The 141,397-nt window shown below is 40.5% G+C and overlaps 15 protein-coding genes, 1 long non-coding RNA gene, 1 other non-coding gene and 3 pseudogenes across 26 annotated transcripts; 9 read left to right on the plus strand and 11 right to left on the minus strand.

Annotated features, from left to right (window-relative positions):
* Positions 1-8,217: 8,217 nt before the first annotated feature.
* LOC127786041 (cysteine-rich receptor-like protein kinase 10) lies at positions 8,218-12,804 on the minus strand. 2 transcript variants are annotated; one of them, XM_052313366.1, is made up of 8 exons: positions 11,972-12,804; positions 10,566-10,667; positions 10,150-10,331; positions 9,426-9,636; positions 9,082-9,322; positions 8,837-8,987; positions 8,712-8,732; positions 8,454-8,599 (listed from the first exon to the last, which is right to left on the minus strand). In XM_052313366.1, exons 1-8 carry the CDS (start codon positions 12,741-12,743, stop codon positions 8,561-8,563), a joined length of 1,719 nt encoding a protein of 572 aa, XP_052169326.1. In that variant the 5' UTR covers positions 12,744-12,804; the 3' UTR covers positions 8,454-8,560. The 2 variants fall into 2 exon arrangements, with proteins under 2 accessions (XP_052169325.1, XP_052169326.1); XM_052313365.1 differs by having other exon boundaries at positions 8,218-8,732.
* Positions 12,805-17,960: 5,156 nt separating this feature from the next.
* Positions 17,961-20,927, plus strand: LOC127752851 (cysteine-rich receptor-like protein kinase 10). The gene is made up of 7 exons (XM_052278284.1): positions 17,961-18,810; positions 19,105-19,215; positions 19,313-19,491; positions 19,652-19,862; positions 19,986-20,223; positions 20,308-20,458; positions 20,545-20,927. The coding sequence occupies exons 1-7, from the start codon at positions 18,015-18,017 to the stop codon at positions 20,836-20,838; spliced, it is 1,980 nt and encodes a 659-aa protein (XP_052134244.1). The 5' UTR covers positions 17,961-18,014; the 3' UTR covers positions 20,839-20,927.
* Positions 20,928-24,338: 3,411 nt separating this feature from the next.
* Positions 24,339-26,860, plus strand: LOC127786408 (uncharacterized). The gene is made up of 2 exons (XM_052313814.1): positions 24,339-25,552; positions 26,329-26,860. Exons 1-2 carry the CDS (start codon positions 24,373-24,375, stop codon positions 26,355-26,357), a joined length of 1,209 nt encoding a protein of 402 aa, XP_052169774.1. The 5' UTR covers positions 24,339-24,372; the 3' UTR covers positions 26,358-26,860.
* LOC127786407 (uncharacterized) lies at positions 26,380-32,121 on the plus strand (annotated as a pseudogene).
* A 545-nt stretch (positions 32,122-32,666) lies between these two features.
* LOC127753246 (uncharacterized) lies at positions 32,667-35,390 on the plus strand. The gene is made up of 3 exons (XR_008012521.1): positions 32,667-32,769; positions 32,896-32,962; positions 35,091-35,390. It is a non-coding gene; the product is annotated as an uncharacterized LOC127753246 (long non-coding RNA).
* Positions 35,391-38,448: 3,058 nt separating this feature from the next.
* Positions 38,449-39,672, plus strand: LOC127753391 (uncharacterized; annotated as a pseudogene).
* A 1,938-nt stretch (positions 39,673-41,610) lies between these two features.
* Positions 41,611-41,749, minus strand: LOC127753600 (small nucleolar RNA Z247). Its single transcript, XR_008012655.1, has one exon. It is a non-coding gene; the product is annotated as a small nucleolar RNA Z247 (small nucleolar RNA).
* A 9,178-nt stretch (positions 41,750-50,927) lies between these two features.
* On the minus strand, positions 50,928-56,226 carry LOC127752498 (caffeoylshikimate esterase-like). The gene is made up of 8 exons (XM_052277896.1): positions 55,744-56,226; positions 54,855-54,884; positions 53,998-54,124; positions 53,770-53,916; positions 52,747-52,877; positions 52,534-52,671; positions 52,017-52,115; positions 50,928-51,501 (listed from the first exon to the last, which is right to left on the minus strand). Exons 1-8 carry the CDS (start codon positions 55,948-55,950, stop codon positions 51,271-51,273), a joined length of 1,110 nt encoding a protein of 369 aa, XP_052133856.1. The 5' UTR covers positions 55,951-56,226; the 3' UTR covers positions 50,928-51,270.
* A 1,207-nt stretch (positions 56,227-57,433) lies between these two features.
* On the minus strand, positions 57,434-60,553 carry LOC127752497 (uncharacterized). Its single transcript, XM_052277895.1, has 2 exons — positions 59,247-60,553; positions 57,434-58,512 (listed from the first exon to the last, which is right to left on the minus strand). The coding sequence occupies exon 1, from the start codon at positions 60,485-60,487 to the stop codon at positions 59,252-59,254; it is 1,236 nt and encodes a 411-aa protein (XP_052133855.1). The 5' UTR covers positions 60,488-60,553; the 3' UTR covers positions 57,434-58,512; positions 59,247-59,251.
* Positions 60,554-61,676: 1,123 nt separating this feature from the next.
* On the minus strand, positions 61,677-65,135 carry LOC127753503 (uncharacterized). Of its 4 annotated transcripts, none has more exons than XR_008012581.1 (3): positions 63,720-65,135; positions 63,374-63,432; positions 61,677-63,000 (listed from the first exon to the last, which is right to left on the minus strand). XR_008012581.1 is itself a non-coding variant. In XM_052278990.1 (2 exons), the coding sequence occupies exon 1, from the start codon at positions 64,886-64,888 to the stop codon at positions 63,725-63,727; it is 1,164 nt and encodes a 387-aa protein (XP_052134950.1). In that variant the 5' UTR covers positions 64,889-65,060; the 3' UTR covers positions 61,682-63,000; positions 63,720-63,724. The 4 variants fall into 4 exon arrangements, 2 of the variants coding, with proteins under 2 accessions (XP_052134950.1, XP_052134949.1); XR_008012582.1 differs by lacking the exon at positions 63,374-63,432 and having other exon boundaries at positions 61,679-62,769; positions 62,898-63,000; positions 63,720-65,128; XM_052278990.1 differs by lacking the exon at positions 63,374-63,432 and having other exon boundaries at positions 61,682-63,000; positions 63,720-65,060.
* A 3,521-nt stretch (positions 65,136-68,656) lies between these two features.
* On the minus strand, positions 68,657-71,800 carry LOC127752484 (uncharacterized). 4 transcript variants are annotated; one of them, XR_008012376.1, is made up of 3 exons: positions 70,304-71,800; positions 69,746-69,842; positions 68,657-68,915 (listed from the first exon to the last, which is right to left on the minus strand). XR_008012376.1 is itself a non-coding variant. In XM_052277877.1 (2 exons), exon 1 carries the CDS (start codon positions 71,527-71,529, stop codon positions 70,309-70,311), a length of 1,221 nt encoding a protein of 406 aa, XP_052133837.1. In that variant the 5' UTR covers positions 71,530-71,799; the 3' UTR covers positions 68,657-69,842; positions 70,304-70,308. The 4 variants fall into 4 exon arrangements, 1 of the variants encoding a protein (XP_052133837.1); XR_008012375.1 differs by having other exon boundaries at positions 69,742-69,842; XR_008012374.1 differs by having other exon boundaries at positions 69,706-69,842; positions 70,304-71,799.
* A 2,084-nt stretch (positions 71,801-73,884) lies between these two features.
* Positions 73,885-78,226, plus strand: LOC127752485 (small GTPase LIP1). The gene is made up of 7 exons (XM_052277878.1): positions 73,885-74,323; positions 76,101-76,192; positions 76,273-76,423; positions 76,757-77,061; positions 77,310-77,363; positions 77,458-77,582; positions 77,765-78,226. Exons 1-7 carry the CDS (start codon positions 74,215-74,217, stop codon positions 77,958-77,960), a joined length of 1,032 nt encoding a protein of 343 aa, XP_052133838.1. The 5' UTR covers positions 73,885-74,214; the 3' UTR covers positions 77,961-78,226.
* Positions 78,227-81,312: 3,086 nt separating this feature from the next.
* Positions 81,313-82,755, minus strand: LOC127752642 (uncharacterized). The gene has a single exon (XM_052278047.1). It carries the CDS (start codon positions 82,753-82,755, stop codon positions 81,313-81,315), a length of 1,443 nt encoding a protein of 480 aa, XP_052134007.1.
* Positions 82,756-88,047: 5,292 nt separating this feature from the next.
* LOC127752889 (putative disease resistance protein At3g14460) lies at positions 88,048-89,883 on the minus strand. The gene has a single exon (XM_052278329.1). It carries the CDS (start codon positions 89,762-89,764, stop codon positions 88,316-88,318), a length of 1,449 nt encoding a protein of 482 aa, XP_052134289.1. The 5' UTR covers positions 89,765-89,883; the 3' UTR covers positions 88,048-88,315.
* Positions 89,884-91,360: 1,477 nt separating this feature from the next.
* Positions 91,361-93,155, minus strand: LOC127753220 (disease resistance protein RGA2-like). The gene has a single exon (XM_052278693.1). The coding sequence runs from the start codon at positions 93,091-93,093 to the stop codon at positions 91,648-91,650; it is 1,446 nt and encodes a 481-aa protein (XP_052134653.1). The 5' UTR covers positions 93,094-93,155; the 3' UTR covers positions 91,361-91,647.
* Positions 93,156-102,499: 9,344 nt separating this feature from the next.
* LOC127753459 (uncharacterized) lies at positions 102,500-107,395 on the minus strand (annotated as a pseudogene).
* Positions 107,396-113,131: 5,736 nt separating this feature from the next.
* LOC127752643 (putative disease resistance protein RGA4) lies at positions 113,132-114,562 on the minus strand. The gene has a single exon (XM_052278048.1). It carries the CDS (start codon positions 114,560-114,562, stop codon positions 113,132-113,134), a length of 1,431 nt encoding a protein of 476 aa, XP_052134008.1.
* Positions 114,563-124,080: 9,518 nt separating this feature from the next.
* LOC127753100 (uncharacterized) lies at positions 124,081-129,560 on the plus strand. The gene is made up of 3 exons (XM_052278565.1): positions 124,081-124,237; positions 128,284-128,402; positions 128,643-129,560. The coding sequence occupies exons 1-3, from the start codon at positions 124,081-124,083 to the stop codon at positions 129,558-129,560; spliced, it is 1,194 nt and encodes a 397-aa protein (XP_052134525.1).
* On the plus strand, positions 124,886-128,125 carry LOC127753101 (SH3 domain-containing protein C23A1.17-like). The gene is made up of 3 exons (XM_052278566.1): positions 124,886-126,086; positions 126,489-126,562; positions 126,656-128,125. Exons 1-2 carry the CDS (start codon positions 124,977-124,979, stop codon positions 126,510-126,512), a joined length of 1,134 nt encoding a protein of 377 aa, XP_052134526.1. The 5' UTR covers positions 124,886-124,976; the 3' UTR covers positions 126,513-126,562; positions 126,656-128,125.
* Positions 129,561-138,243: 8,683 nt separating the features above from the next.
* On the plus strand, positions 138,244-139,986 carry LOC127752958 (uncharacterized). Of its 3 annotated transcripts, none has more exons than XM_052278408.1 (2): positions 138,244-138,577; positions 138,815-139,986. In XM_052278408.1, the coding sequence occupies exons 1-2, from the start codon at positions 138,305-138,307 to the stop codon at positions 139,736-139,738; spliced, it is 1,197 nt and encodes a 398-aa protein (XP_052134368.1). In that variant the 5' UTR covers positions 138,244-138,304; the 3' UTR covers positions 139,739-139,986. The 3 variants fall into 3 exon arrangements, with proteins under 3 accessions (XP_052134368.1, XP_052134369.1, XP_052134370.1); XM_052278409.1 differs by having other exon boundaries at positions 138,821-139,986; XM_052278410.1 differs by having other exon boundaries at positions 138,857-139,986.
* Positions 139,987-141,397: the final 1,411 nt, after the last annotated feature.

Consider the following 141,397-nt stretch of genomic DNA (forward strand, 5'->3'; position numbering starts at 1 on the left):
TCCTAATGATGATGATTGCAAAAGTTGTGAGGTTTTAATGAATGAGATTTCAAAAATTAGAGAGATTAATGTTGCACATGATTTGAAAAATAGATCTTCTCTTGCTTGTAGTTTTGCTTTGTACACACGCACTTTGGATGAGTTGTTTTTAACTAAAAAGTTGTTGCAAAAATATCAAATTGCTTTTCATGCTAGTTTGATGTTTAACATGATTTGTGCTAAAAAGTTAAAACAACCTCATGATGTTTTGGATTGCTCAACATGCAATTTGAATAAGATGAAATTGAAAGATGCTTTAGGTCGTGTTGAATAAATGGAAGATGTTGTGAAAAACAATGAAGTGCTTTCTTACCCCAAGTGTCGTAAAAGCAAAGGTGTCATGGTAGATTGTGAAAATTGTGCTAATTTGGAAAATGAGGTTTCTTATTTGAAAACTTCTTTGCAAAGATTTTCTGATGGTAAAAAGAACCTCAACATGATTTTGGATCAATCTAAAGTTAGCACACATAACCGTGGTTTAGGTTTTAATCCTTATGCTCATAATTCTAGACATCCCCCTTTTGTGTTAGGTGTTGTGCTAGAAGTGGTAAGATTTTGGTTAAACCTGATACTAATAAAATTGTGTTTAAATCTGCTGGTATCATGTCTACTTTGAATGCATCTTCTTCAAAATCCAATGTTGTGCATGCAAAATCTCATGTTTCTGCTTGTGTTGCTAAGTCTTCTAATTCTACCAATGTGTCTAATCATCGTGAAAAATATACTTGTTCTTTTTTGGTAAAGATGGACATATTGTTGGTTTTTGTTTCAGATTAGCTCATAAACAGAAAAAGGAGAGAGAGATTGCTTTTGCAAAATCAAAGTGGCAAAAATCTGGTTTTCCCTCGAGGAAACCGGTCAGACCGCAGTTGGTCCCGTGGTCAGACTGGCGACCGGTCAGACCGGCTGCAGAGCCTCGGTCAGACCGGGCACCGGTCAGACCGGCGGTACAGAAGCGGTCAGACCGGCCCCCGGTCAGACCGGCTGTACCCCCTCGGTCAGACCGGCCTCGAAGAAATTTTTCTAAAAATTCTCAAATTGATTTTGCACGTGGATATATGCCTATTGGATCTTCTGGTCGTGTGTCTCAGTACTGGATTCCTAAATTTTTATTATCATCTAATCCAAGTACTGAGGCTTCGACTTCTGCTTGTGTGTAGGCTTTGGTGGCAAGGAAGAAGAACATGTGGATCGTGGATTCCGGTTGTTCGCGGCACATGACCGGTGATAAAAATTGGTTCTCCTCCCTCAAAAAGGCATCCAAGACTGAATCGATTATCTTTGGTGATGCTTCTACAAGTGTCGTTCTCGCTACAGGTTTGGTTAAGGTAAATAAAAAATTTGAATTGAAGAATGTGATTCCAGTTGTTTGCGGCACATGACCGGGGATAAAAATTGGTTCTCCTCCCTCAAAAAGGCATCCAAGACTGAATCGATTATCTTTGGTGATGCTTCTACAAGTGCCATTCTCACTACAGGTTCGGTTAAGGAAAATGAAAAATTTGAATTGAAGAATGTAGCTTTGGTTGAGGATTTAAAGTACAATTTGCTTTCAGTTTCACAAATTGTTGATGAAGATTTTGAGGTTCACTTTAAGAAAACTGGAAGTAAAGTTTTTGATTCTTGTGGTGATTCTGTGTTGAATATTTCTCGCTGTGGAAGAGTGTTTAAAGCTGATTTTGAAAATCATGTTTCACCAGTGATAACATGTTTGGTTGCTAAGTTTGATAAAGATGTGATGTTTTGGCATCATAGACTTGGACATGTTGGTTTTGATCATCTCACTAGGTTAAGTGGTTTGGATCTTGTTCGTGGTTTGCCTAAACTTAAGAAAGATCTTGATTTGGTTTGTACACCGTGTCGTCATGCTAAGATGGTTTCTACTTCACATGCTCCTATTGTTTCTATGATGATGAATGCACCGGGACAGCTATTACACATGGACACTGTTGGTCCAGCTAGAGTGCAATCCGTTGAAGGAAAGTGGTATGTGTTTGTTATTGTTGACGATTTTTCTATATATTCTTGGGTTTTCTTTATGGCAACTAAGGACGAAGCTTTTCAACACTTTCGTGGTTTGTTTCTTCGATTAGATATTGAATTTTCTGGTTCTTTGAAAAGAATTCGAAGTGATAATGGTGGTGAGTTTAAAAATGCTTCTTTTGAACAATTTTGCAACGAAAGAGGTCTTGAACATGAATTTTCTTCTCCTCGTGTTCCTCAACAAAACGGTGTTGTTGAAAGGAAAAACCGTGTTTTGGTTGAGATGGCTAGAACGATGTTGGATGAGTATAAAACTCCTAGAAAATTTTGGGCTGAGGCTATTAACACTGCATGCTATATTTCAAATCGAGTTTTCTTGAGATCAAAACTTGGAAAAACTTCTTATGAACTTCGATTTGATCATCAACCCAAAGTTTCACATTTGTGTGTTTTTGGTTGCAAATGCTTTGTCTTGAAATCTGGAAATTTGGACAAGGTTGAGGCACGTTCTACTGTTGGATTGTTTCTTGGTTACCCCGCACATACTCGTGGCTATCGTGTACTTATTTTGGAGACTAACAAAATCGTTGAGAATTGCGAAGTTTCTTTTGATGAGGCTAGTCCAGGAACTAGACCCGATATTGCAGGTACACTGTTACAGGTTCAGGGGGAGGATGGTCGTATTTTTGGAGACAAGAACGACAACGACAACGACGACGATGAGGTTGGCTTGGCCGGTCAGACCAGGCGCCAGGCCGGTCAGACCGCCGGCACACCTCCGGTCAGACCGCCTCAGGAGGAGCGGTCAGACCGGCCAGGTTCGTCGGGTTCCGGTACTGTTGATGCTGATCGAGATGGTCCTCCGGAGATTACTACTTCGACAAGTACTGATACAGGACGTGGATCAACTTCAGAAGTTGCTGCTGCCTTGCACATTCAACGACGACATCCGCTGGAACAAATCATTGGTAATATAGGTGAGCGGACTACAAGATCTAAGGTAACGACTCATGATGTTTGTGCAAATTATGCATTTGTTGCTTCTTTTGAACCCAAAGATGTATCACATGCATTAACTGATGAATCATGGATTAATGCCATGCATTAACTGATGAATCATGGATTAATGCCATGCATGAAGAACTTGAAAATTTTGAGAGAAACAAAGTTTGGACTTTAGTTGAACCACCTTCTGGACATAATATTATGGCAAAATTGGTTATGTGGCATTGAAAGTTCACGTTTTTGGTTTTATAGCACCGAAAGATACCGGTTCACTTTAATAGCACCCAAAGTTCACCCCGTTCCCATTTTTAACACTTCCGTCAATTTTTCCATCCGTCTTGATCGCTATTGACCCAGCCACGCACACGATATGACATTTCTACCCCTCATTGACATGCATTCTACTTGTACTTGTGAGGGGTAGAAACATCATATCGTGTGTATGGTAGGATCAAGACGGACGGAAAACGATCGAGAATTGACGGAAGTGTTAAAAATGGGAACATGGTGAACTTTGGGTGCTATTAAAATGAATCGGTATCTTTCGGTGCTATAAAACCAAAAACGTGAACTTTCGATGCTATATAACCAATTTTGCCTAATATTTTTGGAACCAAGTGGGTTTTCAAAAATAAAAAAAATGAGGATGGTTTGATTGTGAGAAATAAAGTTAGACTTGTTGCTCAAGGTTTTACTCAGGTGGAGGGTTTGGATTTTGATGAAACTTTTGCTCCTGTTGCTAGAATTGAGGCAATTAGACTTTTGTTGGCTTTTGCTGCTTCAAAAGGTTTTAAATTGTATCAAATGGATGTGAAAAGTGCTTTTCTAAATGGTTCTATACAGGAGGAAGTTTATGTCAAATAACCACCAGGTTTTGAAAATCCTGATTTTCCCAACCATGTTTTTAAATTGTCTAAAGCTTTGTATGGTTTGAAACAAGCACCGAGAACATGGTATGATAGGCTTAAAGCTTTTTGCTTGCGAAAGGTTTTACAATGGGAAAAGTTGACAAAACGCTTTTTGTTCTTAAGCATGGTGATAATCAACTATTTGTTCAGATTTATGTGGATGATATCATCTTTGGTTGTTCAACTCACGCTTTGGTTGTGGAGTTTGCTGAGACTATGTGCAGGGAATTTGAGATGAGCATGATGGGTGAGTTATCGTACTTTTTGGGATTGCAAATTAAGCAAACACCTCAAGGTACTTTTGTGCATCAAACGAAGTATACGAAGGATCTATTGAGACGGTTCAAGATGGAGAATTGCAAGCCAATTTCAACACCAATTGGTTCTACAGCTGTGTTGGATCCTGATGAAGATGGTGAAGCTGTTGATCAAAAGGAGTATAGAAGTATGATTGGATCTTTGTTGTATCTAACTGCTTCTAGGCCAGACATACAATTTGCTGGATGTTTGTGTGCGCGCTTTCAAGCTTCTCCTCGTGCTTCACATTGTCAACCGGTCAAGCGAATAATGAGGTATTTGAATCATACACTTGAGTTTGGAATTTGGTATTCTACTTCATCTTCTATATGCTTAAGTGGATATTCCGATGCTGATTTTGGTGGTTGTAGAATTGATAGGAAAAATACTAGTGGAACATGTCATTTTCTTGGTACATCATTGATTGTATGGTCTTCTAGGAAACAATCTAGTGTTGCTCAATCAACTGCTGAATCTGAATATGTTGCTGCTGCTAGTTGTTGTTCACAGATTCTTTGGCTTTTATCTACTTTGAAAGATTATGGTCTTACTTTTGAGAAAGTATCTCTCTTTTGTGATAATATTAGTGCTATTAACATTGCTAAGAATCTTTTGTGATAATTTGTTTTTACTTTTTGCGGGATCATGTTGAGAAGGGAGATGTCGAATTGCAGTTTTTGGACACAAAGTTGCAACTTGCTGATATTTTCACTAAACCTTTGGATTCTAATCGTTTTGCTTTTCTTCGTGGTGAATTGGGCATAATTCATCCTTTTGGCATGGTTTGAGGGGGAGTTTGTACCTTATGGTTTTATCAAGCAAAAATATGACAATGAGAAAAATTGAGAAAAGAGAGCTTTGTTTATACATATGGTATTTTCTTGTGCATGCTAGCAATACTTTGAAGGTTTATTTGTCTCTAGCATAGCTTGTATGTATTCTAGTCTTTTCATGAGATTTAGATTTTGCTTTTAAGGGCGATGATGCATGACACTTAAATTCTACTTAAATTAAGCAAATATGCAATGTTGATGCTAGCATATGGTTTGATTTATAAATGCTCTATATATATGCTCTATTGAATTGTTATTCCTCAAATAGCTTTAATTGCTCATTGTGAAAAGAGAATAAAAAATATGAAAAAAATGAATACCGAATCCTTGGAAACAGTCTTGACGACAAGGACGTATTCGATGTGAGCAAAATAATGGGTGCCGAATCCCTGGAAACAGTCTTGACGACAGGGACGTACCCGGAATAAAAGAGAAAAATATGAGCAAAAAGGTTCAAGAAAAGAAAAGGTCAAAAAATTCTCTTTGTTATTTTGTGCTAAAGGTTATTTGAGAAAGAGTGATAAATGCAATAGGTATATGTGTTTAGTGTTTATTCTTCAACCTATGTGCTTGTTAAGTTGTTGCATTATAAATCGTATAAAATTATGAATTTTGATTGTTCATTCAAGCTTAATTGTAAAATCTTTGGTTCATGGTTATACTTAATGCATGCTTGTTATGTTATAGATGGGTTCATCTTCTTTTTATTGCAACACATGACTTGATATGCAATATGTATGCTAAGCTCTTATACATTAATAAACGTAATTCCTATGCTTGATGAAATCATTGTCAAAAGGGGGAGAAGCAAGTAAAATTTTTGGATTTTTTTGGGAGAAGCAAGATGAAAATTTTTGGAGAAACAAATGAGTTGAAGAGAAGAGCATGTTGTTTTTGGTTCATGAGGGAATATCTTTCTTTTCAAAAGTGAGAGAAGTTTTCTTTTAGATTTTCGAGCACGATGTGTACGTTTGTACAAAGTATACTTTTTTTACCACTTTTGTTTTTATTTTTCCAAACACCAAAACATTTTTGATGGGTTTGCCAATGTGTTCATCAAGGGGGAGATTGTAAAATCAAAGGTTTTTTATTATTATTTTGTGATGAACAATTGGCATCGGAGATTATTGGTTTTGATATTTGGAATTTATTCACAAAGTGGTTTTGGAGATGATTGGATTTCATAGGTGAATCTATAGGATACTGCTGTTATTTCATGTGACCGGTCAGACCGGGCCGTGGTTGCCGGTCAGACCGGCGTGTATTGCGCGGTCAGACCGGCGCAGCTCACGGTCTGACCGGCCGACGCTGTGTCGGTTTCGGTTTCGGGTTGTTTGTTTGGATATCCGTGATTATTTCATGATTATGGCTTCTAGATGGATACTATATGTATGTAATACTGTTGTTTGCTACTAATGAGTTAAGTTGGAGATAGCTTGGTCTCGGAAGATGGTTTCTTTGTTTATTTCATGTGTAGGTGACTCGATGCCTCGGGAGAGTATTTGCGGTGATGGACCGGGAGTCGGCTTGGGGATAAGACGACGTCCGTGGTGGTCAGAGATCATGCGGGATACTTAGGCTAGAGTTGATGCACGTGGTTGATGGAGATTCCATATGGCATACGATGGAGTTATTGTGTGCATATGGGATGCGGAGTTGAATTTGGAAGGAGTCCAAATTTGGTATGATTGGTTATGTAAAGTTTGTTTCTTGTACTAGAGGGTTTCCTAAGGTGTTTAGGACTCCTAGTATGAGTTTGGTTCGTGGCTTTAGGCTGCCTACCTCGCGTATAAATAGAGGGAGAGCGTGAGGCTTCCCGGTATCGTTTTTGAGAGCAATTGAGTTGAGTTTTGAGTTAAGGTTTTGAGTTTAGTCGAAATTTTTGTAAGGAGTGCTGTTGGTGCACTTTGTAAACACAGAGAGAATCAATAAAGTCGTCATCTACTTTAAGAGTTCTTCGATTTGTGTTTCACCGGATTTCGGCGGTCTAACCGGCGACACACCGGTGGTCAGACCGGCGGCATCGCAGCGGTCAGACCGGTGGGTGACCTGCGGTCAAACCGGCTTCGGCGATAGGAGGTGGCAACAAGTTTTGGCGGTCGGACCGATCGATCTACACCGGTCAGACCAACGGCTACGCTTCGGTCAGACCGGCTAATCTACTCCGGTCAGACCGATCTCATCGAATTCGAGGGTAACTTTTATTTCCGCTAAAAGTTTTCGATTTTTGGGTAAACCAACCATTCACCCCCCCTCTGGCTGGTTTAGTTACTGTGATTCGATCCTACACCTCTCATGTACCCAATGACATGTGGGGTCATCTAAAGTCACTAATATGTGAGTCGGGAGGTTGAAATTCTGAAGTGCATTATTTTATACTCCCTCCGTCTATTCATAGTACTAAGATGTGTCACATCTAGTATTATGTTGATTTTTATGGGCTGGAGGGAGTACATCGATTGCTGCCGGTCTGTACAATGACTAGTACCCACGACGGCGAACAGTGGCTTGCCACTCTAGTCCCGTGAGGTGGCAGCCATAGTGGCTGGATAGGGATACACATATGCGCCTGCGTTTACTCATCAGAGACAGGCAGCAACTGGGGCAAATGCCAATCTCAGCTGCGTTTCATTTCTTTGGTTAAACCCATTTTTCAAGTTTATAATATAGCTTAAAAAAATATCCGTGCATTACAACGAGTGAAAACTATTTTAATCTTATTATTGTTATACGGTTTAGCTAAGGTAAAATTGATTGTGGGAATTTGTTTGGATATTTTTTTTAGAAAATCAGGAGCTACAATTAGAAGTCCGCATGCGAGTTTTTTAAAGAAATTTCTTACACGACTATTTTTTATTTCTAAAAGCAAACAAATTTAAAATCTGACTTAAACACGGATCTGTATTTTCAAAAGCGAATGAAATTTAAAAACTGACTCAAACACGGATAACATACCAAAATACCGGCACAAACATTTTCAATATTTATAATAGTAGAGATTAATACTTAATTAATCATATTCCTAATCAATTGTCTCGTTTTGTCGTGCAAACCATAAGCTCAGCCTAAAACCCATCACGAACAGAGTCTTGTAACCAATGTTCTTCATTTTTTACTAGGCCATACCCAATATTTTCACTTTGTTTTCAAAATTGGCACCAACGATAGTTATGGTATTGATTTGCTACCCACCAAATAAATACAAAAGCCATTTGTTTGTATACAAAAATCTAGGATCACTCTTTGGGGAGTACATACTCCGACACCTGAAATACCACAGCATTATAATTCTGTTATGATATCTTCAAATACTACGTACATTGGATCAACGAAAGCCACATGACACATGAAGAATAAACTATCTAGCACTTATGGCAGATATGGTCATATCATTAACACTACATGGCTCAGTAAGAACAGATTGCTCTTCATTTGCCACTCTCACATTGAAATATCCCGGGTGCTTAGGTTCAGCCAGGACCATCGTCTTGCTGCTTAGCATTGCAACAACATCTGACATGGTTGGTCGATCAGCTGCATTCTCTTGTACACACAGCAATGCTATGTTAATGCACCTCATGATTTCATTTTCTGCAGGAGGATATTTGGAAACTAATGATTCATCGATGAGTTCAAGCCATCTTACCTCTCCCCATAGTGACCATGCCTGTATGAAATTTCAAGAACAATATAGGTAGGTTAATGTAGGAAAAACACCACTTAGACAGAAAAGACAATTTTAAAATATTGTATATGTGTTTGTAAACTCACAAATCCAAGGAGATTGATAAAGTCTCCACTATGATGGGAACCAGAATTCTTTTTTCCACTGATAATCTCAAGAAATAGAACACCAAAGCTGAATACGTCGGATTTGATAGAGAAGAGGCCCACAGAAGCATACTCAGGAGCCATGTAGCCGCTAAAATGATACATGCAAGTAAAAATTATATATTGTATGTGCAGTCGAATTATAACATAAATTTCATAAGTGGACTAATTTACATGAAACTTACTATGTACCAACCACTCTTCTTGTTGTGTTTCCTTCTGTGTTATTTGAGCTAAATATTCTTGCTAACCCAAAGTCTGAAATTTTAGGGTTCATTTCGCTATCCAAGAGAATGTTACTCGGTTTAAGATCTCGATGTATGACACTCAATCGGGAGTGCTTATGTAGGTAAAGAAGCCCATGTGCTATTCCTTCAATTATTTCTAGACGTTTGTACCAATCCAGCAAAGCTCTTTTATTTTCATCTGCACATCAGTAAAGTATCAGTATGACAGGAAAAAGAACATAACAATTATTTTTTATGAAAATATGTAACCTATACTGAGAAATATAATACAAATTATATACCAAAGATAAATAAGTCTAAGCTTTTGTTTGGCAAGAATTCATAGACCAAAATTTTCTCCTCTCCATGAGAGCAACACCCCAAGAGCCTAACCAAATTCCTGTGCTGTAGTTTGGCTATGAGCTGGACTTCATTTTTGAACTCTATGAAACCTTGTCCTGAATGTGAAGCAAGTCTTTTGACTGCTATCTCCGTTCCATCAGAAAACTGGCCCTGCAAAAAAATAGAAGTCCTTCAGTGATTTTGTGGTGCAAGCAGATTGTTTTATGATGCACAAGGTAGTTGATCCATGATAAGTCCTCAGGAAACCAGTAGCTAATTTGGATGCATATTTGGAGATGAGCGTGGTGTGTTTTAGGTGTCATAAAACTTTAGACCGAAAGTTCAATTCCTGATAATTATCATGAAGCCAAAATTGAACCCGTTTTAAATAATAGTTGCATGTGTATTTTATAGTCGTCTACTGAGGTTAAACTAGATAAGTTTCCCATTACACATAATCACATACTCCTTTGACGCCGTTGATTTTTATGGGCATGTTCGTCCATTAATCTTATACAAAATATATTATGTAATTATCATTTATTTATTGTAATTTGTTTTATCATTACTATTACTTTAAACATGACCTATATTTATACATATTTGTACTAGTTCTTTTAATTAGACAAAAGATCAAATATATGTTCAAAATTAACGGAGGGACTATGTGTTTTGTATTTTTACCTTGTACACGGCGCCAAAGCCACCTTCTCCAAGCTTGTTTTCTTCAGAAAAATTACTTGTAGCCTCCAGTACATGATCAAACTCAAATACTGAAAACTCTGGACTTTTTCCTTCTAGGTCCCAAACTAATTCTTCCTCTCCCTGCAAGTTATCAGTTCTCCTTGCTTGTAATCCCATTATACCTGAATAATCAAGAATATCACTCTTCGATTTTCAGTTATATCTAATGAACACAACACTAGGTACCTTTTATGGTCTGAGACCACCTAATGTTAACTAGCTAGTGTCATTTTCCCTGATTTTAATTAATTAGTAATGTAGAATCTCCTAGTATCTATACCTCACTGTAAAAAACTGACCATGACATTGGTAAGTAATTTAAACAATATGAAATATTTTATAAATTAGTAACCTACCTTTTCTGTGCCTCCTCCACCAGCCGCAGTAAACAATGAAGCAGAAAAATGCCACCACAGGAATTACGACAATGGGAATTACCCAGAGCTTGCTCTTATGCCCTAAAACATGACATAACAATCTTTTTTCTAAACAAAAGTAGATAGAAGCTAATTTGTATACATGGAAAAATATATTAATAGTACACATTGGATATTATTTTGTAAATCATTCATTACTATAGTGCATTGGGACAGGTTCACAACATGCAATATTAAATAATTTGGTGAATTACAAATTTCAGGAAATTCAAAAAAAAATAATTTGAACAGATTTTGCTGAATTTGAAATAACTTTACCTAAAGTCAAACAAATTCGAAATTGTTCAAGGCAATGAACATTTTTCACGTCAAAACTAATAAGAAAGTAATTTAAATCATAGCAGGCGATTTGATCATATACTGTTCCTTTAGATCAAAATTTAAGAATTTACTCGCATGTACCCATTGATATGTGGGGTCATCTAAAGTTACTGGCATGTGGGTTAGGAAATTGAAAATCTGAATTGACATGTGGGTTAGGAGGTTGAAAATCTGAATACATAATAATTTTGGTGAATTCCAAATGTCAGAAAAAAAAGGTTGAATCTGATTTTGCTGAAATTAAATTAATTTTAACTAAACTCAAACAAGTTCAAAACATTTGGTGTGAGGTTTGTCCATATGTCCTTCCTTTAGATCGAACATTAAAGATTTACCCTGTTATACTAGTGACATGTGACGCCATCTAAGGTCACTAACATGTCAGATCAGAAGAGTATACTATATATGATTTAATTTTACGGAATTTGTAATCTCTAAAGCTTGTTTGGTTAATCCCATCCATTGCGTCCGTCGTGGATATAGTTGGCCAAAAGGCCTGAGGCCCGATGGCTAGGCCTATAGCATAGGGTTTTAGCCCGACCCAAGCACAACATGATCCGACCTTTGGGCCGTGTCTGGGCCTCTGCCTTGGCACGATGGGCCCACCCGACATGGCCCGGTCTAACGATCAGGGAGGTAAATAGAGTTATTCTAGTAATATAGGACACGGCCCAAAGAAATGAGGGATGAAAACTAGACTTATTCCAGCCATGAGGAGACTGCCTTAAGAGATTATGGAGGCAAAATAGACTTTTAACACGGTGAGCTTTCATGCCTTTAGGCCGGTCCGGTATAGCCTGAGTCTTATTGAGCCGTGCCAAGACCGATGGTGCAGTAAGTAGGCATGGGCAACTGATCTCAGCCCGAGCCCGGCCGTGCTGCCCATTTTGGACGTCTATAGTCATGGAGAATAGCCGAACAAAGCCCACCCAGAGGATTAATTCCACAGTTGGAGGGAATAACCGAACGAGGTCTAATAATTGAGAATCCAAGAATAGTCTTACTTTTGGGGATGGCCGGAGCCGGCGCGCCGGTGAGATGCAGCATGGGCTTGCTGTCGTAGAACACGTACGCCTCATACCTGAAGTAGCACCGTGTGACATGTATCTGCGCACCCATGCGCACGGCCGTGGTGGAGTTGATCATGCTGGTGAGGCGGCGGAGGCACGCCAGGCAGTCGCCGGCGGACATGTCCGGCGTGCACTGCGCCAGCGAGTACACCAGCGGGAACGTCCTGCCGGTGTCCACGACGCCCGTCGCGAACCGCCCCGCCGCGCCGGCCGCCGTCTCCACCGTCTCCGACAGCAGCTGTTGGATGAGGCCGGCGACGAACAGCACGTTCTCGGCGTCGCCGGTGATGTTGTTGATGTTCCACCTCTCGAAGAGCTCCTCGTCTTCTGTGGCGTCGGAAGGATCGAGAAAGTTCTGGAAGGAGTAGACGCCGGTGCAGTCGCCGTAGTAAGCCCCGGCCGTGTAGTTGGCGACGCACGACTCGTTGATCAGTCTCGCGAACGTGTAGGCGACGGATTCGCCGCAAGCTGTGTCGTTGAGGTCGCCGCGGCAGAGCGCGAGGACGTAGACCACGTCGGGGGCTTGGCCGGCGGCGGCGGTGGCGTAGTGGTGCGGGGAGGAGGAGGTTTTGTTGGGGAGGGTTGCGGACACGAGCTTGAGGTTGTCGCAGAACACGCCGCCACCATCGTCGGCGGCGGCCATGATGACCTCGAACGGCATCGGCATGAGGCCCAGTATGAGCAGGACGCCGACGACGATGTCCATGGCGTCTAAGCTAGCTAACTGCCTGGCAGCCGGCCGGCCAGTCAGCTGCTTCCCCTTTTTATTCCCGATCAGTACCCTCTATTACGGAGTTGCTAGAAATATGGCGCCATATGCTATAGTCTTTTTTTTTTCAGCCACTTACACAGTAGTTACACCTCATTTACACCCCACTTACATATGTAATTAGTATGTAATTTTCGAATTTACATATGTAATTTTAGTACTTACATATGTAATTTTGAGACTTACATTGTAAATACACTAAAATTACATATGTAATTTAGGGACTTACAATGTAAATACATGCCGACTATTTTTTGATGAAAAATATGGCGCCATAAATATAGCTACACCCCTTTGTTATACTACCCCTCCGTTAACGTTTCATATGGGGCCACCTACAAATCGGACGTCCGAATTTTGTAAAAAAAATCAGACGTTGTTTCACCAAGTAGATCGAAATCGTTTCACCAAGCAGATCGAAATTGTTTCAATATTTTAAAAAGCTAAAACACAACCAAATTAAATCACCCCGTGAAACATTTTGCAACAACGTACGAAACAACATTTTCCAAAAAAATCGAGCGTTGTTTCACCCTACATAAAAACAATGTTTCAGCAAATAGCAAAAAGATGTTTCAATTCACTGCAACATTTGATTCATATATAGTGAAACATTACAAGTACAATTGGTGAAACATTGTTGGTGGAACAAAAAATGAAACAGATTCCCTTAACAGAGCGTTTCCATAATATGTGGGTGATTTGTTGCAACGGTGCGTATGGTGGGGCGCGTGGTGGGGACGGCGCGGAGGCACAGGAGCGCGCGTGCATAGGCGTGAGAAGCGGTGGGCACATGATTTTTCTGCAGTTGATCGAGCGCCCGATCGCTGGCATTTCCGGTTTCATATTATAAGTAGATTTGATTTTTTATAAAAAATATAGCAATATTTCTAACACATAATAAATATATTATCAAAATATATTAAATGGTAGTCTTAATGGAACTAAGTTAATATTGCAGATGTTGCTAATTTATCTATAAATTTGTTCAGAACTTAAAAATAATAATTAAAAAAGTTAAAATGAATTTATAATATAAAACGAAGAGAGTATCAATCTATGATTGCGGATCGAGCGATTTTTTTTTTCATATATGTGGCTACAAATATCTCAAGAGAGAAGGTAAAAAAAAATCTTTATGCACACAAAATATAAATATAAGTTTAATTAAATTTGATTGATGTGCCGGGCTGGCCGGTCATCTTCTGCTTATTTTTGTTTCTACTCAGGTTGGCAGACCCAGGAAATTGATCTCATACTTGACTACACACATCTCAAACCAAGGTCTAAAAATCTTGAGCGATTTTACGTCCTTTGATAGGTACGACGAGAGCTATCACAACTTTTGATACCTCAAGTATATATGAAAATTATTTTTTAGTCCCTTGTGCTAGAATTTTTTATACACTTCACTCTTTTATACTCCCTCCGTTTATAAACATTTGACATCGTTGATTTTTGTAAATATGTTTGACCGTTCGTATTATTAAAAAAATTTAAGTAATTCTTAATTCTTTTTCTATCATTTGATTCATTGTTAAATATATTTTTATGTATACATATAGTTTTACATATTTCACAAAAATTTTTAAATAAGATGAACGGTCAAATATGTTTAAAAAAAGTCAACGGCATTAAATATTTAAGAACGGAGGGAGTATTTGTGGACAATAAGACACTTCCTTTCTTCCTGTTATCCTGTCTCTATATATATATCTAAATTAAAGAGGGACCGTTTACTGATTGATAGCAACAAGCTAAATGAAGAATTTGTCAAACTTCAGGACCTATCGAGCTATCCCATATAGTACACATTGTCTTTAAATTCAAGAAGGCGCGTCCATTGAATAATTCAAAGACCATCGAGAGTGATGGTTTACAAGTATTTCATTTTATTAACGGTGAGTTTTTTGCTGGTCTCGTGCCCTTCACGTCAGTCCATAGGATTTCAGGGAAAAGAAAGGAAGTGCATTATTGTCTAATACTCATTTCATCACAAATATAAGAAATTATAGCATTTGAATTTTTTCCATATATAAATACACGCGATTACTTGGTACTACTTCCCTCACTTAACCATATCTCATTTAATTTTCAACTAATCCTAAACTCTATTTTATAGCCTTTTTTGTTTTATCCTTAATGTCTTTAAGAAAATCTTTATATTTGTGGACACAGAGAGAGTATTTAGTCAAGTTAATTGTTAACATTTCATACTAGAAAGCGTGTGTGAAGGCCTAAAATTAATTTAGGAAGTAATGTTGAAAGCAACTAACGTACGATAAATATAAATGAATCGAGAAATTTTTTTATCTCTCAAAATGACAGGTGAAATGAACAAATGGTGATGGATAAGGAAAGGCAGACATGGACAGGGTGCCGGCTGGAGACCGGCACACCCAAAAGTCTTAATTAGTCTTTCTGTTTTTATATTATTAGTGCTTTAACTTTTTTCAAAAATTGACTAAGTTTATAAAAAAATATTGCAATATTCTCAACACAAAATAAATATATTTTTTAAATTTATTAAAATTTAGTTTTAATGAAAGTAAATATTACTAAATTATTTTATAAACTTAGTTAAATTAAGAAAAAAATAAAACGATTTATAATATAGAATGGAGGAAGTAGCATCTAGCTAATTATGTATTAATGGGCTATTATATTAACTAGTCGTTAACTCGAATGTTGCATAAACTATTATTACTATATTATAAATATTAAAATTTTAATATTTTGTTAGACGTGTTGGTTATATAGGTGAGACTAACATAGATCCATACCTTTGTCCTGTACGAGTGTACTCCCTCCGTACTCGTAAAGGAAATCGTTTTGGACAACGATACGGTCTTCAAAACACAACTTTGTCTTCTTGTTTTTATAAAAATATTTATTGAAAAGTGATATATATATACTTTTATGACTTTTCAAGACTATTCATATAATTTTTATATTTTCAAACTTAATAACTTGAGAGTTATATTCTCAAGTTTGACTTAAACATTATCCTAAATGACTTTTTTTACGAGTACGGAGGGAGTACGTCCACGACGATAAGGAAAAACTGCAGGATCAAGATATTTCTCCCCCTTGGCTGATCAGGTAGTAGAAGTACTTGAACAATGGAAAAGAACGGTGGCACTGCTATATAATTCTCGCACACATGGGCAAAAATGTCTCAACGTCACGGGCGGCTAAAACAAATAGCACCTGCAAAAATAGTTAAGGTTGTCTCAGGTCATAGACTAACTGCGAAAACCTTTTTTTTTTTATCTCTAACAAATCCACTGCGAAAATAATTATTCCCTACGACATTAGCATGTAAAAACTGAATTTCACATGTGGTTATACGTAAAAAAATCACCGTTAAAAATAAGAGCACCACTAAATAGGAGTGGGTAGAATAAGACCGAACAGAAAAGATATTCGATAAGTAGTTCAGTCTCGACCAGCGAAAGACCGAAATTAATTCAGTCATGGGTCTTAGTTAACCGAATTGTAGTTGAATGTTTGTTCATTTGATATCATTTAGGGGTTCAAATATTTTTTCCAATCTCAGATATATTTTTGAATTTGTTTTTCTTATATTTGCAAAAGACTTCAGATGGAGATATGTTCTATAATCTTCGATGGAGCTAGTGGAGAGTCTTTGTTGACCGGTTGAGATGGTGGGCGAACAGCCACACGCGCGCGCGCGCCAGGCCAGGCCGTGGCGTGGCGAGGTAGATGGCGGCTGCTTCTCTCTCTTTTTGTAACGGACGGTATTAAACATGGTGATTGATTAACGTTACTCTCGCGCTCGCATATACTCCGCCATAGGAACGAAGAGAAGTACGGAAGGTTCTTCAGTTCTACCCGACTCTTGCACTTCGTTTCTTCCTCCTGTTCCTCCCTCTGTTCTTGCGCTGCAAGATCCTTCTCCGGTTTCGTTCACCTACGCGCACAGGTGTACGGGACGAGCGGAGCCTCCGGAATCCTATCCGCTTGAGTGCCTGCACGGGTAGGTGGGCAATAAGGTTTTTGGGGAGCGTCTCAACGTGACTGCTCTAGCTTCCTCTGCATTGTCTTGATGGGAAAAAAAGTTTATTTATCATCTTTGATGAAAAAATTAGACACATACTCCTAATAGCATTACACATATTTGTAAAGTCTCATATTCAAATTCAATATATTTTAGCCGTAACAAAAACAAAAGAAAAATCTAATAGTTTTTGGGTAAAAATCTGTTAGAATTTTGTCTTTTTTGTTGTGGCTAAAATATAATGAATTTGAAGAAAAGATTTCACACGTTGGTGTAATACTATTGGAAGTATGTATCTAATTTTTTTCTAGAATTTTCTGTGGCATTTGCTAGTTGGTGTGCACGGAAAGCTTATGTGTATAGAATATGTTGCCCTCAATGAGATATACAACTTTGTAGTTGAATGTTTATTCATTATTTGATATCTTTTAGGGGTTCAAATATTTTTTTTCCAATCTAAGATCTATTTTTGAATTTGTTCTTTTTATATGTATTTGCAAAAGTCTTCAGACGGAGGTATGTTCTAAAAAAAATTTGTAACCTTCGATAAGATCTACAACCTAATAGTTGAAAGGTCGTTCATTTGAGATCATTTAGGGGGGGGGGGGGGGGGGTGTTTCTAAATATGCGTTAAATTTGTTGGTCTATATTTTTGCCTCTAGAAAGTCCAAACTTAAGAAAAATGGAAAAAAAACATATTAAACATGATTGAGGTAAACCAAAGTTCTATGAGATTTCTTATAGTATTTCCTATAATATGGCAATTTTAATACTTTCATAGAATAGTAATTTTTGTATGGTCACTTACTAATATCAACTTATATGGAGACTAGTAAGATATATATAAGTAAACAATCATACTGAAAATGGTTGTTTTAAGTAAATATGAACCAGTCATATTAAAGAGAATATTGTAAGGATCGTGGAGAAACTTTGGTTCACCTTAATCGGACTTGAAATGAATTTTCTATAAATTTTTAAAGTATTGTTTGGTTCACCTTAATCATTTTTACCAGTGGATCTTAGACTTTTGAATTGAGGGACTTAATCATTTTCACCCGCGGATCTTAGACTGGGAGTATTGTTTCATTACCATTTTATTTATTTCTTTTTTGAAAAAAAAATCTCTACAAGTTGATTCCGGATAAAACACCAAGCATGCAACTACAGGTAAACCGTCGTTCGCCATGGTCGGCGTCCTGCTCCTCCTTAGCATCATGCCGCTCGCCGCCGGCGAACTACTGGCGCAGCTCTGCGGCAACGGCGGCAACTACACGGCCAACGGCACCTACCAGTCCAACCTCGCGCGCCTCGCCACCGCCCTCCCGAGCAACGCCTCCTCCTCCCCGGACCACTTCGCCACGGCCACCGCCGGCCAGGCCCCCGACGCGGCGTACGCGCTCGCGCTCTGCCGCGGCGACGTCGCCAACGCCACCGCCTGCGGCGACTGCGTCGCGGCCTCGTTCCAGGACGCGCGGCGGACGTGCCCGAGCGACAAGTCGGCGACCATCTACTACGACGACTGCCTCCTCCGCTTCGCCGGCGACGACTTCCTCGCCGCGCCCAACATCACGGAGAACGCCACGCTCTTCCAGGCATGGAACCAGCAGAACATCACCGGCGACGCCGCCGTCGCCGCCGCCAACGTCCGCGAGCTGCTGACGGTGACGGCCCGGACGGCGGCGGCGGCGGCGAGGCGGTTCGCCACCGGCTTCATGGACGGCAGCAGCGAGTCGAAGCAGACGCTCTACTCGCTGGCGCAGTGCACGCCGGACTTGGCCGCCGGCGACTGCCTGGCTTGCCTCCAGCGCCTCATCGCCATGGTGAACTCCACCACCTCCGTGCGCTTGGGAGGACGCGTCCTCTTGCTCCGGTGCAATCTCAGGTTCGAGGCCTTTGTCTTCTACGCCGGCGAGCCCACGCGGCGTGTCAGCCCGCCGGGCTCAACTCCGGCGCCGGATTCCATCGCTCCGACCAAAAACAGTGCGTAAAAACTCCCCCTCTTTTTCAGTATCTGAAAATTCTGCTTTTTTTTCCTCTGTAAATATATGATTTTCACTCTGAACACTTATGCTATGTTTACCAGCCAAAATTTGAATTTTCAACCGTAAATTTAGAGTTGATTTTAGAGTTTTTTTTTATCGAAGTTTATTTTTCAGCCTTTGTTTTTAGATTGCTAAGAACACGTATATACATTTTTTATTCACAAATTATTTTTTATTTGCAAATATGCCGTTAATTGACATGTTAAATTTGATCGTGGGTTCTTTAATTTAGGAAAGAAGAGCAAATCATGGGTAATTGCTGCTATTGCAGCTCCTGTAGCGGCAGTAGTTCTCTGCTTGATCGTCTGTTACTACTGTCGTTGGTCAAGAAGGTTCAGAAAAGGTGTGTTTATTGCCGCTGAAATGTTCATCTCAAATTGTTATGTTCGTTATATTGTTAACTAAGAGTAATGAATCTGCACTAATTCTCAATTATCCAGATAGAGTGAGATTGCGAGAAAAGCGTAGTCGCAGGTTCCGAGGAGATGAACTAATTTGCGAAATGGAGGGAGAGATTTCAGAGTTTTCGGTTTTCGAGTTTCGTGAGGTTATCAAGGCTACAGATAACTTTTCTGAAGAAAACAAACTTGGAGAAGGTGGATTTGGCCCTGTATATAAGGTAAATAAGACACATGTGGAGTATAATCTTTCATTGTCTGATTAATAATACAAAAGAATGATATGCAAATTCTCATTATATAGATTCGTATAAAAAAAACTGCATACTACCATAGATCCCATGATAATCACAATGAAAAATTTCTGAATATTTGTTTCAGGGCCTGTTTTCTGAGGGATTGGAGATAGCAGTTAAGAGACTTGCTTCACATTCAGGACAAGGTTTCCTAGCGTTCAAAAATGAAGTCCAACTAATTGCCAAACTCCAGCACAGGAATTTAGTTAGGCTCTTGGGATGCTGCTCTCAAGGAGAGGAGAAAATATTGGTCTATGAATACTTGCCAAACAAAAGTTTGGACTTCTATATTTTCGGTATATATCTAGATTCCTGAACTTAGGTTTATTTATTGAGGAAAATTTGGAAAATTTTCCCATCAGTATTTTGTTGAGGTGTCTATCTCCTTTTCCTGTTGTTTTCTTATAATTTTTGTGCAGATGAAAGGAAAAAAGATTTACTAGATTGGAACAAACGTCTAGTGATAATCGAAGGAATAGCACAAGGACTGCTTTATCTACATAAGCACTCCCGATTGCGTGTGATTCATCGAGACCTTAAGCCAAGTAACATTCTCTTGGACAGCGAAATGAACCCCAAAATTTCAGATTTCGGGCTAGCAAAAATATTTGGCTCAAATAGCAATGAAGGAACTACAAGAAGAGTGGTTGGGACCTAGTAAGTATCATAGAAATTTGAACATATTTTTCATTATAATTCAAGCATGAACAAAATTTGACAAATATTGTATATCATTTTTAGTGGTTACATGGCTCCAGAGTATTCTTCCGAGGGCCTCTTCTCTCCAAAATCTGATGTATTCAGCTTTGGCGTTATAATTCTCGAGATCATTAGCGGAAAAAGAAATGCCAGTTTAGATCAATGTGAAGACTTCATCAATCTCCTTGGATATGTGAGTTCTTGGACACATGTAAAGTGTGTAGATTGTTTTGTTTATTTGGTATCTTACCTATACTGTCTGTTGAAATATTGAAATAGGCATGGAAGTTGTGGTCAGAGGAAAGATGGCTTGAACTTCTTGATGCATCATTGGTTACAAATTGGCAGTCATCGTGTATGTTGAGGTGCATTAACATTGCGTTGTTGTGTGTACAAGAGAATGCAGTTGATCGACCGACCATGTCAAATGTTGTTGCAATGCTAAGTAGTGAGAGTATGGTCATTGATGAGCCTAAGCATCCAGCTTATTTCCATGTAAGGGTGACAAAAAATGATGAATCATCCACTGTAGGAACATGTAGTACTATCAATGATGTGACCATTAATTACTGATCCAAGTGCAAGATAACTTTTGATTTCATTATGTTAAGATGAGCTGCATGTTCTACTGTGTAATGAACCATTCCTCTCAATCAAATGGAGTTAAATTTCATAAAAAAATACATATAATTAATGTTTTATTATACTAGCTGAATACATGTGCATTGATGCAGATAAACGAAAATATATTATAATAATATCTATATATTTCATGCAATGTGTTACCTATTATTTTTGTATAGGGAATATTCCCCTTAATTTGATTTTATATGTGACTATGCGTGATCATTTTTTAAAGCTAGATCACTCCGGTCACCAATATATTAAAGGAGTATAATATGGTCCGATCAAGCATGTGGTCTGTATAAAAGAAGGAAAATATTTAGCAAGGACGTTTTCTCTACTGCACTACTCCCTTTAATTTTTAACATCTCACGTTGTTGATTTTTTTCTTATACGCGCTTCACTATTTATTTTATTAAAAAATCATATAATCATTATTTGTTTTTTATTTGATTTATCACTAAAGTTTCGTTAAGCGTGACTTATATTTTTCTATGTTTGCATAAAAATTTTGAATAAAATGAATGGTCAAAATATATATTCAAAAGTTAACGGCACCATATATTAAAAAACCAGAGACAGAAATCCACACACTCGCAACATTTACATTTACATCTGTATTGATGGAAAAAAGGTTTATTTCTCATCTTTAACTCTTCGACATATGTTACAAGTGAGGAGCACAGGCTATATAGAGATGGAAATAGAATAAAAGGTGGACCTATATCCACATAATAAACCTGACTAAAGAATGGCTATTTTTAGATAACCAACTATGATCCCCTATGTTAATACACATCATAGATAATTTGGTTCTATGGTGTCAGATAACCCAGCTACCTATTTTGGCCAAGAAGGATGAAAAAAAAGGAAATTAATAAATTTTAGTGTTAATTTAATCCATACCATTACAAAATTGCTCTGGCCAAAATATTTCAGTCACATTTCCTTCGGGGACAGTGACTGGAGAAGATTCAGCGGCAGCCTGAGGAAATGTGGTTGGAGAGGATACAATGGTGGCCGAAGGAGGCAAAGCGTGACGGGATCCACTAGCAGGCCCCTTTTCTGCCCATCTCCAACGCCCTAGCAACCACCATCGCTTTTCCTCGCCACCACAAAGCTACGTCGTCTCCCTAAGCCGCACTACCATCACCCTTGGCTGCTTGAGCTCAGGAATCGTTGCCTTGCAAGATGCCCCCTCAATTACTGGTGATTGACACACCGCTACTCTTCTCCTCCACATCCATTGTCTTCCCCAACCCTGGTGTCGTATTCCATCAACGTCGAAGCTAGATTGAATGAGTGATGGCATCCACGTCGAAGCTAAAGAAGAAATAACAGAGGAGAGATGGAAGTTGACATAAATATTAATGTTATTGGTATGGCTTAAATTTAGAGAAGTTTAATAGTACATATTCTATGTCAACTTTAGTAATACCATTTCTCGAATACGGTAATTTTTTAGATAAAAGGTCACGAGCCACGAGGACCGATTTATAGAAAGCCATGTTTGCTAGGGTTACAACTTTACAAATGAAGCTCACACAGTACAGTGAAAATGACCACACCCTAATAATTTAGGTGACAAGCAGGGGAAAGCAAAACTCCAAGAGACGGCATGTTTGGTTGGCAACTAAATTTGTCACATCTAACCTTAGGTAAACCATACTTTAACATGTAGTGATTGGTTCATGACACAAGTTTACTTTGCCTAACTCTTAGCCACCTAGGCCACATGTCATACACTCTATTTTCTTGTCTAACTTTGTCTAAACTTAGTTTGTCATTTTGTTGCCACAAAAGTATGGTAAAACTAAGCTTAGCTACCTTAATAAAAAATGTGTGGTAATATTAGTTCACAACCAACTGAAACCAACAGTTCTATGAAGGTTACAAATTCCAAGAGACTGTCGCAAATCCTAAATTTCACCCATTTTTAAGGCAAAATCTAATTCGCGCGCGCTCTCTGTTTTGCCCTATCACGCGACATGTTCATCGGCCGTCCGATCCCACAAGCGCTGGTGCGTCCGTACATGGCCTGGTGATTCACGGACGTGGCATCATCAAGAGGAATCCAAATTGGAAGCCATGTGATGCTCTACTCTACGCCGGCGTCAAAAATAATTTTGTCTTAAACTAATCATCCGATCTACGATCCGATTACACTATTGTGTTCGTAAGAATTGAATCTTTATAACAAAATCTCACATGATTATATTTTGATGAAAAATTATAAATTACTTTTATCATATATCTAAATTACTTTTAGATTTCACTAAATTACTTCTTAGACTCATAAAAGTAAATTCAATAAAGCCTAAAAGTAATATATAAGTAACTTAGAAAAAAAAGAAAGTAACTTTATCACGACATTAAAAGTAAATCCGTTATAAAGGTAAAAACATGAGTCTATATAGAAATTAAATTTAATCAGCACAAATTACGTCATTGACTAAAAATGATTATAAAATAAACAACTCACAACATGAATATATAGATTTCTTTTAATGCCGTAACAAGTTACTTCACCTTTTGTTTTAAGTTACTTCTATAATATAGGTAAATTACTTTCAAGCTTTATTAAATTACTTTTATGACTAAGAAGTAATTTAATAAAATCTAAAAGTAATTTAGATATAGAGTAAATTTAAGAAAACTGCAGTTTTAGTGATAAAAGTATTAGTTTCCTACAACATTAGCAACATGTTTTAGTTTGCTGCAACGATAGCGTATTAAATTATCACAAAACTGTAACTTTTACGTTATGTTGCTACAGTAGTTGCAGTTTTGTGATAATTTTTCACGCTATTGTTGTAGCAAACTGAAACATATCGCTAATATTGCAGCAAACTGATAATTTTGTTACTAAAGTTGCAGTTTTCTGAAATTTACTCTTAGATATATTATAAAAGTAATTTATATTTTTTTCATAAAAATATAGTCATGTGAGATCTTGTTATAAATATTTAATTGTTATGAACACAATGGTGTAATCGGATCGTAAATCAGATGAGTAATCTAAGATAAAATTCCATAAGAAGAAAAAAAATACATGCACTTTTGAGTACTCCCTCCGTCAAAAAAAAACAATCCCTGGGTTTCCATGTCCAACGTTTGACTGTCCGTCTTATATGAAATTTTTTTATAATTAGTATTTTCGTTGTTGTTAGATGATAAAACATGATTAATACTTTATGCGTGACTTGTCTTTTTAATTTTTCATAATTTTTTCAAATAAGACGGACGGTCAAATGTTGGACACGGAAACCCAGGGTTTGTCCTTTTTTTTTGGACGGAGAAAGTATACTAGTAGCAACTAGATATGAGATTGAGGTAGCTGGTTATGACTATACAGAGAACGGTCTCGTTGTTGACACGTCCATTTTTTAAGTTGAGAGACATATTTCATCCGAGTTTTTAAATTTTACCCGAATTTGTGGGAGAAAAACTAAACCAGAGTGAACAAACGAGACAAAGATTCCCATGAGTGACCATGGCGACGAAATGACCTGCCGCCGGCAGCGGCGGCGGCGGCGGACATCCCCGGCGGCGCCGGCGCCGCCGCCGGTGCCTCCGCCGGACAACGACGACCTCATCCAGGAGATCCTCCTCCGCCTCTCCTCGCATCCCTCCTCCCTCCCCCGCGCCTCCCTCGTCTGCAAGCAGTGGCGCCGCCTCGTCTCCGACCCCGCCTTCCTCCGCCGCTTCCGCGCCCGCCACCGGGATCCCCCCCTCCTCGGCGTCTTCAAGGACGAGCTCCACCACCCCGTCTTCAGATCCGTCCTCGACCCGCCGGATCTCATCCCGCCCGACCGCTTCGCGCTGCGGCTCGACGACTACCGCGCCGCGAGCCTCCTAGGCTGCCGCCACGGCCTCGTCCTCATCTTCAACTACAACACCTGCGAGTTCCTCGTGTGGGATCCCGTTTCCGGCGATCGCCGCCGCGTGGCCGTTCCGCAGGAGCTCGACGGTGGGGAGAGATCCGTCATGAACGGCGCGGTGCTTTGTGCCGCCGGCGACGACGGCCACGTGCACGGCGGCGGCTTCCGGTCCTGCCACTTCAAGGTGGTCTTGATCGGCGCCAGCAAGATGGATGGGCGAATCTTCGCCTCAATTTACTCATCGGTGACCGGCGAATGGGGTGATGCCATCTTCACAGGGCCTGTATCCACCATCTACTATTTTGGTTCACCTGCCATACTTGTTGGCAATTCACTCTATTGGTTGCTATCTGTGTGGGGGCCTCACATTCTTGAGTTCAATCTCGAGACGTCGACCCTAGCTGTGATCGATGGCAATTGGCCACAGATGCATTTTTCTAGCGATTGCCACTATTGTATCATGCGTGGGGAGGATGGTAATGTCGGCCTTGCCATTCTGTCGTACCGCGGATTCCAAATGTGGGAGAGGAAGGTCACTCTTGGAGGTGCCGCGAAATGGGTGCTGTGGAAGACTGTCAAGCTGCATGACATTCTTGGGCTGAGTTCTGCTGTGCAGAGAGAGAAAACAGATATCGTGGGATATTCCGAGGATCCTAATGCGTTTATTTTAGTGGTGGATACGGATTTCTACATGTTCCAAGTTGACTCAATGCAGTCCAAGAAACTTTTTGATTGCAATGTCGTCACCCGCTGTCATCCCTTCACAAGTTTCTACACTGCAGGTAGTTCCTTGTTTTTATGTAACATTAGCATAAAAAGATCTAATTATTTCCATGTACTTAGTTGTTGGAATGTCCTTACTGTGATTTTAATCTGTTGGCTGACCAATTTAACTTGCTTTCTGTTCACTTTTTTTGTTAGACTGATGCATTCATAATTATAGCGTGTTATTCTTTTATGTTATAACTAAATGTAGTTTTATGGATGTCCACATTTAAAGAAGATACATGAAAGTTTGTTGCTTTATGTCAATTTCTGTTTTCTTACAGTATAATTTGTTAAAGTTTCTACAAGCATGTAGCTATGTTAGAAGTCTTTTCAGCATTTCGTTGCGTAGAAAGTGGAGATTGTCTACAGAAAAACTAAAAATATGCTTTTAGTACAGTAGCATGTTACCAAGTCTAACTTTTGGAGGGATGGTAGAAGTTTAAATGAAAGATCTATGGGTCACAAAAAAAATGCAGATGAAAATTTCAGATATTCATTTTGATATTATTCTGTAACTAGAGTCATTCGGAAAACCAAATTGGCTATAAGAGAAAATGGGTTGGAAGCATGCTTTGAAGACAGATCAAGTCACCTAACCTATTATGTTTTGTCAAACTTTGGGTGTTTTCGAATGCGCTTTCCTGTAGTTGAATCATTTCGCTCGTAGAACTGGATAGGAATCCTATCGTTTTTACTGCAAATATTGTAACTCAGGAAAATTGTGTGTTCAGTACAATGTTACCTCCTCTGCATTGCGATTTTATACAACAAGATCCAATCTTTTATGCAGCAATGGAAGCCATTGGACCAGACGAGTGAGCTCAATAAGCTGGATTGCATTGTTGAAGAGCTGTGAAAAAAGGTGTTTTCTTCTTGTTTTTGCTTCTAGACATATCTGGTGCCCATGGGTCATGGATGTGAAAAATATGCATCAATAGATCTTGTGTAAAAACAGTAGTCTACTAGTCTCCTTTAAGAGTGTTTTTCGAGTTTCTATCTCTTTGTATCAATAGAGCTGTTAGCTGAGTTGGGTCTGAATACAAATTCTGGTTATTGCCTTTAGTCGTATATGGGCATATGGCTAAACTGGTAACAGTTTTATGTACATTCTGTTGTTACCATGTAAGCAGGATACTTATGGTCTATACTTTCAAAGAATTATACTTGAACTTCTATTGAGACACTGAAGGACATGGATTTACATTATTAGCAGCTAAAGTTGTCTTTGCTCCCTCTTATAACATTCCGTCCAAACAACCGTTAGATTTCCTCCGATTTTTTTGTCCAAAAATCAATATGCACATTACTAACATTGCTCTCTCTGTCCATTTTAGCTCAATCTTGATGGATTGCTAGGGCTGGCAGGCAGCCTGTCAAAGGCAATGGAGAAAGAGTTCAAACATGTGTGTGGCTCCTTGCCTTATCCATCACCCTCACTATCATTGCTGACGCCTCCAATGTGAGCAAAATAAGGGCATTATGGCTAATAGAATCTGGCTTCAATGTGACAAAGATGAGAAGAAAAATACTGAAACCAATAACTTTCAATGCTATATGACTAAAATTATAGTCGCCAAGATAAGATGCTACCCTACCATTCTTGATTTTGCTTTTGTACCCGGAGGAACAGTGGTAGATGAAAGAAGTGAATACTAGAGTAAGAGCCTGTTTGGTTCTATGCCAGTATTAGCCTTACCAATTATTCTGGCCATGAAAATATTTGGCCATGGTCAACATTTGGCAAGTTGTCTGAATTGTTGCTACTCCCTTCGTTTTAGGTTATAAGATGTTTTGACTTTGGTCAAAGTCAAACCGTTTTAAATTTAACTAAGTTTGTAGATAAATATAGTAATATTTATAATACTAAATTAGTTTCATCAAATCAATAATTGAATATATTTTTATAATAAATTTGTCTTGGGATGAAAATATTACTACTTTTTCCAACAAACTTGGTCAAACTTAAAATAGTTTGACTTTGACCAAAGTCAAAACGTCTTATAACTTGAAACGGAGGGAGTATTTTTTTTGGCAAGAATGACTAGGCCTAAAATTTGTATAGCTTTCAAAGTGATGCCAGATAATTTTGTAGCACCAATTTCTTAGGTCTCTCACCAAATAGGTGTAATTTATTTTGGCAATGTTAATTATTTCGCATGGTTGAGCTGAGGTTTCAAACAGGCCAAGACCTAAATGCCTACTTTTTGTTCATTCTTCGGGAAATTCACTCCCCACAGAAACAGTTGATAGATGAAGTTCTATAAAATATCAACTATGTGTGGCACTGTGACAAAAAAATATAAAATAGTAATGTACTACTAAATATTTAAGTTAAACAGTATGCCAATCATGAGATATCCTATGTCTGCCTAGGAAAATCACTTGCTCTGCCAGGCTAGTTTGTCAGGACATCCAGATGTTTTTTTTTAAGATTCTTCTAAATAGTTGCTCCGAGGGCCAAAATATCACAAATAGAAGCCAACAATTTTGACGGACCTGACAAAGATGACTACCAATTTAAGCAAACAATCTTCCCTGAAATTTCAGTCACACACAACAGCTAAATTTGATCTCTCATCTCTCTGTTAAATTTCGAGGTTTGGATATGGAGCATGTCGTATCAGCAGTAACCGGTGAACTGGTCACCCGGTTCATCTCCTACCTCATGAGCAAGTACTCAAGAAGACATGAAATCTCAGAGGAGAAGCAGCTGAAAAGACTGCAGCAGCTTCTCCTACGAGTTTCCATGGTTGTCAAGGAGGCAGATGGGCGATACATCACCAACTCCGGGATGCTGATGCAGCTGAAGGCACTTGCTGATGCCATGTACAGAGGCCACCATGTCCTGGACATGTTCAGGTGCAGGACCCTAATTCAGGAGGATCCCATCAAGGAGGTTAGCAACCCATTTCCTCCCCTCAAACATTTTTGCAAAATTGTTGATGCTTCTGGAAAGGACAAGGCCAGGCACCTTGAGTTGCACAGAACTTTGGAAATATTAGAAACTGCTGTTGATCACATGGCAGAATTTGTTGTTCTTTTGGGTGGATGCGATCGGATGTCAAGGAGACCATATGATACCTATCTTTACATAGATAACTTCATGTTTGGCCGTCATTCTGAAAAGCAGAGGCTCCTGAATTTCCTATTGGAATACAACCCTCCTGGTGTGCAGCCTGCTGTTCTTCCAATCATTGGTGCTCTTGGAGTTGGGAAGAAAACTCTGGTTGCGCATGTATGCGCCGACGAAAGGGTTCAATCACAGTTTTCTTCCATTTTGCATTTGAATGAAGGTGATCTTTTGGGAATAGCACACAATCATACTCTCTTGGCAGGGAACATTTTGATGGTTGTGGAGTTTGTTTCAGATGTGAATGAGATGAATTGGGAGGAATTCTATAAATCCGTGGCACAAATGAATGAGGGAAGCAAGGTGGTAACCATAAGCAGACTTAGAAAATCAGAGAAACTTGGAACTGTAAAGCCAATGTTTCTTAACAACCATTGAGATGAAGAATTGAGCTACCTCTTCAAAATGCTCGCATTTGGAAGTGCGAACCCAAAGGACCATCCACGATTAGTACAAATATCTGAAGAAAATTGCCATGCAGATGCAGTTCATAGGGACACTTGCCGCAGCAAATGCTACTGCAGATGCATTGAGAGGGAATTTGGATGTCAATTTTTGGCTTGGCAGATTAAAAATGTGCATTACACTGACTGAAAAAAAAAATCTCCTTGTATGGTCAGAATCCAAAGCTACTACTTGAACAAGGTCGTCGCATAGGCATAGCAAGCTTTGCTTTCTCTCCAACTGCTCCATTGCACATCATTCCTTGTACTAATTTCAGTAGTGCATCTAAAGTTGGTCTTCAACTTGGTCCTGATCTGCGCCAGCAAGATGGATAGGCGAATCTTTGCCTCCGTTTACTCATTGGTGACCGGCGAATGGGGTGATGCCATCTTCACAGGGCCTGTATCCACCATCTACCATTTTGGTTCACCTGCCATACTTGTTGGCAATGCCCTCTATTGGTTGCTATCTGTGTCCGGGCATCACATTCTTGAGTTCAATCTCGAAACGTTGACCCTAGCTGTGACCGATGGCAATTGGCCAGAGACGAATTTTTCTAGCGATTGCCGCTATTGTATCATGCGTAGGGAGGATGATAATGTCGGCCTTGCCATTCTGTCATACAGCGGATTCCAAATGTGGGAGAGGAAGGTCACTCTTGGAGGTGCCGCGAAATGGGTGCTACGGAAGACTGTCAAGCTGCATGGCATTCTTGGGCTGAGTTCTGCTGTGCAGAGAGAGAAAATAGATATTGTGGGATATGCTGTGGATCTTAATGCATTTATTTTAGTGGTGGATATGGCTTTCTACATGGTCCAAGTTGACTCAATGCAGTTCAAGAAACTCTTTGATTGCATTGTCATCACCCGCTGTCATCCCTTCACAAGTTTCTACACTGCAGGTAGTCCTCGTTTTAATGTTACATTAGCATAAAAAGATCTAGTTGTTTTCATGTACTTAGTTGCTGGAATGCCTTTATTACAGTATGATATTAAACTGTTGTCTAACTAATTTAACTTGGTCTCCGTTCACTTTGTTGTTAGATTAATGCATATATAGCCCTGTAATGTTTTACGTTATAACTAAATATAGTTTTATGTATGGCTGTAGGTATAAAATCATTATGAAAAACTGGCTATGTTTAAATAAAATACATGAAAGTTCGTTGCTTTCTGTTTGTTAGTTTCCATCACTTTTAGTTAGCGAGACTAACTTTTGTATGGATGGCAGATGTTTGAATGAAACATCTATGAGTCGCAGAAAACACAGATGAAAATTCAGATATTTATGTTAATGTTATTCTGTAACCAGATTCAGTTGGCAGATCAATCGGTTAGGATAAAATGGGTTGGAAACATGCATATTGTATGCTTTGCGGGCAGATTAAGTTACCCAACCTATTATGTTTTATCAAACTTACTCTGGCTTGTTTTGAAAGACATTTTCCAGTGGGATTCCTACCAGTTGGACCTTGAGTATTGTTATAGTCGATTTGTTCATAGAACTGGACAATAATCTAATCGTTTTACTGCAAATTAGCGGGGCTGTTTGTTTGGCATTATAGTAACTCAGAATGACTTTGGGTTTTGTATACTATGTCATCGCTTCTCATTGCAATTTTTTTGCACATGTTTTATGTATCAATGGAAGTCATTGGAGCAAACGAGTGAGCACTGAGCACTCAAGCTGGATTGGATTGTTGAAGAGCCGTGGGCGAAGATTTTTGTTATTGTTATCATTGCTTCCAGACAGTGCTGGTGCCCATGGACATGATCCCACAAGGAGTCCAGAATTCGATGAAAAATATATACATCGGTAGATCTTGTTGTGCAGATACTAGTCTTCTTTCGCTGTTCCGTGAGTTGCTCTCTTTTTATGCACAAGATCTAATTCTTCTGTGCAGATGCTGCAATTGAAGGCATTGGAGCAGAAGACAAGCTAAGGTTGGATTGTTGAAGAACCGTGGACTAAGACCCCTTTTTTTTTTCTTTTTTTGCTTGCGGATTGTGCTGGTACTAGGGTTTACCTTACCGCGCGGTTACCGGGCTTACCGCGAGGTACGGTAATATAAATACCACGGTAACCTCCTTAAATTAAAATAAATTTAAAAAATAATTTGGATTTTTGATAAATTTTGCACGGTTTTTCATGGTTACCGCGGTTACTGTGCGGTAACCGTGCTTACCGCCGGGGTACGGTAACCCCAGCCCCGGCGGTTTGGGAAACCCTGGTTGGTACCCATGGGCATGATCCCACTAGGATTTGATGAAAAATATACATACATCAATAGATCTTTTGTTTTTTCTGAACGGCCAATCAGATTGACTGGCGTTATATCAATAGAGGGAAAAATTACACAGCCAGAGGCTGAAAGAGAGGAAAAAAACTGTACATGCCTGAATGCAAACATGCTTGCACGTCAGTTTTCCATGATCCTCATAGCAATAATCTTCCAATGTGTTTCGCACCGGCCAAGCCCCAGCATCCCAGCTCGTTTTGGATGCGGACTAGTATTCTTGCATTTCACTCTTTCCAGATTTCCCAGGCTGTGAGTAAAAAGGCTGATCTAAGCCCTTTTTGTCTTTTTCCTCCGGGTGGCTTTTGTAGCCCTCTTCTATAGTTTTCTGCAAGTTTGTCATTTTTTTGTGTGCGTACTTGTTATTAGCAACACGAGATTCGTCTTTGTTCCAGCTTTTAACATTACGTCCAAACAACAATTAGATTTTCACCCTTTTTTTTACCAACAAACAATATGTCCATTACCAACATTTCCCTCTCCCCAACCAATAAATCATGCTCAACTTTGACGGCGAGGCAGCCCGTTGAATGCAATGAAGAAGCAGGAATTTGCAGAAGGTTTAGACTTCAGAGAATTTGATACACAATGAGTCAAATTATGTGCATGTGTATGCATAAATATTATTATGTCACTTCACTTCACCTGGAATTTATACAGTTATTATTTGTTCAAAATCTTTACGATCATTTCTGCCCATTCTTATCAACCGTGTTGTAGCCTATTATCATTTTTTTTGTTCTAGCTATGAATCTAAAGACGCACGTATTCAGGTTCATAGCTAGAGATTTTTTTTTTACGGAGGGTGTAAAGGGCAACACATCATGTGAGAAACCAATAGTCAAAGTGTTCGAATTTTACGTTCTGATGCAATGCCCAGATGTATTTAATTGTTTAATGATATGTCAATTATCTAGAAAAAAATTATCATTTTGAAGAACTGTAACTCTCAAAATATTTAGGTTGAAAATAAAAAAAAACCATTTGATTAGATTTTTCTTTATAAGTACTTTTATTATATTATAATTTTGTTACTCCATTCGTTGCAAGATACAATCATTGCTGACTATTTTAGCTAGTATTTTGGGACTGATGGAGCACATATTCTCGTCCAAAGTTGCACACTTGCACTTTAACAATCAAATAAAATCAATAATTTCATATATATTTAAGCAGAGAGGTAGTCACGCGTAATATAACTATGTGCTCATCAAGACTAGCAATAGTGCGTCAACACGGAGCGCTAGTATATATAGTTTCGAGCTGCAATTGCCGTAGGATAGGATTACAAGAGGGAATGATTTGAGAGATGCGAAAGGAGGATCATCTGATTAATCTCATATATCATCCCTGGGTTTGAGGTAATGTTTTTCACGTTTCAACACCAAATTAAAGTTTCTATTTATTTCATGTGTGTAATATATAATATAATAATTACATAAGCTCTTGCTGCTGAAAAGTGAACTAGTACTAGTGATCATCTGCAGTTTTATGCTGATCTGCTCCAGCGCGCCAGATTTTCCGTGAAATTTCTTGACAGCTTATATATCGGAGGTATATCTCGCGCTTAGTTTGCCTTAATCATCATGTTCTAAAGATTAACTTCCACTGATAATTGCATAAGGAATAACCATCAACAGGATCTTGACTAAACATTTACATGTTCCGCTGTTTTCCTCTGTAAAAGTTTCAATACAATCTAATTTTTCCAGTTAGATAAAAGTAAGCCATATTCTGGCTTTGTGAAGCATCTTGAAAGGGGCACGGGCTATTTCGATGATTTGGGGATTATTGCAATTTCAGCTGATTACGGCAAAAATATACTTTTTCCGTTCTAGAATATAAGGTTTTTTCGTTAGCTAAAATATACTTTCTCTTTGTGTGAAGAACGCTGTTAACTAAGTTGGGTCTAAGTCTGAACACCTATCCGCTCTATTCCCTTTAGTCGTATACACTATACAGGCATATGGCTAAATTGATAACTACAGTTTTATGTATACACTGTTGTTGGCAATGTAAGCAGGACACTAAACCTAATGGTCTATGGTTTGAAAGAATTATACTTGAACTTCTAATGGGACACTGAAAGATGTAGGTTTACTTTATTAGCAACTTGTTACCATTTTGCAGTCCTTCCCTGGCGCAGTTAAATCTTTTCCATGTCGCTACCTCGGCCTATCGCTTCACTTTCGCAAATTAAGGAAAATTGAATACCTTCCTTTGATTGAAAAAATAGGGGCAAGGCTCCCTACCTGGAAAGGTCGATTCTTCACATCTTCTGGCCATGAGACTTTAGTTAAAACAGTTCTTAGCTCCATGCCCATTCACTACCTTTCATCCCTGCATATGCCTAGATGGGTCTTTAAAAGAATAGATCGCTTTCGAAGGTCTTCTCTATGGAAGGGCGAGGATCCAGATCATTTGAATCCAGGCAGCTGCTTGGTTAATTGGTAAACAGTCTGTAGACCGAAATTCTTAGGGGGATTGGGCATCCCTGATCTGGAAAGATTCTCCAGGGCACTTAGGCTCCGTTGGCTGTGGCTAAAATGGAAAGACGAAGATAAACTGTGGGCCGGTATGAATGTGCCTTGCGATGATTCTGACAAACGGTTATTCCAGGCAGCAACGACAATTGTACTAGGGGATGGGGCCAAAACAAGCTTCTGGCACGATCATTGGCTTCAAGGTAGCTGTCCTAAAGACATTGCACCCCTCTGTTTTCGCTTGGCAAAGCGGAAACAAAAAAGTGTCCATGATGAAATTTCAGCAAACAACTGGATCGCCTCTTTTACACAATTTTCAACGATTGAAGAAATTCATGAGCTGGTGCAATTAGGGGGCATGTTACAAGATGTTCAGCTGTCTCAGGGCGCTGATGTTATTTCCTGGGATTGGAACGCCGAGGGCTGCTACACAAGTAAAAGTGCTTACTCCTATCAATTTGAAGGCTCCATCACAGATTTTGATTTCAATTCTCTCTGGAAAGCACCGGCTGAACCCAAAATGCGCTCTTTTGGTTGGCTCATCCTCCACCAAAAAACTTTGACAGCACAGAACCTACTTCGAAGACACTGGCCATGCAACTGGATTTGCTGTCTCTGCACTTCTGCGTTCGAAGACACAAACCATCTTTTCTGCCAATACGCTTTTGTAAGAGATGTTTGGTCTCAGGTTCACGCTTGGCAAAATCTAGCGGCCACTCCTTTCCAACCGATGGACGTTTCATCTTGTTGGGTTCAGATTAATAGCTCCGGAACCTCAAGTCAAAAGCAAGCTTTAAGGGGTGCTTTATTAACTACGTGGTGGAACGTTTGGCTAGAGAGGAATAGGAGGATTTTCCAAAACGTGTCTTGCTCCGTTAGCGAAGTAGCCTATTTGATAAAGCAGGACTTAGATCTGCGAAAGATGGCCTTTAAACCTCCCTGAGGTTCTTTAGTTTCGTCTGAACTTCTATCCCTTTAATGGGATTGTAAATACTTTTGGTTTTTTCCTCCTTTCAATTAAACTCCGGCAGTTCTTCTGCCATCGTTTCTGCTCAAAAAAAAAAAACTTTATTAGCAACTTAAGTTGTCTTTGTTCCTTCTCATAACATTGCGTCCAAACAACCTTTAGAGTTCCTCCGACTTTTTGTACAAAAATCAATATGTACATGACTAACATTGCCCTCTCTCCCCCATCGTAGCTTAATCTTGATGGCTTGCTAGGGCTGGCAGCCTGTCGAAGGCAATGGAGAAGCAGAGCTCAAGCATGTGTGTGATTCCTTGCCTCATTCATCATCCTTGACAATTGTGTATGCACCCAGTATTCCATCAGACAGGGCTAGGGAGCGAAATTGTCTCACGTTTCACTCTCACTTGTAAAGTCATATTTGTTGTATGTGTACCTTGATGTGTTTTTCTTTGGTATAATCGGTTACACAACCTTACTAGTGGCCTGTACATTTGTAGTACTAGGTGAAACCACGCGCGTTGCTGCGGGACTTCAGTATGATAATAATAAATAAAAATAATGTGTAAGATAGTTAAACAACATAATGTTATTTATGCATAATTTTTTTTAGACAGGGTGCGTAGTTACATCTTTTGACCAATTGAATTTTGAGCTTCCACCTCAAATTTGATGATCGTCATTTTTTGGGCAGAATGCGTAGTAAATAACATTTACTCAAAAGAGCAAAAATAACATTCGTACTGAACTAAGCATATCATCAGGTAATGATTAGTGAATGGGAAAATGTACTTTGAGCTAGTTTGACACATTCAACAGAAACCAACTTAGAACATCTATCTCAAAAGGTAACTAATTCTAAGTGAAAAGGGTAAGATGGACAACAATATTGCTATATGAAAGGTTGTGTCACTGTAGTGAGGCCCAGTTATATGAAAATAATGGTCCATAACCATAGGAGCCACAGAAATGCTATACAAAAGCAAATAAATTTGTAGGAGTATGCGAAGCTGATAAGGAGAATGGAATACATGTCACTGTCAATGCAATCTTATATTTGAAAAAAAAAAAAGAAACATACTCCGGCCGCCATTATTTGGAAGCATTAACAGAATATTTCATAGCATCATAACACACAACCGGGGAAGGATTTGAAAATCAATATAGCACACAGTGATGGTATCAGATTTTTAACCACTCCCTCAATGTGATCCAATCAAATATGAACCTGCATAGAGAAAAATATGACTGCATAAGCATACTATAAGCCACTTGCTTGTCAAATTAAATAGACACAATCAGACTAACATTATCAAATCACATAAGCATGCATATAATTAAGATTGTGCTATACCTGCCAATAGTGGTAAGGCCATGGCAGTATAAAAATGCAATATCATCACCGAAGATGTTCTTAGCACTCTCATACTGAATAACTGAAGCCTTCTCTCAAGCAGTTAGTGCATATGTACAGATCAAATGTAGCAGGCTATTAATTTAGCCGTACGACTTCATCCTACAGGTAAACTATAAACTTATAGTGGAGAGGCCGAGAGGGAGAGAGATAGAAAATACATTAATGTACTGTAGCATGAACCTGGGCGTGGCGATGGTGATACAGGCATAGCCCGTAGGTGTGCCTCCGCTGCTCCAGGCTCGAGCAACGTGGTCGAGAATAAACCGACGCGGTGACGACGGAGGGGAGAAGGGATCAAACTGAACAAAGACAAAACAGTGAAGCGTTGGGATAAAAAATCAGCACAACATGAGACGGGATCAGTATTTTTTTTCCATTTGGATAATGTAGCATACCTACAAAAATAAATGTACTGCCGGCATTGGCATCGGCATCGGCATCGGCCATGCCCCGCAACAGTGCCGGTCGACCGCCTGCTCTGGTTCCCCGTTGCCGCACGTATCCATGGGTGCTGGGTCTGGGTAGCGGCGCGGCAAGACGGGGGAAGATGGCGGAGGGGCGACGTTGCTAAGGCGCTGAGGCGGTGCGGCGAGGAGAGGGAGGCAGCCGGGCGGCGAGGCGGCGCTCCGAGGGGAGGAAGAGAGAGTGGAGGTGGTGCAGCGAGGAGAGGAAGCGCGGTGCGGTTGAGGAGCGGTGCTGGCGGAGGAATTGGCGCTGCGGTGTTCTCGTGAGGCGGAGGGGAAGGTGGAAGAGGAAATACGAAGCCGAAGCGATCGAGAGATTGTGGGGGGAGAGTGGGAGACGCCGATTACGCTCATCACGGCGTGGGGTGAGGCCTGTAGTTGGTGGCTTGTGCAATCGTGCTAGGATGGATTGGGCTGGGCCTAGTTGCAATAGTAAATGTGTTCGACCCCGAGTTTTGTTCATCCAACGGTGTAGATGCAATCTAATCTACCGATCCAAGGGCTGTAAATTAATGATGACGTGGATCATTGAGGTTTGAGCTTTAGGATCTTAATTGCACTTAGTGGGGGATAACTTTATAGGAAGAAGGGATACACTATTGGCATTTGTAAAATCTTCCAAAAGTTACTGGCATGTTTGACAAGACATATTTCTTTTGGAACTCTGTTAATGTTTTAGTGTAGTCTATAGATCCATTAACCAGTCTTCAGCATGGAACAAGCCAAGCAGTAGGGACGGCTAGTGCCATGGATGAGCTAGATAGCAGGACGAGCGATGGATGCGACAATGCTTGATGGTTCGCCGGATGGGTCGTTGGGGTAAAGGCAGTACATCTCGGTTGCAGGCCCTCTACCTCGCATAGATCCTATGAACTTGAGAGAAGCGGCGCAAATAGAGATACGAAGAGAGGGAGGGTGCCGTGCATGAGCCGACGTAGGTCAACTTGTATATTCTCTCACCAGCATGAGTATCTCGCTTATGGTCGGGATGGCCTCGACATATCCTCGCTCGTCAATGACCTCGTCGCAAAATCCTAGAGGCTCACGCCATCCATCCAACTGCAATGGTACCTGGGATTCTCACGTCGTGAGAGGAAGAAGAGAGGAGAGATGAGGGAGGAAGAAGAGAGAGGAGATGCGAGGGGCAGTGAGGTTATTTTCTGTTTCTTTTAGTGTGTTGACGGTCCAAAATGGTAAAATAGAAACAATTTAATAATTACAATTGTAAATAATTAAAGTCATTCAAAAGAGTGGCAAAGTCTAAAATCTCCTTCCGGTCAGCTATAGGGGAGAACAACAACACTTTTAGAGTGGACACATGTGTGAGGTCCTAAACTCCGGGTGTGTTTAGTTCGCGAAATTTTTTTTTGTCACATCGGACATTTGACCGGATATCGGAAGGGGTTTTCAGACACGAATGAAAAAACTAATTTCATAACTCGTCTAGAAACCACGAGATGAATTTATTAAGCCTTATTAATCCATCATTAGCACATGTGGCTTACTGTAGCACTTATGGCTAATCATGGATTAAAAAATTCGTCTTACGATTTCCATACAAACTGTGCAATTAATTTTATAATTTATCTATATTTAATATTTCATACACGTGTCTAAATATTAGGAAAAAGTTTTTTTTTTTAACTAAACAAGGCGTCGAAAACTCGAAATCGAGTCCCTCTCCACTCGAGTGAGTAAAACAATCCATTCCCCAACACCTCCGCCCACTTCCCACGACGGCAGGATGGCCTCGCCGTCGGCGGCGCCCGCTCTCCCGGACGAGATGCTGGTGGAGATCTTCCTCCGCCTCGACGACCCCGCCGACCACGCCCGCGTCTCCGCCGCCTGCGCCACGTTCCGCCGCCTCATCTCCGGCCGCGCCTTCCTCCGCCGCATCCGTGCCCGCCACGCCCGGCCCCTCCTCGGACTCATCGGACACTTCGCCAGCCCGTGCGGCTGGTTCCTCCCCGCCGAGCCGCCCCACCGCTCCGCCGCGCCGCCCGAGCCGTCCAGCAGGCCGCCGACTTCGCCTTCTCCTTCCTCCCCGCCCCACCCACCGGCTCCCGCTGGCTCCCCCTTGACGTCCGCGACGGCCGTTTCCTCGTCTCGACCTCCAGTGCCCCCGGCGGGGACGTCCTTGTCTGCGACCCTTTGCACCGGCGGTACGTCCGGATCCCCTCCATCCCCGACGGCCTAACGTCCGACGTCCGCCGCATCTGCAGGCGGCTGCATTTCGACTATTTCCTCGCTCCATCCGCCGGCGACGGCGAGGAGGGGGAGGATTCGTCATTCGGAGTGGTGTGCAGAGCTTGGACGCGTGATGTGTCCATGGTCGCCGTCTTCGTCTTCTCTTCCAGCGCCGGGAGCTGGCGTGCCGTCACAATCGACGGCTACCGTCCCAGATTCACGTTGTGCCGGCGCCAATACGCGCACGGCTGCTTCTATTGGTTTACCTCTTTGAGGGGAAAATTACTCATGCTCAATGCTCGCGACATGGAGATTTCCATTGTTGAATTCCCTCAGAGCTGCTTTGGAATTGGGCAGCATGCCATTGTGGAGGCTGGAGAAGGCAGGCTTGGGTTGTTTACCATTGGTGATTGCAATTTGGACCTCCATTCTAAGGCAATTGGAGCTGGCAGCATCGCCGGTGATAATGAGTGGCGGCACGATAAGACCATCCCATTGCTGCCCAGGTACAAATGGGATATTATGAATGCTGCCGAGGGGTTCTTACTCCTAAAAGGGTTTCCACTGGACCACTATCCGCCACGGTGGATCCCTACCGAAATACCTTGTTTCACACTGGAGCTTAAGACATTGCTTCTCAAGAGGCTGCGTATGCTGCATCTCCGTGTTGTTTGTGATGCCCTTCTCTTATATAGAAGCTTCCCGCCGCCGTTATCACTTCCAAGCATATGAAATGGTAAGAACTTTCCATGGTATCTGCAGTCACGGGGGAACAATGTTTACACAAGTTATTTCATCATTTAACGGTGTTGGTACTTTTAGTTTGTCCACATATCATCCATGGCAGTTGTGTTTGTGTATGAACCTGTGAGTTAAGCGAATGCCATGCATGAAATCATGGCCACCCGGTTCTGTTTCTCCACCATTTGAGGCGTTGTTTTCTCCTGTGGGCTCAGAATTTTGTACTGCACCTCTATCTGCATCAGTCTCAGCAGTTTGATTAGTATGGTTAGGATCATCAATCATAGGTTGATCATTAACTATTGCACCCCCTTGATCAAACTGAGTTGGCGGAAGGAGATCAGGTGGAAGAACAAGGACTTCTGAGCGGAGTCGGGCGCCGGCGTTTGGATGAAGATTGGCAAAGGGATAGATTTGTTCGTCGAACACAACATCCCGGGATATATAGACGCGGCCTGTGGAGATATCTAGGCACTTAAACCCTTTGTGTAAAGTACTATAACCGAGAAAGGCACATTGCTTGGATCGGAATTCAAGCTTTCGATGATTGTAGGGGCGCAGGTTTGGCCAGCATGCACATCCGAACGTGCAAAGAAGATAATAATCTGGCAGTAAATTGAACAGCCGGAGGAGAGGAGTTTCATAGTTGATCACTTTAGAAGGGGTTCGGTTTATGATATATGCTGCGGTGGTAAAAGCTTCATCCCAGAATTTAAGTGGCATAGAGGCTTGAGCCAGCAAAGAGAGCCCTACCTCAACAATGTGGCGATGTTTGTGTTCAGCAGATCCGTTCTACTGGTGAGAGTAGGGACAAGCAACATGATGTTCAATCCCTATACGCTGAAAGAAGGAGTTCAGGCGCTGATACTCCCCTCCCCAATCGGTTTGCATGGATTTAATCTTCCTATTAAGGAGACGTTCCGCAAGATGCTGAAAGTCATTGAATTTCTCAAAGACTTCAGATTTATGTTTAAGAAGATATATCCATGTAAATTTGCTAAAGTCATCGATAAAACTAACATAATAAACTTTATTGCCAACCGAACTCGGTGCAGGGCCCCATACATCTGAAAAAATAAGTTGCAAAGGTTCTGAAGACACACTAACAGACTTAGGGTAGGGAAGCTGATGGCTTTTGCCTTTCTGGCAAGCATCACAGATAGAATTGGGACTAGAGTCCCGGATTGCAGGGAGTTTATTTTGACTAATAACTCGATCAACAATAGCAAAAGAAGGATGCCCTAAACGACTGTGCCAGCGGGACAACGATGGCTTGACGACTCCAAAGGCCTGCTTGCATGAAGGATCTGAGGACTTGTTGGTTGGCAAGGGGTAGAGGCTGCTTCTACACCTGCCTCGCAGGATTGGCGTCCTCGTGACCTGATCCTTAACCAAAAAGAAATGAGGATGAAGTTCAACAAAGGTTCCATTATCTCTAGTAAAGCAATGGGCAGAAACAAGACTTTTGTGTGCATCAGGGACCCGAAGGATATTTTTAAGCAAAAGATTGCGTTTAGGGGTACATATAGTAGTATGACAAACATAATCGATGTCCATACCTGTTCCACCAGCGTTGTGGACTTGTTCACTGCCGTGGTACTTGTCCTTCACCGACAACTTCTCCATCTCGCCGGTGATGTGGTCAGTCGCGCCGCTGTCGACGTACCAGTTGGTGTCGATGCCGTAGGAGCTCGATGTAGCAGTAGTGTTGGCGCTCTTCTCTTCTCCAATGAAAGAGGGATCAAACCTCTTCCAGCATTTGGCCACGGTGTGACCAACCTTCCCGCACAGCTGACAGGTTGGCTTGGGCTTGCCATCACCGCGGCCGCGACCAGAGCCGCCGCCACGATTGTTGTTGCCGCCTTGCCCACGTCCTCCGCCGCGCCCTCCTCGCGACATGGCGTTGGCAGAGGCCTGCGACGCGTTCTGGAGGAGTTCGAGCCGCGACTCGAAGCCCACCAGAAGCCCATAGAGCTCATTCACCGAGATTGGATCGGTACGGCCGGTCACAGCCGTGACAACCGAGTTGTAGTCGAAGTCGAGACCGACAAGGATGTAGGAGACCAGTTCCTCGTCGTCGAGCGCCTTTCCTGCAGAAGCCATTTCATCTGCAAGAGCTTTCATCTAGAGCTTTCATCTTACCCACATATTCAGCAACGCTTCGATTTCCCTTCTTGGTGTTGGAGAGTGCCAGGCGAGTGTTAATCACCCTGGCACGAGACTGCGACACGAAGAGGCTTTCAATAGCCTCCCACACTTCCGTCGCCTTGGTGAGAGTTGCCACCTAGGTCAAAACTTCACGAGAGAGGGACGACAGCAGATAACTCAGGACCTGCTGCTCCTGCGCCACCCACTGAGGTAGCGCCGAGTTGCCACCTTCTCAGTGGTCTTGCCATCATCCTTGGTGATGACGGTGGTTGCCTCCGGCGCCTTGGTGCTCCCGTCAAGGAAGCCAGCCATCTGCGCACCTCGCAGGGCTGCAAGCACTTGTGCTCTCCACAGCACATAGTTGCTCTTGGTCAGTTTCTCAGAGACAGTGTTTCCATTAATAGTTGGGGTAGCGCCGGTGGAGGATGACGCCATGGATGGATTTTTGGAGGAAGAAAAACGAGTGGAGGGTTTAAGGCTCTGATACCATGTGAGTTAAGCGAATGCCCTTCCTCCAGGCTCGCCTCCGTGTTATATAGAACCAGGAAACACCCCTAGCGTGGTTGTTACAGAGATTGTTACAGATCAGATAATCATGCGCTATAGCTATCGCTAGTTACAACAAACTCAGGATTAGATAAGCCTCCTGTCTATCCTAACAAACTTAATTTTATCTAACAGAACCCACCTAGTATTCCGTCAGATAGGGCTAGCGCTACGAAATTGTTTCATGTTTCACTCACTTATCAAGTCATATTTCTTGTATATCTAGCCACACGTGTTTTTCTTTGGTATAGTTTGTCGGTTTTGCTACACGAACTTACAGATGGCCTGGACATCTGTTATGTAGTATACACCAATGTGGCATTTGTAAGATCGTTCAAAATTTACTAGCTTGTGACAGCACATATCTCCTTCTCAATTTTGTTAATGCTTTTGTGTAGTCCGTAGAGCCACGGACAGTTTACAGAGTATCAAGGAGACAAATTAATATGTTTCTTCTAAGTTTCCATGTTGGATTGAAATAGCGAATGGATCGAGTGAGCAGCTACCTTATGTATCTCTCTGCACAAATTTCAAAATTTGTCTCTATAGATAAAACAAATAGTTTGCATTATCAGCATATATGGCCACATGATGACATTATGCTTGGCATCTGGAAATCCTTATTATGTCTTTGCTAGTTTACTTTGATATATTCTCCTTAAATTAATCTAATCTTTGGTGTTTCTGTTCTCTTCACATATTGGTCAGGACTAGGATTAGCCAAGGGTGGGGGGCAGAGCCGCAGAGCAGCGTCTGTTGTTAACATGTGTCTTATGCCTTAAGGACACCATGGAAGATATCAGCCTGCTACTGACGATGATGGGCATGCATCTATCTATATGTACGGTACAACTAGCTTAGTTGATCAGCTTTTCCATAGTGGTTTAGCTTCTGAAGTCTTGCTCCTCCTTTTTGCCCTTAGACTGCATTCTGGAACTAAATAGCTAGTCTGCAAAGCAAGGCATTCAGCCTCCCCGCACAAGCTATATATTATATGCTAGTAGTAAAAAAAGAAAAAAAAAAGTTTCGCATTGTTCACTTGATCGTTGCGTTAACATGTATAGTATCCACTAAATATGGACATATGGCGCACTTTCGATCTAACCCATCATGCCAAATTTGAAAATTATTAATCCCTCTATATTTATATTAATCGTACAATTGACATTATTATTTGGTCATTAAAAACTCTTAAATAAAATATTTAGTTCGAAAACATAAAAATCGCATATATGTGTATGTGTGTGTCTATATATATATATATATATATATATATATATATATATATATATATATATATATATATATATATATATATATATATACACACACACTAGCAAAATGCCCGTGCGTTGCACCGGGTATTAGCTAGGTGGCTGAAGTTTGATATCAAGGATTTATCAAAACACCTAAGTATGATTATAAAGCATAGGTGATATGTATAGTGATAAAAAGGTCACGTTTGTTTTTGACAATTAATCTACTTTATATTTTTATGATGTGAATGATGCTTATGACACGTGGGCCCAATGGTCATAGCAAGGGAGGAATGAATGATGACAGTTAAAGTGATTGGTTTTGCACAGAAGTTGATAGATGAAAATTTTTGTGATGAATAGAAAAAACAATATTTTAAAGTACATAATCCTAATGAAAAAGAAAAGAATTGACTTAAGGACATATCCTCCCCAAGACACCGTCTTCAACGACAAGTCCCGCGCGCCACCGCCGCCTACCCCGATGGGTGCACCCGGGTTCGGTCCCTTCCGCTGGAGCCCATGCCTGCTGCGGGGCATGCCTTTCGGCGCGTGGGACGCTGCCTCCCCCTTCCACAGCGGCGGCGGTGGAATTGGTCCCCCTATGCTAGCACCGTTCTTCCGCCTGCCTACGCCGTCGTTGTCGTCGCTGGTAACTGACTTATTCGATTGATCGGTTAGGATCACTCGTGAGTTTGATAAAACATTTCCCTGTTGAATCCCTAACCCTAAATTTGTTCTCCTTCCTCTCCCACCGCGAGTAGCAGCGGCGGCGGGTGCCTTCCCCACGTCGCGGCCTAGGCGTGGCGGCGGCTACCTCCCCCATTGCGAGCAGCGGCGGCGACAGGGACGGCGGCACCCTTCCCCGCCACGAGCGGCCGTGGTGGCACCCTCCCGCGGCTTTCAATGTACGGATCCGACGGCAACTATGGATGTACACACCTCCTCGTAATTCTTTTTTCCCTTTACTTTTCTTTTTTTTTTTTGGGACTTCTGATTTGCGTGGCTTAGTGAACAGGGCACCTCCTCATTTCCGACTCTGGATCTGGAAGTGAGTGGGGGTGGGGAGGGTCAGAGGAGGAACATGTTGCCCTCTCCGTCGGATCTAGCCCCCCTCTCTAGTGACCTCAATCCTAGGCGGTGGCATCCGGACCATCTCCTCAGCAGACACGCGGCGCGAGCCGTTGGCACAGGGCCCCGTGGCATCGGTGTCCTGGGGTCGGTGGAGCAGCCACGGGAATGATGCGTCTTGAGCCTCTGGTGATCGCCTCTCCTCGCTATCTTCTTCTGCCACCACCGCCCATCCTCTCATTATGTATTGCTTTGTGATATGATCGATTCTGTTGGTTTCAAACTTTCAATCTAGTGGATCCTCCCAGCTGATTTTGCTGAGTTCGATTCAGAGTCCGAACCAACAGGAGGCCAATGGTGAATCCTGATACAAACAGATATCATGAAGCGGACAGTGGGGCAACGGACAAAAACAAAAAAACGCGAGGAGTGAAAAACGCGGTGACGATCGGAAAGTGACTTTTTTAAGTAGTTATGGTTAAAATAATAATACTGCTAATTAACATACTACTAAAATCATTAGCAGTAAAACGTTGGGAGTACTAATTAACCCATCAACACGTCTCATGCTCCCAACCAGCCGTCCATGCACGGCAACAGATGGCCTCATCCCTCAGGAACCTGCATACATGTCCCAGGCTCGCAATCCCGCCTGTCCATGCACGGCAACAGCTGGCCTCAGCAACCAACCGAATGGATAAGGCCTCAGGATCCCATCAACCCACCAAAGAAGCCGCTCTCTATTTCCTCGAGATACGGGCGCACCACCGCTCGAAGCTCTCGCACCCTCGTCTCACTCATTTCCGTCGGATCCCCTTCCCACACACATCGCCACTTCCCTAGCCGGCCGTCGCCACTTCTCCCCTTCTGGGCTCGATGCCGCCACCGCGAGCAGATCGAAGGTGGCTTGGGCCCATGCCGTCTTCTCCTGTGCGTGGCTAGCGCGCGGCCGTGCAGATCGGACGGTAGGCCAAGCCATGGCGGAGACGGGCCCACGCCGTGGGAGGGATAGCTGTGGCGATAGATCGAAGCAGCGGTCTCAACGGTGGCGATGTGGCGTATATCGGGGTGGCGTGGGTTGACGAGCTCTTCGCCTCTCCCCTCCGACGGCGCAGATAGGGGCGGAGGTGGCCGAGCGGCCTCCAACACATCTTCTGAATTCTCTAGGGTAGCTATAGCCTATTTTAGGTCTGATTTATTTGTAAGATTGGGGTTTTTAAAGTAGTTTTTGGGGATTTTCGGATTTTGTTTTGTTCGTGTGTTCATGCCTCTCTTTTTATGGTCTGGTTCTTGTTTTCTCATTTTCCTATTGGCAACTTGATTTTCGATGCGGTTGGTTCCTCTTGCTGGGATGGATTATGGTGTGATGTGAGCGAGTGCGATGCAGGATAGAATAGCACGCGCAAGGCGGGACTGAAGCGAACTGGGAGCAAGCTGAGCGGATATGGACGCTGGGGCAAGGACCAGCCGTTGCCATCTCCCACTCTTGCGTCACCTTGGACGGGGACGGGTGAAAGCGTATTAGGACGAACGGAAAATTACTAATCTTTTAGTTAGTTAAGACACATACATATTTATATATATATATACATACATATACATATATAATATATATATATACACACATACATACATATATGCTAGACTTTTTTTTCTTTGTAACACTTTTACAAAGGATTGTATCATATGCATATAAGCATTCTCATGTATACATCGTGCATACCAACTAAAAAATACCATAAAAAATTCTAGAAAAAAATGTACATGTGTTTTTAGTATTATTACATCTAATCTTTAAATTCATTATACACATAAAAAAAATAAAATTATGATAGATTTATACTCTTAAATCTGTCATGTTTTTTATCTTTTTTATTACAGTTAAAATATAATAAATTTAAGGTTAAGATTTTACACATAGTGTAGTACTATTTGTGGTACATGTACTCTTTTTCTAGAATTTTTGGTCAAATTTGTTAGTTGATGTGTACGGTGTGTAGTTAAAAGTTTGTGTGCACAGAATATATTCTCATTTTACAATATAATAAATTTGTTAAATATTATTATCACTATATTCTAATAGAAAATTAATGCACACTAAAGACCGAATATAGTTAACAATGTGGTATATTTGAATATACATAGCAAAGAGAAACATTACAATATTTTACTTTAAATACTTTTAGTTACTAATCAGAAATCATCTTCTACTTTTTTTAAAAAAAAAAGAAACCTAATCACCAACCTGAGGTCATTATTTAAGAACCAACTTGGGGTGTTATTGAAGTATTGAACCAGAAGTTTTGACTTTAATTTCTAACTTGGGGTGATGAAAGGAGAAAACAAAGGGAGGAAGAAAGGGAAGTAGTTAAAGGATCGGCGATGGGAGTAGGGGGGGAGCGCTCATACGTGACAGGTCGATCGCCCGCACGGTCCCCCGCGCCCGCGCGTCCCGTCTTCTCTCCTATACCGTATATGTATGGTACATACATACATATACAAAAATATATATAGAGAGAGAATTTGTGTAAAAATATATATATACACGTATACGAAGTTTGTATATGTATACGTACAAAGTTTTTATACATACATATACAAACTTTATATATGTATTATATAAAATATACCATCTTTGTATATGTATATATACAAACAAGTCTGCCGCCCCCCCCCCCCCCCCCCTCTCTCCGTGCGCGTCACGTGTCGCCAATTAGCTATTCTGGTAGCTTGGTCTGAATGCAACACGGACTTGTCCGCTAGGATTTAGGATGGGGAAATGCTCCTGTGGCGAGGAAAGAAGAATATAAGGGAAAGGCGACAGAACGACAAACAACTTTTAAAACTCAATAAAATGGGAATTAAAACGCTAAGCAAGATTTTCGGAATTCACAACAAAATGAACAGAACTTTAAAATTAGTTAGGGCTGTTACGAGATCTATATCCATACAAATTACGCAACATAAGGACACTGGCTATTCAATTTCAATGGTTTAGCTTCTTATGCTGTGTCCTTTACTCTATTTTCCTAACTCATCTCACTCATTTTTCACACACACGTTTCATAAACTACTAAACTGTGTTTTTTCCAAAAATTATATACAAAAGTTGCTTTAAAAAATCATATTAATCTATTTTTTATTTTTTAAAACTAATAATTAATTAATCATGTCCTAATAGGTTAGCTCTTTTTTTGCGCATGAGAGATGAGTTAAGAACCTTGTGGTTTGAACAAAGCTTAGGCTGTGTTCTCAATCTCTCGTACGGAAAACGAAGCAATGGATTAGTGCACGATTAATTAAGTATTAGTTAAAAGAACTTTAAAAATAGGTTAGTATGATTTTTTAAAGCAACTTCCTTATAGAAAACTTTTGCAAAAAAAATCACTGTTTAACAGTTTGGGAAGCATACGCACGGAAAACGAGGGAGGAGAGGATGGGAACTAGAAGAGCCAAACGCAGCCCTAGAGTCTATTCTATTCAGCCATTGGATTGAGCAACGATCTCGTTTTCCGTTAGCATGTTTGCTAAACTATATGTTTCGTATAAAAGTTTCCTATATAAAAGCTTCTTTTGAAAATCATATTAAATTAATTATTTGTTAAGTTTGTAATGATTAGTACTTGATTAATGAGTTAATGGTTCTTCTCATTTTACGTGTCAGTGAGAGTTGCTCCTCTTTTTAGACTGAGTTCGGCAAAGTGAGTTGGAAGTTAATCTCTCGTACACGTAAAACGAAGTGGCTTATTAGCACATGATTAATTAAGTATTAGTTTTTTAATGTATTAATATGATTTTAAAGCAACTTTTCTATAGAATTTTTTTAAAAAAGCACACTGTTTAGCAGTTTGGGAAACGTGCGTGCAAACAAAGAACGCCGGAGAGTTGGTAACACTGCACAGCCTATTAGAGCAAGTACAGTAATCCTACTCAGCAGGCTCCAAAACATTTTTTATCATTAAATATATGCATGGAGGAGAGAGAATCGAAGAGAGAGAATGAAACGGGCGACTAATCTGCCGCCCGGGGATAGCGCTTTTCCAAGCACGATTCCGCAATAAAAAAACAGTTCTGTGGGGTCACACCAGAATCCTTCGATCCCGTGTGATTTTTTTCCCTGCATTGATTCTCACCTCTCGCTCCTTCCATCCGCACGAAATTGCTTACTCCTCCACCTGAGCCCCACCGCCGTTCATCGGAGTCCAATTTCCATCGCCGTTGAGAATCGTGTGTGCGGAAGCTCCGCCACCATCGCCTGATCAAAGCCCGCGCACCTTATAGCTCATGTTTCTGTCGTGCTCAGTCATCAGATCGATGTTTGCTGTCCGCCAGATCGATGCCCTCCTTGTGAAGAAGAAAGCACTGTCGCCATGCCAGATCTACTGCCGCCTTGTAGCTGTTCCGTTGGTTGAAGCAATCAAGCAGCTAGGAGAAATGGCTCTGAGTTCCGTTGTGTTAGTGGATTTGGAGATTTTTTTTTCCCTGTTCCTTTTCCCGTCTTCTCTCGATATATGCATGTTGTTTACACAAAGCTGACAGTAGATGGATTTTTTAGGAGCAATGCAATTGTGATAAGATTTGCATCTTCCCAACAACATTTCACTAGCAGTAATTATCTACAGCCTAATCAATTTTTTTTACAGGTTCTTGTTCATATCACAAGTTCATACACATATATGGCTACACAGATATAGTTTAGGGTTGATCATACATATTTATGTGGACATGCATAATTAAGTATTTTATCAATGAGTACAGTCTGCTAATCTATTGTACTGGTTGTTTTTAGTATTAGCTACAAAATAATAGTATAAAGGTAAGTGGAGCCAGCTGCTGGCTACACTATTGATCTTGCTCTTATGCATTCTGGAGCTAAATAATGAGATAGTAATAGCCAGTGTGCAAAGCTAGGTATTCAGGCCCCGTTTAGCAAATGGTTCAGACCCTCCATTTTTTGGAGTGGACTTAGCAAAGTTACTCATAAAAAATGAACTAAGAGTATGAAGCTGTATTTTTGCTACTCCACAGCTCTACACCACCCCAAAAGATCCATTACCCTTTAATTTTTTTACATATTTACACAAAAATACCACAGACCTATCCCACCCTACCTCACTTCTCCCACCTATAACCCAACTCACCTCGGAGCAGCAGGCGAACAGGCTTGGCAGCGGCCTGCTTCCGGCGGCGACTTGACGGGCGGGTAGCGCGCGGTCGGCCAGGCACGCAGGCGGGCAGTGCGTGGTCGGCCGGCGGCGTGCGGGCGGCCACTCAAGGAAGCCCGGCTCGGTGACTAAGGCCCTCAACCCTTTTTCCATTTTTTTGGATTTCAGATCTGAAGAAAGAGAGAAATATGGTGATTTTGCATGTATATTGTGGTGATTCTTTTTTAGAGATATGTAATTTCCCAGGGTACTACGATTTTGCAAATTGTGTTGTTGAAGTTCCAGAGAAAAAATCAGCTATACATCATGAAAACAGGAAAAATCACAAGGGTATTGTAGTTATCCTCCCCCCAATACTCCCTTTCAAGAGTTTTGGAGCTGACCAAGCTAGTCAAATACTTTTCAGCTGACCTTCAGCTTCTACTGGAGCTAGTTCCTAATAGAGTTGGAGTTTAGAGCCCTACCATACAAGAACATAATGATGCACTTGCTTCCTGTTAAATTTGGTGTTACAAATGAGCACTTTTCCCAAAAATAAATCTGTCACCCCATGTACTAGGGAAGCTTTCTGAGACCCTATATGATTTTGGATTACCATCTAAAAGAATTGTTTCACATTGTTCGTGTGATTATTGCGGTAACATCTACGAGACTACGAGACACTTATACAGTACTAAATAACACTAGTTCAATTTTAAATATATGTTATTACTCCCTCTGTTTCACAATGTAAGTCATTTTAGTATTTCTCATATTTACATTGATGTTAACGAATCTAGACATATATATCTATCTAGATTCATCAATATAAATGTGAAAAATGCTAGAATAACTTATATTGTGAAACGGAGAAAATAACTTTTAGACACAGCGTTTGATCATTCTATTGTTTTTATACTTTTAAGCATTACTTTTATATTTTTCATATTTGTATTAAATTTTTCGATAAGACAAATGGTGAATAAATGTACTTTAAACACAACTTATAGTTTTTTATATTTGTATTAAATTTTTAAATAAGACATGGTCAAATGTTACGTACAATACATACAACAATTAATAGCGTAGACAACGGAGGAAGTAATAACTAGTTTTCTCAGCGCATAGTGTATGTCACTTCTGATCTAACCCAAACATATGCCAATCAAATCTAAAAAATATTACATAACGAGAAAAACATTTGAATATATTACAAATTTATATATGGCATGCAAAACCTTACCTAAATTTTGTGAAACAAATTGTGATGGATAATATACATTATGTACACAGCTTGATGAGCAACAGGCACATTTGCAATCAGAAAAGAAACATGACAGGGCTGGTGCCAAAATGGAATCGCAACTGTTGGAATCTTGGATCAACGGCAACGAAGGATACATCAGTAGCAAAGAAATTTTCCCAATGCTGCCTTTGCAGTTTATGACGATGGAACTTTCTTTGTAGAATGCTGATCCAGCCAAGAAATTATATCATCGAGGACTTGAAAAATTGCCTCGTCTGGTTCACCTTCCAAGATAGCGTGATATGCATCTTTATAAAGGCGAAGCGTCTTATCTGAGCTCTTCGCTTTATCATAGAGAGCTTTACTCACAGCTGGGTCTGTGACCAAATCACCCTCACCATGCAAAATGATAATGGGCAGCGAAACCTAGATATAGGAAACACGGGGCAACTTTTAGTTACCAAAGGAACTGAGATGGTAATAGATCGGAAAAGTAGACCATTGGCAATTCTGCAACTTGTAAAAAACTATTCCACAAAACAGAAAAACCCATTATGATACCAAATATGAGTATCTATCGAGGATAAAAGTTATTGTTGACCATTGCCATACGCCTATCTTATTAAGCCTCTCAACCTTCTGAATTTTATGCTAAAAGCATAGTAGACTATGCATGCATGCACCAGATACAACAAAGTGTCAAAAAATGATCTAAAAAATATGAACTATCAAAATAGGTATAAGGTCCACCATGGATACTGTGCACAGTGCACAAACTAGCCATGCTACCAACATGTTTAAAGAACAAACGCAGCTTTTCATGCCTTTTGTCCATATCAAAATATTAACAATTATCAATATCAGGATGGGCAATGTTATAAGCAATTGTATAAGACCCTAAAAGCATATGTATAAGTATAACAGATAATTAAAGCACACACCTCCTCCAAACGACTCTCGATTTCCTTTGTGGTTCTCAGCATCTCCAAAGCTGTTCGGAGACGTGGTTTATCCTTGTACGCAATCACATTATAAGAACACTGCATTCAACAGCAAATTATTAACAATCTTTTCACGAGGCATAAGAAGACTTGATATATTTGAATCCATTTTTAAAAGCACTAGAAAAAGTTCTTTTTCCTAATAGTCCCTACTTTGGAATGACATTTTTTTTCATAATTTTGGATAAGTATACCCAAAACTGGAAATAAAATAAGTAGGATGATAAATATGTGATTCATACATTGCTGTACACTTGTACTTCACAGATAACAGATTAGAACTCCCTATATTGTGGGGGTGGAGGCATGTAGATATATTAAATAGACATATTCAGTTATTTCACAGTTCTTTTCTTCCCAAAGAAGAAACAAAAATCATGAAAGAATGTACATGTCAGATGAAATAAATCTAAATAGAAAATATTAGTTTGAGATGCCAGTGTGGCAGACAGATCACCTGCTCCTGTTTTTTCTTCTCTTTGAAAGCCAACTCTGCTAAATCTTTTTGTGGAACAAGCTTCTCTTTTGGAAGAAGTCTAGCCATAAAAATTAGAACTTGCTGAACAGGCCAAGGCGGAATCACATCATCTGCAATCTATAACAAAATGAATTTGCAAAAAAGCTGCCAGACGGAACTTATACAGTTAGGGTCCTACATTGATATATCTACCTTGCACATGGGCGCAACTAGTATTGCACCATCCCATTCATTTGGTTGCTTAAAATGAATCTTCAATGCAACTGCTCCACCCATAGATTGACCAAACAGAAAGCTTGGAAGACCTCTATGTTCAGGATTTTCTGCTGACATACAAATAATTAGTAATATTCAGTTTTCATACGGTATCCTTTTAAAAAACAAGGAGTAAGCTAATTTATAGCCAGCTATACATTAATATAAAAATAATTAGAGGGCATTTACAGGTTCAGCAATGTGGGGCTTATTACATATTTGGAAATGTGGAGGCTGTATACAGAATGCACAATTTAAATTCACACTGAAACCATTTGTTACCAAACTTACCCATCAATTTCCCCCTTTTCACCATTATCAATAGCAATGACATTGAATGCATCGAGTTAAAACAGTTTATAGTTAATTAACTCCTAAGGTAGTCAGTTTAGTTTTATCACTGCAATGTTTTCCACCAAATGCCCGTACGATTTTTTTTCTTTTTTGTGTAGACATATGGGCATACAAGCATTGAGTAAACTCTAAACTATGCCAAATTAAAGCATTATGTTCTGCATGCATGCATGGAGCTGAAACAACATATATTTTGGATTGAAGGTGGTGTGTGTTTTCTTTCCTAACCGGGAAGAGAACAAAATGATATGAAGTAGCTCTTCAGTCACATTTCACAAAACTATATAAAGCAACTATTTCCAACACCAGAAGTTTAAAAGATCAAACAATATGTATATTTTGTTGATTTTAAAAACCTGAGGATAAAAGAGAAATGAAACTTGTGGTAACTATACCATATGTTGCAACTGTATTATGGTGTCATATTAGTTGGTAAGTAGTATCTAAATTTGGCATTTGAATTTCATTCAAGGAAATTTCATAAAAGAAGACATGTACATTTGAACTAGCTGAAAATATATTGACACTTATCAACTGTTCCAAAAAAAATAAATAGAAAAAAAAAAGGCAGAGTGAGAAACCAGAAATGATTTAATGGAAGCATACCTTTGACCTTAGTAAAATGTTCTGCTACATCATCAACAAGAGTGTCAAAACTTGGTATAAATCCATGAAGTCCTTCCGAGAGACCAAAACCAGGGTAATCTAATGCAAACACTCCATATCCAGCTGAAGCAATCTTCCTAGCAATACCTGCAAGAAAAACGGACTATAAAAATGTGACAAAAAACCAAGGTATCAGACAAATAACTTGCATGAAAGGGAAACGTGTACCATCGAGAAAAAAGGTACAGGTATCTCCATAACCATGGCAGAGACAAACAATTGCTTTTATGCGATGATTCTCTGGATACCAACATTTTGAGAAAATCTCCACGCCCCTGGAGTTTTTCTCGTATGACTGTCGAAGAGAGGAAGTGTCACATTGCAATGATGGAAAAATTAATAACTTATCATCAAGTTAGCAAAAATTCTGAAGAGCAAAGCATCGATTGATATGTCGGCAGATTTTAGGAGTTAAGAGCACTATTGAGAATTAACATATTCAGCATACCATCTCACAGTGCCACTACCTTGCGAACCACAACCAATGATCATTAAAATAGCAAGCTTCTGTTAAGCATAGATAAATAGCAAAACATATTCAACGGAATCAAAAGATGAACTAATAAGGCCAGATATGCTCAGTGCACTTCAGCAACTACAGTACAGCACTAACTTATGGTGTTCTATTCTAAAAAAAGGGACTTGTCCTACCTTGCATCAATATTTCAGTATTTCTGCATTGCAGTAAAGCACTACTTTTGGTATTTTATTCTAAAAAAGAAAAGGACTTATCCTACATTGCATCAATATTTCAGTATTTCTGCCTAACACTAGTTTGCAGATCAACCAAATAAAATGAATCACCAATGCCTGCTGAGATTTTATAGTGGAACCTCTCTCTCTACATAGTCTTAGCTGTGGGGCATACAGTAATGCGAAGAAGATGGACAGAGTCTATATGCCAAATAGTCTTACATGCAATATGTGCAACAGAAATTTATGTATTGCAGCAGTTAAGCCACTTAACTGCAGAAACATACTGCATGAAGAAACTGTAAAATAATAGCTAGAGCTAGAAATAGCACCTCCTTTGTTCCAATATCGCTATACTGTCCCTGCATCATAGAAACAAATGCAAGTAAGAAAAATGATCCATCGCATATCAGAACAACTAAAGTTTTTTAGATCAAATAAAAGCATCATGGCATAGCAAACTAAGACTTGAAATTTTGGTGGTACTTAAATGGTGGAACTATCTGTGCATATGTTTTTTCCTCTCTAAATATCATTCCATGTATGCAATAGTTTGGTACCTCATAAATGCTGCTGTTAAAATCAAACACCTTAATAATGATCTGTCACTATTATAGGCCCTAACCTGCTTGGGTTGACAATAGATCCACTTTCCAACTTTTGAACAGTGCAAACCTTAATCAGTCGGAAATGTATTTACGCCTTGTACAACACACAAATCTTGGTACTGATCGACGTCCTAATCAACTACAAAAGCCATTGCAATTAATACTCAAAATGTCTGTTGGCAAATATCCATCTCCACACCTGGACCAATCACAAGGCTTTGTGTGGGCACAACACTGACCCCAAGTTTGGACCATTCTAATTAAAGCTCTAGGTCCTCTTCGAACAGGTTGTGCCTAGAAAATGTCTAGTAATTGTTTTCCAGGTCAAAATCTAGCGCACGAGCATCATCACCATCCATCCTGACTACAGCAAACACTGAAACCTCCATAACCCTCATCCATCAAGATCTTCAGGCATGGCGATGCGCATGTTTCGACACAGAAACGATAAACTCTTAGCATCACACTGTTAATCATCCATTCAATTGTTGTTGCCGCAGCATAAGGAACCGAAAAACTGCATCTTATCTCGACTCTAATTTCCAAAAGGGGGCGTGTAAAGAAGTGAAAAAAAGAAAAGGAAAGAAAATGGGAGGGAAAGCGGAGGGGGGACCTTGAAGAGGCAGTGGTCGATGCTGAGCTGCACGTCCTTGAACGCGTCGCGGACGCGGCGGCGCTCGGGCGCCTGGTCGAGGCACGCCCTGAGCACCATCCGCTCCAGCGCCTGGTCCACCCCTTCCCACCTCCTCGGCGCGGGCGCCGACGCCGCGGACATCCCCGCCGCGGTCGCCGCCGCAGGAGCTGACTGCACGTGTGGCATATCCCACACGAAACCACCCCCCGGAGCCTGCACGGATGGATCTCCGCTCCTCTCAACAAGAGAAAGAAAGAGTAGTAGTAGTAGTAGTAGTAGTAGTCTAGTTGTCTCCGGCGCACGGAGGCCGCCGCGGCCGTTGTGGCCGTGCCCTCGCCGGCGGCGTGGGGAGGGATCAGAGGAGGAGGAGAGGTGGCGAATTTGGGAGAGAAGCAGAGGAGAGAGAGAGAGGAGGAGGAGGAAGAAACCGTGGAGATTTCGGAATTCTTCTCGTCTCTCGATTTTGATTTTGACTTGCTATCTCTCTCTATGACGGCATGGCCCACGCAGAACTAGTCCAACAAAGTGGGGGCAAATGTTGAGTTGAATTGTTTTTAAATTCAGTTTGATCTTTTTTTAAAGAGGGCTGCAAGTGATGACATCATATTGATGTCTAAACTGACGTCACTGTATACATGCGTGGTACCATGTATGATATCTATTAATATCTGGGTCTGATATCCTATAGGTACAAAGATGATACATATATGTACCAGATAACGTCAAAATTTGGTAAGATTTGGATTCGGTTAAAGAAAGATAATAATCAGTTAATTAAAAGCTTATGTAGAAGACACCGAGTTTCAGAAGGAGTCACAAAGACCACGGCATGGCAGCCTAAATTTATTTATTAATTAGGCAAGTTTTGAATTTAGGAAAGTTTGTATCATGACCGATCAGAACTTATGTTTTTTTTTATCTTTAAGAAAGTTTGTTTTGTGTCTGACTAGGACTCTTATCGGTCTATGAGTATAAATATATACACCTAGGATCCTTGTAATTTATCTCTCGATTAAAACAACTTCGACGCATCACCATTCTTTTCATTTTTCATATTTCTTGACGAGTTATTGTTTTGAGTTAGTTGCATCAGCTTCAATCTCCGACGAAGGTTAAGGCTTGTTATGGTTGTCTGTATCGACGGGGCTAGGACCTCGACACTCTAATCTTATTGATGTAAATATTTATTTATATCATATATCTTAGTTTAATCTAAGTCGATGTCTCAATTTACATGTATCTGCCAGATCTTTTCTAGGGTTTTGTTGGTATTATTTAAATTGTTTTATCGGTCTAGATTAGCTAAGGTATCTACCACTTTGAAAATCAATCAAAGGCTTAAATTGTTTAGACTTTATACTTCTTTTCATACTTAGTGTTGTATCAATTGGGTTTGACCTACTAAGTCGTGCTTAGAATCATAAAAACTAATCTGCCTTTGATTGTCAATAAGGTTTCATTGGGGTTTTAGCCAATTAATTATCTGGACACTGCATTGGTTTACCAGGATTAAATACAAGTTTGTTTTGCCGATTGCAACAAAGGTTTTACTGATAATCTAATATTGTGGATTTAATGACATCGGAACACCAACCGATATATGCTTAACCTTAGGATCAAACAATTATTCCATTGGATTATATTTTTTATTACATTATCATCAGGCGGTTGTCTTTACATCATTAAGTGTCAGAATCTACATTGGACATATAGCCGATTGCTCAAATCCCTATCAACATCAGCTAGTATCGGCATTGGATAGTATTGTTATACCGACTTATTGGCCGATCAACTCTTTAATCTTCAATTTATGCATCTTGTCAGTTGCAGGATTAAATTGACTGATATGCCCGCATCTCATTGATATTTTGGACCTGCACTAGAGCTAAATTTGACGACGGTGACCCCATCAACGATGGCCACCTCCTGAAACATGGTAAACAACTCCACCTCCATCATTTGCTTGGACACCTACCCCACGAACAGCTCCCAGATCTCCTACTCTACTCCACCCATGCTTCCACCAGCAGCGGCGGTGGCAGCGGAGACAGCAACTTCCTTCATGCCCAACGATCCATCCCGCATGGCCAGCCTCTTCAAAGGTTATTTGTGCTGTCAAGCAGCAACGCTTTCTGGTTTAGATTGAAACTCAAATAGCAAAGGATTACAGACTCGTGGCCTTGCCACTACACACGCCACACTCAGTCTTCATCGTGTGCCCATTCCACACGTCGGGGAAATTAAACAAACAAAAGATACAAGGCAGCAAGAATTATCCCATCCAGCCCGTCGGTCGCTGCCCAACAGCCTTGCCTGTTGGCATTGTATTGTAATGTAGTATATATTTTCTCAAAGCTTAATATAATTGTCCGACGTTCCGTCGTCGGCCCAGCAAAAAAAGAAATGAGAGCTTCCCGTGCTCAAATTGACATCAGATTAACAACAATAATACTTTGACAACAAGAGCATACATTGAAGTGCATCGTGTATAAGCCTGAATGCCTACCTTTGCAGACTAGCTACTTTATTTATTAGTTCCAGAATGCAGCATATATATGGGCAAAAGAAGAGTAGCAAGACTTCAGAAGCTAAACCACTACACTATAGAATTCAAATGGAACAGCCGATCACTAAGCTCGTACAGTAGATATATATACATATCGATGCCAACGCCGGTAGTAGCAGGCTAGCAGCTGGTCTTGCAACACATTTTCACAACAGAAGCTACTCTGTCCCCCTTTTTAAGTCCTGACCAATGTGACAAGAGAACAGGAATGTCAGGTTAGGTTAACAGAGTCATCAATTAACATTCTACTCTCTCCGTCCCAAAAAAAGGTAACCTAGGTGGTGATTTGACACCAAAATGTCAATGAATCTGGACATCAAAATGTCAGAAATATTAAGTGTTTCAAGATGCCAAACATATATATGTCCTAGTGTGGTCATGCTTTTTTGGCAAACTGTTTATTCTATCTGGGGAGATAAATTATGTACGCACAGAGATAGATTATGCTACTTGTTCACTCAACCCACTTGCTACAACATGAAAACTTATCAGAAAAAAAATTCTCCTTAATACTCCACAGACTATAGGTAGAGCCAATAGACAACACCATATTGACGAATAGTTCCAAAATAAATATGTACGTGTAATCAAACAAGCTAGTATGTTTTATGGAATTTTACAGATGCCACATCCGCGTACCCTACAGATGTCCAAGCCACCACTAAGCTTGTGTTAAGAACTGGACCAAAATTAAAACACATGCATCTAGGCACACTTATAAATAATATGACTTGATCATATAAACAACTGAGCTCCACTTGGGTGAAATATGAAACTATCTCATTTGCCGGCTCTATCTAGTGCATATATACATGGCCACAGATGATAACAATGTAAAAATTCCAAGATTCATACGTTATGAAATAACTAGTGACATGACTTCCCAATGACTGAAGAAACCACGGAAAGTTCTTACTATTTTCATATACTTGAAAACGATAACGGTGGAGGGAAGCATCTGTATAATTCAAATTGAGGATGATAACTGATGCCTTGGGGTGTTGAAGCACACAGCCTCTCAAGCTTAAACGTGTTGATGTCTAGCGTGAAATACTGTAATTGGTCACCAGGAGTAAACTGCGAAGCTCCGTCACCGAGAATTCTTCCTTGCAGGAGTAAGTACCCTTCGGCTAGCTTTAGAATCCTCCATTTGTAGCCAGGAAGCAATGGGATAGTCTTGTCATGCCGCCAATGTTCATCGGCGCTGCCTCTAATCGCCCTAGAGAGGAGCTCCACTGTATGATTAGCATGAGCAATGTTGAACATGGCAAGCCTGCCTACTTCCCCTGCCTCCCCAATGGCCTGCCACGGCACACTCCTTTGCTCGAAATCGACAAAGAAGAAGTCCATGTCGCGAGTGTCCAGCAAGAGCAATCTGGTGGCGGATCGGATCAGCCGCCAGTAGGCGTAGCCGTGCGCGTACTGCGGGGAGACTAATTGAGCGGTGGCAGCGCAGGCGTGCAATGTGGCGGCGCGCCAGATGACGGCGCTGGAGCTGAAGACGAAGACGGTGACATCACAGCCCATTGGCAACTGGGGTCTGCAGATCACTCGGAATGACAAACCCTCACGGCCGGCTGGAGCGACCAGGTAATCGAAATCCTCGACGCCGATGCCGAGGCTTCGGATGGGGGCCGCTAGGTCGTCGGAGATCGGGGGGATCCGGGCGTAGCGGCGGCGCAAGGGGTTGCAGACGACGACGTCGGGGAAGGAGAAGCATCCATCATCGGTGACGGCATGGCGGGTTGATAGGACAGCGAGGCCGTGGCGGACGTCGCGGAGGCGCCAGTCGCCGGGGCGGCCGGGGAGGAAGGAGAAGGAGGAGTCGGAGTCGGAGTCGGAGTCGAACGCCCGCGCGACGGCGGCGGCGGTGGCGGCGGAGGGGTGGGGCGGCTCGGCGGGGAGGAAGCGGCAGCGGGAGCCGTGGTGTTCCAGGTGGAGGAGGCCGAGGAGGGGGCGGGGGTGGAGCGCGTGGACGCGGCGGAGGAAGGCGCGGGAGGTGATGAGGCGGCGGAGGGCTCTGCAGGCGGAGGCGGCGCGGGCGAGATCGGCCAGGTCGTCGAGGCGGATTAGGATCTCCACCACCAGCTCTTGGGGGAGGACGGTGAGCAGCAGCGGCCGCGGCGGCGGCGGCGGCGGCGGCGGCGGCGAAGCCATCCGGAGTGTCTCCCGGCGGCGGCAGAGGAGAAAGGGGAAGGCCAGCAATGGGGAATGGCCAGCGTTTTTGGATACGGGACTAAATATTTTTTACGGAATTGCTAAACATAAGTAGAGAGAAAACCAATCTCCAAATCTTGCAAATTTTGGTTCACTAGATGTGCTTCGCTATTTATACTCTAGCTGCTTCTTCTTCAACTCCAACGAATTCCTCTTCTTCTCCGGTGCCGGCGACAACCCAAACTTCGGCGAAGGGCCGACGAATTAGGGTGGGGTGGGAGGGGGAGAGGGAAGAAGGGAGAGTTCGCCGGGCTTATAGGGATGGTCGTGGGAGGCGGCAACTAGGCGGTGGGCGGCGGATCGGGCGGGCGGCGAGGCGCCGGCGGAGTCGCAGGGCTGGAGGAGGGCGGTGGGCTGGCGTCGGTGGCGGGGGCACCTTGCCGCCGACGGTTCGAGGAAGAAGGAGGGGATGAGGAGGGAGGGGAGGGGAAGGAGGCTAGCCGGGGAGGGGGGGTTCTCGCCGGCGCCGTTGACGCCCTTCGGCCAGCCGGCGAGGCGGGTGGCGGCGCGGTGGGGCGGTGGGGGCGGGGGATCGGGCGGAGCCACGGAGGAGCTCGCGAGCGCGATGGGAAAGGAACAGGAGGAGGAGACGTAGGGTTAATGCGTCTGCACGAATCTTAAAGCATATCCAATGGTCCAAATTTTGAAAGATGAGAGGTGGGATTTTCTATCAACAGATGTATAGACAGTTCCTTTTTTTATTGACAAAATAAGTCTCTCCAAGATCTTTTTTATATGAAACTATATACTTTAATTGTATTATACTAGTGTTGATGTAAAAATGGTTACGTCGATGTGGGATAATAGATGCCAACAAACGACCACGCGAAAGGGCCTCTTTAGGATGAACACGTGTGTGTTTGTCCTCTACTCGGCAGGGCAACTAGAACATTCTCAAACACCGTAGGACCAGAAACGACAAACAATTAGAGAATTAGAGGAGAATGGATTATGGGAAATGTAGCAAGGAGGGAGATATAAAATATAGAGGGTATTGAGATTTTCCGTTGATAGGAGGGGTGGTCAGGTGTCTCGTGATCTTTTTCATGTCCTATCAAGGAAACCCTTGAATTATTGTCCCATTAAGGAAAGAAACATGAGGAAAACTATATTTGCACTAGGACTCACCTATGCCAGTCTGGCCACCACTATGCCACCAGTCCGACCAGCATTAAACCAGCAGTTGGACTAGCCTTGTCCAGAAAGCTTGGGCCTATTTCCAATTTTGGCGAAGTTTTTCCATTTTTCATTATATACCAAATTTAGTTTTCAACACATCTCCTCGTGCCTTTTTACAAACTTATGGAGCGAGAAGTACTAAACACGGGGTCATCTAAAGGATGATATACACCAATATCAGCCATGAATGCCTCTATGGCTATATGTTTGGTGAATCTAGCCTCTTTATTTGGTTGTCCAATTGGCACTCTATTATTTACATATCTTGGTCTTCCCTTGGGCACAAAACCACCAAATGTAATTGACTTTGCTACTCTAACTGATAGAACTGAAAGGAGACTGCCTTCGGCCACCACATTTTTATCCTATGGAGATAGATTAACATTAGTAAATTCGGTCTTTTCATCTCCATCAAATGTAATATATGTGTTCTTTGTCTACCTGAATCTGTGAAAAAAGAGTATTGATAGAGTTAGAAGACATTGTCTATGGAGAGGTTCAGATATAATATCTACTTCCTCCGTTTCACAATGTAAATCATTCTAGACATATATATATATATCTATTTAGATTCATTAACATCAATATAAATGTGGAAAATACTAGAATGACTTACATTGTGAAACGGAGGGAGTAGTAAAAATTCATTGGTGCTTTGGGACAGAGTATGTCAGCCAAAAAAAGAGGTGGTTTGCAAGTCATTAAGCTCAGACTGCAAAATAATGCTTTGCTAATGAAAAGCCTGCGTAAGGTTTATAATAGGATGCCTCTTCCCTGGGTTAAATTGATCTGGAACACATACTACATGAACAAGGTGCCACATGATACATCCCCTAGAGGCTTTCTGGTAGAGAGATATCTGTCAATTTATGGATATCTTTAGAGGCATTGCTTGCTGTCAACCAAAGGATGGAAAAACATGTTTATACTGATGACATCAGATTAAGGATAACTATGAACTTAACAACAACGAGCATACACTGAAGTGCATCCTACATCAGTGGCTGGGGAGCTTGAATGCCTTGCTTTGCAGACCGACTACTCTGTTTAGTTCCAGAATGCAGCAGAAGGGCAAAAAAAGAGTAGCATGGCTTCAGAAGTTAAACCACTGTGGAATTCAAATGGAACAGCTGATCGAACTAGCTAGTACGGTAGTACATAAATATGATACCAACAACGGCAGTATAGCAGCTGGTCTTCCTCTTCCATGGCATCCTCCTTAAGGCATCAGATACAGCTTGACAACCGAAGTTGCTCAGTCCCCCTTGGCAAGTCTTGATCAGTGTGTTGAGAGAGAAGAAACCCCATCGATTAGATTAATATAGTCATCAAGGAACATTCTATCAAAACGTCAGTAATATTAAGTGCTTCAAGATGGCAACTATTATATAATGTCCTAGTGTGGTCATGCTTTTTGCGCTAACTATTTATTCTATCTGGGGAGACAAATTTGAAATTTACACACAAGAGATATATAATGTCCTGCTCACTCGATCCACTCGCTACAACATGAAAACTTACAAGAAAACTATTTGTCTCCTTAATACTAGGTAGAGCCCATAGAATACACTACATAAGACCGAGTTGCCAAAAGAAAAAAAAAAGGTACATGTCATCAAACAAGCTAGTAAGTTTTATGGAATTTACCAATGCCACATCCGTGAATGGTACAAACGTCCAAGCCACCAGTAAGCTTGTGTCACGAACTAGACCAAAGAAAAACACATGCTTCTAAGATACATACAAAGAAAATATGACTTGATTGTATATACAACTGGGCTCCTCTTGGGTTTATTTTATAAGGGAGGGTACAGTGAAATATGAAACTATCTCATTCGCTGGCTACATTTAAATCAAAAGGGAGACTGAGTGCAAACATGACCACAGATGATAACAATCAAAAAGTACCAAAGCTGTTACATTATGAAATATAACTATATATTGTAACTATGATTCCCTGATGAATAAAGAAACCATGGAAATTAGTTCTTACTATTGTCATATGCTTGAAAGCGATAATGGTGGCGGGAAGCTTCTGTACAAGTCGAATTGAGGATGATGATGCCTTCCTCGGGATATCGAGTCACACAGACTCTCAAGCTTAAGCGTCTTGAGGTCCAGTGTGAAATGCTGTAGCTGAATACCAGGAGTAGACCAGGAGTTGTTACCTACAATCCCATGTAGGAGTAAGTACCCCTCAGCCATTCTTGCAGTCCTCCATTTGTAACCAGGGAGCAATGGGATAGTCCTGTCGTGCCGCCACGGTTCGTCAGCACCGCCCCTAATTGCCTTGGAGAGGATCTCCACCTTGTGGACACCAACATCAACAATGGTGTTGAACACCGCAAGCCTGCCTACTTCCTCTGCCTCCCCAATGACACACTTGTTGGTCTGAATGTTAACAAAGAAGAAATCCATGTCGCGAGTGTCCAGCATGAGCAATGTGCCGGAGGAATGCGTCCGCCAGTAGACGTAGCCGTGCACGGATTGGGGGAGGAACAACTTCTCGGTGGCGGCGCAGGCGTCCAGCACGGCGGCTCGCCAGAACGCGGCGCCTGAGGAGAAGACGAAGATGGTGACGTCGCACTGCTTCGGCAGCTTGGGCCTGCACACCACCCGGAACGACGAGCCGTCTCGGCCGGCGGGAGCGAGCAGGTAGTCGAAGTGCTCGACGGCGATCCGCCGGACGCCGGCCGTGAGGTCGTCGGGGATAGGGGGAACCCGCACGTGTCGCCGGCGCAAGGGGTCGCAGACGACGACGTCGGGGAAGAAGCCGCGGTCGCCGAGGGGGGAGAGGTATGATGACGATGATGATGATGATGATAGGAGGGCGAGGCCGTGGCGGACGTCGCGGAGGCGCCACCCGGCGGCGTGGTCGGGGAGGAAGGAGAAGGCGAAGTCGGACGCGCGGGCGACGGCGGCGGCGACGGCGGTAGCGGCGGGGAGGAAGCCGCAGCGGTCTCTCTCCAGCAGGAGGAGTCCGAGGAGGGGCTTGGCGTGGAGCGCGTGGAGGCGGGCGAGGAAGGCGCGGGAGGTGATGAGGCGGCGGAGGGGCTTGCAGGCGGAGGCGGCGCGGGCGAGGTCGGCGAGGTCGGTGAGGCGGATTAGGATCTCCACCACAAGCTCCTCGGGGAGGATGGTCAGCAACAGCGAACACGCCATCCCTGCCGCCGCCCCGGCTACCGGCGGCGGGGAGTGGATCGGATCTAGCGGCGGGGAGTGGATACCGGCGGTCCCAGCGACGGCGACCTCCGGCTGATCGGAGCGATGCGCGTGGCTAGCGGCGGCGGCGGCGGCGGCTGCAGGAGACAGAAGGAGGGGGATTCGGGCGAGAGAGAGAGACTACGGTTGGGTTGCTTTTTAGACGGGCTGGGCTGATAGAGGACATGGTTGGGCTAAAAGTGGAGGGTGGTGATCTCGAGGTTGATGAAGAGGACGGTGGTGGTTGCAAGGTGCTCCATGCGTGTACTGAGGTTGTTGCATCTTGCTTCTAACTAGCTCTTCACTGTCCGTGTGCATTGTTTGCGGACATATCATACTCTGCTGATACATACTATATCGGGGTATCATGGATGATAACCACCGGTGTCAGTCTTGGTACCTAGGTACTAGGTAGCATGCTGCGAGGAGGGAGCATGCGGCTATTGTCCTCTAGCCTGCCGGTGAGGTAATTGTTATCGATATAGAGGTATCATCGAAGTTTTATCTTGTCGAGATGGTTTTCTTTACTGATAAGGCAAGTTTTTTCTACTAGTATGGTCCAATACCCCTAACTATACGTGACCGAAAAAAGTGATACTGTTATGCCCTAGATCACCGGCGGCGAAGCTCGCCGGAGATTTAGATGAGAGAAATCGTAGGGGAGAAGAAAGAACAGAGGAGCACGAGGAAGAAGAAGAGGAGGGAATATTCCTTTTTCCTTTGATAGATTGTGCTCAGCCATAGGGTGTGTTATAAATACAACTACTCGCTCTCCACATGCCCTCAGGGCCCACACACAGTGACTTAATATATAAATTAACACTCCCTCCGCTTCTCTTCAGCGAAAGCACACATTCGAAACCCACCGCCTCGTTATGCTCCTCATTCACTATCATTTGACAACAACGCAGTAGCGCCATTTCCAACAGCCGCAACAGGTCCCCCCCCTCCAAAGAATTGGAGCTTGTCCCCAAGCGAGTGCTGCAGGAAACCTAGTGCGCACCACATCAAAATCTTCCCAGGTCGCCAATGCAGCCGGCAAAGAGCCCCAGCAAACTAGAACCTGCACCATAGCTGCATTCCCTTTGTTTACCATCCTGCGATCCAAAATTTCAGACGGTACTGCTGCGGCGATATCCAATGGAGCAGCTGTTGGTAATTGAGAGAAGACAGGCTTGTGATCAGGGACGAACTGCTTCAACTATGAGACATGGAACACGGGATGAATCAAACTATCAGGAGGTAACTTCAAACGATAGGCCACCGAGCCAACAGCTGCAGTAATTTCAAAAGAACCAAAATATTTGAAAGCCAACTTTGGAAATGTATGAGAAACCACTGAACCTTGTGCATATTGCTGCAACTTCAATAACACTAAATCTCCCACTTGAAAAGTGCGAAGAGAACGTTTGGCATCAGCTAACTGCTTCATACGATTTTGTGCTCTCGCCAGGTGATGTTGTAACAAAGCAGAGAACATTTCCCTTTCCTTAAGTAGTTTAGCTGCACGGTCAGATTCTAAAACATCACTTTCTTCATCGTCAGTTGGTGCAGCCGACAAAATACCATAGGCAGGATCATACCCAAACAATGCTTTATGTGGAGAGCACTTCAAAGAGGAATGTAAGCTTGTGTTATACCAAAATTAAGCCAAAGGTAACCACTTGGACCATTTAGTTCAAATAGATGTCACTGGCACCTGAAAAGCAGAGAAAGGGTGTTTCAATGGCAGAAAATGACTAAACTTAGTGAATCTATCCACCACTACTAGAATCACAGTATAGCTTGAAGAAGGTGGCAAACCCTCTATGAAATCCATTGAGACATCTTGCCAAGATCCCCTAGGAATAGGCAGAGGTTGCAACAGGCCAGGATAAGAGCAATGCTCATGCTTGGCCTGTTGACAGATAACACACTGCTGAACAAATTCTTCCACAGATTTCTTAAGACCACCCCAGACAAACAATTTCTAGGGTGGTGGTGGTGTAGTCGAGGTCGACACTGCAGAAGCCCCGCCTGGAGTGGCCAACAACGGCGGTTGCATATGCCCGAGCGTCGACGGCGCCACCGGAAAAGTAGGAGCCCCGTCACCTCGTTCCGCTCCTCATCCATCGTCATTTGACAACAATGCAACAGTGCCATTTCCATTAGCCGCAACAGATACCAACATGGCTCGAAGTAGAACATCCTAATTGGACGTTATAATCATGGTTGGTCCAATTTTAACTAGACAAACAACCACCTAGACACCTATTTGATTTTGAGCCTACAAGTACACAGTCATGCATGTGTCGTGTGTGTGTGTGAGAGAGAGAGTAGTCTATACTATCATCTTCAGCGTGCAGAGGCCGCTGTAGCCATGGCCTCGCTAGCGGTGAGGCGTGGGAAGCAGTTGCAGCAGAAGAGGGGGGATCATCATCATCGGAGGAGAGGTGGTGAGAGGAGGAAGAAGCAACCAACCATGGAGATTTCAGAATTTGTCTCATCTCGATTTTGATTGGATACATTCAAGTTTCCAGGGAGCTTGGATCTCTCTATGACGATGTGGGCCCACATGGAACTTGTCCAACAAAATGGAGCGAATGTTGGATTGAATCGTTATTGAATTTAGTTTGTTTTTTTAAATACTCCGCCATTTCATATGTCATTATTCTAGCATTTAAATTTTGTATCAAAGGTGGTATGTTTTTATTACGATATATATTTTATCTCAATTTCCGTTAGCCTGCTCTTAAAACTGCTAAACAGTTTATTTAGTGCGAATACTTTCTATATAGAAATTATTTTAAAATGTCGAATAAATCCATTTTTAAGTTCGTAATAATTAAAACTTAATTAATTATACGCTAATAGCTTTCTGATTTTATGAACTCTATCTTTATTTTCATTAAATACTTATCGTTCTGATATTCCAAAGCAAGCAAAAAAAAATTGAGATTTCGGAATTATTCTCGTTTCAGTTTTTACTTGACTTTTCTTATTACTGCTACTTGGATTGGATATACCCCGTTTCCTAGTAACTTGGCTCTCTCTATGACGGCGTGGGCACACATGAAACTCATCCAACAAAATGGGCAAATGTTGAATTGAATTGTTTTAAATTTGATTTGTTTTTTTTCCTAATAGAATCCTGAAAATGATATTCTTTTCGCATGTTGATAGAACTGAGCAAGTGAGCAACTCGTGCAGCATCGAACTACCGATGCAGATGATACGCGTCACCCGTGACTGAGTATGTATGTGTTGGCCGTTATTGTTTATACAACGTTTGATACAATATTGACGTGGATTATCACAGGAATAAAATAAATATTTTGAAAACTAAACTAACAAACAGCTTGGAACATGTGGTAGAAAAATTTCTTTTTTAAAGAAATCGTATGACTAGACTTGTGGAGCAAATAATCTGCAATAATAATTTAGTGAAAAATCTAGAAAAAAATAACAACTATCTTTGAAGCATTAAATAGTCATTGTTTTTCCTATTTATTTGCTTTTTCTATCAAATAATAATCAGAATCAGTAAGACCTATAGGACCAAAAATCAAATCATCAAAGAGATTTAAGGTAGCTAAATCAAATCATCCCAAAGATTTAAGGTATAGCCTCTCTGTTCTAAAATAAATTAACTTTTATATAGTACAAATCTGTCTGTTTACGGTGCAGATGTAGCCAATCTGAAACTAGTAGCAAGGAAAGAGAGCCTCCCGTACTCAAATTGACATCAGATTAAGGATAACAACAAACTTAATTAACAACGAGCATACACTGAAATGCATCATATGCATCAGGGGCGGGGCAGCCTGAATACTATGCTTTGCAAACTACTAGCAACTTTAGTTCCAAAATGCAGCATAAGAGGGGGAAAAAAGAAAGAAGAGTAGCAATAAATCGATGCCATTACAACCAGTAGCAGCTGGTCTTGCATGGTATCAGATACATCTTCACAACCGAAGCTGCTCCGTCCCCCCTTGGGCCTTGGCAAGTCCTGATCAATGTGACAAGAGAACAGAAACACCAAAGATTATATTGATGCTAGTAGTCATCAAGGAACATTCTATCAAAATGTCAGAAGTATTAAGTGCTTCAAATGGCAAACCTAATTTCCTAGCATAGACAAATATTTGAAATTTATGCACAGAGATACATTTGGTTGCTGCTCACTCAATCCATTCACCACAACATGAAAACTGACAAAAAAAAAACTATTTATCTCCTTGATACTCTGCAAACTATAGGTAGAGCCTACAGATTGTACTAATATATTGATGAAGAGTTGCAAACGAAATAAGTACATGTCATCAAAGAGCTAGTAAGTATTATGGAGTTCTACAAATGCCACATCTGTGTACGCTGCAGATGTATCAGACGCATCGAGAGCCTTAATTTTACTGTGCTTTGAACATCAGACACGGCTGCAATCTAGTTCCAGAATCTTCAGGTGAGTTGTAAGCAGAATTGCAGGAGACAAACAAGGTTCAGAATCTCCAGGTTCTGTTTGTGAATTGTCAAGAGCAATAGTTGGTATATCATGAAGAGAAAATGTTTCTCCTTCTGAAATTCATGCATCATGAAGTTGGGTGCACAAATAAGTTGTTCTTATATAGTACTGTACACGTGCAGGCTCTCTGAAAGCTGAATTGCTGAACACAGTTGAGAAAATGACTAGAATCTCGTTTGTTTTCAGAAAATGACCATAATTATTCATTCCTATTTGATTTCATGCGATGCTATAGAGCAGCAGTAACAAGGATAAGTAGATTAGTTCAGAAATTTACTTGGTATGGGTACAACTAAGAAGTTTGTTAGGTTACTTGCTTCATTGCTTGGTTGGTCAACTCGCCAACCCGTTGGACACTATAGCCTGTAGAAATGAGTGGGGCGGGCCTGTCCAACTCCCGTGCCGATTGCATCCCTAATAAAAAAAAGCTTGTAATTATTATGGAATTATACAAATGCCTCGTATCATTATCTAAAAAAAAAAATACAAATGCCTCATATGTCCAAGCCAACAGTAAGCTTGCGTCACTAACTACACCAAAGAAAAACACATGCATTTAGATACAAATATAAATATTAATATAACTTGATCATTACAACTGAGGTTCTCTTGGGTTTATTTTATGAGTGAGGGTGTGGTGAAATATGCAACTATCTCATTCGCTGGCTCCATCCGATTCAAAGGAAAGAATGGGTGCATATATGGCCACATATGACACGATAATAATCCAAAAGTACCGAGACTGTTACATAATGAAATAGCCCGTGTAACATGATTCCCCGATAACTGAATATGAAATAACCCATGCAACATGATTCCCCGATAACTGAATATGAAATAACCCGATGACTGAAGAAACGATGGAAAGCTCTTACTGTTTTCATATGCTTGAAAGCGATAATGGTGGCGGAAAGCTTGTATATAACTCAGTTGGAGAGTTCCTTGCTTGGTAGATTGTCATGGGACACAGCCTCTCAAGCCGAAATGTCTTGAGGTCCAGTGAGAAATACTGTAATCCAACAGTAATGGGATCAGACTGCAAACCGCTGCCCAAAACTCCTCCTAGGAGTATGTAGCCGTCAACATCAGCGTGATTTACAAATCTCCAAATACTGTAGCCAGGGAGCAATGGGATAGTCTTGTCATGCCGCCACTGTTCGTTGGCGCTGCCCCTGATCGCCCTAGAGAGGAGATTGACATTGTGAACATCAAGGTTAAACACCCCAAGCCTGCCTTCCCCTGCCTCCGCAATGGCCGCAGTGGTGTGATTCAGTACAAATCCTGTGGATGGGGGGAAGTTATCAAACATGAACAATTCCATCTCGTCGGTGTCCAGGATGAGCAATCTGTCCAAGAATCTGGTCAGCCAGTAGACGCAGCGGTGCACGCACCGGGGGCGGGAGGTGACAGAGATAGCTGTTGCGAGGGAGGAGCCCAATGTGGCGGCGCGCCAGATCCCGGCGCCGGAGGAGAAGACGAAGACGGTGATATCGCACTCTTCTGTCAACCTGGGTCTGCACACCACTTTGAATGATGAATCCTCCTCCTCCTCCTCCTCTTCCTCCCTGCGGGCTGGAGCGAGCAAGTAATCGAAACCCTTGGGCAAACTGCCGCTCCGGCGGATGGGGGCCGCTAGGTCGTCGGGGATTTGGGGAATCTGAGCGTACCGCCGGTGCAAGGGGTCGCAGACCACGACGTCGGGGAAGAAGCATCCGCCGCCGCCGTCGCGGGTTGATAGGAGGGCGAGGCCGCGGCGAATGTTGCGGAGCCGCCACCCGCCGGGCGTGGCGGGGAGGAAGGAGAAGGTGAGGTCGGCTGCCCCCCGCGCGACGGCACTGGCGGCGGCGGAGGAGGAGTGGGGCGGCGCGGCGGGGAAGAACTCGCACGATGGGCCTTCCCGTTTGAAGAAGCCGAGGAGGGGACGCGGGTGGAGGCTGTGGAGGCGGCGGAGGAAGGCGCGGGCGGTGATGAGGCGGCGGAACGTGGCGCAGGCGGCGGAGGCGCGGGCGAGGTCGGGGAGGGCGTCGAGGCGGAGGAAGATCTCCTCCAGCACCTCGTCGGGGAGAGTCAGCAGCAGCCGCCGCGGCCGCCGGGAACTCATCCTGGCTGCCGGCGGTGGGGAATGGATTCAGTTCAGGCGGACTCGATTCGCGGTGGACGCAGCCGCCGCCCGCGGAGAGCGACAGCCACCAGATCTGGGCAGGCGATGGCTACCAGAGGCGTGGACCTCCACGCTCGGCGATGGTGAACTCCGAGCCAAGCGACAGCGACGGCGATTTGCGTCGGCGACGGCGGACGGCACGGCGGGTGAGTTGGGGTGGCTAAACGGGCCGCCCCGTGCCGGCCCAATACAATAAATTTCAGTTTGGGCAATGTTTCAATTTGGATCATCATCCAAACAGAAAACCTAGACAACGGAACGGGATACTCTTCTATGAGATATGAGATAGTACCTGATACCTGTTGTGATACCAACTGCATGGTACCCGATACCTGTGATACCTTTTACCTGGTACCTGTGATACCTAGCACCTGATACATGTGATACTCGTGCAAGAGAATAGTTAATATGTCTATCCCGTTGCAACGGGATCCCGTTTTATAGCAACCGTCCATCATTTAACCTATGTTACCATTTTGATTGAGTAATTTTCGCTTCGGATCACCCTGACCATCTTTTCAAGCACATAAACAACAACTACTACTTGTCAATTAACTCCCATAGTCATTTTTAAACCACTATTTTCATCTACCCTATAATTCATTCACCAACACAGTGTTACATTCCTCATCTTCATGGATCGGTCAAAATCGTCTCTCACAGATCCAACACCCCATGTTACTCCCACCTCCCTCATGGCCTCACCACATCAATCACGCGTATATTTTCTACGCCTTCCTTGCCTCCTTCCCACAACTGCTCGCACCCTCAATTACGCCCACCGCTTCCGGGAGCTTTTCTCCTCCATCCTAGCTGCCTCCTTCCACCACTATTGTCCTACCTCCCTCAACCGTAGCCACATCAGAACCGCGCCTGGGCGCCCGCCGCCGGCTTGGGTGGCAAGCCGTTCCACCCTCAACCGCCTCTGCGCCGCTACCGATCACCTCCGCTAGAACATTGTCGGTCCACCGCGCCGTCATTGATTTTCTTCGCCAGAATATAAGAAGTTTTAAGGTCTGGACACGGTTATTAAGAAAAGTAGGTAAAAGTGAGTGGTGAGGGTTGTGATTGGATAAGTAGTGGAGGTAGGTGGGAAAAATGAATGGTGGAGAGTTGTGATTGGTTGGGAAGAGAATGTTGTGGAGAATTTGTTATATTTTGGGACAAATTCTAAGAGATAAAAGTTGTTATATTTTAGGACGGATGGAGTATTTGTTTTACTTTGGATCACCCAAAAATATTTTTGGAGCACATCAATGACCTTGAACACATCAACATCAGTACAGCGACAATCTTCCCGATTTAGACGTACACTATTTCCCCCCAAATGAGGGGATAAATATCGCTAGAGAATTAACTTAGGGTGCTCTAAAGTATAACAAATACGATATGACTCAGTGTAGTAAAAATATTACCTAAAAGTTGTCTAAAGTAAAACTTGAATAATAAAAGATATAGAAAATTCCTTATGTATTTTTGAAAGTTTATCCAATCAATTTTATGCTCTTAAATTTTGCTCACTCCTTTATGTATCTCTAAATTTTAGTTTGAATGCATTCTATACTTTTTTTTGTTAGTTGGCCGTTAAATTTTTATCAAAAAGTTTATTTTGCCTTTGCGTATAAAGAAACACATATTTATTTATAGAGATGGTTGGAGGGTAGAAATTTGTTGTATGAGAATATTATAATTATGCGTTTGTTATGTGGGATATTATTTATGACAAAAATCATTTGTAGATACGACTTAAAAATAATGTTTATTTATTAATTATTAAAATTTGTTTATGTACCATATAAATATAAATAGATTTTTCTTATACAACAAACATGTTGTACTAAAATAAAAAAAATATGCTACTTATACAAATAAAAAATAAATATGATTTTTTAATCTAAATAAATATAAAAGTCTCATGGAACAATTTCTATACTTTTCTTCGTATAAAGGGTAACCTGATTTTTTTTTAAGAATTTAACAGTCACCTAACATAAAAGGTACGGGGTACGAAAGAGATTTAAACTAAAATTCGAGAGTACAAAAAGAACGAATAAAATTCAGAGGTAAACAACCAAGTTTCTTCAAAATTATACTCCTTCCATATCTAAATATTTGACGCCGTTGATTTTTTTAAACATGTTTGACTGTTCGTCTTATTCAAAAAATTTAAGCAATTATTAATTATTTTTCTACCATTTGATTCATTGTTAAATATATTTTTTTATACATATAGTTTTACATATTTCACAAAAGTTTTTAATACAATTCAATGAAAAACAAAATCCAAACAACACTCAACAGCAACCAACCTCTCATCAAGGAAGCCAAGAAGAACAACAGCAGCGCAGCAAAGGCGGCAGCCGATCCGACCAACTCACCACCACCCGCAGCGCCGCCACCGGGGATCCCCCACCACCACCAACCACAGGATCTCTTCCCCCCACCTCCCACAACCCCGGATCCCTCCTCCTCCCCCTTCCCTCGATGCGGCCAGCGTCGCCGCCTCAGGATCCGGCGATCTAGCTGCCCCCGTCGCTGCAACTGCTTGCTGCTGCTGTCTGGTTCTTTCTTGGGGGGGCGCCTCCGGCGAGGAGGAGGAGGAGGAGGAGGAGGAGGAGGAGGTAGATGAGGTTCTGGAGGGACAGCGGCGGGGGCGGCAGCGGCGGAGGCCGGGACCTCAACGGCGGCGGCACCCCCTGCGGCCAGGTGCGCGTGCTCGTCGTCGGCGACTCAGGTCAGCAAGTCCTCCTCTTCATGGTTGCGTCGCGATACAAGTATAAGGTGATGCCTTTTATTTGCTTTAGATCAGGGATGGTGAATTGGTGAGCGAGGTTTCGTCTCAAACTCTGAATCGTGACGAGAGTGTTCAGTTATTGGCTAAATTTGATCACCGACCAATTCAGCAGCGTCTATTTTTCTAGTTGCAAAGAACATCATCTTTCATATTCCAAATGACTAGTTATTGTACTTATATGCATCGACTACATAGCAAATTACAGCTATTTTACTTAGGACCTGAACCATGCATTTTTTGCACTACTGAATTTTCTTCATCGCCCTTCCAAGTTCCAAGCTGTACAATATATGCACACATCCGTCTGATTTAACACCGGTTAAAACACACTCCAGTTTAGCTATGTGCTCAAATTATGAACAAATATGAAAATTTAAGTAAATTAGCTGCCCTCAGATTAAAACCATAAACTCAAAAAGGAAGCCCTTGTGATGACATATTGTTTCCTTAAGAATTCCCTTTTGTTTGTGTCAAGTAAGTAATTGCATTGGTTCGAATATGAATAGCTGCTTATAGTTATGTTAGCGTGTTAGAATGTCCCAAAATTACACAAAATATAATGGATATTGGACACTTTAACATATACACGTAAAAATATGTTAACAAAATTTCCTTTTTATGAGATATGTGATTGTGCCAAACGATGTCCCAAATGACCATAAAATTTTTAAAATATGTAGGACATACTATGTCGCCACAAACTTTTCTTTTAATTGCTGAATTATATTGACACAAACGCCCAATCATAGTACTGCACAATCTAAACCATGATTGTTTAACCATAAGTACCATCTTTTCTCTTCTGAATCCAAATTGCGCATTTTTGTCATCTTGTCTGTGATGTATGCTGGTGCATCGGGGCTGTAAAGTTATCTGTTTGGAGGTGGTTGGACAGCGTTGACTTCAAGCAAATCTGTTAGAATAGCCAGCCAAGGGAATACTACGTCATGGCTTTAGGAACTTGTTTATTTATCTTTCCTGAACTCACACGAACCATCTGTGCCATCTAATATAGGGCCTTCGCTGAACAAACTTATTCTTACTGACGGACGACAGGATGAGATGCCACTAATAGCCAGCATGCGTTTCACAACCAAAAGACAAATAAAAATAAACTGATGTTTGAGATGTTATCTTCTGTTGGTGCTGCCTTATGCACCAGTGTCTAGAATCCAGATGTGCCATCTGGTGTTCTGCCTTGTGATGTGCTAGCTTGCTGGGTGCAGCCACACATAAATGGCTGCTTCTGTTGCACATGTCATGGTGCAGATGTCATTGCCATGAGCTCACGAACATTAGTCCAACTGTTATAAATTGTTGATGATGGCTCATTCTTCTGTTAATGATGTCCTGCACTAACATATATGAAGTTGGTCTAAGAAAATTAAAGAGTGGATACTGCTTAGTCATTGTCTGAAATAAATCCGTGCGTGCTGATGCATTTCTTCTCATCAAAATTTATTCTCTGGGAGAAATTGAAGAACCTCTCAAATATGGCCCTGTAATCTCTGTATGGATCTTCAGTTGCCCATCACATACATGCTGTGAACTGCTAAATTTGACATAATTTTGGGGAAGTATTAGTTGAAATGACCAAGAGATATTAGATTTTGTATCTTGGAGTAACTCATATGGATGCTCAAGTATGTTTCTACCAGTTTTCCTTTAATTGTTCAATTGCGCGGTACATGATACTTTTCCCCTGTTCAATTTTTAGGTGTGGGGAAATCATCATTGGTTCATCTCATTCTGAAAGGCTCTGCAATTGCTCGACCACCCCAAACGATTGGATGTGCAGTTGATGTTAAAGTATGTAATGCAGTGCGATATTTGCCTTATTTATAATTTGTTGGCAGTATATTTTTATTGAAGTCTTCCCTCAATTTCAGCATATTACTTATGGAAGTCCTGGAAGTTCTTCTAATAGCATTAATAGCATTAAGGGTGATGCTGAAAGAAACTTTTTTGTTGAGCTCTGGGACGTTTCAGGACACGAGCGCTACAAAGAGTGCCGATCACTTTTTTATTCTCAAATTAATGGTAGGCACTTTATGCCCTTTTTGACCAACATACTATTTTTGTTGTTTTAACCCCCAACTAGTTCATTCTGCAATCTGTAGTGTACACCACGTGTTCCAATTGTTATTTTTCTCTCGACCTGTATTATCAAGACTTCTGCACATTTTGTACCACTTAATACAAACTTATATGAATCAACATATTAATATATACCTTTTAGATTTCTTAAATTACAACCTATGCTTGCTCTATTCTGTCTTGTCTAAGGGATCTCATATATATATTTTGTGCTTTCGTTACTGATTAAATATATTACATTTCCTGTATTCACCTCCTCTTAAAATTATTCACCAGGTGTCATATTTGTTTATGACCTCTCTCAGAGGAAAACAAAGACAAATTTGAACAAGTGGGCAGTGGAGGTTGCTGAATCAGGGACCTTTTCAGCTCCTCTTGGGTCTGGTGGTCCAGGAGGCCTTCCGGTTCCTTACTTAGTGATTGCGAACAAGGTGGATATTGCTCCAAGAGATGGTAAAAGAGTTAGCAGTGGAAATCTTGTTGATGTTGCTCGTCAATGGGTTGAGAAGCAAGGCCTACTTCCATCCAGTGAAGAACTTCCACTTGCAGAAAGCTTCCCTGGCAATTCTGGTTTGCTCACGGTAATTGTTTTCTTTTTGATCAACAAGGTTCTTTCAACATCTTGCATTGTTTGCTATTCAAACATGTTGCATTATTGGCTATTCAACACCTTACTCCTTTATCTGTAATTTTTATTGTCTTTCTATACTGTGGTGGATGGTAGGCAGTCTAACTTGGGGTAGGAGTTATTAATATTTCTCTATTTTCTCACCATCCACATGTTAAATTTTTAGAAATTTTGGAATGACATGTTGACATTTGAATACAGGCTGCTAAAGTGGCAAGATATGACAAAGAAGCTTTGGTTAAGTTCTTCCGCATGGTTCGTACAACTGAATCTTTGCCAATTTGACTAACAAATGGTGATCCTTACAATGCATTATTAGTTGTTAATGCTGATAACATGCATATTTCAGTTGATAAGGAGAAGATATTTTTCAAACGAGCTTCCTGCTCCTAGCCCATGGTCCCTCACTCCCAGAGAGGATACCATTCTTCCTGTAGAAACAACGAATGATGATGACCTGTTTCAAAGGAAAAGGTGAGTGCCCTTCTATAGTGCTTAGTGCCGACAACATGCACACGTGCATGCGCACATGATTTCTCCATTTGCAACTCTTGGGTTCTACTTGGAGATACATGAGGAACAAACACAGTTGTTCCATCACCTGTGTTTGATTTGCAACATCCTTTTAACACACTTTATTTCATTTATTTTGGCAGCTACGCTGGCCAGAGTTACAAATACAGTGGCGTTACGCCATTGCCTGCTCAGCGGAATCTAACTCCACCACCCACTCTCTACCCGCAGCAACCAATGTCATCGTCTTCAGAGAACTACAGATATCACAGGTTCTCCTCATCGGCAATTCCTGACGCAAGCAGTAGTAGAACGAACCGAGCAGATATCAATATATGATCCAAGAGCTCGCATGCATTACCACTTCCAATGTGAAAAATCTCATGCTGCTATGGTATTTTACTTGATCCCACTTTGTGTAATCCTAATATGCTCACCTGTCTTGCCTTGAAATGTGCATGTAGTCGAGGTGCTCTTTTTGATTGTCCTCATCTTGGCATACCACTAATGATCAATTCTTTTATATCTTCTATATTGTTGAATTGTGTTTTGTAATGAAGATCACACATGTTTATAAATTAATTAATAGAAGCATTTAGGGTGGCCGGAGTGTGTGCTGTTGTCAGTGTAACACCGATTTATCATTTTCGATCAAGCTGAGTTCTTGCCAACTCCCTCAAAAGTCATCTGTAAGGGCGATTTCTGGGCTGCAAATCAACGTTGTTTGGCAGTACTGTGTTCGGTCTTCAAAGTTCAAATGTGTTCATCCCTTGTAAATTTTGTTTGGGAGGTACTTTCTCTGTTTCACAATGTAAGTCATTCTAGCATTTCCCACATTCATATTGAGATTCCTCCGTTTCACAATGTAAGTCATTCTAGCATTTCTCACATTCATATTGATATGTCTAGATTTATTAGCATCAATATGAATGTGAGAAATGCTAGAATGACTTATATTGTGAAACGGAGGGAGTATAATCTAAAGATATTTTGGTTTGGGGAAGAGAAAATTTCCATTGTGCCACTCAGTTACTCTCTCCCTATACGCATCTGGATATGCTCCTCCCCACAAACAACCCACAGTTTTTTTTATCACCGGGCCAAATTGCGTTAAGATTAAGAACGATGTTAATATTACATTGACCAAATCAGAAAAAATCGCACCGCCTCGCTGGCAGTACAAATCACACATGCCACCAACATCACATATTCACATGCACGTCTGTAGCTAAACCCGCTGACCTCCAAGTCTACCATTCGTAGGTTATGTGGTTAGCTACTACAGCCAGCAAGCCACTCACGTAGTCACGTAGCTAAATAATACTCCCTCCGTCCTAAAAAAAAAAAAATCTTAATCTAGAAGGACCTTTTCTAGGACAACAAATCTGGCCTACACTTTATCTAGATTCGTTGTCCTAGGAGGGAGTCACATCTCCTCGTAGGTTGAGTTTTTTTGACGGAGAGAGTACCTATGTCGTTTTGATTTTTTTTAGACAAACTTTTTTTTAGATTTAAATATAGTAACATACTTAACACAAAACAAAGAAAATATCAAAATATGTTAGATGTAACGAAACTAAATTAGTGTTGTAAGTGCTATATTTTTTTAAAAACTTGAAAAACTTTAATTTTTTTAAAAAAATTCAAAGAAGACTTATAATTTGAAACGGAAGAGTAGATGATATGGAATGTTGGTAGATAATCAATTAATTGTACTTCTATAAAACACTTCATAGGTATCTGCTTATAGGTGTCGGTTTATTTAAAACTGGCACCTATTACTGTTTGAAAAATATAGATAAAAACCTATATGTGCCGGTTTTTTAAAAAGAGATAATCAAATAAATGCAATTAACACGTGTCCAAATTTAAGAAATACCATCGATAAGTGTGAGTTCTAAGAAATGCCATCGTACAAATGATTTTGTTCTAAAAATGCCAACGCCGTTAGGGTTCCGTCCATCCCGCGCCGTTAAGTGCTATAGGATGAACACTGTATTTAACGGCGTGGAATGGACGGAACCCTAACAGCGATTACATTTTTGAGACAAAGTCGTTTGTACGATGGCATTTCTTGGAACTCACACTTGTTGATGACATTTCTTAGATTTAGATGTTTGTCAATAGCATTTCTTGGATTATCTCTTTAAAAATACCGGTGCCTTTTATTTATATTATAGGTGCCGGATCTAGATAAAAACTGGCACCAATTATATTAGTATTGGTTGCTATAATGAACTCTATAATCTCTCTCTCACCCCTCTCCTCTCCCTTTGCCTTCCTCTATCTTTGGTGGAGCGGCGGCGGCCGATGGAGGACGTGGCGGCGGCGGCCCTCTCCTGGCCCGGGGGCCCTCCCCCCTTCTCTCATCCAGCGCGACGCGGTGATCGAGAGGTAGTGGCCAGCCCAGGTAGTGGTGGCTGAAGTGGAGGCTGGCGAGCCAGCGGTGAGGTGGCAATGGAGGCGGTAGTGGTGGTGGTGGTGAAGGAGGCTTGCCGACCCTCTCTCTCCTGGGGGCCCTCCCTCCTCCTCTCGGCCGCTCTCCCCCTTCCCCTCCAGATCTAGTGAGGCGGTGGTGGAGAAGACCTATGCGGGCGAGGTGGCGGCCGATGCGGAGGCTGGCACAACAAGGTGGCGGCGGGGTGGAACTGAAGCTCCCGAGGTGGAGGCCAGGGCCGCCTAGATCTCGCCGCCCCCAGCACTGCGTTGGGTGGCTGTCGGCGCAGAGTGAAAGACGGCATGGCGAGGTGGCGGCGCAGTCGCCGGATCGGCTCCATCGGTGTTTTTTTTTATTTTTTTAAATACTATAGGTGCCGGTTGTGGGTGAATAACTGGCATCTCTATAGGTGCTGGTTGCCTGTGAGTATTAGTGCCGATCAATATATAGGTGCAGGTTGTATTTTTTTTCTTATGTCGAGAACACCTCGCCTGAGGGGGTTGGGCGGGTGGGTGTAGAAGAGTTGTTGAAAGGGAGGAGAGTAATAAATAATTATTTTGGTGGATTAATGTTTAGATCCTATATTGTAGGGAAATGGTCTAAAATGTTAAACATGCCTGATGTCAATTTAATATTACACGACATTAAGAATAGTAGGACAACCTACCAATTAGTACTAACTACTACGTCGGTTCTCTCTTATTAGTTAGCTAGAATCTGTGCAATCAAGTTTTAATTTACAAAGTTCGACCACATAGCTACAATTAGCATTTGTCCATATATAGGTAAGCTATGCATCAGTATCGTACCACTGGATACCAATTGATGCCATGTTAAAATCATTGCAACGTCTGGATGGATTTATCCAACAACAATATATACTCCAACATGCATGTAAATTATTGAATGATATCTCCGTACCATAATCCGTTAGACATGATCTTCAAACAATATATATGTGCTAATCTCAAAATCATATTCATTTCATGTAAACACGACACATAAAGGATCTCATATTAATAGCATATACTCATTGATCAATAATAATGATATCTATCTCAGAAAATGGAGTGCCATGTACTTTATTCACGAATTCACATAGTATATGATATGATAATTTCTATGATTACTTCAAGGGCGTATCACTAACCAACACTTTCTTTGATTATAAATAGAAATACAACTATATTATTTTGTTTGGTTACCTTTAAGAAAGCTATACATTGCCACAATAAAATGTTGCTACCATGTTATTTATGTATTTTTTTGACGCTTCTTGTGAAGTGAGTCCGCATGCTGAAAATTCTTCTCATCATCACAATACAAAACAATGTTTACAAACCTTCTATAAGGGGGTATCCGTGATTCCCATGCGACTAACTCAAAGTCCTCCTTTGGTACAACAATGGAGTCAGCTATCAGGTCACTGAACATCACCTTGGTTAACCTCCTCTTCGACCCATAGCCTTCACAATGAGGAGGCATAAGACGAAGTGGAGAGGATGACGATGCAAGTTTGGTTATATCTATAAGATGTTCTTTCTCCAAAAGAAGCTTGGGGTGTTCACTGAACTCTGAGAAATTTTTCAGCACCGTATTTCTATATTTTTTTAAGACATGGAGCCATAAGTGAACATTTTGATTCTTTCTGAAAATATCTGCGAACACATTTGCTGTGATGAATGAGCCACCGAGCAATACTGTTAGCTCATTTGCTATAGATACCAATTGAGGATGCTCCTCTGGGTTAGTGCTTCCAAATGCGAGTACCTTGAAGAGGTAACTATACTCCTCATGTGACAAACTATTTAGATGAATTGGCCGTACTGTTCCAAACCTTGATATCTTCTCAATCCTACTTACAATTATAATCTTGCTTCCTCTGCCCATATTTGTGCACGATGCATAAAATTTCTTCCAATTGTCATCATCCGTATCTGCTGTAAACTCAACCACAACCAAATCCCTCCTTTCAGTGAAAGTTTCACACTCCATTTTCATGATATTTTCACCATTCAAGTGCAAGATTGACGAGAAGTGTGATCGAACTATCTCATTGTTGCATACGTGCGCAACTAGAGTTCTCTTACCGACTCTACTAGGGCCAATGATCGGTAGAACAGTTGGAGCAAAAGGTGGAAGATTCTCTTGCAGTAAGATATTGATGACTTGCTGCTTTTCCACTTGCCGGCCAAACATGAAGTTATCAAAGTAAAGATACGTGTCGTAGGGTCTAGGAGACATGCGTTCACATCCACCAAGAAGATAGACAAACTCTGTCATACTAGAAACAATTGTTTCTAAACTATCCAGTGTGCTTTTTAGCTGATTATGTCTAATGGTAGAGCTTTGTGAAGTACGGAAAGGATTAACATAACATGTAGGGGCTGAAATAGTATTGGCACTGCTAACCTGCTCTTCAGGTCTTGACTTGCAAAGGATGCTATTCTTGATGATGTCTAGGACATGGTAGCCTTGGTACATGGCATCTACAATCTTCTTGAACTGAAGTAGCATCTTGGAGTTAGTGATGTGCCGCCCCTCAGCCTCCTCGACAATCATGTGAACTTTGAGCAAGAGATTCTGAAGCCTTTCCATCTTTCTTTCAAGATTTTCCTGGCTCTCATACTTCTTGATCAAGAAGGATATAAATCGATTAACAACGTCACCTGCAATAGCCGATACAACCACCTCCATCACAGGCCTTTTTTTTCACCTCTTGTTTGTTGTTGTTGTTGTGTGTGTGTGTGTGAGAGAGAGAGAGAGAGAGAGAGCCCGAGAAGGAGATCCAAGTTCTTACTGAATTCTTGCAATCAGTTCGTTTAATATGAACAAGATATTTTACTTCAAGGGGTTTATGCTATATTGCAGTTAAGTGGACATAAAAAAGTCTGCCTACCTAGTCAAGATGGCTAGAGTGGTTACTCCGGTGGCCAGCACAATGAAAGAGACATTTGGTTCTTTCATGAAATTTAGGAGAAATTCTGTCTATTGTGATGGCCCTTTCATAGAAGACAGATTGAAAGCAGACACATGACCACCTGTCCACCATAATATTTTTCCTTTTAAAAAAAGAAATATTCACTCTTTTGCTCTTTCAGTAGACATCCACATAAGACATATTCCGTGACAAGTGGGGAGCGTATCCTATGCACACAGGCCCTCGCGTGTACACACCGTGTACACCAACTAAAAATTATCACAAAAAATTCTAGGAAAATTCATACATGTACTTTCAATAGTATTACATCTACGTGCAAAGTCGCATCTTCAAATTCATTCTACATAGAGAATAACAAAAAAGATAAAATTCTGACAAAATTGCAACCTTAAAACTGTCAGATTTTTTGTTTTTTTTGTTACGGCTAAAATATAATGAATTTGACGTTAAGATTTTAACCCTAGGTGTAATACAATTGAAAGTATGTGTATGATTTTTTCTAGATTTTTTGGTGACATTTTTTAGTTGGTGTGCACGTGTGTACACGTGAGGACCTGTGTGCATAGGATATGTTGCCTATATATATATATATATATATATATATATATATATATATATATATATATATATATATATATATAGAGAGAGAGAGAGAGAGAGAGAGAGAGAGTTCATACTCAATTTAGTTCGCTTAATATGAACAAGATATAGGATGCAGTATGCTATTTCAGTCAAATGGACATAAAAAAAGTCTGCCTACTTAATCAAAATGGCCAGCACAATGAAAGAGACATTTGATTATTTCATGAAATTTAGGAGAAATTCTCTCTCTATTGTGATAGCCTTTTCAAAGAAGACGGATTGAAAGCAGACACATGATTACCTGTCCACCATAAGACTTTTCATTTAAAGAAAAAAGAAACAACCACCATACATTTGTTTGTCAAAAGAGCATCTTTAGAAAGGACAAAACTCTCACTTTTGACATTTTACAAGAAAGCTGGTACTTTTAGTAAGCCAGATAAATTTGCATTGATTTAATATTATACATATATATGTAGTAAGGTATAATATATATATTTTCCTAACGTGACTTTTTCACTTTTACCATTTTTTAGGAGAACTATCAAAAAGCCCAGTTGGAATAACTATAATGAAGGTAAACATATGAAAAGATTATGGGCTGCTTTGGATTGAAACCAATTATTGCGCTACCAATATTTTGGTAGTGTGGGAATCTTGAAAAGTTTTGGCACTACCAAATTGGTAGACAGAGTTAGTCCCAGTGTGGTAAAAGTTGGCATCAAATAAAACATCCATGTGGTACCATTGAAGTTGTCAAAATTTGGTAGGGTGAAAAATTGCTTCCAATACAAATCATCATATGATACATAAAATGTTTTTTTAGAAGACGCGTCCTAGAAGAACTGGGATATTGGATGACAATCATGATAAATGGGCAAAAAAAAAAAAAACTACGTCACTCAGCCAATTCATCTTCTGAAACCTTTAACCATCTACTTGGAGTGCTCATTTGTCCCAGGCTAGCTAGCTGAAAGAAGCAGAACCGCAGATATTTTTTAGTGGATGCAAAACTATTTAGTTTTCTTTAACTGTACAACTCTTTTTTAGTGGATTGATGAAATTCTTAAAGTAATATTAGATTTGGCAACTGTGTTAAACAGCTAATTATGTATTCTTTGGAGTTTCTTTCAAGGAGAATGTGAATGCTGTTATAATTCATCTACACGTAATAATTTGCTAGCTGCAAGGGAAAACCAATTTACTAACATCCATTCTTTTCCACTAAATAATTTTTAGTTTCTTGGTTCTTGTCAACGCAAGTTTGACCATTATATTTCTTATACTGAGGAGTTATAGTATGAAAGCATTTTTCAGAATGAATCTAATGATGCACCTAATTTTCATATTAGAAATATAGTTTGTTTCAAAATTTAGAACTGTCAATGGCACTCTTGGGAAATTCACTTGGTGATGAGGCTTTTGGTGAGCTACTATAGACAGCCTTTGCTGCATTGCTAAATCTACTAGACAGCCTTCAGTTTTTCCATGTTTAGTTAATTCATGTACTTCTCAGCTAGTCTAGAACTGATTGTTTTTGTTGTTTCAGTATACATCCACATACAGACATACTGTGAAAAGTGACCTTCCCAAGTGCAGCACTGCCTTGAGATCTGCTATTGATTCATAATGTGTAAAGCTAAGACCAAGTGTGGATTAAGATATGCAGGTATGAATATAAAACTATGATGTCATATAGATTAGTGGACACAACCATCTCACAAAGCCTAGTCTGCTTTGGTGGGAAGACTGTAGGCTTTGTTTTTTTCACGTCGCCTGTTCGAATAGTGAGAACGGCAATGTATATATTTTTGGCCATTTTGCTTTCTGGTGAAGGTTTTTTCAAGTGCAAATTCTACAAAGTACAAGCAAATTTGTCTTGATATCTTCCAATGATTTTGAATTCAAAAGAATCTATTCCCTGTATCTGACAGAAGTAAAATAGAGGTATAAAACTCATGATTTCAGATGGACTGAAATATGCTTTGAAGCTCATGACAAGTTAGACGACAAGTACTTCCATCTGCTAACCTTCTATTTTTGATGATTTGCAGGAGATGGCAGACTATTGGTTCATGATCAGTAGAATCTTCTGAGTTGATAAATACTGCATATATTGATCAAGTAGATTTACTCTGTTTGCAGTCTTCTATATGGTAATTTGTCATCAAAATTTTCTTGACCTTGTCATACACTTCCAACATATGTTTCTTAGATAAAATCAAGAAACCAACATGAGTAGAACTAGGAACCCTTCCAACCATTCCATCCAATAACTGTAGCTCCTTTAGCTTACAAAGATCAGGAAATATAAGTTACTTAGAGAAAATCAACACCAAGCTAGAGAGGGAAAGAAGAACCAATGAGTTGGAGGAGCTGAGTAATAAGCTGATCCAGGGCCTCGAGAATCGGTGAGGAGCACCCCAAGTCAATCTGCGGAGATTGACCACTGCTGATTTTATAAAAAATGATTGCGCACTTTTTCTGTTAGTATGCTAATTGACACAAAAGTTCAGCCGCGATTTCTCTAGCATAAGAAAGATGAGCTGTTATATATACCTCTGTAGAAAAGTTACAAAGTAAGGATAGTACCAATTGTCAAAGTTCAGAGGGCTGGAAGCGGTCCGTTCTGTCTGATGACGCGCCCGAATTGATATAGATGCCAATAGCCGGCATCATGGCATGTACAATGCGGGTGTAGGACCCCAGCTTGTACATATCTCTAACTAACCTCAAGACTACAAATACTATTACATATCTAGACTCCTAGGATCTATCCAGCCAGATTCCATCACAAGTTGTTATAACAGATATAGATTACCTTATATATCTACTAGGTAGTATCTATATTTATGGCGTCATATTTTTCACCAAAAAATAGTCAGCATTTATTTACATTGTAAGTGTCTAAATTACATATGTAATTTTAGTGTATTTAGGATGTAAGTCCCAAAATCACATATGTAAGTGTCTAAATTACATATGTAATTTTAATGTATTTACAATGTAATCACAACAGAAAGAAGAGGGAAGCTCACAAATCACAGGTCCGTTTGGAGAAAAGAAAGAAGCTAGCAAAATAGAAAATAATTACTCACAAAATCACACATCCCTTTGAGTATTAATAATAACAAAGTAATCAAGTGATCAAGTCATCCTTGATATACACCTTGACAAAATCGGCAATCAGCGTGGGAAGCCAAGCACGAACATCAAGGGAGATCCTACCGCCTTTTCGTTAAAAAAAACATGCGCCACAGATATAGCAATACCGTATATCTAACACTTTTCATGCCTTCTTGGAAACGTTTTGGAGGACTACTTTGCTACTTCAATCTTTGGGGAGTGGGGACCAAATCACCTAACGTCTTAGAGAATTGTTACTTTTATCACTAGATTCCGAACAAATGTACTAATAATTGAGATGGTCATGCCTGCCTCATGTGTCCACCTCCTCAATAAGATGACTTGCTTAACGTACTGTGAGCAGTTTATGTGGAAGGAGATGAATCAGCTTAATTATGTCATTTGTTTATCACTTGCAACTGCAGGTATGGAGAGCTCCATCTTTAATCTCGTAAAATTGGTTCCTGCCATGTTTGTAGTAGTTGCATTTTTCTCTGTGACAAAAATGACTCTATCTTGTACCTGGATGCTAGACTTCCATTCATTCTGTTTATTGTTAGTAGAATTTCCTCTTTTTTGTTTGACAAGGACACGTTGACTAAATATTTAAAGCTCCTTTTTGTCCATCTCTGAACCAGTGGGTGGCAGATAGCCAGATATGTTTGTTAACTTCATGATTAATCTTAAGTACGTACGATTACATTTGCTCTATAATGTATCCAGGCCGGCGGGCCATCAATAAGGTGGCACCCGTAATACATGTAGTCAAACTATAATTTTGACCAATAACATTGTAGCAGGTCAAAGAAAGATATACTATGAGTAGGTTTGTTCAAAATATTATTATGATTTTATTAGATATTTCATTTTCTTAAAAATAAAGTTTGTATTGGTTTATCTTTTTGAGACCACGTCGCTGTTAAATTTCAAAATTATATTTACCGCAGGTACACAATAACTGCAGCTCAGTTACTCATAGTGACATGGCTTTTGAATTTAAGAGGTGGTTTGATTTTTAACTGAATTGAATTTTATGATCTGTCCAGTTTTGGTTTTCACACCTCATTGCTCACATCTTAGTGTTGATGTTATTCAACAGGATCTTTCATTTGAGGAAAAATAGAAAAAACTAGTATAGCTCGGTTTGGTTCATTGCCTGAATATGATGGAAATTCATGTATTCCTTAAAAACAATCACTAATTCAGTTCTGAGTTCCTTCTGTTTTTCCAATTGTAAGAAGTTCTGAATGATGAGCTTCTGAAGGTAAGATATATAAGATGGTGGCAATACATAAGATCTATTTTCAGCAAGGGGAAAACAAACAGCTACCAGCTTCTCAGAATTCAAAATGTCGTGGTTATGTCACTCCTTTTAGTGTCCAATATCCGAATTACAATATTGTCAATTTATGAGAAGAGAGAAAAATGAGGAATAGACTTGATGTATTGAGTTAGGCCCAAAGGGCATATGTTGAGTACAAGAGGCATTCCTGACATGGGAGAAGACTATACTATCCTAACCCTTGTCTACTAGTACATATATACAATGACACATATATCATTGACAAATATCATACCTACAAATTAATGAAAATAATGTCTGTAAGATTAGGAAGGATCTCCTCGACGCTTCCTTCCTGACAAGGGTTTATCTTCAGGAAAATCTTGAGAATAATTTGGAACAAAGTGAACAAATGATGTATAAGGAGGTAGCCTTGATTCCCATGACACTAGAGTAAACTCACCTTTTGGTCTAACACTAGGATCTAGTAATAGTTCTGTAAATTTAACCCTTGGCAAGTCCTTCCCTGTACTATTGGCACCAATACATGGTACGATGTGCAACGGAGCAGCTGGAGATGAATCAAAATTGGTGATGTCTACACGATGACCTTGTTCAAGAAGTAACCTTGTATGCTCACCGTACAAGGAGAAGTTCTTTTCAGCCACTGTTATGCACCTGTTCAGCATGCAAAGCCAGAAGTTGACATCCAAATTCCTTCTCAATACATCTGCAAGAAAATTCGCTGCGACAAGTGAACTTTTCAACTGCAATTGCATGGCAAATTCTTCGGCTATTTGCAGTAATCGTGGATGGTCCCTAGGATTTGCACTCCCAAATGCGAGCGTCTTGAAGAGGTAGCTCAATTCTTCGTATGAATGGATGTCAAGTAAAATTGGCTTCACAGTTCCAAGTTTCTCTGATTTTCTGAACCTGCTTATGGTGATCACCTTGCTTCCTTGATTCATTTGTGTCAGAGATGTATAGAATTCCTCCCAATTCTTTTCATTCAAATCTGAAACAAATTCAACAACTACCAACATCTTCCCTGATAAGAGAGTATCACTGTGTGCTAATCTCAAAAGATCATCTTCATTCAAATGCAAAATTGAAGAGAACTGAGATTGAACCCTCTCATCGGCGCAGACATGCGCAACCAGAGTTTTCTTCCCTACTGCAAGGCTACCAATGATTGGAAGAACAGGAGGCAGACCTTGTGAGTTGTATTCCAACAGGAAATTCAGGAGCCTCTGCTTTTCAGTATGACGGCCAAACATGAAGTTATCTATGTGCAGGTATGCATCATATGGCCTCCGCGACATTCGTTCGCATCCACCCAAAATCACCACAAATTCTGCCATGTGATCAACAGCTGTTTCTAAAATCCCCAAAGTTTTATGCAGCTCAAGGTACCTGCTGGCCTTGTCGTGCCCAGCAGCATCAACAATTGCGCGAAAACGTTTGAGAGGAGGAAATGGGCTGCTAACCTCCTTGATGGAATTCTCCTGAATTTTGTTCCTGCACCTGAACATGTCCAGGACATGGTGGCCTCGGTACATGGCATCTGCAAGCCCCTTCAGCTGCATCAGCATCCCGGAGTTGGTGATGTATCGCCCATCCGCCTCCTCGATGACCGTGGATACTCGTAGGATCAGCTGCTGCAGTCTTTCCAGCTGCTTCTCCTCTGAAATTTCATGGCTCGAGTACTTGCTCAGGAGGAAGGAGATGAACCGGCTGACGAGTTCACCGGTTAGTGCTGATACCGCAAGCTCCATGTCCTGATTGTTCAAGCAGAAAAAGGAGATCAAATGTGGGTGGTATATATGATTTGTGGAATTTCATCTGGGATGGCTTTCTCAAATTGGTTTTTGGGATGTTTGCTAGGTTTGTCGGAATTGTTGGCTTCAACTCTTTCTGATGTTCAGGTCAAGCAGGCATCTTTGAAAAGCATTTTCGTCATTGCGTTGTGAGTTGCGAGAAGGACAGGGCAACTACTACGGCATGTTTAGATCCCCTGATAAAATTTTACACTGTGTCACATCGAATGTTTGGACATATGCATGGAGTATTAAATATAAAAAAAATAACTAATTACATAGATTACGTGTAAATTGCTAGACGAATCTTTTAAACTTAATTGCGCCATGATTTGACAATGTGGTGCTACAGTAAACATTTGCTAATAACGGATTAATTAGGCTTAATAAATTCGTCTCGCGGTTTATAGGCAAATTCTATAATTTGTTTTTGTTATTAGACTATGTGTAATACTTCAAATATATATCCGTATATCCGATGTGACATGCCAAAACTTTACGCCTTGAATCTAAACACAATCTACGTCTGGTTGATATACTTGACAGAGCAGCAAACCAATGCAACATAGGATATGTGCATGATTGGCATCCTTTTTTTTTTTCAATATTCATTGCTTTATTTTTAAAAAATGGTGGCAAGAGACTGCCTACTACATTAATAGAGCAGATTAATTAGTTGTTATGTACAAGTGGCCAAAGTGCCCTTAGAGGCCGGTCTAAACAGGTGACTAGTCACGAAACTTCAGAAGCTCTGGAACACTTGCTACATACGTCTTAAAAATTGACAAGTTTACAGGAGATGTGACGATGACTCTGGATGGAGATGACAAAGGAGGCAGTAAGGATGGTTTGGCCTGTAGACGATCTGTCGTTCACACTGCTTTGAATTATTAGCCATGAGAAGATCTACATTTTGGAAGAGCGCAGTTCTTCCAGAAGTTTGTTTGTGCAGAGCCCAATATTTATTTCTATTTTTTTTTGTCACAGTTGAAAATAATCGTAAATGGAGTTATGGTCATATAAAATCTATATCTATACTTAATAAAAAAATTAGTAAAGCTTCTGCGTACTTTTTTTTTCGTCCGTTTTGTTTTTTTTGTTTTTTTTGCTGTTTTTCCTTTTTTGGTCGCCGTTTTCTTTTCTTTTTTTTCATCCGTTTTTTGTTCGCTGGTTTTTCCGGTGGGTATACTTTTTATCCGTTTTGTTCTTTTTACGCCCGTTTTTCTTCTTTTTCTTTTTTGCTCCCTTTTTTTTCTGGTTTTTTTAATCCGCTTTTTTTAAGACGCCTTTTTTCCGCACGCGGTAAGGGTTCTGACAGAGGGAGGTAGCGGTCTGAACAGGGGATAAAAAGAAAGGGATATATAGACTTTCGGTATAAAACCAAGGAAGAAGTATAATGTATAGCAATCCAAAAACGTTTTTACCCATTGCAAAGCACGGGTATTTTTCTAGTATTATATATGAGCTGTCAATTTTTTGGCTCTGCAAAATATCTCAGCTTCATAATTATTTATCTTAAAGCACTTAACAAATTAAATACTGCTCAGGGGAGGATTATATAATCAGTATGTAAGGGTTCATATTACACAACAATACATATAATAACACACGTTTTAGAATATACACCAAAGGCTTTTGAGATCTCATTATGGCACCCTAAAGTTGAGATAACTATCTGCGTCCCCAAAGGCTTTTGTGATGCTAGTGATTTTCTTTCTCTTTTTCCTACATGGCCTGAGAGGCTGAGATGTTGTTTTGATCCACTTCTGTGGCCTAAGGGCATGGATGGGATTGAATAAAAGAAGTCCAAAATCCATCATACATAAGGAATTTTCTCAAAGTTATTCATCATAAGACACAGAAAATGGCCTTGCATGCTTCCTCCCGGACAACGGTGATTCCAGATGATCTTGAGCAAAACTCGGACAAAAGCGAGCCATGTGAACAAATGAAGTGTATGGTGGTATCCTTGACTCCCATGAAACTAGATTAAAATCACCCTTTGGTGGAAAATTTTGACCTGCTAGCATGTCCCCAAATGTCAACTTAGGTAAATCGTTCTTGGTAGAATCAGTTGAGGTGCTAGCAGGGTACAATATGTAGTCTGTCAAATGTGCTGGATGGCCCTGATCAAAAAGTTCGTTTGGATGGCTACCGGACATAGACAAGTTCTTCTTGACTACAAATCGGATCCCTTTCAATCTGGAAAGCCAGAAATGAACATTCAAATTATTTCTCAATACATATCCAATTATGTTGGCCGGGGTGAGTCTGCCTCCTAATAGCACGGCGAATTCTTCCACTATTGGAATAAGTTGTGGATAGTCCATAGGGTTTGCGCTTCCAAATGTAAGCGTCTTCAATAGGTATCTGTACTCCTCATGCACCATTCTGTCAAGAGTAATGGCCCTGACAGTTCCAAATCTCTCCAATTTCTTAATTCTACTCAAGATTATCACTTTATTTCCTTTGTTAAGGCTCATAAGAGATGAATGAAATGTTCCCCAGTCGTTGTCATCTACATCTGAAACAAACTCAACAATTAACAATGTCCTTTCTGACAGATTTTTATTTTCGGTAATTCCCCCAAGGTTCTCTCCATTGATGTGGAAAATAAAAAAGAAATGAGATCGAACCCTATCATCGTTGCATACATGTGCAACAAGTGTTTTCTTCCCAACTCCACGACCACCGATAATTGGTAGTACAGGTGGAGGACCAATAGTGTTGTTCTCCAGCAAGAAGTTAATTAGATGTTGCTTTTCCACATGTCGACCAAACATGAAATTGTCGATGTAAAGATAGGTATCATAGGGCCTATGGGACATGCGCTCACATCCGGTTAGAAGGATGACAAACTCATTGATATCACCAAGTACAGTCTCTATATTTTTCAGTACGCCTTGTAACTCCATACTGAATTTGTTCTTTGTTTTAGGACAAATTGTAGTAGTGCGAGATCGTTTGAGAGGAGTGGCAAAAGACAAGGCAGATGAGTTATTTACCAGATCATTCACACCTTCGTTGTTCTTCGCATACTTGATGGTATCCAGCACATGGTAGCCACTGTACATGGCTGCGACTATCATCTTCAGATGTGTGAGCATACAACGGTTGGTGATGTATCGCCCATCTGCCTCCTCGACAACCATGTGAACTCTTTGAAGGAGTTGCTCCAGCCTTTTTACCTTTTCCCCGGAGTAGAGATTATCTAAAAACTTGTTCATCAGAAAGGAGATTAATCGACTGGTGAGATCACCTATGATAGATGATACGATGAGATCCATCTCAGGGTATGATGCTCTGTTTGTGGGAGAAGGTAGATAGCTTGAAGGTTGTGCACTTGAGGTGTTCTTGCTCTATCTCTGTCTCTCTCTCTATCTAACTTGAAGTAATGGTTTCGGTCATTACAGATCAAACGAGAAGTCACACTTCTCCACATTGTTGTAAAAGCATCCTCACCCTCACGTTTAAATGATGTGACACCTGAAGTGGGACTAAGCTAGTTGTATGACCATTTGAACTCTGACCAAAGAAATTAACTAGAACCTGCACTTGTTTTTTGAAAGCTAGAGCTTCAGTTAGGACTTACCAAAATGATATGACTCAAAGTTATCATAAAGTAAACAAAATTATAACATATTTTAGCATACAACTTGCATATTATTCAATGCAAAATTTACATATGTTACTTAATTTTGTTCACAATAACTTAATGCTATTATTCTGAAACAAAAACAAAAGTACTATATAATTTTGTTCTAGCATCACTAGAATCCTAGTGCGTGTGTGTACACATTTCATGGCTTTATAGTACTTGCTAAGGAGGAAGGAGATGAATCAGCTCATGTGGCAAATTCCATTTCTAAATAGTCCAAGCAGAGAGAAGAGATCAAATGTAGCTGGCATTTTTTTTTTGGAAAATTGGTTTTGATCTTTGTCAGGACTGTCAGAATTATTGTCTTGTCTACTTGTGATGTTCAAGTCAAGCCAGCAACATTTTAAAAGCATCAAAGGTATCCTAACAGAGAGGCATGACAACTGCTACTAGATGCCAGGCTGCAAAGGGCATAAACATGCCCTTCTTGTGATGAACATACTTATTTTCTTATACTTATTCGGTAATTTTTTTAGTGGTGTTGCATACTTGCATGAATAGTTTAAAAAAGGAATTTTTATGGACTGATATAAAACTTAATTTACGAGCCGCAAATTATGTGGCTCTGCGAAATATCTCAACTTCATAGTTGTTTAGCTCAAAAAATTTTAAAGATCAAATACTCCCTCCATTCCATAATATAAGGCACAACCACTTTTCTGAGATGTTCTATAATATAAGGCATACATACAAGCATGCAATTAATTATGACATCTTCTCCATTAAATTATTACTTTTTTAAATCCTCCACTCTCATGTTATCTAATCATATTGGATGCATGCATTAATATTTATTAGGATGATCCAAACTACAAGATGATAATAATTATTTCTTGATCTTTGGATTAAGGGTGGTTGTGCCTTATATTTTGGAATGGAGGGAGTACTACACAAAGATTAGCAGTGGAGGATGAACTAAATTAAAATGAGGTCTGGCTGAGCACTGGAGTAAACAGTAGTTTTTTTTAAAAGAAAAAACAGCTCAATCTGAAAACTAGGGGATTAAGTGACACCAAATACACCAACTTGACAATTTGACCTGATGGTTCATCTCATTTGTATGGTGAATAGTGTAAGCAATTCAGTTAGAAATACAATCTTGACATGATGCGCGCGGTCAAAAAGTCGAAATAGAAACAAAGAGGACCAGCAAAGTTGAAGTCCAAACCTTATTTCATTGTATTTTTTTTAAAGGAACTAAACCTTATTTCATTGTAAGGAGAATTTTTATAACATAAACGGTATGACGGCTTGAAGATTTTAGATCAACGGTATAGATGATGGCTTTACGATTTCACATCTTTACGTTGTATAATTCGAATTGATATGTGCAGTCCCAAACGGAAGTATTAGGAATATATGACCATAATTTCTTAACTTGAGGAACACACACAAAGGAGTTGGCCAAAGCTCACAGTCTAAACAGAACAGAAAATAAAATTGGGGAGAAGAAATATACTTCCTCCCTGTTGTCTGTTGAGAAGTCAGCAATGGGCATCTGCCATTTCTGGCCCTCCCCTCACCTTAATTCCGGCCGGCCGCTGCCTCCAAGCAAGCAAAGGGTGTGAGAATACAAGTGTCTTAGACCTGAAATTTCATACTGGAACAATCTCTTGAACGCACACATGAAAGCTAAGCCTCAAGTTGCTCAATGCTCCAACTTTATGAGCAAATCTGCTAATACAATTGTAAATGTGAGACATGTTATAAAACCAGCCCCGAAATCACATCGGAAACCAAATGCGGAAGAAACGCCTTTGGTGGAAAAATTCCTCATACCCCGAAATCTCAGCTCCGTAGTTGTTTAGGTTATAAATTTAGAGATTTGCTCCAGTGCAGCAAAAAGTATCTCGAGGTACCGGTACCTCACGGTATCAAATCATTTCCGATCGTTGAATCACAATGCCCATCCTGCCCAGCTAGATCCAACGATCGGAAACGATTTAGTACCGTGAGGTACCGATACCTCGAGGTACTTTTTGCTAGACCGGAGCAAATCTCATAAATTTAACAAATCATACTAGACAAAGCATAACTGTTATCAGTATATATGGAATTGTTCATATTACACAGTACTAGAGTTAGTGAGACATTTTTTCGCATCTATGCTAGAGTAGATAAAATTACAAGATTTTACTACCACGAAGTAGAATGGAATCCATTTTGAGAATGAGATCTCATTATGCTACTATAAGGAGAGAAAATCTAGAACCACACAATTTTTTTCCTAAGTTCATCACAAGACTAGAAAAATGGCCTCCGATGCTTCCTCCCTGACAAGGGTGATAGAAGCGAGTCATGTGAACAAATGAAGTGTATGGTGGTATCCTCGACTCCCATGAAATTAACGTAAAATCACCCTTCGGTGGAAAAATATGGCCTGTTAGCAAGTCACCAAATCTCAACTGTGGCAATGGTACCTGTTCCATAAACTCTAGTGCCCATGCGCTCTGAACGTACATTATCAGCAGCGTGAGGAATTCTGGCATTCCCGGAGTATTTAGGGAGAACTGATTGTATGACACCATGTCATCGCAATCAGGGTTTCATAAAATCACACATACAGATCGTGAGATAATCAAGATATTAACCAGCGACTTGCAATCAGAGTTTCATAAAATCACACACACAGCTCGTGAGATAATCAAGATATTTACCTGCGACTCGGTAAATATCACACTTGCCCTGCTCGGAATAAAATTGCCTTATACTCGAGGACTTAAATAAGAACCACTATACAGAGGTACCACCTTTGCTAGATAACTTACTTTGCTAGGTCTATACCCATTTGAGAATTGTGGTCGTACTCGTTCGTTCTTCGCATGTACTTGGTAGTGCTTATATCGGTTGAAACAGTACTAGCCACCCAGAAATCAACCATTTCTAGCGTATTGTTCCAATCTATGTTCATTAAATTTTATGCATAAGCTAACTAGGCATCACTAAGCAAAATCTAGCATATATCTGGTTTGCTACATGTTCAGGTTATGCATTCAAAATCATGTATGGCTAATGCATAGAATAGAGATATAGAATATAGGGTATTTAAGCTCAAAGGAGAGGAATAATAACTTGCCTTGCTCCAACGCAAATAAATCCAAGATAGGCAACCTGATTATCCGGTCCTCGAAATACCACAGGTTACCATCCAAAAGACAATAGACTCTACTAAATAAGATGAAGAACCAAATTCAATAAAAGTTATAGAATAACGAGAAAAACGATAAAATGGTGAGAAGGGCTAGGTTTACGATATAAATATCTCCTTCATAGGGTATAGGGATTATTGGCTAATATTTTATGTATGGTTTCTAAAGGGTTGGAGGCTAAGGTGGAAAGGGGATCAAGAAACTAATGTCGCTTATATTTCTTGTGTGGGCCTTGGTTGCTTGGATAGTAAGGGATATAACTGGTTAAGTGAGTATGTAGCTAGTATTAGCTGGTGGTAGGTTGGGGTAGTATAATACCTAGGGTTTGGTTATATTTAAGCCGAATTTGGAGTAGGGTAGCATATCCGCTAGGCTTTATATTTTATGTATAGGTTCTAGGAGAGTAGGTGGTTGAGTATAGGGGATAGGCGATACTGGTAGGTGTGGAATTTGGATGATGGTTGGGATTTAACTAGCAAGGTGTCAGCTAGGGTTTGGTTGTGTGCTAGTCGATGCTAGAGCATAACGACTAGGTTTGGTATTTTCTCTAGCCGATGTCGACAGACATCATATCGGCTAGAGGGATTAGAAGGTTTGTATAGGTTTAGTAGGGCGGAAGTGTTACTCTGACAACCGTGAGTGGCGGTGGGGCGGCTAGGATCACACAGAGCTCGAGAGCTAACTGTGTGGTGTGCTGTGGAGGTCGAGGAAATAGTGAAGCTCCGACCACTATACGCATCGAGGCATGGGGTACTAGGAGCAGCACTTCGACCTTAGGTTTGGTTTTTCCGGGCTTTACAACCAATGGTTCGATGTCGGGGCCAATAGACCGCGAACGTCCCCATAGAAGGCGTAATGTTCTAACCGGCGGCTTTTTAGTGGGTAAAGGGTATTTTGGAGTAAAAGGAGATATTTGAAAAGCAAATGGCATTTAAATAAATTAGGGAAATTCAAATAAAATTATAAAATAGAAAAATTGGTATCAAAATGTAGATTTTGAATTTAAATGAATTTAGGTCCAAGGTTTGATTCACTGTAATCGGATCTACGGTTTAGGAGATATGGGCTTCTAAAAAATAGGATTTGAATTAAATAGGGAAAATATAAAATGCTACTGTGCAGGGGCCCACCTGTGAGCCTTTCTATCTATTTAACCCTTTTCTTTTTTCCTTCTTCTTCTTCCTCCCGTTTTCTCTTCTTTTCTCTGTTTCACAGGAAGCCAAGATAGAGAGTGGAGAGGACGAGCGGGGCGTTGGCGCTCCGGTGGCCAGGAGGTGGAGACGCCTGTGGCCAGTGGTGTTCCCGAGTATGGCGCACCTAAGGGTGATTTTGGACCATTTGCCATTCACTTAGATGTAGCATTCCCAAATGCCATCCTCCCAAATAACTTAGACAATTTGCCCCAGGTCCCCACAAACCAGCTCTCCTCTGCCATTTTACACCCAATTTTGGTCCCACGGTTGCCACATCACCAACCAAGGTGGCACTGAGAGCGTGAAATGTCCATCTTACCCCTGCCCCTCTCAGCCTCACCACATATCCCTCTCTACTCTCGTTTTCACTCAGCCCGGTCTCACTCCTGCGGCGGCGGCGGCGCTGTCGATTCACCGGCGACGGAGCTGCGACAGCCAACGAGGTGTGAGATAAATCCGTTTTCCCCTTCTCTTTTTCAGTTTGGCAACAATTTGTCTTAGATTTGGTTGTTTTTGTTGCATATCGGATTGTCTAGGGTTTGGATTTTGGGGGTTATGGCTCCATCTAAGTGCCCGCTGGGGTAAGGCACAAATCCCATCCTTTAACGCTCTCAGTGCCACCTTGGTTGGTGATGTGGCAGCCATGGGACCTGAAATTGGGTGTAAAATGGCAGAGGAGAGCTGATTTGTGAGGACCTGGGGCAAACTGTCTAAGTTATTTGGAAAGATGGCATTTGGGAATGCTACATCTAAGTGAATGGCAAATAGTCCAAAATCCCCCAAAGGGGCTGGTGGCTGGCGCACAGAGAGAGAGAGAGAGAGAGAGAGAGAGATATGGCTGGAACAGCGAGGATAAAGCCTCGTCCGGCTAGGAGAGAGAAACCTCCGGTGGGGCTTGATACGGGATGAAAGAGAAGGGCGCGAGGGCTTGGATGGGGCTCCGGTGGAGGAGATCAACGGCGGCCGGCGGTGGCTTGACATGAGAAGAGAGAGAGAGAGAGAGACAGAGCTCGAGGCTCGGTTGTGGAAGAAGAGAGGGGGCTTCACCGGCTATTTATAGGTGGCGAGAGGCGCTAGAGTAGGTCGGTTCCGATGGAGAACAGCGCAGGATGCACGGCAGCGGCGACGTGGGGAAGAGGACGACGGCGCCGGCTTCGTTCTCCAATTGGCTGTTAGTGGCGGCGCGCGCACACGGCGGCCGCGGGGGAGTTGGGCGGCGGCGGAGGGAGGACACGGCATGGCGTCGGCGCCCTGAAGTATGGGCGACGGCGGCTCAAAGCCACGGCAACGGCGGTGGTGGCGCATGCGTGTGCCACGCGCGCCCACGGGGAGAGAAAGAGCGGCGGCTCGGCTGGCTGCTCCACGGTCCGGTTGGGAGGGATGGCTGGGCTGACCTGGGCCATGGGCTAAAAAGGAAGAAAGGAAGAGACTTTGGCCCATACTGAAAACAAATGCTTTTCTAAATTTTGAATGGGATTTGGATGGTTAGAATATAAATTTGGAAGAGATTTGGATAGGAGAATTATTTGTGGCTAATAGGGAATTAATTTGAAAGAAGGGAATAAAAATTGAAATATATTTTTCTTAGCACAAGAGCAATCATTCTAATATTTATAATATTGCTACTCTTGTGCCAAATAGGAAATCAAGCCACATGGATTAAATTGGTGGCTAGATTAGAAGGAGGAATTTGAATACTTGGATCAGGAATTAAGGATAGGTTTGGAAATCAAAGAACATGTCGATAATTAATTCCAATAAAATTGGAATTGCTTTGGTTTAGTTTCAAGGGTAATATTGGAGGATTTTCTTGCACCATAATTCATAAAAATAGAAAGGGTTTTCAAACTAAATTTGAATAAAAGAATTTTAGTTGAAAGAAGGTTTTTAAATTAAAACCAAATCAAGAAATACCTCAATTTAACCAAATATATTTTTAAATGAAAAACACAAAAGAAGTTAAATACCAGATAGGGATTTTATGCATATTAGTTTTTGGAGGTCCCTCTAATTATATTTTGCTAGGTTTAAAAGGTTATTAAAAACAGAAGAATCGGCATGATGCAAGATTAGAAAATTGTTAATTTTCAAGATGTTACACCAATGCGGAGCGGTACGACACAGGAGGCCGTGAAGACGATGCGGCGCATGACTGTGGAGGTGTTGAGCGGCATGGCCAGCATGGGAGGCCGGCACGGTATGACCGGCGTGTGGGTGTTTCGTGCTGACCTGTGAGGTGGTGGCCGCCCGCCTGGATCCAACGTCCCCGGGTGGCTCTCAGCGACGATAGCGACTTTGGAGGACAGGGTGGGCAACAGTCGTGGCACCGGCTATGTGTGGCAGCGAGGTGGTAGCGCCCCAACCATACCCTTCCCTGTGTTGCTGATGGCGACGATGGCGATGGGACAACGGTGACAGGGGCGGCGCGGGGCGATGGGAGGCTATGACCGGTGCAGGCAGAGCCGGTGGGGCGTAGGCGGGATCGCGAGAGACAGGTTTGGCACACTAGTCCTCGTGTGATGGCGCCTTGCTACAACAAGATGGCCACATTGGTAGGCTAGTGCTGGGGAGAGGGGATCCATTCTTCTCTCTCACCTTCTCTCTCTCCAACCTATCAGTGTGGATGGATTCCAAGCATATCGAAGGTCACAATTTCCTGCTTGATGGTTGGCCGGCGGTGAGGCGCTGGCGCGGTGGCTGCACGTCGAAGGTGTGCTGTTGGGGGTGGCTTCTGTTTCCAATGGGCGAGCTTGACACACGAGGGAGCCTAGCCCATTCGGTCAGGTAACAGCGATACCTACTAGCGTTGCTCTCCCTTTGGGGCGTTGTTGTGTGATCTTTTCCTACCCTTCATGTTGGTTTTCTTCAGGTGAAAACGATGGCATGGATTTCCTGGACGGGCTGCGGTGGCACTTTCAGTGTCATATCCTTCGTGAAGGCATCATTTAGAAGAGCATTTCCTTTAGGGATGTCATGTTCCTATTTGTTCAGTAGCGAGTTCTGGATGTAGGCGCACGGTGTGGTGGTTTTTTTCTCATTCTGGGCTATAGCCTCCTAAGGTTGTAGACTTATAATTTTTTTCCGCTCTATCCATATGAAACGTCACACTGTCTTGTGTAGGCTGTTTCAAAAAAAAAAAACTATCTTATCCGGTAAAAAAAAACTATCTTAAATAAGTTAGTGAAGTTACTCAAGAGAAAGGGACCATATTTACTTACCAGGCTGTAATAGACCTCTAGAAGGCATCAAGGACCTGCCCTCTGAACCATAAGTAATAAAGCAAATAACACTTGAATAGTGCTCACATGGTGATCAGAACAAAGGAAATAAAGAAGAAATAGGTCCGTAGAACTGATTTCTATCTATCTGAAAACATTTAGAAGTAACACTAGAGGTCATAGTGGCTAGTGATACAATTATGTTCACAAACAAAATATACTAGTCCATGACATCCTAACCACTAATATAATAGCCTGCCAAGAATTAAAGCAAGCCGTTAAGTGATCAATTGATGAAGTATGGCTGCAATCATACAAACTAAGTTTTATGCAACTCCATCCGTTTCATATTATAAGTCGTTTTGACTTTTTTTCCCTAATCAAACTTCTTTACGTTTGACCAAGTTTATAGAAAAATTTTGCAACATCTATGACACCAAATTAGATTCATTAGAACTAACATTTAATATTTTGATAGTATGTTTGTTTTGTGCTAAAAATGTTGTTATATTTTTCTGTAAACTTGGACAAACTTAAATAAGTTCGACTATGAAAAAAAATCAAAACGATTTATAAGTATTAATCATTACAAACTTAAAAAATAGAGTAATTTGATTTTTTAAAGAAAATTCTATATACAAAATATTAAATAAATATACAGTTTATCAGTTCGGGAAACATGGTGACGGTAAAAGAGGGAGCAGCTTAATTGAACTGGTACATTCGAACGGAGCCTAATGATTTGTATAATCTGTTTGAATTAATCCAGTACTTTTGTAGCTTTGTGTAATTAATTAGTTCAATCACCGTATTTTTTTTAATTATCGGTCTATTCTCGATATCATGCGGTCGAAAAGGTGAAAAAGTATACATCAGGCAGAAAAAAGAGAAAAGAAACAGGTAGATGAGTGCAATGGATAAAGACTTTAAGAAAAAATATATGTAAAATATTATATTTAAATGTTTATATTAAGGCCTCCGCTCTTAGCTTCGTCCCGGGCCACTCAAACCTTGCCCTGGATATATGTAGTGAACTAAACGCATGCATGCTGTTAGTTACCTGTACTGTTTGCATTTAGAAACTGCATTTAGCAAGATTGTACATAGAGAAGAGCGAAGGCCAGCTGCACGAGGACTAGCTACTGGCAGCCCAGGAGGCCAGGACGAGAGCCAGCAGCGGTGGCTTGATCCGGCGCGTGGTGGCCAGCGCGGGAATGATCACGATTATCCCCGCGCTGGCAAGGGCTTCCCACGATCTGAACAAAGAACGCTATTCAGATCGTGGGGAGCGAATGATCGTGAGTGTTTTTCAGGATTTTCTTTTCAAACAAAATTTAAAGAAAGAAAGAAAATATGTGTAAATGTACGCAGCACGTTATTCACAACGTCTCAAAAGACGTCTTTGTTCATGATGAGGTGGTTCTGAAAATTGAGAAGAGTAGAAAACGCGTCTTTCTTCAGATAATAGACGTTTTTATAATCCATTTTGCTGTAGTTCGTTTCGTCCTAGCTAAGGACTTGCTGTTCATCACGACAGAGTGTTGTGCAGTGGGGCGGCTGCCTTTTTTTATCAGCCCAGGAAGGCGAGGGGATTAGTGATGACCCGTGAGTACTGAGTACCATGCTCAGATCCAACTAAACTTGAAATTTTTCCATCGGGATGGATTTCTTGATTATTTAGTCTTCCTTGAGCCAGTAGCTTGATACTGAGAAAAATATGCAAATGGGTTTTGTGGTTGCACCTTGGACCAATCTTCCCTAAAATGTATACAACAAATGAAATTTGGTTAATAGTTGAACTCAGTTTGTTTTCTTCATGAAATGAACACAGAGAGGTGAACTTAAAAGGGTGAGCAATTGGAATTTACCTTTATTTTGTGCTACAAGTTTTGCGGCATTGGTAAAATTAAAAGTGGACCATAGAAGCAGCAACAGATTTGTATTTATCTAGGTTGGTTCGCTTCCAGGTAAATTAAATCTGATTAGTTATTGAGCAATTTTCTGATAACTAGGAAAGTAGCCCGCGCATATGCGCAGGCACCTTATTTAATGTTGCTTTAGTTTTTATTACGAATGTTAGGATGATATTGTTGAAATATTTTTTGATTCCATTTTAAACATATTTTGGTTAATAATAGGTTTGGACATTGGTTATGTTTTTCTTCTGATTATCCTTGCAACGTATAAACTCTATACTAAAATTATTTGAAACTGTACAACCAAGAAAAAATTGTGTCACAATGATGGAGTTGGTTCATATATATTTGTACTATATGTGATTCTTTTTTAGAATATTTAGCATTTCAGTGTCCAAAATTTTACTAACATTTTTTATTGTGTGCTATAGATGACTTTATGGATTTATTATATATTAATGAAAATATTATTCATTAAAACGTAGCTAATAGGCTACTTTATCTAATTAAAGATAGACTTATATTGCTTATACTCCCTTCGTCATATAAATTCGATGAGTCAAATTTTATCCCAAAACAATAGAGGAATTTATATGTAACCGGGACAAAGTCATTTTTTAAAAGAATACTACCAAGATAATCTCCTAAGCACTATATTATTATTTATATTTTGACAAATATCTATAGTGTAAAGCTAGGTTTGTTTTCAACACCTATTGTTCAAAATCACATGAGACATCTTTTGAAGAATATATTTATTTTTTTCAAACTTATTACAATAACTAATTCGTTGTAGTATATTTCTGGCAACGTCAGTATGATGTATGACATACCTCCATCAACTATATATTACATGCTAGAATTTCTCAACTATAAGAAAATATATCATGTATGAGTAGTTTATTACGCACATGTTACTTGATTATTTATTTGTTATCAAAACTATTAGCAAATAAAAAACATACATAATGACCATAAATATCAAGATGGATTAAGGAGTTGTATTATATGTAGCAAGATCGTAGGCTGGAAATATTTTTGATAATTATTTTCACATCTATGTTGTATTTATTCTCTCACTTCTCAAATACCAATCAAATAGTCTTCAAAAATTCCAATTTTTTGACAAATTAAAATTAAATCATATCTACTTAAAAACAACTAAATTATGTTATTTTCATTTTTTTAAATATGTAGATTTAAATTAGTGTTATATATTCCTCTAGTGGTATCTGACACCCTAAACTAAAATATGATGTAAAATTATTTAAAAATTATTATAACATTAACTATTACATGTTGGCTCCATGTATTGTGATGTATTTAGGACCATAGATATTAGTAGTTTATTTAATTAAATAAATATAAATAATAAAGTAGATATGTAATTTTAAAATAATTTAAAATATAGAACATTTAAAGAACATTGATTTGATATTTTATATTTGAATTATATATAGATCAAGTTCAACTGTGTAAGTTGTAGAGTAATATATTTTATCTTTAAATTGTAGAAATATTATTTTAGAACACGTCGACCTTTTTTCCCGATTGTACACGTAGTACGTACATATGTTTTTTCCTTTATCATGATTTATTATAAGTATATATGTGCTTATGGTTTATTTTTCTTGTGGCGAACAGTAGTAAGTAATAACTATTTTATTTCTTTCTTCAATCATACGTACGTAAGAAGTATTTTTTGCTCAGGTCCACAATAATATATTTGTCCTCATGTATATGGATATGTGAGGAAGGTGTTACTTTTTTTTAATAATAGATCTAATCTAATGGCATAAAATAAAATATTGGACCCACCCATTTAAGTGAAAATGAACGAATTGATATACTGTGACGGACTGGAAGCGTATTGGTTTCTAAATAGGATTATATAAATAGGAGAGAGGGATGATTAGAGGAAGGAAGAAACATATACGTACTATATATATATATATATGTACTTGCAATGTGGGCTAGTGGGTGGGAGAGAGCATATGCACGTACGTACAGGTGTGACCGTATATACTTCTAATTTCTAATGTCTAGGTTGTTGTAAGATTAATTTAATCTAATAGTTTATAATATTGGACCTACCAATTTAAGTTGAAATAAACGTTACATATGTTTTTTTCTCAAAATTTATATACTTTCTCTAATTTATTAGAGTGTCACGTGCTGTGGTTTAGGAGCGATTATAAAAGTCCCACGTGGCCCAAAATTTATATGATTCTTTTTAATTTATTAGAGTGTCATGTGGTGTCTTAGGAATGATTATAGGAGTCCCACGTGGCAGCTTGAGAGTGTTTGCTAGAAGTTTAATGGACTTTTAGTATATAATAGATAATAAATGGCTATATATATAATGGGTGTAAACTTTATTTTAAAATATTGCATTTCTAATTTAGGTATGTATATTTGGAAAGAGCGATACGATGATATAATTTATATATGTTTGTAAAGACCTAGATTTAACGCTGGTGTGATGTTTTAGTTATGAGCTTAGTAGCTAGTTGTCCGCGAATATAGACATAATAATTACCTTACGTGGTTACAGTGTACTTATATTTTGCATTAACCCTTCTCCTCTTTGTCTTTACAAAATACCAAGCCAAAAATAAGACATATTTCAAAGAAACTATATACAAGGAAAAAAAAAGAGGATACAAAAGGAAGGAGAGCTGCGTGTTTTCTTTGTTGCGATACTTAGGTACATCATGTACGTACCTATGGGGAGGTGAGATGCCGGTGGGACCGTAGTTGTAGTGCGGTTAGCTTTAAGTCAAATCTAATCTAACGGCTTATAATATTGGACCCACCAATTTTAATGAAAATCAATGTACGGATGTTTTGCTTTTTTCTCAGATTTTCTAGGATTTTCTCTAATTTATTAGAGCGCCATGTGGCAACTTGAGAGCGTTTGTAGGAAGTTTAATGGATTTTCAAGTATATAATAGATATCATGTTTAGAGACATTGTAATGTAAAGCACCAGTCACCAGACTTTGTTATATTTTAGCAACTCTATATATTTTCTTGACGGGATTAGTAAGTCCATATTACCCTTACAACTGTAGTGAGTGTCCCAAAAAATCCCTCGATTCTGATACCATACACTATTCACTCTTAACTTATAAAACTATTCAATTTACTCAACTGTAAAAGCTTAGGCTTCGTGTTATATGAACCAAGTTATGGAAAAAGAATAACAAAATCTAACTGTTACTTTACCCCGTATGTGCCCAAGTGCATGAATGGGATAGAATAATAAAAAGTCTAGAATCATACACAAGGAATTCTCACTGATCTTAAGACTAGGAAACTGACCTTGGACGTTTCCTCCCTGACAGGTGTGATTCCGGTTTATCTTCTGCAAGACTTGGAGAAAAGCGAGCCATGTGAACAAATGAAGTGTATGGTGGTATTCTGGACTCCCATGAAACTAGATTAAAATTGCCCTTTGGTGGGAAAATGCGGCCTGTTATCAAGTCGCCAAATGTCAACTTAGGTAAATCATTGTTTGGGGCATTTTCTGTAGTATCTGCAGGATATAATACATAGTCTGTCAAATGTACTGGATGGCCTTGATCAAAAAGTTCATGCGGATGGGTACCATTCATGGACAAATACTTCTTGACTGTAATTTGGACCCCTTTTAATGCAAAAAGCCAGAAATGAACATTCAAATTCTTTCTCAATACATCTGCAAGTATGTTGGCTTGGATGAGCCTGCCTCGCAATAGCATTGCAAATTCTTCAACTATTGGGACAAGTTGTGGATGGTTCATCGGGTTCGCGCTTCCAAAAGCTAGTGTCTTGAATAGGTATCTGTACTCCTCATACACCAGTCTGTCTACAGCAATGGGCTTGACAGTTCCGAACCTCTCCAATTTTTGTATTTTAGTTAAGATTATCACTTTGTTTCCTCTGTTAAGGTTTGCCACAGATGAATAAAATGTTATCCAGTCATTGTCATCAACATCTGAAATGAACTCCACAATTACCAATGTCCTTGCAGATATATTTCCATTTTCTGTAATTCTTGAAAGGTTTGCTCCATTGATGTGAAAAATAAGAGAGAAATGAGAGCGAATTCTCTCGTCGTTGCATACATGCGTTACAAGTGTCCTCTTCCCTACTTTATGACCACCGATAACCGGTATTACGGCTGGAGGACCCGGAATGTTGTTTTCCAGTAAGAAGTTGATCAGATGCTGCTTTTCCACATGTCGACCAAACATGAAATTGTCGATGTAAAGATAGGCATCATAGGGCTTATAGGACATGCGCTCACATCCAGCCAGAAGGATTACAAACTCATTGATATCACCAATTACAGTCTCTATGTTTTGCAGTGCACCTAGTAGCTGCATACTTAATTTCTTCTTTGTTTCAGGACAAACAGTAGTAGTGCAAGATCTTTTGAGAGGAGTGGCAAAAGACAAGGCAGATGAGTCATTTACCAGATCATTGGCACCTTCATTATTCTTCATGTACTTGATGGTATCCAGCGCATGGTAGCCACTGTACATCGCTGCGACTATCGTCTTCAGATGTGTGAGCATACAATGGTTGGTGATGTATCGTCCATCTGCCTCCTGGACGACCATGTGAACTCTTTGAAGGAGTTGCTCCAGCCTTTTCACCTTTTCATCCGAGTAAAGAGTATCGAAACACTTGTTCATCAGAAAGGAGATTAATCGACTGGTGAGATCACCTGTGATAGATGATATGATGAGCTCCATCTCAGTGTATGATCCGCTGTTTGTGGGAGAGGGTAGATAGCTTGCAGGTTGTGCACTGGAGGTGTTCTTGCTCACTTTCTCTCTCTTTAACTTGAAGTCATGGTTTTTGGTCACTACAGAACAAACGAGAAGTCACACTTCTCCACTTTCAATATTGCTATCTAAGACACTATTTAGATGGGACTAAAACTTTTAAGTCCCTATCACATCGGATGTTTGGACACTAATTATAAATATTAAACATAGACTATTAATAAAACCCATCCATAATCTTGGACTAATTTGCGAGACGAATCTATTGAGCATAATTAATCCACGAATCTATTACAGTAAACATTCTCTAATTATAGATTAATTAGACTTAAAAAATTTGTCTCGCGAATAAGCTTTCATTTATGTAATTAGTTTTGTAAGTAGTCTATATTTAATACTCTAAATTAGTGTCTAAATACAAAGACTAAAGTTAAGTCCCTGGATCCAAACACCACCTAAGGCCCTGTTTAGTTCAAACACACAAATTTTACACCATGTCACATCGAACGTTTGAACACCTGCATAAAGAATTAAATATAGGCTAAAATAATAACTATTTGCACTGATTGTGACTAATTTGCGAGACAAATCTTTTAAGTCTAATTGCTCCTGATTTGACAATGTGGTGCTATAGTAAACATTTGCTAATGATGGATTAATTAGACTTAATAAATTCGTCTCGCTGTTTACTGGCGGATTCTGTAATTATTTTTTTATTAGTGTCCGAACACCCTGGAACTAAACACCCCCTAAGCATCCTCACCCTCACGTTTAAATGATGTGACACCTGAAGTTGGACTAGCTAGTAGTACGACCATTTCAACTCTGACCAAAGAAGTTAACTAGAACCTGCACTTCTTTTTTGAAAACTAGAAGTTCAGTTAGGACTGACCAATAAAATGATCTGACTTAAACAAAATTATAACATATTTTAGCATACAAAATTGCATATTATTCAATACCAAGTTTAAATATGTTACTTAATTTTGTTCACAATAACTCAATGTGCTATTATTCTGAAACAAAAACAAAAGTACCTCTACATAATTTTGTTCTAGCATCACTAGATTCCTAGTGCGTGTGTTGGTGTGTGTACACACACATTTCATGGCTTTATAGTACTTGCTAAGGAGGAAGCTAGGAGATGAATCAGCTCATGTGGCAAATTTCATTTCTAAATACTCCAAGCAGAGAAAAGAGATCAAATATAGCTGGTATATTTTTTTAGAAGGTGGATAAAAACTCGGACTCGATGAAAATTGGTTTGGATCTTTGTCAGGTCCGTCAATATTATTGGCTTCTCTACTTGTGATGCTCAAGTCAAACCAGCAACATTTTAAAAGCATCAAAGGTATCCTAACAGAAAGGCATGACAACTGCTACTAGATGCCAGGCAGGGCAAAGGGCATAAACATGGCATGCTCGTGATGGACATACTTATTTTTCTTATACATATTCGGTACTATTTTTAGTCGTGTTGCATACTTGCATGCATAGTTCAAAAAGGAATTTTCATGGACTGATATACAACTTAATCTACGAGCCGCGAATTATGTGGCTCTGTGAAATATCTCAGCTTCATAGTTGTTTAGCTCAAAAAAGTTTAAAGATCAAATACTACACAAAGGTCAGCAGTGGAGGACGAACTAAATTAAAATGCGGTCTGGCTGAGCACTGGAGTAAACAGTAATTTCTTTTAAAAAAAGACAGCTTAATCTGAAATCTAGGGGATTAAGTGACACCAAATACACCCACTTGACAATTTCACCTGATGGATCATCTCATTTGTAGGGTGAATAGTGTAAGTAATTCAGTCAGAAATCCAATCTTGATATGATGCGGTCAAAAAGCCGAAATAGAAACAAAGAGGACCAGCAAAACTAAAACTCCCAACTAAACGTCAACATAGGGTTGACAAAGTTGAAGGCCAAACCTTATTTCATTGTTTTTTTAAGGAAATAAACCTTATTTGATTGTAACGAGAATTGTTATGACATAATCGGTATGACGGCTTGAAGATTTCAGATCTTCACTTTTTATAATTCGAATTGATATGTGCACTACCAAACGGAATAGTAGGAATATCTGACCATAATTTCAAAATTTGCGGAACACACACAAACGAGTTGGCCAAAGCTCCCAGTCTAAACTGAAGAGAAAAAATTGGGAGAAGAAATATACTTCCTCCCTGTTGTCTGTTGAGAAGTCAGCGATGGGCATCCGCCATTTCTGGCCCTCTGCTCACCTTGATTCCTGCCGGCCGCTGCCTCCAAGCAACCAAAGGGTGTGATAATACAAGTGCCTTAGAACTGAAATTTCATATTGGAACAATCTCTTGAACGCACACATGAAAGCTAAGCCCCAAGTTGCTCAATGCTCCAACTTTATGAGCAAATCTGATAATACAATTGTAAATGTGAGACATGTTATAAAACCAGCCTCGAAATCATATCGAAAACCAAATGCAGAAGAAACGCCATAGGAGATCCAAACACGAGGATGACACCGAGGCACGATATTTGTTAATGAGGTTTAGCCGAAGCCTACATCCCCAGAGCATTGATTACGGGTGCTCCTCCCTGATCCAGCATATTACAGCGTATCAGAGTTACAACGACCCTCAGTCGGACGCCGCCGGCAGCCGCTACCTTTCACTATGCTAAGTCGCCATTTGGTTACAACAGATCCGTCCCTCTATTTAAGAGAGATTCTAGGATAGAGTCCGACTCTTACTCTACTACTAACACCTAGTATAACTTTGTTGGAGGCATGTCATGAGGGCCTTCAACTGAACCTGCCGAAACCGCCAAAGCCACCGAATCTGCAAGACGTCGACCGAAGCCCAAGGGGTTCGCCTTCTAGCAAAGTAGTTAGGCGAAGCACCCGGGCGAAGTTGAAGGACGAAGTCAGGAGGGTTCACCACCTAACCTGGAGGACTCATCTTCAAGTCTCTCCTCCGGGCGAAGGATCAGGGCGAAGCTGGAAGGGTTCGCCCGAGGGAGGATCGCCTCAGCCAAGAGGCCCATATGAGCGTCACGCCCAGGAAGGTTGTTCACCACATGTGGGCCGGGACAGAAGCCCATCAAGGGGCATACGGTTATAATAGACATTATATACCCCCACTAAAGTCTCTACCATAAGGGTATCCATGTAAATTCCCCTGTACACATTAAACCCTAGAGGTCATGAGTGTGTACTAAGATTATAAATAGCCCCCTAGGGGCATGTAATGGGGGATCCCTGAAAGTTTTCATCAATTAATACATTGTTTTACTATTCAACCATTCCACTTAGAGAACCACGTCCTTCGACGTGAAGCTATTGTCATTTCGACAACAAACTCCAAGTCCTAAACTGTAACCGAGTGTAACCGAGTCTGTACACATATTCGACATAAACTCTAACAAGACAAACTGTGCATCCAAGTTCTAGGAGAGTGTAGCTGTACCTACTTATAGGAAGAGGTGAGGTGAGATGACTAGATGAGATTGTGTTCAGAAGATGGATAAGTACAACATGTATATATAATATATGGGTAATTTTACCATCATTGATGATTAGGACACAACTAACTCAGATATAGCCATGACTACCTTATGTATTAATAAACCAGAGGCGCATATGTTCTATATTAGATTTACTTGTTACAAATTTGAACAAACGTTGCTACACAATGAGTTTTGTGTGTTTTCATTTGCATAGGTACTTGCTTGGGCGAAAGAAAAGAGACCAAGCGTAAGGAACGCATGGATTATTAAAGAAGTTGATTGGGGACCAAACCGAGACCTTCTCTAAGTCTATTTCTACCTCACCACGTCACTTTTGGTCTATAGAAGACAATAGATGAAGTTCTACACGTTTTGGATTCGGATTCAGGTCTCTTAATAGCATCAACTTCAAACGGACCTAGCTGGTGATCCAGAAGGGGTTTTGGAGCCCATGAGTACTTGTGGTAAAGCTTATAGAGTCTACCTTGAGATGGTTTTAGTCCCACGTTAAAATTCCTACTGAGCTGAGGGAATCTGGCAAACAAGCCACGTACCTCATCCAGTCCGAATTTGATTTGGGTTTCGATCCTTATAGTTGGTGTGTCGCGGGCTTAGCCCAAGGGGGTGTGCACCCTAGGGCAACCTTAGGACGTCCCTAATCATATTTATGCAGTAGACGTTATCGTGGCAATATTGAAACTGTACTTTCCAGTAGTATTGCTGCTGTTTTTTTTTGTAGCTTTCGTAGTTGCCGGAACTATGGCAGCTTCAATAACTGTCATCGGCATACCGCATACCTATACGTCCAGTTGAGGTTTGGGATCGAGGGAAAGACACATGTGCATGACATGATAAAACGTGATATTTCACTGTGTTCAGTAACTCGTTCCCTCACTACAAAGAAACCTTTCATCTAGTTGACTTAGAACCCCATTCAACTCAACTCGATTTCAGGTTTTGAATAAATCTCTGATGGACGGAAGGGAGCAGGACCAGAGGTTATGCGCCAGCTTGGGAAAGAAAAAGTAAGATTTTTTTGTCATATCACGATCGGAACTTAGATGTAACTCTTCTTGAGTAGGGGGGAAAGGACACCTATCACGCGGTCAAAGTCTGGTTTTGCTTAGATTAATCTGTCAAGAACAGTTTCGCCGCTAGATCAGTTTGTGGAACCTCAAATTCAAGTGCTTAATCATTCATATGTAATTGTGTTGCAATCTATCTTGTTCTTGCTTGTGTGCTTTGATTCGCATGTAGGAATTAGCCTTCTCAGCGAGGTCAACCGGGTTTCGGCTCAGTAGCGTGTTCGTTCAGAAGCCAGAGCGAGTTGTGTCATGACTCCGCCGAAATCGACTGTTTATCAATACCTATCGAAAGATCGGGACCTAACATACTCATCAGTTGAGAAGGTACCATATTTTCTAGTGTAAATTTTGGTATCTCTAAGTACTAAGTATCTTAAGGTACCAAAAATTTTAGTATAAAATTTAGATACCTTAAGGTAATTTCTCAAAGACTATAAAATTCCTCATACTATATATAGTATTGATGCCGATTTTCTTGCCGGAGGCGCTGGAGCAGCCACACTGAGCTGGCAGATCTACACGGGCAGGGAGAATGCAAGGGGGCACCTCTTTTTTTACATGAATATCTCAGCTCCATAGTTGTTTACTTGTTTAGGTTATAAATTTAACAAATCATACTACACAAAGCATAATTGTAATCAGTATATATGGAATTGATTATACTACACAGTACTAGAGTTAGTGAGACATTTTTTCGCATCTATGCCAAAGTAGATAAAATTACATGATTTTACTACCACGAAGTAGAATGGAATCCATTTTGAGAATGAGATCTCATTATGCTACTATAAGGAGAGAAAATCTAGAACCACACACAATCTTTTTTCCTGAGTTCATCACAAGACTAGGAAAATGGCCTCCGATGCTTCCTCCCTGACAAAGGTGATTCAGGTTGATCTTGAGAAAGACTTAGACAGAAGCGAGCTGTGTGAACAAATGAAGTGTATGGCAGTATCCTCGACTCCCATGAAATTAACTTAAAATCACCCTTCGGTGGAAAAATATGGCCTGTTAGCAAGTCACCAAATCTCAACTGTGGCAAATCATTTTGGGGAACATTTGGTGTGATAATAGTTGGAGGAGACAATACGTAGCCCGTGAAATGTGCTGGATGACCTTGATCAAAAAGTTTGTGTGGATGTGTGCCAGACATGGTCATGTTCTTCTTGGCTGTAATTTGGACCTGTCTCAGTTTGCAAAGCCAGAAATGAACATTCAAATTCTTTCTCAATACATCTGCAAGTATGTTGGCTGGGATGAGCCTTCCTTCCAATAGCTCTGCGAATTCTTCCACAATTGGAATGAGTTGTGGATGGTCTACTGGGTTTGTGCTTCCAAATGCGAGTGTCTTGAATAGGTACCTGTACTCTTCATATACCAGCCTATTTAGAGTCATTGGCTTGACAGTTCCAAATCTCTCCAGTTTTTCAATTTTAGTCAAGATTATCACTTTATTTTCTCTGCTCAGGTTTGTAACATGTGAATAAAATGTTTTCCAATCATTGTCATCTACATCTGAAAAAAACTCAACAATTACAAGTGTCCTCGCTGAAAGATTTCCATTTTCTGTAATTTGCCCAACGTTTGCTCCATTGATGTGCAAAATAAAATTGAACTGAGAGCTAACCCTCTCATCATTGCATACATGCGTGACAAGTGTTCTCTTCCCAACTCCACGACCTCCAATAATCGGTAGTACAGGTGGAGGACCAGCAATATTGTTTTCCAGTAAGAAGTTGATGAGATGTTGCTTTTCCACGTGTCGACCGAACATGAAATTGTCGATGTAAATATATGTATCGTAGGGCTTTTGGGAAATGCGCTCGCATCCAGCCAAAAGGATGACAAACTCATTCATATCACCAACTACAGATTCTAGTTTTTCTAGTGCACATTGTAACTCACTACTGAATATCCTTTTTCTTGCAGTACAGACAGTAGTGCGAGAACGGTTGAGAGGAGTAGCAAAAGATAAGGCAGCTGAGTCATTTACCAGGTCACCGGTGTCCTCCTTATTCTTCATGTATTTGATGATGTCCAGCACACGATAGCCACTGTACATGGCTGTGACTACCATCTTCAGATGCACTAGCATACATGAATTGGTGATGTATCGCCCATCTGCCTCCTCGACAACCATGTGAACTCTTAGAAGGAGTTGCTCCAGTCTTGTTACCTTCTCCTCACAGCATGTATGATCTGAAAACTTGTTCACAAGAAAGGAGATTAATCGACTAGTTAGATCACCTGTTATAGCTGATTTGATGAGCTCCATCTCATAATATGACGATTTATATGTCAGAAGATGGTAGCTGGCTTGCAGGTAGGGATTCTTATATTCTCTCTCTCTCTCTCTCTCTCACTGCTCATGGATTCTTTTGGTTGTGAAACATATAATTTCAAGAACACCATTTTTAGTGTTCTGTCTTTTCTGACCTCTGAAGTCATATTCCTCCACTTTCATTGTCAAAAAGTATGTCTTGGTCAAAAGAAAGTCACAGCTAAAATGGGGCAAGTCAGACCATTTCAACTTTAACCACAAATGTTGACTAGAGCCTGTAGTTCCTTTTTCAAAGTTAGAACCTCAGTTGTGATTCATTTTACCATATTATCTAACTTAATTGGTTTATCCTAAATTGAACTATGTGAAATTGTAACACAACTTAGCGAACGAAATAAGGTGTTTATCAAGTATCAAAAGTAAATATGTCCTTTTGTTGACAACAATTTAATGTAGAGATTAGGCTATATTACATTATCTAGGAAACAAAGAGAATACTTCTCTGTAATTTTGTTCTAGCACTACAAGAATCCTTTTATTTGTGCACTGGGCAGATATATTCTTTTATATAACTAGGAAGGTAGCCCACGCATTCGCGTGGGCATGCGTCATATATTGTGTTTGAGAAACTTATAAAGGTGAAATATTAACCGAAAGATATAAGTAACCAGACGTGTAGCTTATGAAAAATTATAGCTGTTTCAACATTTATTGTTTCTCTTCTATTTTAATAGCTAAAAAAATAAGGAAGGGGAGGGCAGTGATGTTTGCATGTATTATAAGATGTTTTGTTTTATCTTACAATTTATTTTTTTTATTTTTATAGTTTTTAAGACATGACATGTCTCGACTTATGGTTTTTTAAAATATATCTAATTGATGAAAATAATGAATCCATCGAGTTAAGTTGAATTATTTTCTAATTTTTAAGACGTGATACATGGTCACTTGAATGTGCTATATGGATGTTTAATCAATTTTTGTTATGTAGACTGATTTAATATGACATAGTGCATATAGTCAAGTTTTTTGGAATATCGTATTCTTATATTGAGGTTTTTCCATTTCTTATTTTTCATGTTGTTTTATACTTATACTTTTTTTATTTAAAGAAAGTCGTGAGGATGCAATTCTTATTTTATTTCATAAGATTGTACAACTAATTTAGTTATTTGTGTTTATTAACTGCTATAAGGTGATATGTCATATAATGAATATTGGCAGTTTCCGTTCTTCTTTTCAGCTTGATAGCATAGGTGTTCATCCGATCTCGGATAGTAAATTTCTTAAACAATCACCTTGCCAATAATCTTAACTCAGCGATTGGTGAATAATAGTTTATAAGTATAATTGATACGTAGATTTGAATGTGAAATAGAATAGATACATAAGGTAGGCCCTATATGGGTCTAGTAAGCTGGATGTTATATACTTTATAATAATATTAATTATGTTTAAGCTCTAATGATGTAGAGGAAAAGGTCGGCATGTATGCCCCATATTCTTCTTAAGATAATCGACATGGTTTTTAAGGACACATTTGATCATTTATTTTTATAATGTATTAACTTTAATTATTGAATATATAATTATATCAAAATATTTGTCTTGATAGATCCAATTAATACCAAACATAGTTATATTTTAGAATGACGGTAATATTTTTGGGGGAATGCTAATAACAATTAGAGTATTTTATTTTGTAGATCTAATCTAATTATGTATGTTTTCGAGTGATAGTGATGATATGACCCACATTATCCATTTCCTTCATAATTTTTCTTATTGTTGGGATGGCATAGCAAAAGATTAGATTATGACTTAAAATAATGAAGGGAATAATGTTTTAAATGTTATTTGCAATATAAGTTTTTTTATATAACAGTTTCAGTGATATATAAAGGTTATCATATGACAAAAATGAAATATTTCTTATAAGTTAAAGTACAACTTATATATACTTTTTATTTTTTAAATGCATTTTATAGTATCTTTTATTATTTCTCACTATAAAAACAGGGAGGGTACAGTGGAGAACTCAAGCCAAGAGGGGAGGGGACGTGTAGTGCCATGTTGTCCGGATGTGTGGAGGAGCGCGAAGTGGAGGGGTGTTATCTTTTACTGTTTTTATAAATGATTGAAGTGAAACCGATGATCCATTTATTTCTCAAAATTTCTAATATCCTTCTCTTCTAATTTTTAAGACGTAATACATGGCGGGTTAGGATTGTTCTAAAAGTATATCAATTATTTTAAAATAATGGATCCACCTATTTAAGTGGAAACTGATACTGATGGTCAGATGCTGTTTCCTATAATTTCTAATTTTTATTTTTATTTGAGATGTAACCACATGACGACTTAAGTGCATTACAGAGGATACACAATGATTTAAGGAGATATAATACTTATTATTATATTTTATAATGTTCTATTATGTCTCCTACTCCCTCCGTAAAAAAAATGCAACCTAGGTGGGGATTTGACACCACCTAGGTTGCCTTTTTTTTTTGACGGAGGGATTTAGTTACTTGTAAAGGATTGGTGTATATGCTCAAATGAAAAATTTTTATTTTAATAATGTAAAATATGGGTAATATAGATCTTGAATTATATATTTAATTATAAATAAAACAAATTCAAGTAAACTATAAGTGATATCTCTCCTATTATAAATATTGAAGATGTTTTTGCCGATAATGTGGTACGTCATCCGTACATAAGTCGGTTTTTAAGTTCATTCGCTTTTGGAAACACATGTCCGTTCATTTGTATTTAGAAATACAGAAGTAGTCGTATAATAAATCTCTTTAAAGTCCCGTGCTAACTTGGAATGAATGAACTCCTGCAGCTGATGATTTTCTAAAAATGTATATATCCAAGCGAATTCCTATAGTGAATTTTACATTGCTAACTTGAGACGAACGAACTCCTAACTGCAGCTCATGATTTTCTATATATATATGAATCGATGAACAAAGTCACCTACAACCGCTGATACAACCGGCTCCATCGCATGCTTTTTTTCACCTTTTGTTTAACTTTTGTTTGTTGATATATATATATATATATATATATATATATATATATATATATATATATATATATATATATATATATATATATATATATATATATATATCCAAGCGAATTCCCACATTTAATTTTACCCTAACTAAACCATGTATCAATCATAGTAAAAAAACCCGGACAGGTGGGTGACCTAGCCGACCCCCTGGTTCATCGGTCCACCGGTCTGACCGGTGGCTCGGACGGTCGAACCGCGGTTCACATGTGTACATGTGTGCAATAGCATAATGGTTAGGCCAAGCTTATGTGATCTCACTGCCCAGGGTTCGATTCCCACCAAACGCGCCACTCCGTGACATTTTTGCGGAAAAAAAAGATAGCCGCACCCCAAGCATAGATCAAATGGTCCTCCAGGCAGCCCATTTATGGCCCACGCCACTCCGTACCATTTTCGCGGAAAAAAACGATAGCCTACCCCAAGCATAGATCAAATGGGCCTCCAGGCAGCCCACTTATGGCCCATTTGCAGGTTGGTTTAATATCCGGTTCACCAAAAAACCGGCCGGTTCAAAGCTGTCTGAATGCATGTCCGGTCTTTGAAGTAAACCAAACCGTGCTAAGGTCTGGTTCAATAATAAGATTAAAACAGCCTTCACCCATTGCAACGCACGGGCATTTTTTTCTAGTAAATTTAAAATTGTAATTATTTAGCTTTCTAATAATCATTTTGATTAATCAGTTAAAATGCAGAAGACTAAAGAATTGAATAAGAGACAGAGAGGAAGAGAGAGTCAGAGGGGAGAGTACGTACGCTTATAATTGTAATAATTCTTATCGGTTATAATGTTTTAGATGCTATTACTTTATTAACTAAAAATAAAATAAAAGTTTTAATGATTGATTAAATTCTATCTTTTTAACTCGTCTATACCTACAATATATTCATAGTTGATACTAAAAATATGAACAGTACAAATCATTTTTTTAGGAGTACACTACAAACCTAATAATATAATAATGTTGTTTTGACTTTTTTATTGTGTTAGAATGGGGGTCAAATTTTTTAAATATTACTCAAAGTTATGTTCATTTACTTTTATTATACCTATTATTTTTTATCAAGTTATGTACGGTGATAAAATATATACCATTACTTTTAATAATTTTATAATTTCTTAAGTGACACAGAAAAGTCGGATGATGTAGCCCTAATTAATGTGACATATTTCTTCTCAAAGTTGAATTAAAGTGGATTTGAGTTTTTATAAATATAAAATAATCAAAAGACATAAGCGGATAAAATATTAGTTTTATAATTTAGATGCTATATTTGCTTAATTGTTTAACATAGAATTTTTGCTTTTTCTAAAAGGGTGAAAATAGATAAAAAGAGAGGGGGAATAGACGTGCGAAACGTACGTATGTACATACGTACATGCCAAGAGGCCCAGGTGGGCCCAGATATGAGAAGACGATTTTTTTAAGATAAATCTAATGGTTACAAATAATGGGTCCACCAAATTTAATAAAAATCAATGGTTCAGATGCTTTGTTTTTTTTTATGATTTTCTTTAATTTATTCGAGTGTCATGTGGCGGCCTAGGAGCCTTTATAGGATGCCAAACGACGGTTTAGGAGCGTTTGTAGAAAGTTTAATGGACTTTTATTATAGAAGATAGATGAAATAAAATAGTTGTGCAACGCCTTTGATATGCATATTCTTCTTACACTACCTGAAGAAATGCCTTAAATTGCAATGCTCGATGAAATATGTACAGTTTCCCATAAAAAAATATATGTATAGTTGGAAGGATGAATGTTGTCTTCAAGATGGGTTCCCGCTGTGAACAAACCTCTTGTTGTTGCTCTGTGAAATTTACCATTCCGGTTATAACGTACAAACTGGCAAGAAAAATAATACTACCTCCATCCACATATACAAGGAATTATGCCCTTCTTTAGAAAAAAAATAATAAAAAGGCTACATCATAGTACAAATTAAAATATGATAGTTGCGGGAATAAAGTAGTACAAATTATGATAGGTGGGAAATAAACTAGTACAAAAGTTGATAGGATAGACCGAATGGCGGCCACCGGTATAACGCGGTGTCATTCCGATGGACTTGAGTCGTCATGACGCGCGCGGCGTGCGGCGACAATCTCGCCTCGTAGGAAGGAATTGTGATCGTCTATGTTCTATAACTTCTGTCTGGTATCATCAGCATAGAGGCTACGTGGTGGGTGGGGTGGGGCCCCTACGATATGGGGGGCCAGAGCGGCTGCACTGCTCGCCCCCCGTCAGGACCGGCCCTGGGTAGTGTGACATTCTGGCCCAATTAGAATGAGGCCTGTTTGGTCCATGGGAACTGTGTGCATGTGTTAGTATCACCTTGCTAGTTTGAATCAACTTATAAGAACTTGTCCCGTCAACCATATCACTCTTGGGTTAACCCCTTTACATGAAGCGAATGGGCTGACTACATAGTTTTGGACGGTGGAAAAGTGAATGGTGGAGGATTGTGATTAGTTGTGAATAGAAGATTCTGAGTACTAAAAGTTGTTATAGTGATTAGTTGGGAAGTTGTTATATTTTGGGACGAAGGAAGTACTTTCCAGTAGCAACTCAAGTACTTTATAAGTTCTCTACTTATATACTAATGTTTACTTTTGGTACATTCTTGTGAATTTATGCTTAATTGTGTGCTTGTACATTTCTTGAAATGCTCAAAAGGGTTGGGTAGTTGAAATACCTTCCTTGACCCAATATAGTACTCTTCCTCTAGATGACTACAACAAAACATATCTACGGAGATGCTTTATTTATAGGCTAGAGATGTTTTAAGGTGTTTCTATGTTAGCGTACAATCATCTTTACAAAGCATCATAGAAACGTCTTCGTAGAACCTTCTCAAGTATACAGAGACACTTTACTAAATCATCTCTATAAGAGATGAGGCATTTAAATTATTTCTCTATTATCAATTGAGGTACTTTTATAAATGAGCTGATATTGCGTCTCTACCGCAATTGGAGTGTCTTTAAGAAAAGAGTAGGGCACTTTTTTGTGTGGGTATCTGTAGATATGCACAGGCACATTCGGCCAAAATTTTTGTTGTGCTTTTATCAGAGTGTAATTTTATATGATTATAAAAGGACAATTCAGATTGGATAACACCGTATTACTGCCATAGCGCCATCTACACAAAATGTGTTGCAAGACAATATCACACTTTGTTCCGAGAAAAGTAATTATATTAACAAAATATGTTGATTAAAATACTTTTTAATACTCTGTTTCTTTTAATATAGTGTAGTAGGAGGAGTCTCTCATACTGTTTCAGCTTAAAAAAAAACTGGAAGTTACATATGCTCCACTGAACGAAACAAAATATATAGACTTGGTAAAAGGATACATCCCCTCTTGTATATAAACCTGCTCGCGGGGGATGGGGTGAGGATGGGGCGATGTCGTGGCGGACAGATTGTTTGCTGCTCTCTTTTTTTGTTGAGGTGGGAGTGGACTGTTGGGTTTGGCCCAATTTAACTAGGCCCAATTCAGTTTTTCCTTTTTTAAAAAAATTTCAGGGTGTTGCAGCTGATGCAAAGAGCATCCATCTTAAACAACTTGAGTTAATTTGAGATTGAATGGAACTACTGATGAGTGACGAAGGAATGGCTATGCATGATTTTTTTCCCTTTTTGTCCAATGCTCGTGGAAAGGTAAACAGATGGTGCAGTACTTTAGACCATAAATAGTGGCTTGTTTTTGCTTGTTTCTTTTGCTAGTAGCAGAAGAGTCAACATGAATGCAATATCATGTGTACTATTTCTGCAGAACAACCTGGAATTTTGTGTCCAGAAACGAGATTTGACTGAGACAAGCATAGAAACAAACAACACATTGCATCACCAGAGACAAGGCTTTCGAAGCTACTCAATGAAAGTGAAATACATGGACTCAAACAATGTTTATTTATTTAGTTCAAAAACTTATTGGATGTTATACATTTCCATTATCTTAAAAAAGAAGACTCAAACAATGATGAATAGTTGAAGTCCTATTGGGGATGAGAAAAAAATATTGTTTATTCAAAAAGAATTTCAGATATTGTTTACATATATTGTTGGGAACTTAACGGGCTATACAGACGCTTCTCTTCACCATAAATTGAAGACATAGCACTAAGGAAAACTTCTCAGTTTATAGACATATCTCGGAACTTGATTGTGTCTACAAATTCCATCACGGGAAATCCAACTCTGGAACCATCACTTCTGTCACTGGTCAGTGGCGTAATTTGTAGTGACTTTGTGATGTTGATTTGGCAAGCAAAAGTCAGTTGTCCACGCTAGTGTGGTTCTTTTACCGTGTGATCTTGAACGTGTTGCTCGTAAGAAGACAAGTTATTCTCCAACATCTCTTTTACAATCAGTGTATGGATCGAGAAATGAATTCAAATTGCTTTCTAGAACAATGAAATGCAGGTCCTCGCAGGCCTAAGGTTGAAGTGTCAAACAGGGATATATCCAAACCTCGCCTCTCGGTTCCAGTTACAAGTATATTGGCTGGAAAAAAATTAAATTCATGTTAAATGTTTGACATTTAAACCTAAACATAAGAACATTGAATTAATGTATTGAAGTTAAGTGATGTGTTTTAGATAAACTAAATAGTTGAGTCGATGTAAAGTTTAAATCTAAACAAATGAATAGCTAGTGGCCTTATCCCTATTTTATATAACAGCATATAAAAAGATACACATTAGCCATGCCAAAAGCTTTAGTTAGAAAAACTGAATTGGTAAACCAAGGTGATATCGGCATTAACCAGCTTTTGAATTCTTACTTTTGTTTGTTGAAAACTTGCAACACCATTAGGCTGTCGGTTTCCCGGATGGGCTAGTACTGAGAAAAACCTTGGTACCAAATAACAGAATAGTGGGAGCAGATCATGTCATCGGTACAATCACTCCAAATTGATGTCCTCTGACCAACTCTGCAAATCACCAAGGATAGACATCAGAGTTGGAATCTAGAATCCGGATGTTTATGAATTGATAACTTTTGACTTGGTGTCCAAACATGATATTGTTGATGATAAGATGGCTACAATAGGTGCTGTGGAACATTGTTGATATCCCACTCAGGGTGAAACAGGTTCTTTTCTGAAACATGAAATTGCATAGAACATTCTCTATAACGGTTCTATGCAATTTGCACCTCTATGCAAACAAGTAACAATCGGCCTACTTGCCGTGTAAAATTATATGTAGTATGACAATCAAATAATATTTGCTTCTTATACTCAGCATCAATATCAAAGGACTGAAGGATTCAAATTTATTGACTGACAAACTTGCTTCGATAGAAATGAAACTAGCCATGAGTTTGTGTCTCTCTGTTGCTCTCTTATGGGCTGTGTTTATGGCCACTGGTTCACTATCTCCCAACCGACGGTCTTTCTGCAGTCAATTATTTTAGAGATATAGTATTGTAAATATAATTAATGCTGTAGTTGATATGTGATAGTCAGTACTGTCACTTAGGTGTGGTACTAGCTCATAAATACAGTCGTCCAATCAACAAGAAAACGTCAAAGGGTAAACAGCGATAGTATTCATTGTCGGTTGACTCTCCCGCCATGTTTCAGCCCTTCTATGTCATCTACATGAAACTAGGAAAATATATATCTTATGTTACTTGATTAAATTTTTGACATAAACATCTTATGTGACATAATATTTACATCAGTCAATTGGTACATTTCTGATTTATGTATCGTGTGTTCTATCTACTATGCACATGCGTGCATTTTCTATTGGCCCTGTGTAGCTAACCTTGATGATATAGCCATGGAATATACATAAGAGGAAAACATGTTACAAATTAAGATCCTTCCCCTCATGAATATTTCTTTTTTTGGAAAAATGACCCAAGTAACCATCGTATCTACAAGTAATGTGGCCGTGATCAACTGGCACAGAGATTAGACACCATGTATGTGTCTCAGTAGCACTTTTTGTGGTTGTGGCATCTATGGGCAGAGCCAAGAAATCTCCAAGAGTATGGTTGAACTTGCTTCTACATCTAATGTTTTCATAATTTTTTTGAGAGAATCTTAAATAGGAATTTATAATTAGGAGACAACCCTAAGGCTCAAACCCTAGCTGCCTAGAATAGTAGCCACCCCCAACCATATGGGGTTTTATCGACCAGACCAAGGCTGCCCGTGCCTCCACTAGTCAAAAAGCTCACTTTTCTTGATTAGCACGACACCTCCTGATTGTGCCAAAACTCATCAATGTACAAGGATAAGTTATTATATGTAAGCATGCATGTGTGGATAATGCAACTAAAGTACTATCTATGGACAATGATGACTGACTTTTCTCCTATATCCAACTTACTATATATAACAGCGGTTATATTGGGAGAAGGAGCAAGCCTTTGGGAGCCACACACAAACACACAAAGTTTCACATGGAGGCAGCCATTTCGGCAATTGCAAGTGACCTAACGAGCCGGTTCATGTCCTTTCTAATCAAGAAATACACAGTAACTACTGTGAAAGATGACAAGATAAAAAGGATGAATAAACTCCTACTCAGGGTCCATGTAGTGGCCGAGGAAGCAGATTGTCACGTCTTGATAAATTCATCCCGAAATAAAAATCATTCTCTAAAAGGAATAATAATAGAATAAATTAAAATTCGAAAAGAAATTGGCAAACACTAAAATACGTGCCAGAAAAATTCGAATGTGGTCCGGAGAATTTTTGTTAAATTCTCCTTGGTCTAAAATGAGCCCTCAAATTTTACTTAAATTTTCAGAGCACCGAAAATATTTATTAAACAACAACAACAATTAACAAAGTTTATTAAAAAGAAAAAGCTAAAAATTAATCCCCCTCCTCCCTTTGGGCCAAGTCTGGCCCAAAGCCTCCCTCTCTCTCTCGGCCCGCGGCCAAAGTCCTACCTTCCTCCCTCTCTTCCTCTCCCTCTCCTCCTCTCCCTCCTTCTCTTGGGCCTCCTCTCCTTCCCCTCGGCCCACTCCCTCCTCCTCCCTCTCTCCCCCAGGCCGCCTCCCCCTCCTCTCCTCCTGGGCCGGCCGCCCGGCCCAAGCCGCGCCACGCAGCCGCCCCAGCCTCCCGAGCCGCCCCCCTTCACGCGCGCCGCACGCGCGTTGCACGCGTGCTGACCGCGTGGGGCCCACGCGCCGGTCGTCTTCCTCCTCCCGCACGGCCTCCTCTCTCTCCCGTGAACCCTAGCTCCTTTCCTCCCTCAAATCCGTGCGATTTAATCATGGGATTCCAAAATTAAATAGGGGGAATTAATCCCCATTGATTCCTCTTTGATTTCCCCCGTTTTCCCCCTTGAATGGCGCCCCCAATCGCCCGGAACAGCCGCGCCATTCCCGGCCGCCTTCCATGGCCGCCGGCCGTGTTTCCCGTCGCCGTTCCGCCCTCTCCCATGCCCGGCTCCCTCTCCTCCCCTATAAAATGGAACCCCCTCAGTACGTTCTCCAGTTTTAGCCCCCTCCCGCGCTCTCCCGTGGCCGCCCCGCCTCTCCCCACCGTCCTCCTTCTCTCTCCCACGCCGCCGGCCGCCTCCAGCAGCCCCTACCACCTCGCCCGCGCGCCGTTCGGCCGTGCCGTCGCCTCCCTCGGCTTTGCAACGCCGTCCCCTTCACCGGCCTCACCGTCCCCTCTCCCGAAGCTCGCCGGATCGGTGTCCTCGTCGACGTCTAGTGGTGTCGCCACCACTCCACCGCCTCCAGCCGCCTGTGCCGCCTCGCAGGTGCGGCGGCTGTCGTCGTCGCCTCCTTCCCCGGCACCGCGGCGCCATCCTCTTCCCCGGCCAGGCCACGGCGTCGCCCGAATTTCGCCGGAACGTCGTCGCCCGCGCCGGCCTCTCCTTCCTCCTCGTCGACGTCGCCTTCGGCAGGCTCTTCCACCGTGCCCGTGCGCCGGCCGACGTCGCGATCTCCACCTCCGGCATCGCAGCGGCAAGGTCGCCCTCGGCCTCGCCTCCCCTTCGACCGAACCCCGCCAGTGTTCGTCGTCGTCGTCATCGTTCCTCCTCGCCGGCTCGTCGTCTCGCGGCGCCGCCTCTGTCGTCGGCATCGCAGCGGCGTGTTCCACGCCGTCCTCGTCTACGTGCAGCCGCTGCCGGCTGCCCTCGTCGCCTCCTCGCTGGCCCCGGTCGTCGTCGTCATTGTCCTCTCGTCGTTCCCGGTTTCGCTCGTTGTGTCGCTCGTCTCTCCGTCAAGCCGATAGCGTTCGTCATCCACGTTCGTCAAGCGAGCCGCTGCAACCCCGTCGTCGTCTTCGTCCTCGGCTCCGCGTCGTCAAGCCTCGTGTCGGCCGTGTCTCACCTTCGTCCAAGGATCGCTGCCGAAGTCATCCCCTCACCTTTCGTCTCCGTCATTCCCGGCCGTCTCCGCCGCGCCCGTTCGTCGTTGTCGTTCCCTCGCCTCGTCGCGTGGTGGTAAGGATCTCTCCTTCGCTGCCCCGTCCTCGTCCTTTCGGTGTCGCCCGTGCCCGTTGTGCAGTTGTCGACCCCGGTACCCGTGTACCGGTGTCGGTAGTCGTTCGCTTGTGCGTGTGGCGACCGTGTTAGTGTGCCCGCTCGGTAGCCAAGTGGTTTCCATGTGTGCAGCCCACGTGGTGTCTAGTGGAGTCCATTTGTCGGCCACTCGCCTCGGTTGACACACGAGGTCCACTTCCGTCGACCCGTGGACTGTCTCTGTGTACTCGGTCTACCGCGGTCCCTTAGGTTGACATGTGGAGTCCGCATGTCAACAGCGTAGCCTTCCTGTCTTTTCCAGGCTAGCGCTTACACATGTTTTATAGTTGCAAAACCTAATTATAATAATCCGCAAATCTCCAGATAACAGCATTAAACTTCGGATGACCATGTCTTGGTCATACGAGCTCCGAATCGACCCGTTCAAGTCTCTTAAGGTTTGTTATAACCTAAAGAACCCTGTGCTTTCTTTTTATGTATTGTTATTGCTTCTTTATAGGCTTGTAGCTTTGCTTGTGTGCTTCGCGTAGCTTATGTCGTTCCGGAGGTTCCCGAAGCGTGGTTCGCGGTCGTCGCCGAAGGTTCGGAAGGCCGTTCTCTCTGAGCAAGGCAAGTCACATCATCCTTGAGCATATTGAATCCCAGTTTATAAAATTATTTTGATTTAAATTAATGCATGATCGCTTTGTTTAAATTCCCGCGTTATCACTGTTTTATTTAGCCATGCCTATTTATGTTTGTTATGACCTTATTATTATTGCTATTGTTATTATTACCTTGTTCGCCCTAGGATAAACAAAACCCCAACTAGTGGGTACACTATTCATGGTTCCACTAGTATGAACTTAGGTAGATGCTTCGCTGATTAATTAGGCAACATTAGGTGATTTTATAACTTTAGACTTTGGGAATTCTCATATCATTTGGACGCTATGGAATGGTTGGCTTATGTTGGAATTGGACACACACCTCCCCCTCTATTCAAAACCCCCAAAATGGTTTTAGGCTGGGCTCGAGGTGCATGGTTGGGTTCTGTTAGTCGTACCTCGGGTACTATAAGGATTAAGCTCGGCCGTCTGTTGCAAAGCACTACCGTACTTCCACATGTCTAGTGGGTAAGGCTTAGTTTGTGGCTCAGTCTGGTTATAAACAAAAGTACACGGATGGAGATGGACGAAGTCGGGGGTCGATGGACATCTCTAGGACAAATGAAGGCTACACGAGCTGCGGCCCGGTAGTCGAGATGTCATGGCACAGGGCTGGTGTCCTGCTGCTAGGGGCTCAATCCTGCCTGCCTGTCCCAGAGGTTCCGGCTGTAGGCGGGGCTGGGTCGGTACTCTTGTTTATGGCTAGGATGGGTTGGAAACTATGTCACGTCTTCCGTCCGTATACCGTGGTGGTATGTGGCACGTGGTTACACGTGAGAAAGATGTGTCTTGTGGGTAAAGATGTACACCTCTGATCAGAGTATAACCTATTCGAATAGCAGCGCCCTCGGTTATGGGCAAGCCTAGCAATGTACCCAAGTTAGTGTTTTAATTCTTAAGACCTGCTTAACAACTAAAATATGGAATGGTTGGCCTGGGTTGGCTTGGGACGAGCTGGGACCTAGGGTCGGGTTGCCAGTTCAGTCTGAATCATCGTAGGCCTTGGGTTAAGGCAGGTTCGTGAGGGTTCACGGCCTTGATTAATAACATTGCGTAGCTCTAGGATCGTCTTTATAAAATGGCTTTGGGCAACTAAGTGACTTTTAAATGCTGTTTTCTGCAAAACTTAACCCCTATATTATTACCCCTTGTACCCCCTTGCATTAATCATGCATCTGCCGGTGTGGCTTGCTGAGTACTGTGGTTGTACTCACTCTTGCTCAATCTTTCCCCCCTTCAGTAAGAGAAGCTTTGGAGAAGAAGTCTTAGGTGGAGTCCTGGCTTATACCCCAGTTAAGCGCCCGTGAAGATGGAGCCGTAGGCCCGCTAGTCCGCTACTGTTTATTTTTGATTGTCAGGCCTTAAGTGCCTTTGTAATAATGTAAATATTATCGATATAATAAAGATGTGTCTTTTATATCATGTTTGTGTGGTGTACCCCGGCTTTTCCTGGGACGGGGATTAATACACTAGCGTTCGGGAAAATGTATTTTTTCTCGGTCGCGACACAGATGGGCGATGCATCACAAACCCTAAGATGCTAACTCAATTCAAGATTCTTGCAGAGATCATGTATCGAGGGTACTACATGCTGGACACAATCAATTACAAACCTCCAAATGATGAGGAGGTAAAAAGATTATCAATCATGTCAGTTTCTTTGAAGCGCTCACGCACAATTTTTGGTACACCTAGAAACCCAGCTATTGATAATGAATTAGAAACTGCACTGAATAATCTGGAAGCTGCCGTTTCTAATATGAATGAGTTTGTTGTAATGTTAGTGGGATGTGAACGCATGTGTCGCAGGCCCTATGATACTTACCTCTACACAGATAATTTTATGTTTGCTCGTCATGCCGAGAAGCAGCAGATTATCAACATTTTGTTGCAAAATCCTTGTCATCATAGTGCTCCTCTTGTTCTTCCGATCATCGGTGGTTGCAAGGTAGGAAAGAAAGCTTTGATCAGCCATGTCTGCAACGATGAGCATATTAGATCTTACTTTTCTTTTATTTTGTACATCAGTGGAGACAGCATGGGGAGAATAGAGTATGCAAAGTTAAAAAAGGAGACATCTTTGATTGTTTGTGAATATTTTACGGACATTTATGAAGATGACTGGATAAACTTCTATTCTACTATAAGTCAGATGACAGCTGGAGGAAGTAAAGTGGTAATCATAAGTAGGATTGAAAATCTTGCGAGGTTTGGAGCAGTAAAGGCAGTTCGTCTAAATAGTTTATCAAAAGAGGTGTACAACTATCTTTTCAAGAAGTTAGCATTCGGAAGCATTGATGAAAAGGAAGATCCTAAGATGGCTTTGGTTGCAAATGATCTTGCAATAGTCCTTGGTGTATCCCTGATAACAGCAAATGTGATTGCTGATTTGCTTAGAAGGAATCATGATGTTCACTTCTGGCTCCACATATTGCAACGCTTCGAGGGGATGGTCAAGAATAATTTATCAAAATATGGTGAACATCCAAAAGATATCATTGAGAAAGAGCAGCCAGTAGATGCCACTAGATTTGTGTCATCTTATCCTACTCATCTTCATATCATGCCACCTCGAGTAGAAACAGACGATCTTCCAAACATAGGAATGCCAACTATATTCTTTGGAGATCTAATAGCTGGATCTGTGGCAATTCCAAATGGTGATTTTGAAATAGTAACATGCAAATCACGAATACCACCTTATACTAAGTATGTATCATCTGGTACATCTTTTGCCGATGACAAGAATGGATTCAGAACTATGAGAAAGCGCCGATCTAGTAGTTAATTTGGTTCATGGAAGTTCGGCATTGCTTTCTAACTGAGGGAAAACTAAAACACAAAAATTGTAGAGCAAAATAAGTGTTCTATATGTACTGCAGTTAAAATAGTACAAAAATGTAGTGTATCTGGTTGAAATATATTCATTCTATTTGTGTGATCTTGTATTGTTGGAGAAGGACGTTAATACTAATCCAAGTGAAGCTTGTATGCCCAATCTTTTATGTATACCGTCAAGAATGAATAGAAATATTTTTTGAAGTTTCACACATGTGATGTATGGACTACCTATACTAATTGGACACTTCCTAGGAGCTCACATGTTAATTAGAAAGATCCGAACGTTGATTGGATATGTTGTACCATTACAACCATTGATCATTAAATATATTTGTGCTTGTTATGGTTCACCTTTAAACAAATCTACTCTATCCCACTTCTAAATCTCATCTACTATGCGTTACAGCTACCGTATCCCATCGTGTTGCTTTTGATCCAATCTACAGACAACAATGCAAATGTACATGGAGAACACGAGTAGATTGAAGTTTGCCTGCGACGAAAAATACTGCTCGGACTTCACCTGCGATTGAAAACTCTCCATTCAGACCATCATCCTGATCAGTGATCGATTTGGATTGGATTTGATCATCTCAAGCCAGACGTAACAAATGGGACTTCGCTTTCAGGCAGCAGCCCTTCAAATCATGGCAATTTTTAATGCCTGGTAAAACACCCTGCTGATTTTTGGAGCTAATTAACTGCCTTTTATTCATCCCTTTCTTTTGGTCTTAGAACATGCATGTCCATGAACCTACCATCGCCATTATTTGTGTTTCCCAGAGGAGGTACATTCCTGTATGTGGTGCTTTTGCAGAACCAGAGTACATGGCCCTCCGTAAAATTAAAAGTAGATTAACGGAGCTCAGTAGTGATCAAAGAAGGTTTCTTTTAAAAATAAAGGTCATAAATGGATAGTCATATCTTCACATTTGTAGGTTATATATTCTCTTATCCATTGGCATTGTACATGGGCTATCTTACAGAAGCCTGGTTCGCGGGATATGGTAGTTGCGGCATGTCAACATTTGGAGAAGGTGGTGGCTATCTTACAGAAGCCTGGTTCGCGGGATATGGTAGTTGCGGCATGTCAACATTTGGAGAAGGTGGTCAAGGAGTTTTTTACCCAGGGATATGGGTGGCGATCTAGTCTTAGAATTGGTGGTCCTTAAAACTCTGTGCTTTTGGAGGAGATGGCCAAGGAGTTGTTCATGAGTGGCAATTTAGTCGTTAGATTGATGGTCCTCAATACTCCATGTCATTCTTTTTCCCTTTCGAGTGTGGTTTTGTTTGTTCGGCTGTGTGCATCTTAGTTATGCAGAGGCCAGAAGTGTTCTTAGGATAATTGTATCACCTTGATGTAATTGACTGAGTTCAATAAAAGCTTCCATTATCTAAAAATATCTAGTCAAGGTTTAGTGCTCTTCTTTATTTGTTGAGTTTCAACAGGCTTCTCCCAGTGCAATGTTAAACAATAAATTCATATTAGCCAAACCTCATTTCTTAGGTCTCTTTTGTAAGTACAAATAGATATATTTCTCTCACCCATTGAGTACAACCCCATGTATTATATGATGTAAAATAAAAATATTAGGTTCAGGATTATATGACTACTATAAGTTTATAACACGTCCAATGTGTTCAATTATTATCCCACATAGAATCAGTACACTACCAGGGGTAAATGTTTTACTGGTTGTGTATTTATATATTGGGTATACCAACGATTATAATTTTTACCTGTCATGCATGATATATTGTAGCACGCTGAAAAGTAGTCTTTAGTGGTATTGCCCTATTCTATGATTATTTACAACAGATGAGATATGCTATTCACTATTATTGTAGTTTTGGATAATTAATGTTCTATGTTGTTCGGATTCTAGTAAATTTCAATGAAAACATCAAATTTATTTCCAATATTTGCATCAACAATAAGTAATTAGGTATTAATCATCTCTTGTAGATCATTGTGTTACTCTTCATACATCCATTGTATTCATGCCAATTAGATTATTAAGCAATAAAATGTATTTGGTATTTTTTAAATTTTTATTTCTTGTAATAGCTTGTGCAACGTCCGGGTTGGCGGTTAGTATGAGCTAATCCGTTATGTCGTTCCAAATAATTAACTCATTAAATGATTATTGACATAATGAGATACTGATCTTCTAAATCATCCTGAAATGCAAACATACAAGATAAATGGAGCGTTGATACTCACACATTGGAAATTGCCACCTCTACAGGTTGATGTATTTTTTGTCACCTGCCTTCCCCACCTTGATATGAGGATGGGAAAAGAAAAATCAAATCTTGAATTTCTTCTCCTTATTCTTCGGGGTCACGTTTGGGAACCTCCAGCTCAGCTGCTTCACATGCACCACTGTGGCCCTAGCCCGTAAAAATAGTGACGGCATTGATGAGAAAGAGCCCTCCTGGCTTGCCATGGAAATTGATTGTCACAGCATCCCCATAGTGGCAGCAAGCGGCCTGGTAGTGTATTCGGTGCCCCTAAACCTGTCAAATCTCCGCCACTAACCCAATTCGGAAGGATGTTCCATCACGTGAGAACTGTTAGTATAAATGGGGTCTCTGCAAAATAGACTGTAGCTGTTAATTCATTCAATAAGGAGATAAATAAATCACAAACTCCAATGCACCAACAAAGAGAATGTGCCAAAGTGCCAACAACAAACTGCTAACAATGCTGAACACTCTAAAGGCTCTATAAGTATTACCTAATAGATATTTATGGAGTGGATTAACAGAAGAAAAAGCAGAGAGACGATGGCAGGAAGACTGCCGGAATTAATATATTAGGAGAAACAAAAGTTATGTACAGGCGAACATAAAAAGGCAAAGAATATAAAGAAAAGTAATAATAGGAGAAACATCAAGGGGGTTGGAAAGCCGTGTGGCACAGATTGAGATCCTGCAGGATTAGGGAAGCCACCCTGTCGGTCGTCGTGCATAGATTTTGGACGATCGAGATCCTGTAGGATTAGGGAGGCCACCCCGTCGGTTGTCGTTCATAGATTTTGGAAAATATGTTGATTCCGCTCCAACCAAATGCTCCATCAGGAGGTGATCAGGCAGCCTAGAGTTCTTTTTGCTGGGGTTTGGTAGAATGGCTGAGAGCAAACTCCACCAACATTTTAAATCTAATCTGTTAGGCAAAGTATTTTGACCTAAACCCTTTAAATCTTGTTCCACACATTGATCGTGAAAGAACATTCTATGAACATATGAGCAGTGCCTTCGAAAGGCTCCATACAAAGAGGGCAAATCCAATCGCAAGGCCAGTGGTGATGAAGAAGATTTTGTGCGGTTGGAGTTTTTTGGGTAGAATGAGCCATCCAAGAAAATGATGTTTTGGCTCAGTAGGAGCTGACCAGATTTTCGCAAAATCGGTGGTGGTGAAGTGCTAACAGTGAAATTTGGTAAGCCCCGAAGTCGTTCGCGTCAACACAGACCTGACACCATCGCCCGAGCGCAGATTTTTCATCAACACGAAGATGCCCTAAAATTGCAACACGTATGCACTTTTTGAGGTGTAAATCCCATTAGATGAGAATTTCCAAAGGATATCGTTTGGCAATCTTGGAAGGAGTTGCACATTCTGAATGAGGGTGCCTAGAGAAATCAATTCATGGATCTCCTTAATTGTAGTGATCTGCCGAAAGGAGAAGATCCATTTATTGCTAGTCAGCTCGCGATGCATTGTATTTCTTTTTTGTTTTGCTAAGCTGAAAAGCCTTGGAGCAAGGTGTTTTGGGCATTGGTTTGAGAGCCAGTTGTCATCCCAAAACAATGCTTTTTTTTCCATCTCCTAGCATGATCTCTGTAGCAGCTTGGAAAAGACTCTTGTCGACATTGTCATAAGGCAACTCTGAGCCCAACCAAGGCTTGTTTTCCTCCTTCCAACTGAACCAAAACTAGAGAAGATGAATGGCTCTAGAGAACTTGTTAAGCTCTAAAATTCCGAGGCCTATTCAATTTTTCGGCATGCAAACTGTGTTCTAGTTAACTAGGCTGTATCCTGGGCTGACATTGTTGGGGTCGTCTTCTTTCCAACGGAACGCTCTGCGAAAACGATCAATGCATTTGATAACCCACTACTTAGGTGTTTGGATTCCTGTCATATGATATATTGGAAGGGCGGTAAGAAGTGATTTAACAAGAGTTTCACGGCCTGCTGAAGTGAAAAACTTTCCTTTCCAACCTGGTAAGCGTGCACCACATTTGTCAATCAAGGGAGTGAAGTCCACTTTCCTTAGTTTGCGCATGTGCAGCGGCAAACCTAAATAGGAGCAGGGGAAAGTTTTTATCGACCCCGGGGGAACTTGCGTTATATCTTGAACATCCACACCCTCACAAGCTATTGGGAATATTTCGGTCTTTTCATTGTTGGTGTGCGGACCGGATGCTTTGGAAAATGAAATTAAAATCTGGCACATCATGTCGAGATCTTGTTCTGTCGACTTGACAAAAATAGCAACATCATCAGCATAAAGAAAACAACGAAAACGGCTCACTCTGTATGACATCGGCGTGAGAATAGGCAATTCTTCAGCTTTACAAATCATTGTTTGCTGCGGTTCCATGACAAGAATAAACAGGAAAGGTGAAAGGGGATCACCTTGTCTTAAACCTCTACAATGTTTTATTTTCTCTCCTGGTGAACCATTGAAGAGAATCTTTGAAGAGGAAGCAAGCAAATTTGATACCCAATTGCGCAATCTTGTTCCGAAGCCAAAACGTTGTAGGACTTTCGACAAGAAAGGCCAGCTTACCGAGTCAAAAGCTTTTGAAATGTTGACTTTGACAAAAAGGCATTTGTTTTCTGTGCCTATGGAAAAAATTTACCATGTTTTGGACAAAGAGAAAATTATCGTGAATAGCTCTTTTCCTCACAAACACACTTTGATTATGAGAGACCAATTCATTAAGTCTCGGTGCCAATCTGTTTGCAAGAGTCTTGGTGATGATTTTTGCAAAGCTATGCATTAAGCTTATAGGTCTATAATGATCAGCGCTGGAGGTGTCTCCTTTTTAGGGAGGAGATTGATGTGCGATGAATTCAAATCTTGCAAATTAGAAGTGTTCAGGTTCCAGAACCATTAAAGCGCTGCTAAGAAATCACCATTCAAAAAGTCTATATGGATGCTCACCGTTGATAGTACTGTTTCACTGAACCATCTTTCCAATAGGGCTGTTTATGGACAGATTTCTGCGGGTCAAAACAGTTTGTGTACAGCTGGTTTTCTGATTTGTACGATTTTCCTCTCTTTTCCCTTCCGTGCTCAAACGATAGAGAGGTAGAGCCACAGAGAGCCAATGACCATGGATCCAACTACGGCCATTCACAGGTGAAGCAAACCCAACTAGAACCGTCAATCCAACCTGGACAAGACCAGAAATGTGTTGTCCTATGGTTGTTGGTTTCCCGGTTCGAACCTGCAGAATAGTATATAGGTTGGGTTGAACACAGGTTAAACCTAGGTTACCCTCAGGTTGGGTTAAATTTAGTATTATATATGTTCAGTAAAGAATATGTAACCACCATTAGGTTGCCCATTTTTCGGATGGGCTAGTATTTGCTTCGAAACAAGTATTAAAAAAATCATGGTAGCAAATAACAGAACAGTGGGATCAAATCATGTCATCATTACAATCACTCCAAATTGATGTCCTCCGGCCAACTAAGTCTGCAACTATCAACAATAGGTATCACAATTGGAACCTCAAGAGGCCTATGTGGCAGCAGCACATCTACTGTATATATTCAGGGTGAAATTGTTTCTTTCCTCTTACCAACAGTTAATTCAAAATGATTGTGCACACTTTGCACCTCTGCCGTAAGGGAAATCAATGTATACATTCTATTCACATCCTCTTTTGGTCGGTTCTGCTTCTGTAAAAATCATGAACCAATGGCATCCCTGAATTTGTTAGCTATCACTGCTCTGAATCCCCAACGACCATGTAAACCATTAGAAGAAGATGTTGCAACCAAAAATGGTCGCTCTTCAGATAATATTTGCTTCTTCCATATTCATCGATATCGAAGGAATGAAGGAGATGAATTTATTAACTAATAAACTTGCTACGGTAGAATGAAACTATTCATCTATACGGTTTGCACATTTTTGTGTCTCTTTGTTCCGTTGTTCTGGGCTGTGTTTAAGGCTAATGGTTCACTATCTCCCAGCTTACAAATTTTTTACGGTCAACTTTTTTTAAGATACTAACAAATTACCCATGCCATGCCATCCCATCGCCTATGGTTCCTTCTTTTTCTTGATTGGCTGCTTTTCTGGAGGAACTGTTAGTTTTTTTTTCTTTTACTTTTGGATGTGGTGGGTTTGCCCACCATGGGGAGCAGGATGTTGGTTTTCTCCACTAAGTTTTCTAGAGACGTGTGGGTAAGTCCAAGTGAACCGCACACGAAGAGGTGAATGGACGACTATGCTTTTAAGTAGTAGAGATATCTTCGGAGTGGCTTTGATTAATTGGCACGCTTGAATAGCATTCTACATCAAGCGACAGATATCATGAACTTCAATGGCTGGAAGTTGGAAGAAGTAAAAATCCCAAGAAATACTCCTTTCTAAAAATAAAAATTCTAGAACTACTACAAATTCCAGAATTACATTGTAAATACAATTAATTCCGTAGTTGATATGTGACAGTCAGTACGCGTGCTACTTTTCATAAATACAGTTACCCAGTCAACAAGAAAACGTCAAAGGGCAAACAGCGATGGTATTCATTGCTCATTGAGTCTCCAGTCATGTTTCAGTCCTTCCATGTCATCTACATGACATATGCGCAGAGGCCGAGAATTTTCTTAGTATGATTTTATCAACTTGATGTAATCGTCTGAGATTAATAAAAGCTTCCTTTATAAAAAAAATGTCATCTACATGTCGCTAGGCAAATATGTTATGTAACTTCATCATTTTCCTAACATAAGCATTTTATGTGATGCAATATTAATTTACAACAGTCAACTTGTTTATTTCCAAATACATATATAATAGGAAAATATTTAGGTGCTGTAGGTAAAAGATATGCTGCAACAAGTTTGAAAGTCCTTTTGCCTCATAAATATTTCTTTTTTGTAGAATGACCCATCTTGTGGATATGTAGCAAAGAAACCAGAGGTCATGTCTCAGGAGTGCTGTCTTGCTGGTGATCGCCATTTCTCACCAGCAAAACCACTCAACTTTATGTGTTAGCAGAGAATAAAATCTCAAAACTATACTTCAAGTCAAATCTAATTCAACTTTCAAGAAAAAAAATTCAGGACTTCCAACTTATGAATATCCTGCAGACTCATTTTATTTGTTTATTTAACTGGTGATTTATTTATTGATTGATTAGGAAACACAAAGAATGGTTTCATTGTCAAATCGACCCATCACCTTCATCACACCCAATGAGTACTGTGGTGATTCCTCAGTAGCAACCACCTCATTAAGCTGATCCTAGATATTCAGAACAAGACGAAGGAACATGTTTGATGCAGTGTGCAGAGTGACTAGTTGCTATAGGAGGAGAGCTTAATAAAGGAAAAATCAAGGAGAATTTGAGTTGAATGTTTTGTGAGACGGACAAAACAAAATGTTATGTTTTGGATTGTGCCTTCTCAAGATGGGATATTACTACAATGGTTGTCTTATTTAATGTTTTGGATTCAGACTGTAATACTGAAGTTTTTTTTGACTGAATAAATCCTACTGTTTGTTCCCTCAAAAATGCTTTCTCAGAATTTAAGTAGCCATGATGAAGATAACATATGAAACTTGTGATAACATTGTACATATGTTGAATAGTAAGAATTTAAAATCGGTAAGTGCAGAATATTAACTTCCTAGATTTCATCCATAATCAATACTAATAGGGTTTTCATTGACCAGATAAAGGCTGATTATGCCCTCATTTTAGTAAAATAAAAATGCAACTAAAGGTGTGTGTGGTTGGAGGGATTTGGGTGGATAGGATGATATTATTCAGGATGATGTAATATGTGTTTTTGGAATATTATCCTAAAATGCTGTATATGATTACATTTTTCAAACATTTTCGCTTTCCACAGCTCATGATAGCACTCAGTTGATGTGTCTCAGCTTGTATGCAGTCCCACAGACCAAGAGGCTCATGATCAAAGATGGGCATATGTCTGCACCAGAGCAAGCACTTTGCGTGGCCTCATGGGAGAAAAACTGAGGGAAAAGCTAAAGAAAAGGAAAGGAAAATTAAAGAAAGGGAAAAAGAAAATGGAAGAAAATATAGTGCCAAGAACCTATGGTGTGTGCATCCTATCTCTCCAACCAAACACTGTCTCGTATCATCCCACGTATACATAAAACTAACCAAGCAATTTGATGCATTGTTTAATACATCGAACCAAACAGATAACTTGCATAAGTGTATTTAGGATCATCACATCATCATGTACTATTCCATCCATTCATCCCTATCCTTCAACCAAACGCATCCTAAATGCCTATGGATACTGACTGGTCTTGCTGTCAATCATTTCCAACCTACTATACACAGCAGCGATTCTTGGGAGATAAATAAGCATGTCTTATAGAGAGATGTGCACAGACACACAAGCCTTTAGAGAGCAGCACACAAACACACAAGCCTTTGCAGAGCTACACACGTGAATAGATTCAGATGGAGGTAGCCTTATCTGCAATTGCAAGTGACCTAATCAACCGACTCACGTCATTTCTGATGAAGAAATACATGGAAAGTACTTCTATAGATGACAAGATGAAGAGGCTGAAGGAACTCCTACTTAGAGTCCACATAGTTGTCGAGGAAGCAGATCGGCGATGCATCACAAACCCTATGATGTTAATGCAACTCAAGATGCTTGCAGAAAGCATGTATCGAGGGTACTACATGCTGGACACAATCAAGTACAAATCACCAAAGGACGAAGAGGTGAGAAAGTTGTGTACTATGTATGTTTCTTTGAAACGCTCGCGCACAATTTTTGATACCCCTAGAAGCCCTGCTGATGACAATGAATTAGAAATTGTGCTAAACAATTTGGAAGCTGCCATTTCCAATATCAATGAGTTTGTTGTATTGTTAGTGGGATGTGAACGTGTCTGTCGCAGACCCTACGATGCTTACCTTTATACTGACAATTTTATGTTTGGTCGTCATGCCGAAAAGCAACAGATTATCAACATTTTGTTGCAAAATCCTTGTCAGCAGGGTGGTCCTCTTGTTCTTCCAATCATTGGTGGCTGCAGGGTAGGAAAGAAAACTTTGGTCAGCCATGTCTGTGGTGATGAGCGGATCAGATCTTACTTTCGTTCGATTTTGTACATCAATGGAGATAATATGTGGGGAATGGAGCACACAAAGTTCAAAAGGGAGAGGACTTTGATAGTAGGTGAATTTTTTACGGACATAGATGAAGATGACTGGGTAAAGTTCTATTGTACTGTAAGTCAAATGACAGATCGAGGGAGCAAAGTGATAATCATAAGTCGGATTGGAAAGCTTGCAAGGTTTGGAACAGTAAAGACAGTTTGTCTAAACAGTTTATCACAAGAGGAATATAGCTACCTTTTCAAGATGCTAGCATTTGGAAGCATAGATGAAAAGGACCATCCTAAGATGGCCATGGTTGCAAATGATCTTGCAGTTGTCTTGGGTGGATCACTGATAACTGCAAACGTGGTTGCTGACTTGCTTAGAAGGAACCATGATTTTCAATTATGGAACAGCGTATTGCAGCGCTTCAAGGAGATGGTAAAAAGTAACTTGTCAAAATATGGTGAACATCCAAAAGATATCATTGAGAAAGAGCATCCAATAGACATAACTAGATTTGGATCATCTTATCGTACTCGTCTTCATCTGATGCCACCTCGAGTAGAAAGGGATGATAGTCCAAACAGGAAAAAACCAAGTTTGTTATTCAGAGACCTAATAGCTGGATGTGCTGCAATTCCAGATGGCGATTTTGAATTAGTAACATGGGAATCACGAATACCACCCCATACCAAGTATGTGCAGTCTGCTGTAGCTTTCGTCAATGGCAAGAATGGATGTACTACATCTACAAGGAAGCGTCGATCCAACGCTTGATTTGGTTCAAAGCCAAGAAGTAGTGTAACAATGATTTGCTATATTCGAACTGAGTGAATAATAAGTCATAATGATTTCAGCGCAAAATAAGAGTACTATGTGTATAGCAATGATCTTAAAGCACGGCTATAGCTTGTTTGGTTTTGACATATGCATTCTACTTGTGTGTCTTTGTGTTGTTGAAGGATGTAATGAAGTCAAACTTGTAATTCCAGTCTCCTATGTACACTGTCGATATACAAGTACTGAATAGAAATATTTTCTGAAGTTCCTGAGTGTGCGAAAATAATAGTATTAGGAATGAAGCAGTAAAATAATTAATATGCACTAGTTGGATGGGAGAAACTCCTGAGTGTGCCAAAATTCTATGGGGGTAGTATGTGCTTTGATACTGAACATCCACTGAGAGCATGTGGGAGCACTAGCTAGGGAGGAAGAGAATACCAACTATACATTTCAAACAGAAAACAAGTCTAAGAAATGAGTGAGTGAACAAACACAATATAATGATGAAGTTGTGGGTGTATAACTCCATCGAGGGACAATCCTAGGGTCGAATTGAGCAATTTTAGTTAGACGATCATATATGGGATTTTAATGGGATTATGGAGCCAAGCCTGTGGCTCAAACCCTTATTGCTCTAGGCCTGGCTCTGCCCCTGACTCTAATTATCAAAGCTCAAATCCTGATGTAAAAGAAATATGTTTGTGTGTATTTTCTATATAGTTGGTGCATAGTTGAAAGTTATAATTCCTATCTAAAAGAAGAAGAAATGAGCGAATGCCCCTTAGCCAAGGAAATTGAGGGGGATTTAGACGGGATTTATTCCACATCTATTTGGGTGTGGAATTATTCTCTCAGTTCCCTTAAGTCCCTCACTCTTGGGGATTAACCGAACAGGGCCTAAGGGAATTTGTGCCCTTAACTGGATCTCTATCGGTGTGAACAGTACTTTTTCTAGGCTATAACATCAAATCTTAATTAGTACATCACAGTGTCGTGGACTCATGGTAGACAACACTAATTTATGGTTCAGCGGATTAAGTGGAAAGAGGAGGGAAAGGTACCTATGATGGAAAAAGGTTTCCTATTCCACTTAATTTGATTCATCATTTGCTTGAGTTTTCATAGTCTTTCTGTTAAAATAAATGAATCTGAGCTTGAAATTTAAACTAGTGATACATTAAATAATTGAGAAGTACATGTAAAATTTTGTTTTCTAGACTTCTGATCATGTAGATTTTGTTCCTAGACCAAAATCAGATTTATTTCATTTTTTTTGCTCATGTTGTGATTTTAATTCATTTGCCAATTGTGCTTATTACAGAGAGACTTTATTCTATTCGTAGATGTCACTGCTACGTCATTTATATTTAGCTCATCAGATTATAATGTAGCATATATTAAAGGTTAGACATCGATAGGATTAAACAATGAGACTGTTTGCTGTTTGAGCCTTAATTCTAGGATGCAAGTACTACAGCACCTCAAGTATGTCTGAATGACATAAAGCAAATTTTGTTTATGAAGTTCCAAGAAATAATAGAAAGGAATGTTTACATCAATACTTTCTTTCTATTAAAGAATCCAACATTAGTTTTGCTATGATGAAGTGGACAGGAAACTAAACCATGGTTTTTGTCTTAAGGAGTCATGAGC

Source organism: Oryza glaberrima, chromosome 10, assembly GCF_000147395.1.
Source record: "Oryza glaberrima chromosome 10, OglaRS2, whole genome shotgun sequence".
NCBI lineage: Eukaryota > Viridiplantae > Streptophyta > Magnoliopsida > Poales > Poaceae > Oryza > Oryza glaberrima.

Excerpts from the sequence above, each read along its gene's own strand:
- LOC127752642 (XM_052278047.1), bottom strand. The coding sequence starts at position 82,755 with ATGGAGGTGGTTGTATCGGCTATTGCAGGTGACGTTGTTAATCGATTT.
- LOC127753100 (XM_052278565.1), top strand. The coding sequence starts at position 124,081 with ATGGAGGCAGCCATTTCGGCAATTGCAAGTGACCTAACGAGCCGGTTC. Across the intron at positions 124,238-128,283 it reads AGTGGCCGAGGAAGCAGATT|ATGGGCGATGCATCACAAAC; the intron begins GTCACGTCTTGA and ends GTCGCGACACAG. Across the intron at positions 128,403-128,642 it reads AACCTCCAAATGATGAGGAG|CAGATTATCAACATTTTGTT; the intron begins GTAAAAAGATTA and ends GCCGAGAAGCAG.
- LOC127752498 (XM_052277896.1), bottom strand. The coding sequence starts at position 55,950 with ATGCCACACGTGCAGTCAGCTCCTGCGGCGGCGACCGCGGCGGGGATG. Across the intron at positions 54,885-55,743 it reads TCGACCACTGCCTCTTCAAG|GGACAGTATAGCGATATTGG; the intron begins GTCCCCCCTCCG and ends TCTATGATGCAG. Across the intron at positions 51,502-52,016 it reads TCGAGAGTCGTTTGGAGGAG|GTTTCGCTGCCCATTATCAT; the intron begins GTGTGTGCTTTA and ends TCCTATATCTAG.
- LOC127752643 (XM_052278048.1), bottom strand. The coding sequence starts at position 114,562 with ATGGAGCTCATCAAATCAGCTATAACAGGTGATCTAACTAGTCGATTA.
- LOC127752851 (XM_052278284.1), top strand. The coding sequence starts at position 18,015 with ATGGTCGGCGTCCTGCTCCTCCTTAGCATCATGCCGCTCGCCGCCGGC. Across the intron at positions 18,811-19,104 it reads CATCGCTCCGACCAAAAACA|GAAAGAAGAGCAAATCATGG; the intron begins GTGCGTAAAAAC and ends TCTTTAATTTAG. Across the intron at positions 19,492-19,651 it reads GATTTGGCCCTGTATATAAG|GGCCTGTTTTCTGAGGGATT; the intron begins GTAAATAAGACA and ends TATTTGTTTCAG.
- LOC127752889 (XM_052278329.1), bottom strand. The coding sequence starts at position 89,764 with ATGGAGCTTGCGGTATCAGCACTAACCGGTGAACTCGTCAGCCGGTTC.
- LOC127752484 (XM_052277877.1), bottom strand. The coding sequence starts at position 71,529 with ATGAGTTCCCGGCGGCCGCGGCGGCTGCTGCTGACTCTCCCCGACGAG.
- LOC127753503 (XM_052278990.1), bottom strand. The coding sequence starts at position 64,888 with ATGGCGTGTTCGCTGTTGCTGACCATCCTCCCCGAGGAGCTTGTGGTG.
- LOC127752497 (XM_052277895.1), bottom strand. The coding sequence starts at position 60,487 with ATGGCTTCGCCGCCGCCGCCGCCGCCGCCGCCGCCGCGGCCGCTGCTG.
- LOC127752958 (XM_052278408.1), top strand. The coding sequence starts at position 138,305 with ATGGAGGTAGCCTTATCTGCAATTGCAAGTGACCTAATCAACCGACTC. Across the intron at positions 138,578-138,814 it reads AATCACCAAAGGACGAAGAG|CAACAGATTATCAACATTTT; the intron begins GTGAGAAAGTTG and ends CATGCCGAAAAG.
- LOC127786041 (XM_052313365.1), bottom strand. The coding sequence starts at position 12,743 with ATGGACATCGTCGTCGGCGTCCTGCTCATACTGGGCCTCATGCCGATG. Across the intron at positions 10,668-11,971 it reads GGCTCCGGCCATCCCCAAAA|GGCATAAGAGCAAGCTCTGG; the intron begins GTAAGACTATTC and ends GTCATGTTTTAG. Across the intron at positions 8,733-8,836 it reads TTATCAATCTCCTTGGATTT|GCATGGTCACTATGGGGAGA; the intron begins GTGAGTTTACAA and ends AATTTCATACAG.
- LOC127753220 (XM_052278693.1), bottom strand. The coding sequence starts at position 93,093 with ATGGATCTCATCGTATCATCTATCATAGGTGATCTCACCAGTCGATTA.
- LOC127786408 (XM_052313814.1), top strand. The coding sequence starts at position 24,373 with ATGAGTGACCATGGCGACGAAATGACCTGCCGCCGGCAGCGGCGGCGG. Across the intron at positions 25,553-26,328 it reads CACAAGTTTCTACACTGCAG|CAATGGAAGCCATTGGACCA; the intron begins GTAGTTCCTTGT and ends TCTTTTATGCAG.
- LOC127753101 (XM_052278566.1), top strand. The coding sequence starts at position 124,977 with ATGGCGCCCCCAATCGCCCGGAACAGCCGCGCCATTCCCGGCCGCCTT. Across the intron at positions 126,087-126,488 it reads CCTCGCCTCGTCGCGTGGTG|ATAACAGCATTAAACTTCGG; the intron begins GTAAGGATCTCT and ends GCAAATCTCCAG.
- LOC127752485 (XM_052277878.1), top strand. The coding sequence starts at position 74,215 with ATGAGGTTCTGGAGGGACAGCGGCGGGGGCGGCAGCGGCGGAGGCCGG. Across the intron at positions 74,324-76,100 it reads GCTCGTCGTCGGCGACTCAG|GTGTGGGGAAATCATCATTG; the intron begins GTCAGCAAGTCC and ends TTCAATTTTTAG. Across the intron at positions 76,193-76,272 it reads GATGTGCAGTTGATGTTAAA|CATATTACTTATGGAAGTCC; the intron begins GTATGTAATGCA and ends CCTCAATTTCAG.